The sequence below is a fragment of the Centrocercus urophasianus genome, unplaced genomic scaffold (genome assembly GCF_019232065.1).
Source record: "Centrocercus urophasianus isolate 14NV4802_14NV808 unplaced genomic scaffold, USGS_Curo_1.0 seq_32, whole genome shotgun sequence".
NCBI classification, from domain to species: Eukaryota; Metazoa; Chordata; class Aves; order Galliformes; family Phasianidae; genus Centrocercus; species Centrocercus urophasianus.
Genome location: NW_024884889.1, coordinates 1,429,020 through 1,573,198, shown reverse-complemented (window position 1 = coordinate 1,573,198; position 144,179 = coordinate 1,429,020). Strand labels below are relative to the sequence as shown.

At 43.4% G+C, this 144,179-nt stretch overlaps 1 protein-coding gene across 1 annotated transcript; it reads left to right on the top strand.

Annotated features, from left to right (window-relative positions):
• Nucleotides 1-136,979: 136,979 nt before the first annotated feature.
• On the top strand, nt 136,980-142,217 carry NOCT (nocturnin). Its single transcript, XM_042829743.1, has 3 exons — nt 136,980-137,136; nt 139,178-139,447; nt 140,145-142,217. The coding sequence occupies exons 1-3, from the start codon at nt 136,980-136,982 to the stop codon at nt 140,978-140,980; spliced, it is 1,263 nt and encodes a 420-aa protein (XP_042685677.1). The 3' UTR covers nt 140,981-142,217.
• The last annotated feature ends 1,962 nt before the right edge of the window (nt 142,218-144,179 follow it).

The window sequence follows — 144,179 nt, the reverse complement described above, 5'->3', positions numbered from 1 at the left end:
GGCTTTTCCCTCCACCAAAGCTCCCAGCAGCCTTAAACCCTCCTTGGGGCTGACTTGTTCTGGGGGCACCACAGCTGCAAGTGAGCTCAGAAAGCTATTTCATTTATCAAAGACCTGTATTTTGATTAGCAATGATATCTTGTGGTATTACTGAATCTATGGACTAATAAGTCAAATACTGAGATCAGAAAAAAAAAAAATGGGGGGGGGGGGGGGAAAAAACCCCCACACAGGAAATGAATCATTCCCACTTTTTTAACTCAATTTCCAAGCTTCTGAGATTAGATTTGCAAAGAAAAAAAAAAAAAGAAGAAAGATGCTCTGGAGCCAACAATCATCCTTTCCCAGTACAGCCAATTCCCTCACTGCTAATTCCAGCCAGGGATCTGACATTTAAAGAAGTGAGGAAAAAATTATCCTCGCATCAGCAGATAGGGAGGATTTCCAGCTGAAACAACATTTTCTTCATAGATTACACATCTTAGAGGAATAATAATGAGAATTATATTTGTACAGCAATTTTCGCTGAACACCTTACCATGCATTCCAACAGAAATGTAAGCAACAAATGGCTATCCAAGTATGATTTAAAATCTTGGACCAATCTAGGTTCCCAGAGCTTGACAAACGAGCCCATGAACACAGAACAAAAATGTTAAAGGCTGGGCACCCCAAATGGCTCCTCCTCATTTTTTGGAGCTGTGTAATAAAGGCAGACCTTTAATGCCTTTAGCGATGTGCAATGACATTTGAAACTGACTAACACCTTTCTATCCATCTGTTCGTTACGCAGGAGCCTCCTAAAGCAGCAGAGCTGCCTTCACACCTGCAAGGAAAGCTTTCACCTTAGTGGGAGATCCTTGCCTATAACCTTCATCAATGCAGCTTTTAGGAATAGGCATACTATTTCGACATAAGCTTACCTTGCTATCCTAATTAAGGGGAAGGGAAAGAAAGGCGGGCATTAGCGGTTCCTCGAGTCTCTGGGTTTTAGTCCCTACCTCCCTGGAGCTTCGGCATGGCTGACAGTTGTGTCAGCCAGAGACCGAGCAGAACAAGCCAAGAAAGGAGAATCTGACTGCAAGCACCTCTCTACTTGAATATCTGCATTTTAAACAATGCTGATGTTATTCAGTCTCTGCACACATACTTATTCTATAAGCAATAACCTTTGATCTTCATATACAGGCACACGGAGAAAACATAAAAACAGGAACCATATCTTACCTCCTGTTTTCATATCCATGACACATAATGAGATTACACAAGAGATGTTTTAGTTTATTTAAAAGAAATATTTAAACATTTTATTTTAACAAAACTATGGTTTTATGCTGCCATTTGTTATAAAATCTACTTGAGGATTTAACCTCAAATGTTCAATTGTATTTATGTCTGTACCTAAAAAACTGGAAGAAGCATCACCACATCACTGCAGCACTACCCAAGATACAGGATTTGTTCTAGTTCACAGACAGCAATGCCTTATGGAACTGAGCTGAACTCCAGCGTGCCACATCTACCTTCCCCACTGAGAATATCAGCTGTTCATACAATCAAATTCTCATTATAGAAAAGATTTTGCCACAGAATAAACATGAGCATTCTTCGTAAACACATTATATGTTTCACAGGTGGGAAATAGTGTCACGCATTCACAGAAGATACTGTTTACATAAACGCTTTCATATACAAAATCTTTTTACTATTTGCGTTACTCTTACTTCTAAGGTTTATGAGATTTTACATTCAATAAATGGATTTTCAAAGCCAGCTGCGGTCACAAAGTTTTTCTGAGAGAACTGTTAAAATCTGCCATTGCCACATGGTTGCTAAAAAAGACAAGAATTCTTAATTCACCGTGTGCAAGCATTGCTATACAAACAGCACGGTCTGCCATGACCCCTGCTGCTCTACCAGGAGACAAGATGAGGACATGAGATTCAGTGGTGGAGGTCCAACCCACTAGGGAAACACTTCCATTGATACCTGTGGCTGAGCCAGTGAGATAGCCACCCATCCTGTCAGGTTATCCATGCTCGTTTCTCACTAACACAAGCTGTAGTTGTACAGACAGCAGCTCAAGTGTGGCTGAAATTTGTGGCCAACTTCTAAAAGCCAACTCACGCCAACTCTAATGTGCTTGCAACTGTATTTCTGGATGCAGATGCACTTTGTTGGACTTTCAGCTCCAAACAACAGGCAAGCTGTTGAATTTGCTGCAACTTCACCCCTAACAGTAAGAAACCATTTTGTGTTCACAGCCTCAGGTCTGAACTAGATACAGAAGCAGCTCTAACTCTCACACCTCAACTTCTCTGAAGGAGGAATGAAAACAATAACAACATAAACGCTGGTTTCTGCTTCATTTCTTCTTCTTATATAAATTATTATGAGTTACTTCATTCTCTTGCTCAGAGGGACAGAACGAAGTCAGCAGTTTAATGGAACCGGACTGCCACATGCAGCATAAGGGCATCTTTAGTGTATAAAGGACAAACAAAAACACCCTCCACAGGTCTGCTATCAGCACCTCTAACACAAACCAGCAGATGGAAAGTGTAGCAGTCTCTCCTTTGCTGAGGCAGTCTCTGCGGCGCTATTGGAAGCCCTCTAATCAGATTTGTTCGTATTCTTTCCAGGACTGCTGAGTCTTGTCAGCAAAAAAAAATTCACAAAATGCTAACATTCAGCATTTTGCAGTCACTTTGGCATTTTCATTTGAACTACACCTTTCGCAAGCCACGTGCCTTCCTCCAGAAACTAGGAGAATAAAAAGTATTCACTTATCTTACAATAAGTAAGTTTCAAAACATCTATGAACTCCTTGAGGTTGCAAACCAGTAAAAGAATTTAAAAGAAAAACAATCTGGAATATAAAGACATGAAATAAGAGAGGGAGAGAGAAGATGACCTATGTCTCCTTCCTCCTCAGTATCTATGAGGAAGCACTGATTGAAAACAAAGTACTGCAGGAGTAAACGTAGCAGTTAGCTGGTGTTGATTGTTTACTTGGAAGGTAATACAGAAATGCATGCCCCAAGACCTATATTTATGAAAAGGTTCAATAACTCCTCATGAGGTAGAACTATAAGTGCCAACATTCTAATAACTCACCCACCTTGCTTTTAACTAAGAAGCAGTTGTCTAATATTCAGCTTTTCAGTTAGCTACATAAAAGAATCACCTCTCCTTTTTTTTTTCCTATTTAATATGAAGAATTAAGACAAGAAAAATTGCTTTATCCAGTGCATAGCGTGAAAAAATTGGGAATATTGCTTCATCTCCCATTTATTTCTTATTCTTACATTCTCCACTGGGATGTTCTTCCTTTCTTGACACAATAAGCTATTGAAACATTTCAAAGGTGCCACAAGGTTTCAATGTTCTCATCAATATACGATTCTGTGGCATCAGCCTCTTATCCTTGGGATTTTAACTCTCTCTGGAATATTAACTTTTACAATTAACGAGCTGCATTCATTACCTAAATCACAGCAATATCAAACAAAAGGATAAACCATCAGTGCCTTGAGGAAGGTAAAAACAATTTAGTAAAAGAGCTTATTTTATTCAAACCAGAAATACCCTTTTTGCAATAAATACAAGACAAGTTTCATTTACAAATACAAGCTTCTAGCATATGACTTTCAGAGTCTCTCAGATATGACGGTAAAAATATATTGAGCCCGTAGGTGTGTTTTTCCTATTGCCTGTTCTCTCCTGCAATGATTGCACCGTGTGAGTCGGTTCTTCAACTGCTACTATGCTGAAATACACAGCAGCAAGAACTCCCATGTCATTCTCTTTCCCCTCTAGCCACCTGTCACAGGTTTCCTCTTACACAAAAACTACCATTAGTATCCAGGACGGTCGCTAATTTCCTGTCAAGCAGCCACTGCAAATTATTTGATAGAAGGATAAGCTGTGAAGAACATCTTGTCTTTGATGCTTTTTCTCATCCAGGCTTATTTCCCACTGGAAATTATGCCTACTGGACCACCTACCTGGACCTTCTCTCCAAAGTATCACACAGTATAATAAGTATACTGCAATTTCATATTCAGAAGTCACTCTGAAAGTAATGCCTCCTATTTATTTCCATGGAAACTACAACAGACACGCCGACAACAATAAGTGACAGACCAAATTCACAGCTACAAAACACGGGTTTTCAACACAGTCACCACCATTAGCTATGCATTTTCTCCAGCTATGAAGAAGAGCCTGCATGCCATGCTCATAAAAACCTGCATCAGTGGGGAGGAAATCTCCTTTCCCTGCTAGCACCACCTACTACTGCTGAAAAGCAGTGCCCACCACCTCACTGTGCTCACCTCTACTGCGTCATCTCCATCAGTGTTCAGTGAGGTGCCATTTTTACCTATAGAGGAATTCAATGGCACACATTTGCTTCACATGCACTTCCATGTCAGACAGCATTTTGTCAGACTGCCCCTCTGCTGCCATCTATTGCACAGCCACAAAACGGAAAGAAATACTGGTGGGATGATTCAACCTCTACTGCTACACCACCAAAATTCACCTGTGACGCCATGGGCCAACATAATAAAATAGGAAGCATTACTTTTGAAGCTGTCCTTGTAGTATGGTAACTTGCAACAGGTGCAATTGGGTATTGCCCATTTGGTACAGACTCCCTGCCTGCCCTGTGAGTTTTTCACCACAGAGGAGCTGCTCTGATAGTGTTACTGCCTGGCAAGATGCAGTCCAACAGGTCTCCTATCATTTAGAAATATCTGGAGCTAAAACCCATGCTCATTGTCTTAAAGAAAGCACAGAAACAGACCCAAAGATTGTGCAAGCCAGGTTAAAAAAAAAACAAAAAACAAAAAAACAAACCCTGTGAAGCCAAACACTTTGAATATTGTTCGGAGAGGCGACACAAGCTGACCACAGCTGCCAAACACCAAGAATGGGAAAGTTCAGACACTTCCCTGTACAAGGAAGCCTACTGAAATTGAACGAGAAAACTTACATAGGGAAACTAACCTAAATTCCCTACAAAGCACGGAATAGCCTAATCTCTTTGAGAAATTATATGAAAAGGCTCCTCATCCACTCCCTGAAAGGGTATCAGTGGTTTTGACTGATTTATTCACTTTCCATGCATCATTTTTAAAAGTGCTGTAAAACCACAGCGAAGCCAATGCCACTGGTTAACTACGTCTATGCAGAAGTTAGGAGATAAAGTGATTCCAACATCAATCTCTTTTTCCAGTTTCTTGCTGAAAAACACAGCAATAAATTGCAGACAGTTCACCACAAGGCTAAGATGTAATGCTGTAAAAACTTCTATAAAGCTTCAGTACCAAATTTAACTCCAGTGATAGGCTGTATCACAAGATCCTCACAGTGCGGCAGGAGATGGCTTCACTAAACAGTAGGAGCAGATCAATTAAAAGTTGCAGTAAATAGCCCAATTTCTTAAAAGCATTCACAGTACAAACATAATAATGCTCAATGTTATATTTAGGAATAGGATATAAATACCATTCAATTGTTCTTTGATTAAGAATAAGACATAACTTGATAATAATTATAGCTGAGGAGGCTTAAGGAGGTTTGAAGCAGGCTGCATTACAAAGCACGTTTAAAATACTGACCAGCTGCTCTCTTACAGTATTAAATCTCTGTTATCCTGCGTCAAACTCCTCCCACTTAGAAAAACCCACACCTTGGAACCTGTACGAATATCACCTGTCTGGTTGCCCCTGCCCCCTGCAAAGGGAGTGGGGATGGTGTCCATGGGAGAGACCTGAAGGCAGCAGAGAGGAGCTGGAGAGAAGAAAACATAGGGCAAGTGCCAGCTCCAGGCTCTGGTGTGCCGGCTGCATGCCGCACCAAGTTCCCTACAGAGTGAGTGCTCTTTCAGTGACCCAGGGTTTTGGGAACCAGGCAACTGAAGGCACACAGCTATGAGCTGTTCATTTGTGCAGCGTTGAGCAGTCAGTGCTTCAGAACACTCTTGTCAAACATTCAGAAGAGTCAAAGTATGACATACTGACACGAGCTTCTGGGATAACGGAACAGCAAGGAGGTCATTCTGCAAAGCTTTTGCATTCTCCAGACTTCGTGTCTCCACATCTCTAACTTTTTCCATCCAATAACCATTATCAAAAGAGCGAGCAAGGAGGAACAGTGGAGTGTATTCTGCTTCTGCAGTCCTGAGGCTGTGTGTGATCACTGGTTTTATAAGACCTGAATACAGTAGGAAATATTTTGTTGTACAGTTCATATAGCACTGAAAAATCCTGGACAAAATTTCTGCACTTTACCCTCTGGTACAAATCATGGGTTAAGTATTAACAGAGATAATTTGGAATTATCACAAGTTTATAAAACATTTTCCAAGTAAAAGCAAAAGTATAATTATGCATATTTGCCCCTGGGATGTTGGAGAACTACAATGTTTATATGAAGACACTACACAATCTTTGGGAAAGAAAGCTGATGAGGCTAAGCAATCGCAATGTTTTCAGAGACAGGTCTTTGACTGTAGATAGTTACATGCAACTCAACATCCACAAAACCCACACTACACTCCTATGTAAACTCCTGGAAACAAAAAAAAAAAAAGCCCTTTATAACCTACCCTAACAGAGGAACCCCGCTCCTAGCTAACGAAAGCACGCTTTTTCCTCTAGAGACTACTGCAAATGAGCACAACTGGAAAGATGAAACGAACTTGGGATAAAATTTCAACATCTTTCATCTAGATTCAGAAAATTGCAGTCAGTTAATTATCACAGAATGAATCATATTCCCCTTCAGCAGAGAGCCTCTTCTGCAAATCAAGAAGGAACAACAGCTGATACTGGCAAGGATGCCCACCCAACGCAGCGCCCCGTACAGCATCCCCTGGCTCTTCAATTCCATAAATAGAGAGTGTGTTCTTGTGCATACTTAAGATATCCCTCATGCAGACCCAACTGCAAATACATTAAAAGCTCTGGCAGCAGATTTCTCTTTTACTCAACAGCATTTGAAAACAATGAAATATATTTCCCCCTTTATGATGAGCATCAATCCCAGTGGAGTTTAACGCACCCATCTTTCTATGCATTAGAAAGTTTACCCCCAGCTTCTCTGGAACAGATGAGGACAACACGGAATTAATCACTGAGGGAGGACACACAGAGAAGTGACCACAGGCTAAGAGTGCCCGTGCAAGCAGATAAGTGTATACATTTTATAACCTCATTCAATCACACAGGCCAACTACTCATTGAAGCATTTGGCAGCATAATGAAAAACAGTTACAATGACCACTATTTCTTCACTGCATTGAATATGTCTTTCGCACAGGGGCACGGGCAATCTAAAGACAAAAAATCCAGCACACTGTGATGGAATCCATTTTTTTGCGTGCATCTATGCAAACCTAAGAACAGCACAACCTCCATGCAACAGGAACCACTGCGTACAGCTACAAGAGATCTAAATATACACTCTCACTCTTTCTAGGCAATTTTTCTGTGACAGAGAACTAGGTCACAGGCTTTCCCATTTCAGATTAACACCTTCTGTCCAGCTCCTTACTAGGCTACCAAGTACCTTGTCCAGGGGAACCATATTGAAGATATTTTAGATTTTACTACAGGGGCCGATTCATTAAAACAGAGAGCTTGTGTTTCTGAAACGGGCCATCACATGGAACATCTGCCTATTAAAAAATGCACTCCAGCATCAAGTGGAAAAATAAAAATTCTTGCAAAACTTGTACACGAGTAAGATTGGAGTGGGATAGTAAGCCACCAACATGGAGGGTTTGGGATGCAGGGTTTTTTTTGTTTTTTTGTTTTCTCTCCTAACAAGCAAGGCAAAAAATAAAACTGATACATTTGTGCAGATCAAGAGTTATTCAAACAAAATTTTATACAGTGATGGGAGATAATGTAGCAAGGACATCATTTTTCTCACCCTAGGAAAATACAACTATTAGGTACACTCATCTTGTGTACTGATTTTCACATCTGCCACTGTAAATTGCCCTGTTACCTGCATGCTTGTTTTCCTTTCTTTGATGCAATACTAAGAACTGGGGTGATCATCTCCTTCTCTGTGGCTCAAACTCACATTTGACACCATAAAAATGAAATAACAATATTGGCAAAAAATTTTTCTTTCCTCTGACAATATTGTTCTGAAGTACTCTGAGATACTTCCAACGCTCCTGGAAAGGTCACCCCATCACCTCTCAGACAAATGGCAACAAAGAACTCAAATCCCAGGGAGAAGATAAGGACACTTGCATGAACAGCAACCCCGTGAAGCCTTAGTGTGATGGAAAATGCCAAAATACATCTTGTTCAACCAAATTATACCTTTGTTTTTTCCATAAACAAAATAGAGGGCAAACAGAAAAAAGCCAAACAGGCTTCTTGTAGGAACAGACACACAAACCAACTTCAAAAGCTTATAAAACGCTGACTAAAAAAAAAAAAAAAAAAAAAGAAATACCCGAGTACAAGAACAGCCATATAGTCTGTGCAGAAACGAAACTGAGCCTATACAAGGGCTGCTCCTATTGTATTGTGTTGGCCCACAACATCAGAGGTGGACGTTGGTGGTGTAGCAGTAGAGGTTGAACCTTCCCACCAATATTTAGCTCCATTTTGTTGCTCGTTTCCTTTGGGGTTTTTTGCTTTTCATTCTGGAAATGACTTCAGATTCTTCAATTAAATTATTTAAGGCAATAGAATTTAACCTCCTTAAAATATCTCATAGTTGGAGACATCAGATTTCTAGAGATCACTCTAATAATTTGCAATTATTAGCTTATCACTTTTTAGGACCTCCAAATTCCAATCTGTCACAAACACACTTCAAAACAAAAGCAACATCCTCTTTCCTTTTCTAGTGATGCTTCAAAAGAAATTTGTTCTGCTCAAGAAGAATTCCAAGTAAATAAGGAGAAAAATGTGTAGGTGTTACACTGCACTGTTAGCAGGACTGAATTTGTTGATTTCATGATTTGTCAGATGAAGGCTATAAAGCCCTGATGATGTCTGTAGTGTTCAGTAAGAAGAGTTCTTGAGTTTACAACTTCTTACTACCATTTACTTTCAGAACCCACAGTCAGTAGTAACTTTCACACCAGAAAGCTAAAATTCACATTACTGTTTTCCACAGCCAAAGGAGATAATATGACTGCTACTAGGCAAGGCTTCTTTTCTTTCCTTTCACACTTCTTCCAAAGTCCAAAACGAATTTTATTTCCCCTACTATCCTAAGAAGTCAACATCTCATCCAACCTCACAGCCATATAAATCAAGAGAAAGGTACTATTTGAAGTCCTAAACGTACACCTCTTTTCATAATCAGGATCCTACCAATAGAAAACCTTTTGGTATACTAACATTTCTAAAACAGCAAGAAATGAGTGACTACCTCGAGCTAACACATCATGTTGAGAAGTCTACACGTTTGAACTCATGTACAGAAAGTCACCCAGTTCACACCAGTCATGAGTTTGCTCCCAGAATATCCAGAGATCTCAAATCCCACCAGTTGTTGAGAGTCATGATCTCCCTTGATCACAATTATTTGACCACTTCCCTATAAGCATATCGTTAGTAATAAAAATTAAGCCCATTTCTCCTTGCCTTCATTTTCTTTTTCATGGTCCATCTAGCTTTATTCTGATCTTCTTGATAAGACAGAAAAGCTCCCAAAATCCATCTGCGCATTTTGGACTAATCAAAGTCAATCTGTTTTTCTCCTTGTATTCTTTGTCCTTCTCAGCCTTGTAGTACAGCAGGGATTTCTACCTGTTGGCACCATCAGCAATCCTGAAAAACCACAAACCCTGTTTCTTCTGCATTTAAATGCATCTGAGGTATTTCATCTCACTGTCAATCTGTAAACAGCCACAATTGCAGATACTTGCGTTGCCTAGAGGTGCATTTCCCCATCACTGTCTTCTCTGTAAACCAGAGATCCAGCAATTAAGTATTACAAGATCCATGTCCTGTAAGTACACTTGAGTGCACCTATCATACGGCAGCTGTGCAGCACCTACACAGCACCAAGAATCAAACAGCTACGTCAGGAGTATGTGCTTGACTCCCCCAGAGAGATTAAAACTAGGGCTTCATTGCTTCTCCTGAGCCCCACAGAGTGCCCTGGCATCTGCTACCCAAGGTAACAAGCGGTGAGCACCAGAAAACAGGAGAAAAATGAGAAGCATGCGCCCTTAGAAAGACACATTTAAGGTCATAAGACTTAAATACTTTTTTCCAGCAAGTAACAATTTGCACACTGGTTCAGGTATTGAGCCACATTAAGAATGGGCCTTCAGGGCACCTCTTCTCTGGCTGTCTTCTGACAGAAATCAATGTGATATATACACATTGCACAGGTTGAATTGCACCCTCCATTTTGTGGGGTAGCAAATACCTTCTTCATCGATTTCATCTCGTCTTCACTTCTTCATTTGTTAGAAAACAAGGGCAGCTGAATGTTCCAGCCCCAGAGAACATTATGCTGCCACAAAGATACAAGAATCAGGTATAAGCAGCTTGAATCCCTAGACATCAGGAGCCTTCCTTCTGCTCGAGTAGAGACAAACAAGCCAAAAACGTTTGAGCTGCATTACCTGCTGTATAAAGCGATGAGAGATTAACACTTCAGAGACCTATTTTTGTCAGCTTCAGCTGAATTCTAGTGTTATTTGATTATACATCATATTCTACATATAGTGCTTGAGAATGACTGCGTGCAACCATTATTAATAGCACTTAGAGAAGGTTAGTTCGTGCTTTAAAGAATAGTTAAACGACTCATGTAGAATTCTGATCTTAATCCAGCAGAGCATCTTAACAGGTTGAGCATTGTCATATGCTTAAAGCTTAGCGTATGCAAAAATGTTTTGCCAAGCTACAGCTTTTAATAGCTCCACATATGCTTATAACTAACACCGTGATTACTCTTCATTATTGGATTTTTTTTTTTGTGAAAACGGAGGGAGATTTGATAGACCTGTCATAGTCTGCAGTCATTCGACAAAAAAAATGAGGCAAGCCCATATTAGTGACATTTATGACCATGTGAGTGTAGTAAGAGCAGAAATCCAAGCTGTAAGGAGAGAGTTTTACACTGCCTGTTCAGTGAAACAACATGTAGAGCTGGTGATGATCACAATAGCTAACCACAGCAAGAGAGCCACCTTGCTAAATAGCTGGATGCTACCTAGTACTAAAATCGCCAAGGCTTTCTCTTATTTCCTTAGCTGGTGGTCACTGAATAGATTTTTCCTTTTTATTCATGTTTGACATGAAGTACATCTAGTATGTGTCCTGAAATGGGAGCCCAGGCAGGACGAACACGTGCCTCCTGCTTCCCTGCAAGAGGAGGAGATGCATAGGAAGAAGCTACCAAGTCCCCAACACGTGAAACGAATTTTTACCTCTCTGTGTTTTTTTTTTTGTTTGTGTCTCTAGATAAATAAAATTAAAAGAAGTATCAGTTTGCTTCAGAGCAGTAAGTGCACTCATATGCAGTGAAGATGATTGATACAGTGATTATTATACACATGCACTCTGCAGTCGGAAATGGGACTGCAGCACCTGCGGGACTACTGCTTGTAGCTCTCCTTTGGACACCCTCCAGTCTGCAAAAAGAGACTCCCACTTCATCACAGACCCATGGTTACCTTTCAGCTAGAGGTTGGCAAGGTGCTGCAGTGCAGGGAGCATACATGTGGCCATATGATGAGATTGAGTTTATCACTCAGTAAATGACAGCCATGGCAATGTACCCACCTTCTGGTTTACGCTGCCTGCTGGAAACATCCATCCGTATATTAAACTCTTTTATACAAACTCCACTTACAAAGTCACAATTGCTTTCATTGGAGGCATATTGCTTATAATTAAGCAATTCCGTTCAAATAAGTTCTCATCACCAAAATTATTCCTGTTTAGTTCAGCTACACTCTCTGTCATTAGAACAGAAAGCGGGATCAGCACAGATAGAAAACTGGTGCAAGCACGTGGTAAGGTATGGCTGGAAAGCGAAGGCTTTCAAATCAAAAGCTTACCTCCATCTCTTGATCAATAAATACTAGGAGAGACATAAAGAAGCACAGCTAAAGTTTTGCTATCTACTTCCATTGCTAGTACTCTGATGTGAAACAAAACAAAATTAAAAAAGAATACGGTTTATTTCTAGTTAATAGGGCAATTGAATCCCATCCAAATTGAATAGCAAAATACGCACACAACTCACTGTGTTGTGAGCCCCATACCACAGCCCAGTAAACAGGATGGTAGAATTGAGATCATACCAAAATTGGAGGGAATTTGGGACCCGTGGCCATGAAAAAAGCATCGGGTCTGCTGGAGGCTTCTGTGCGACTGCTTTCCTACCACGGTGATATCACAGAATGGATGAGTTAGCCCGTTTTCTTAAAATTTAGCAGCAGGAACAGAAACAAGTCTTGTTTCACACATCCATTTTGCTGCGGTGACGTGCATCAGAGCAGGTAAGACTGCGCTGGGCAAGGGATCTCAAGTAAAAGACTGACCAAAAAAGAATGAAGACAAAAACTGAAGCGTGATACACCCAAGAATAACAAGTAGGTATCCATCAAACCTATGGGACTTGGTTCGCGTGAGTACAAATAGATCTTTTCAGTTCATGGAGCTGAGGTAAAAGAAGAGACAGCATCACGGTGAAATGCTGGTTGCTTTAGAGCAGAAAAAGATCATTTTCAACCATGATAGTATATTCAGTAGACATTCAGAAATTCAGGAAAGAATTTTTGAATAAACTCAGCCGGTCGGAAAAAGTAAACCAAAATCCTAGGACACATGAGGAAAATACATGGAATGTACTGAACACACTGATAGAGAAAATCTTAAGTTACGTTGTCATGCATAAACCCCTCCAAGACTCTGTTTCATCTTTTGATCCTTGTAGGCCTTTTAGCAGGGCTCCATCTCACATGAATATCAAATCTAACAGCTTTGTTGTTTTAAGAAGAGCTTCTTGGTGCCAACCAGCTAGAGATGCCCAGTTCTCCAAGGAAAAAAAGACATCTTAATCATCAGTCAACTCTGATCTCCATCTTATTGACATGCAGAAAAAGAAACCCTTGCTTTTAATAATAGGGCTTCCTTTCATGCAAAGATAGCGGAGGCTTTCAAAGGATAAATAATTCATGGTCTTCCAAGCTCTGAGAATAAATTTGCTCCTTTTCTGCTTTGCTTTCCTTTAAGATATGACATCTTAGGCAAGCAGGGGGAAGGAGACTGCTCTTTGCTTCTAAGGCTATAAACACGCTCACTGTTTCATTCCCCACTGCAACAAAACTATAAGATCAATAGACAAGCGCTGAAAAGCTTTTCCCACCAGGCAGAGACTGTGCCATCTAAATAGCCTCTCAAAAGATATCATCTCACAGGCAGCAGCAAGAAAAGAGCATCCGGCGCATAGCTAGGGAGCATGCTCAGAATAATCTCACATGGGCACAGCTCCACAATAAGACATCAAGTTAATTAAGCTTGATCTTATCACTGACTGGTGACCTATAGCTCTGTCTCCATTCTTTTAAGTTTTACTTCAACTCCATGGGGATAGAAGAAAGTTGTTTTACTTATTATTGTGCCACATTGTGTAAACAAGAAAAAAAAAATAGCACACCAGGTTGAATAACAGTGTAACATATTCCATCCGTCAAGCTGGGTCACCTTTATATAGGTCTAGTGCAGTAAAAAACCTCTGAGCAGAACAGTCCCCATTTTTCACTGCTGACTGACAACGCCAGCAAGCTAAGCAGTGGCGCTCAGCTCAGAACTCATGGGGCTGTTTAAGTAGAGGAATCACTCTGTTCTTAGCCCAATTGCATTTGACCGAGGATCCAAAATTCAACTTGGAGATTATACTCATAGCTTCTATTTGTAATCAAGTAGAGATCGTTTCGGGTAAGGTTTGTTCATGAATCACAGAAGGTAGATGGATGAACACAGAAACTGCCAGCTGGCCAAGCCAAGCCAGATGAAAACCTAGGAAAGCATTTTTTGCAAGGAAGAGGATGATCCCAAACCATGACGTGGGAGCAAGAAAACCACGACTAGCATCCCCATCCACCCAGCAGGGTTATTCCCTGACACACACTTACTAAGTCCTTGGTCACAGTTCACATTTAATAAAGATTAGAGCTTTCAATACTTACTTTTAAGAGCTCTCGAAGCATTATGCAGATAGGTCATTGCCAGCAGCCATAGAAGAGCAAATGTAAACACAGTTCTGCAGATGACAGAGTAATATTTTCTAATGATATTTTTAAGCAACATATCCCTCTTCAGAAAACGGAAAGTGCATTTATATGAAAGATTTGCTGACTAAAAAGGGAGTAGCGCCATTTGAAACTTATAGCTGCCTAGTGCACAGTAATATTGGGGAGGATGAGGGATAAAATCACTGTTTAAGTACTAAGTCATTAATTTGCACCTCAGCCCTGAGCAGGAATTATTGCCAGCAGAACTGACATGAGATGTTAAGGAAAAAATATCCCTATCCCTATGCCATATGTTTTTATTATAGCTGTTATTGACAGTTCAGTTAATCCAGTTAAGAGTCTACCAAAATGATCAAGGAAGTGAAAGATAAGGTTTTCACAAATACGGTCCGCTCTCTGAACCAGTTTACTGCTTCACAATCAAGTATATCAAACTGCATGTTTGCATGCACGAAACTGCAGCTTTAAAATCATGGCATTACAGGAGAAGAAAAGGGCAACCCTACAGTCAATTGGAGATATTTCGCATGGCACCCACAACCACACTCCTGAAAAGCAGTGAAGTTTGAGGACCGAATGGAGGAGAGAGCATTTACAGTGACAAAACAGCATTCAAGTCCAAGCAACCGTTATCTGTAAGCTCTGGGAGCAGAGATTGAATACACCGTTGAAATGGTACTGAAAACACATTCAATAACCCACAGGAATTCCAGATCCAAAACAGGGGAGTTTTGCTAGCTTTGAGGACTTATCTTCACCATTACATGCATACTCATACTGGAGAAGAAGAGGCGGATATCTTTCCCTCCTACATTCTGTTCATTCCCTGTCTCTTTGTTGGGTTTGGTCCCACCAGCAAAAGTGAGCGGAATATCCAGTAACACTAAATTGAACTCTGGCTCAGCTCACCACACATATCATTGATCAGGTACCACAGTAGGTACTCTGGCAGCTACACCATCATGCTGGGAAGGGAAAGAGCTGGTGCAAACGGTAGTACTCCAGTAAAGATTTTCTGCCTCAGCACTATTAGACCATGAGGAGAGGCTGTGTGGGACTGAAACAGGCTGCACACCCAGAACCCAGTGCTCCAGGGAAGGAAAGAAGGAGCCCAGGCTCAGATGCTATCAATGCGTAATGAAACGAAGCAAAACCTTGTTTCTCCCAACTCCACACTGCTGTGGGTAGAATAGAAGTAATACCCAAACTAGACTACAGTAAGTCAGGTAATCCTGTTCCCACAGTATCTGTTAAAACTTAAGGGCAGCCCCTGCTCCAGATACACTGGGTTTTCAATGCCACATGTCCAGTGCATCACTGATACAGTCTGACAGTCTGAGACAGAAACCGTTCATATAGCAGTTTAAATGTGTGTACTTATCTACCTAATACTATATACATACAATATTGTCTTCTGAACTTGTAAGGTACATAACTTCAGGCAATCTAGTACATACCTTCAGTTAAAATCAAAAGGCATAACTTCAAAGAATTTTAACTAAATCAGCTTTAACACACATGCCAACCTATGGGAGGTGCAGGGCAGAAAGTGCATTACTCAGGCTGAAGCTGGAACCGCACTCTAAAACTGGGCTACGTGACCAAACCACTCACTCTGCTATCCATACCCTTCATCACAGTTTTTCAGCCAATTCTTCACTCTTTTTGCCTACATACCTGTGTCTACCAGGAATGTGATCTGGAGCCAAAGGTGAGCATCAGGAAAAGTTGTCGGCAAAGATAGAAACTACAGCAAAATCCCACTCAGGCCACCAAAGTTTATTCCCTTAGAGAGTAGGAATAAGACAGGTTGACAGAAGTACAGCTTTACCATACCCTTACCATGTATCAGATGTGCCATTATAAGCTGAAGACAGTTACAGATCTGACCCAAGCAGAGAAGCCAAGCAATTCGTGAGAAATTAATTTCACCAGATGACTGAAAAGGCTTCCCAAAGAGAGCTTGTTTTGTTAGGTCACCAGGGCTCAGCTAATTAGAGAAGCTTCTGTCTTTTCCAGAATTGAACCTATCAAGCAAAACTGCTGAGAAAAAAAAATGGTTTTCATGCAGGTTTCAGTTTCTCAACACTAATTTCTATCCCCCATTCAAAGAGCTCCCTCTCAAAAAATAATAAAAAAAGCAAAACAAAAAACCCAGCAACTAAAAAAGTTTTGAACAGTGGTAATAAAGTCTGCAAAGGTCAATACTAGATAACACTGCAAGCGCTTATTTCCTATTTGTACACAGTTCCTCAGTAGTGCTGTTGGGGATTTCCAGAGATCAAGAACATCAGTTAGCATCCCCGGATGAACGGCTGCTGTTGCTTAAGCCATGGCGTGACACAACATGGCCTCGTATGGGGTACACCATGGATCTGAACACGTGGCTCTGTCTACCAAAGACCTGCAGTCCTACTGAAGTTACAGCATCAGCTTCCTTTACAAGCACAGCACATGCACAGAGCATGTGACCTGTTCGTGTCACGATTTGTTTTATGGGGGCACACAGAGACAGGACAAGGGAAATGGCTTCAAACTGGAAGACGGTAGATTTAGACTAAGTAGAAGGAACAAATGCTTTACTGCGAGGGTGGTGAGACACTGGAACAGGTTGCCCAGAGCCGTTGTGGGTGTCCCCAACCTGGAGTCATTCAAGGACAGGCTGGATGGGGCTGTGAGCAACCTGGTCGAGAGGGAGGTGTGCTTACCCACAGCAGGGGTTGGAACTAGATGGTCTTACAAGCCCCTTCCAACCCAAACCATTCTAGGATTCTATCAATTCCATCGCACATGAACATATCTTTGCTCAGTATTTCTTAAAAGTAAGCAAGCAAATTTCTTGCACATTTTGGAATTCATGTAGCTGAACAGTCCCTTGCATCTCCTTAACGTTCCCTCCAGTTTGGATCACCTCAGCCCAACTCACATTTACTAGGGCATACTCATGTCTGTACGATCCCAAGCAGATGCTTATCCTGGATTCACGCCTTCATACCATGAGCTCCCAAATGAAGAAAGTCTGTGAAGCCTTCATTGGTCTGTTAAGGACTTCATTAATGAAGATTTACACATGTAGAGCAGATGGTTTTATAACAGAGTAAGGTCAAAATGTCCATAGTGTACCAGATTTTGTAGTCTCAATTTCAAAATCAAGTGTCACAGCTTTCACATTCTTCTCAAGCTTTTTCCAATGCTCAACAGATCTATTCTTACATTACTGACTGAAGACTGTTTCTCCAGTTCAACACCATTTCTTCTTGAGATCTCATTTGTCTCCCAAACTGCTTTTCCTCCAGTCTGCAGCGTATCACTGTCAGACAAAACCGGCTACAACAGCACTAGGTAGCAGGCTCCAGCACTGTATCCATCCCCCTCAGATCCTTTCTTCCGTAGAAATCCTTTTCAAGCTATTGTCTGCTTAAGAAAAGGTCTTCTGATGTCAAGTGTTAATTCTATAGAACTTGTTTTAAGGTTTTACTCTTAAAAGGCACTCAGGGTTGAGAAGCAAGGAGCTGTCAAAGAGCGTGTCCTCTCAGCTGCTATAACAAGAAACAAGGTCACCCCCATCTCAGCCACGTTGCTAAATGAGCCTGTTGTCTTTTATTAATATAATTGATGTCACAATTGGAAGAGTTACTATCGCACAACAGTGGACTTGCACTTCTCCCCCTCCGCCCTGTCTTTCTTCATATGCTTACATTCATTCAGTTGAATTGACAGCACAGACCAACTTTATGGCAACAGGTTTCACTACTCTGAATTAAGCAAGCAAACAACAAAGCAGTTTCTCTGCCAGCAGTTACAGGGCTCCAGAGGGTATTTACACACTGCAGTGTCTCTGGATGTGACTCTGGCCATATCCAAAGCCAGCTGAAGCTTGCCCTGTGCCTCCTGCCAACACACCCCAGGCACTCTTTCAATGATAATTTACCTGTTCAGAAGATCAAGTCAGACCTGGAAAGTAATTGATTCCTTTTTTGCTAGAATAATTAAATGAATGAATTCAAGGACTTTCTGAACAGCCTCGAGGGAATTGGAGTCTTTTCCACAAAACATCATTAAAAATAGTTCTGAAAATATTTAGGCAAGGAGTTCCAAAGCATTTCTCACAAACCATCTGTAAGAGCTAGTTGTTTGCCCTAGATCTAATCAGTTAGACAATAGTTTAGACTAACTTCAATAGAATTATAGCGATTATTTCTCCTTTACTCTCAGATTTACTGTTCTTTTACTGTAAATCATCTGCTCTCATGCTTCATAAAAAACTCACAGGAAGAGAAGATCAAAACTAAAACCTTTATAAGCAGCTTAGCTACTTCTTATACAGATCTTTCAAGGTTTGAGCGCACAAGCTCATCTCTGAAAATAAACATGTCCTAGAATCTTTCCTCATGTTCAGACCAGTCCTTCAACTCCAGTAAGTCTTGGGATGTATGAGAAAGTCACACTTGGTTCTCCCATGTATGCTCTTTATAAGCATCTGTAATTAAAGTGGGAGGGAAGCAGCTTTACAAAACCGCCTTTTAAACATGCCATTACAACATTTAAGGGAGAACAGAGAGATTTCATGCCCTCAAGCAGAACACACAAACAAAACAAGGGTTATTTAATGGTTGAGGGTTTATTTCAGTTTCCTTCTCCAACAGGAGTTTTGTATTTCATTTGCTAGGTGAACAGCAGCACCTGGTCATCAGATGTTACTGCAGGCTCCAGGCTGGTTTCCAAAACACACCTCAGCTGGGTAAAAAGTGGAAGCCTGATTTATAGGCTGGTAAATGCAGCTATGAAATGAGCAGCTCTGCTTGGTTTTGATGACGTGCATAACCATGGAAGGTAAAAGGAGTCACTAGCTAACCCCCCTGACGCACTTGCATAAGACACTCTAATGACTTGTTGCAAAACCCATTAAAGGCTCAAGGACATTTCAAAACAGAGTGATTCGTCCCAAAACAGACATGGCAGCACACTGGGAGGACATGGGGGAAAGCAAAGAGAGCCAGCACAACTTTACAACTGCCACACGCAGCAACACCAGGCACAGACCTACAGCTCAGAAGGGAGATCCTGCAGTCGATGAATTCCCAGGGATGTTACTCCAGAAATGGCTGCTCCACAGTGCTGTATACTGTACAGATTTTTTTCCTGCCAAATCTGACCGTTCCTCTGGAACCTTTACTGTGACTACTCTATACTGGAATGAACACACAGCAATTCAGGGTACTACTAGCAGTGTAAAGCAGATGTAGACCAATGTTCACCATAGATCACAAAAAAAAAAACGTTCTGCTTAATATTGAAAGAATAAACAAGATAGTAAAAAAAAATTATCCAAACAAAACAATAGATAATGCTACTCATGCCCATTCAGTCAACTGATTGCACACTGCCTATCCACTTAGCAATACCACTAGAGACAAGAAGTGTTTTACCAAGTTCTTTTTCTGAATTCTTTGCCTCATTCTTAAAAGAAGCATGGAAACAGTACAGATATGCCCTCCTCACAATTAACTACCAGTGCCTATAGCTGGAAAATGCCTTGATTTGGTCTCTGGGTCCACCTCGTCAAGCTATAACTGAGCCTTTAAAACGAGCAAGAACAAAATCTGCAAGCTGTCAAAACCTAGCCAAATACCTACACAGCCATCATCGTTCCTCCAGCACTACCTTACACCTCCCAGGTTGTTAGAGCCCCAGAAAATCCTTTCTTGCTAATATGAGGCTTCAAAGCCTATAGCTCTCATATACAGATTAAGCTGGTTATTTCCCAGTTATCCCAACAGTGAAGATTAGGATATCAAAGGGGGGGCTCTAAGATTAAGCTTTCATTGGAGCTTACGCCTAAGGAGCAGGATTGCAACAAGTGCTCTTAGTCCAAGTTCGCTTTTGAACTGAAACAAGAAAATAAAGATGGACTTTTTTCCCTAGTGTTATTATTTCACACAAAAATTATTTCAACAGAAGTGTTTTCAAAAGGCTAGCAAAGCAAAGGGAACTGAACAAGGAGAAGCAGTAAGAAACAATTAACGTAAAGGACAAGTAATGATTAAAAACCTTCTGTTAATATTTCAGCTAATAGTTGGCTGCAGTAACACTTCCAGCCCTGGCTTCCAAACCTTTCCCCCAGATAGCCTTGGACCTGAAGAAAATTGTTCAACTTCACATTTGAAGCAACCTCGCTCAACTCAAAGGGAAAGATCAGCTGAAAATGAGAGATACTGATCTATTTACATCAATTCCTGCAATAGTTCAAAGCACTCTCGAATGGCACTGATGATTTCCTGAGGATCAGTGCATGCTCTGAATAAATTTGGAACATCAACAGTAAACATAAAGATATAAGATTCTTGTACTGCTTTGTGCAATGATGAAATCCAATCTTTCAGGATGCAAAGTTGCGATGACATCTAAGCAGATTTCCTCAAGTCTCTGGAGATTCCTGGATACATTACAAGCGTAACTTCTTGGTGACAACTCATATAATTGCCTTCCTTCTTATGTCTGATGACAGATTCAGTAAATTGAATAAACATTTCAAGGATAGCAAACAGTTTACTTTTGTTTTTTTTTTTCTGCTAGAGAAGTATCCACCCACTAGAAAAGGGATTTTGTGTACTGCACTGCACAAAGCCTGCAACATAAGAAAGCACAGCTCTACAGTAATTATTAGCATATGAGTTGCTTCTTAAAACATAGGAACATTAGCTGGAGCTGGAATAGCTAGCCCCAAATCTTTTCATTTATGCACAATGCAGCACAATTGTGACAGTAAGTACTTGGCCAGCATACAGGTTTCTAAACAAGCTGTTAATATATTTATCAAGATTACATTATAATTGATTATTAATTCATTTCCTATGTGACCGAATCAATATTTAAAGTCTCAACTTCAAGCCCCTCTGTTAATTATGCAGGAAAACAAATGATCTTACAGGTTAGCTTTGTCAAAACCAGTTGCACCATCTGCCAAAGATTAATGACGAAAAAAATTTCTAAGCACAAATGAATTTGTCACATTTACTGAAGAAAAATGACTTACAAAATTATTTTCTAATGAATACAAATAATAACTATGATTGTGACCTCTTGAACTAGACAAGTAACTTCATTTCAAAGTAAGGGAAGAGGCAGAACTATAAATTCACAGATCTGTTAGATTTTCATACGTGCCATATAAGGTAAGCTGTACCCAAAGCAGACTCAAAACTGTTGAACCTTCCATACAAATTCTTATATAAGTCTACATTTGTTTCACATCTTTTTACCTCTTACTAATAATACAGTTCATTTTAAATTATCATTATTAACTGATGGGTCAAAAGGTATTAGCCTGTTTAGAAATAAAGTCATTTGCTTTTAAAAAAGAAACCAGAGGAACAGTCAAGAAAAAATGCAAAGTATCAGACATAACGGTTTGCCTGGACTCCTTAAAAAATTCAAATATTCAGACATCAAGAATGGGCATTTGCACTGAAGTAAACATTATGATCATCGTGTTGTTCTTTCTAAAACAGGATTGGAAATGGTGCTTCATCTTTGTAATGTATTATTAATTATTACTTACTATTCATACTGCACTAGCTCCTAGCTGATTTGCCTGCTAACTGTTACACAAAAGTGTCTACATCAATTCACTGATAAAGGTTTTTTAACAATCACCACAATCTTAAATTACATTCTCAATTTCGTACATATTTATCTTTCAACTTTTAATTTTCTGCTGGCTTCATCTTAGGGCTTCTGCTTCACAGAATAAGGAATTGTGAAATCCCATATTCAGCACTGCTTTGAAGACACGACAGAAGTACAGCACAACTGCCCCGTTTGTTTTCCATTTCCTTCAGAAAAAGCAGTTCAAGTTGTATACTCTGTTTAATGCTTGCTAAGGCAACAGCCCAGGAGGGACATCAGTACACAGTAAGCGAAACAGGTAATAAACCTGACTAGGCACAGATATTACAGAACAAGTGTTGATAAGGCCATCACCACCAACCCTCATTGCAGATTGCACATCGAGCGAGACAGATTCCCTGAACCCCAAGCAGCCTGAAGGAGCATCAGGGATGCTCTTGGAGCAGTAACTGATGCCATTTCTCTAAAAATATTGCCAGAAAGAAAGAAAAAGTTCCAGTTGCTTTTTACAAGCTGTTTGCTTTCATGTTGTGCTTCTCTTTGTTGCGCCTTCTAGACAGCAGTACTGACACACTGGCTCATTGTGCTTCATGGCAGCACTCTGCCTGCCCACACTGTCCTCTTTAATTAGCACTGCTGCTGGTGGTCAGCAGTCAGGAGATGAGCAGTATCGACAGAAAAAGCACAAGTGAGACTTCTGTTAATCGAAAAACGCTTCACAGTTATTGTGGGACAACATTTACCAAAAAAAACTTTCAAGCCTTCCAATGGAAATTTTTGTTTAATTCCCACCTAGAGGCTCACTTGAACAACTCAGATCCACTGGTTCTGACGAGCTGTGTAGCAAGCTCAGGCTGCAGCAACAACAGGTCTCGGACAAAAATTTCCAAGCAGCTGGAGATTGGCCATAAGAAAAAGCGAAAACAAAGAGCACTCTGTACAACACAGTGGGACGGTCTCAAAGTGCAAGAGCCAGAGGTAGCTCAAGTGGGAAGAATAGAAACAAATGAACGAAAAAAGGGAGGCAAGCAGAACACAAGGCTCTTTTGTAGGAAGGGAAAGGAAAGAAGTTTGTTTTGGTCCTGTTATAATGCTTTTTTATGCGCTCTGAGGCAGGCATTATGGTGAAACCTGTAACAAGCAGCTCAGGCCAGGTGAGGTAGTGTGGAAGTGAAGATGCAATCTGCTCTTGTAGTACTCGCGAGAGCCAGCTTCTCTCTGCTACAGTTACCATTTGCAGCAGTATTGCTAATAAGGTATAAATTGTTATCCTGTTGGTACCACTGCCAGTGCTTGGGTTAATGAAAGCCTAAACAAGAAAACCATAACCAGTGTTAATGACAACATGATTGCTCTGTCGTGCAATGAGGCAATGCTCATTACATTTGCGGTTGGACTTGGGAACACTCTGCATTAGCAAGCATGAGAACAGATGGGGGAGAAAAGGAAAATGTTTATGGCTGTCTGAATTTCACACTGGCTCTGTCCTCAGCACAGTTCAGAGCAACCTTGCAGCTTGTGACACAGTCAACAACATGACCTTTTTTTGCAAGTGCAGAAAAAAAATTAGAAATGGCTGCACTTCACACAAACATGAGAATTTGCTCTTTACTTTTTGCTCACTTATTTTATGCAGAGACCTGCTCTATTACCATTTTCATAATAATCAAACAACGCCTTGTTTTTCCTCTGACAAGGAGAACTAATGAACTTGCTCCCGACACGTCTGCATCCTCCTTCCCCTTTCTCTCTATTCTCTTGCATTTCTGCACCCCCCAGCTCCCTCCCAACACTCCCACCGAAGACCAGCCTGAAGCTGCCTACACACTGGCCAGGCTAGAAGTTCTCTCTTCCTCAGCATCAGCATTAACACACAACTCTCCACTTGGCCACTGCCAGTTTCAAAACGAACCTCAGAAGAACACCATGCCTTTAACATAGCTACTCTATTCTAATTAGGTTACAATCAACAGCCTTCGAAATTTAACAGGGGAAGGCAAAAAAAAAAAAAAAACATACCATTTGTACCATCAAATGAAGGTTCATTTCTTAAGGAAATACAACTCAAACATTTACATATAACTTGTCTTGGTTTCACAAACCAGTGAGGTCGTTGGTTGCTGCTCCTCAATAAAAACAAGGCTAGATGAGAGAGTCTGATCAAAGCGTACAGGACATGCACATGCCCAGCCTGAGTGATATTAAATCAAAAGCAAATCCAAAGAGAAGGACAAGAAGATAATCTGCCCACTAGATTTATTCTGTTGATAACATTTATCCCATTTTCCCTGTTCAAAGTAGACTTGAAAAACATCAGCAAAAAAAGTCATATCAGACAGAACATTGGAGTTCACAGAAATCTGCTGGATTTCTCTGGCTACCCACAGCTCGAAATCTAAAGGGTTCATCAACAATCACTTTGAGGAGCAGCACAGACAAGTCCAAATCTTCCCAGCAGGATAGGAAGAAGGTCAGTAACTCTAGTACTCTGCTTTTAAACACCAATCGGTTTGGTCAGTTCCTCTATAAGAAATAAAGTTTGCTGCACACTTAATCAAAATAACAGCCTTGAAATATCTTGGTTATCTAAATTTAATCCTTAATTACAGAATTCTGCCTTTAGCTGTCTAAATACTACATACAGAAGAGTCTAGCACAATTGCCACACCCACAGAGATCACCTCAGACACACAGCATGGAAATGGAACGTCACTGCTGTCAACTTGAACACAGATATTTTCTTGTTTAGGAATTTGCTTTTCCTCTGCCTCAGTTAACAGACATCTTTTTGCTACCATCAATAATCCGTTACGTAAATCTAGGATATGTGTTTGCTCTGAAAGTGCTTATCAATATCCACTTGTCCAGATATATCCCCACAAACTCCAGGACTCTTCTTACAAGAGCTCCAACGGACAAGCATGTCAAGTATGCCCAAATGAAAGGCTGCTGCAGACCGCAAACATCATCAGTGGGCACAGATGGCTGTGCTGCTACAAATGTTACTACTAGGTGGAATTCCGCCTTCTCCCAGCAGGCAATGAAGCATGTTCAAAGTGACTCCAGCACTACCGTATGAAATACCAGTGGTCCAACCAACAACAGAAGAGTTCTCTCCAGACACTTCACTCAATAAAACAGAGAAAAATAAACATGCTGTATCATGAGAACCACTGAAACAAAGCACATTTTAAAAAATACCTGAAGTTAACTCTAACACCCAGACAATGACTGCAATTAATTAAAAAAGTTTCAGAAAAAGTTATGATATGTTGATAAAAACCAAACTACAGTTGTCAACTTTCCAGCTGGTACCTCTTTAGAAATAAAAGGTAAACCTGCAGTACCAACTGGTAACGAGGGCATGAGCAAGGTACAGTTTGCAACAGTGTTGTTTGTAAGATCATACTGGGAGCTGGATAAGATGGACTTCAAAGATCCATTCCAAACTGAAGCCCCTCTCCGATTTTATGATACCTAATATTTTGTCTTTACCAGCAGTAAAATTGGTCCCATTTTCCACACGGTGCAACCCATGGATGAGCACAAGGCTACCTTGGGAAATCTGGCAGTCATGGTAAATGGGGCATTCAAGCACCCATGCTCAGGTGCACACACTTGGTCTGCCCACAAGGAAGAGAACTCCAAGGGAACCAGTGTTGTGCTCACATGCTTTCCTCAACTCAAGTCCAAACCAAATAGTACACTCAAATATCCAAGTGAGCAACAGCCACTGAAACCCAGATACTTAAAATTACTCCTAGCAAAATCTTGAGCTATTCACAAAACATGCAGTATTGCCAGTTGTTTGTAAAATCAATTAGAATGTAGAACAGCCAAACTCAAAACTTCACCAAAGCCAGAAAAAAATTTAATCTATGGACTTATTGCATGCTAGTTACAAGGGAAAGACAGTAAAAATCCTAAATTCAAGAGACCGACAACCCGTGTTGTTTTCTTATGACAAGAAAGTCTTTCCAGGTTACAGGACTACATTTGCCTTTATCTGGTACTGCACGGATTAAACACAGCCACTGGTGGTACCCCATAGCAAGCAATGGAGAGAACCGCTGCACCAGCTGTGGGAGAGTGAAAAAGAAGGTCCTGCCCTTTTGGAAGCTTCTGCTCTTTTTGAAAACTGTTATCTTTTCTTTAAGATTCTACATTTGTGAAGACTCCTTTGAGAAACTTAAAAGCTTATGAAGTCCTTCAAAACACAAAGCAGCGATTCAACTTTACTGAGATTCAGAGGCCTGACTTCAAGAAAGGTAGGCATTTTGAAGCTGAACTGAGGGCATTTATCTTTCTCACTAATACTATATACATGTACACCCCTCCTTTTCATTCTGCTCCTATATTTCTAATTTGATGGATAAAATTAAGTAGAAATTTCAGCCAGGTCCCACTGTCCTATTCAAATTCATTTCCACCAGATTGTCACTTTCAGCAGTGAGAGAAATACTATTTTTTTTTTTTTTTTTAAAGGCAATGTTGTACTTAAATATTTCAAAACTATTGTTTTGTTTGTGTCAATGAGAAGGAAACACATTGACTGGAAACTACAGCTAATGCTGCCTTTTATAAATCTCCTGTCAGGCACAAAATGGCTCTCCATAGATTTTAATACGATGTAGAGCTCTGAAGCAAATACCCCTATTGCCAAAAGGCTCAAAGGGAACTGCCACTGCAATATCATGGCCAGCGTAGCGGGATTTGACTTCATCTGTCCTACCACAAGCAGCAGAGGAAAAAAAAGAGGAGATGGATCAGAACACTTCAAGCAGAAAGTCGATTGATTTACAGAAACGTCAAAACCTCTCAATAAGCAAAGTTTCTACGCTGAAGATTACAGGGAATTTCATTAGGTGACAGCACAGCAGAGACAATGAGTTGTTCCCACTGGCACTTCAGTGCAGCTCTGTACACGCATATGCATGTCATATGGGGATGGACAAGTTCCATGGCATCCTGGCTTCAGTGTCTGTCAAGTCTACAAGAATGCCTTCAGCTGTCTTGTGCAAACAGAACTTAAGAACCACTGCAACAACAGAAAATTCTAATGCAAAAAGAGACACATTAGCATCATCCAAACATTCCTAACTGCACAGTAGGAGAAAAATAAATAAGCAACACGTGAGTATTTAGCTTATTTAATCCCCTATTAGAGAATGATAGAACAGTTTGGGCTTAAAGGGATCTTGAAGCTCATGTAGTTCCTACCTCCCTCGTGTGAGCAGAGACACCTTTCAGTACATCAGGCTAGCCAGGGCCCCATTGAACCTAGTCTTGAATATCTCCAGCAAGTGACCACATCTTCGGTGGGCAACAAGTTCCCATGTTTCAAATGAAGAACTGAGGTGATGATTTTTTCAGACCAACTTCTGTGAGTTTTAGCCCTGTTTGCCCAAGTCTAGCAAGTATTTTGGGAACAACACATCAGAGTATACTTCACAAATTTCTTCAAAAATTCTGGCTCATAATTCAAGCCACACAACTATTCACAAGTTGCAGGAGGGAATTGGTTCTCCCAATGGCTGGGATAAATCTCAAATACAAGAGATCACTGGAGCATCAAGTCTTTCAAGAACCAGCAGAAACAGTTTAGAAGAAATGCTGCCCTGTGCCCAATAACAGCCTTGATCCTTATAAGAAGGTGTTCTTGCAAGGTTTATGCAACCGTGGAGACTGCAGTCATTCATTTTCCTGCCATCACTCATAAGATACGACAGTGCACCCTGGCCTCATACATCCTAAGAAAAGCATGCAGTGCTTGTCACAAACTGCTCATTTTGCAGTTAAAAAAAAAAAAAAAAAAAAAACATCGAATCAGGATGGAAGCAGTTTACTGACTTATTAATGATGTGTAATCAACAAGCAATCAGTGCACCATACATTCAGGATCGATATTGGCAAAATGAGGGACATAGCTCAGCACTGGGCTATTTCAAAACGTCAGTAAGGACACGTGCACATGGTGTCCAGCAGCGTGACTCTTCACTAGCCTGGCATCTATTGCCATGAAACGCGAAAGCCCTCTTGGTCTACCACTGTGAGCATGTTGATAGGTAGGGTTGAAACTGGCCATCGGGCTCAACAATGAGGAATATGCCCGTGTGCCTGGTAGGACAGGACAAGGCTGCTTCCTGAGCAAACCAGTCAAATGCTAGAAGAAATGGAGCATTTTGAGATCAGAAGACCTGGGTAAGGAAAGGCAGTGCTTTTCTAATAAGCAAGAAGGTACTGCAGGAACACGGCAGCGAGTCACACCTCAGATAACCTTCCCACCACCAAGCAGCAGGGAAGTGTCACTCACAGGCCCATCAGAGACACAGCACAGTGCCAAAGCTTGGAGCTGAGGTCTGACAGAGGGGTTAACATCAGGCACCTTCAAAAAGAGACGCATGCCTTTTGGCAAAGCAAACAGGACTGCAAAAGCCTTGCCATCACTTTTAAGCAAAAACTGCTAGACATTATAGCTGCAGTTTTTCCATACAGATTTCCCCATGCTGTTCTTACTCATGCAAGCAGCTGCAAAACTACAGCAAATATACATATGCCATTCACGTGGTACTTACTATGAAAAATCCTGCCATCTAGCAAGTGACTTTTGATTGAGTTTATTCACAATAAACTAATGGAATTGACAGATGAAATTCTGTTCATAGCTCTACAGAAGCTATTGGTTTGATTATAAATACAAGCAATTTGGTCACTTTCTATTCCCCAGCTTCTTCTCCTATGCAAATCTTTAAAATAAATTTTTTAAACATATCCTACCACTGCGGTGGTAATGCTTCTATTTCTGTGCCAAAATCCCACAGGAAGCAAAAGGAATAATAATTGAAGTATAGACTTGTCTGAATTTTTAATTAATGACATGCTCCATTTGTTCCCGTTGCTTTATTGACAGACACTTCAACCACATTCATTGAAAGGTTCAACAAATTTTGTAACAGATATTACACAAATCTGCCAGCCCCTGGGGACAGCCCTCCTACCAGCTGTAGAGCATTCCGGTAACCTGGTTTATATGCCACCAACCATCTTGTTTGCTGTTGAGCAGGCTGACACAGAGAGAGGACTGAGGTCCAATTTAAGTTGCACAAAGTTAAAAATCCCCAGGAACTAAGGAATTTCCTTCCAGAAAACCTCCTAAACCACCTAAGCTCAAGGTATAACATAGCAAAACAGATCCAGAAATGAAGCGAGGCTTGAGCTTTAGAGAAGCATCATATTTTAACAAGGGCATGCCACTCAAGTAACAAGCTGGTTTCTGGTTCAGGTTTTCAGAAAACTATCTGCTCAGCTGCTGGACGCTTTCTGAAGATTAAAATAAACCTTCATCCTCTGCTACAGGCTCTGGTTACCAGTTTCTGATTTATTATCCATTTATCTGGAGCAGAGAAATTGCCTCCAGTCCTCTTATTCTCAACCCAGCTGTCTACCCTATGTATGTGTGGACTGCAGAAATGGCTCCATGTTCTTTCAGATGGAGCAATCTTTTTAACCTTGATGGGTCTAAGTGACAGCAGGGAAGTACCTGTGCAGCAGAGAACAGTTTCTTTCTTGCCTTGATTGCCTCCCAGGGCTGTAAATCTACCAAGACCTAACCTTGTTCCCCCAATTTCTGGATCACAAGAGCCTGATATGCAGTTTCAGATCATACTTTGACCTGGCAAAAATACACAACTCCAAACAGTCCTACTCATTATCTAGGCAAAAAAACAATAATAATTGTATTTTCAAATAAGCTTCATTTGTATGGACTCTGCTCTGCGTCAAATATAACCCACACTTCTGCATCCACCATGCAAAAACATTTTGTTGTTCAAATGGGAGTAAATAATCGTAAAATATTTCACACCAGAAGTTTTGGAAGTAGAAACTACATGTAATCAACTAGATGAGTTCTCTGAAAGTCTTCAGCCTTCAAACACAGCCTGACTTTCCCTGCACAGAATCACAGAATCACAGAATCACAGAATCACCCGGGTTGGAAGGGACCTCAAGGATCATGTAGTTCCAACCCCCCTGCCTAGCAGGGCCACCAAACACACACATTCAGATCAGGTTGCCCAGGACCCCGTCCAACCTGGCCTTAAACACATCCAAGGACGGGGCATCCACAACCTCCCTGGGCAGCCCGTTCCAGGGCCTAACCACTCTCCTTGTATAGAACTTCCCCCTAACATCCAACCTAAATCTTCCCTCCTTCAACTTGGATCCATTTCCCCTAGTCCTGCTGTTGTCAGCCCTTTTGAAGAGTTTACTCCCCTCGTGGGTGTAGGTTCCCTTCAGGTATTGATAGGCTGCAATGAGGTCACCCCGCAGCCTTCTCTTCTCCAGGCTGAACAAGCCCAACTCCCTCAGCCTGTCCTCATAGGGGAGGTGCTCCAGCCCCCTGATCATCTTAGTCGCCCTCCTCTGGACCCTTTCCAAAATCTCAATGTCTTTCTTGTACTGAGGGCTCCACACCTGGACACAGTACTCCAGATGGGGCCTCACAAGAGCCGAGTAGAGAGGGACGATCACCTCCCTGTCCCTGCTGACCACCCCTCTCCTGATGGAGCCCAGGATCCCATTTGCCTTTCGAGCTGCCAGAGCGCACTGCTGGCTCATGTTCAGTCTCTCGTCCATCAGGACCCCCAGGTCCTTCTCTGCCGAGCTGCTCTCAAGGACCGCTCCTCCCAGCCTGTACGGGTGCCTGGGGTTCTTCCGGCCCAAATGCACTCCCATGCTCTAAGGGTTACTGAGAGAAGCGGCTCTCTGATATCTGGCATTGGCAGCAAAAACCAACAGGAAGGTTCGTCCCTCGGGAAAGGCAAAGAATTGCTCTGTATGTTTGTAATCTATTTCTGAGAGGTGCATCTTTTAGTCACAACACATTTAAATTTGAGCATGGAGTACTGCAAAGCTCTCATACAGCACAACAAAGAGAACAGAACTGTACCTAATCTCTCTGAAATGACACACCTTCCTTAAAGGAAATGTTTTTCCAGCAGTCTGGCAACTGCACATTCATCACAAGGGGAGATATGGGAAGAGGGCTGTCATTTTGCAGAGAGAAATTTCTAGTAGCTTCAATTATCCACCAAATGCCCTCACTCCAAGTTCCCTATCATAACAGCAAGGCAGAAAAGAGCTGGAACAGCAGTGCTGTAGGACCGCAGCATTGCAGACTTCACCCTGAGCTCGAAGGCGGAAGAGCTGCACAGAGGATATCCTGAAGTGCCAACACAACACAGCCGAGCACTGAAGCACCATCATTCACAGAATGCACGCAAAAACTACCCTTAGCATCTGGAGACAGACTTGACAGCTGCATTTGGCATTTCGCTATCAGTCGGTAGTATGCAGCAAGCGAAGCCCATCAGTAAGGTGGGCAAGTGCTGTGTCTAACGCTACGAAACAGCCTTATCCGCATCAAATAACACAAGCATTGTTCTGTGACCAAATTAATGATCTGTATCCATTCACAGAACAGAGTGAATTCCTATGTCCCCAAAAAATGCTACATCAGCAGCGCAAGCAGGCCACCAGACATCTGATCCACGCCAACCCCAGAGTTGGGGGGAGAGGGAGGTGTTACTTACTGCTGGCAATAGAGTGCTGCAGTATTGCTGTTGACTACGTACCATTCCCTGTGCAAGAACGTTTTTGCTTGCCTTCCCACAGCATCAATACTCATGAGAATAGAATAGAGGGCTGCTCCAAAAGTAATGCCTCCTATTTTATTATGTTGGCCCACAGCATCAGAGGCAGTTGGTGGTATGACAGCACAAGTTGAACCTTCCCACCAATATTCCATTACGGTTTGCTGCTGTGGGACAGGCTGCAGCAGAGGAGCAGTCTGACAGAATGACATCTGACATGGAAGTGGGTGCGAACCAAAGGTGTACCGCTGAATTCCTCCACGCAGAGTAAGTGTCACCCAGTGACATTCATCGATGCTTTGAGAGGAGCCCTGGAGGTAGCTTACCATACTATCGCTTCCAATGCCCTCTGAATGGAGCTTTCACCTGTGTGACAGACAAGTATTGTCCCAGCAACTAGAATACATAGAGAATAATAATTCTCCTTAGACTTGAATGTGAGCTTTATATTTTCACCCCTGTCCATTGTACAGGGATAATTTTAGACACTAGCTGCCAATAGCTAGTCATTATCTCACTTCAGGAAATGCTGTGTTCATCTGTAAAATAAATCTGCTTTGCATAGCAGACTGAAATCCTGAGAAAATCTTCAACATGTTGAAGGAGTACAGTGAAATCCTGTAATGAAGTGCACTGTTTGAATCCTTAGGGCATCAAGTATCAATAAGCATCGTCACTTAGCTAAAAATGCCATTTCTCTGGAAGTTAGATAAAATGGGATCAATAAGATCAATGCAAAAATAACGCTTCGTGCTGATGAGACCAGAAAGCCTATTCCAAAGGTAAGTTGTAAATGGAAAGCCAATTATTAAACAAAGAAACCAAATTTTGTCTTTTTGGACTGATATAATCCTGCAGCCATCATCGCTCAACATAAGCTTGATGAATGAACAATGCCACGCAAGTTAAGATGCAATAAATATTACTAATACAGTGTCATAGAAATTGGATTGCTTCTTTCCCTTCTTTTTCCTGACTCTCAAGGTGCCAGCAAATCTCTAGATCGCTTCTAAGTTATGAAGGCAGCCAAGGAACCAATAAAGCCTTGCACACAGCACCGCTGATATTTCATGAGATGATGGGGAATAGCAAATGAAGTTCAAACCCTGGATCTTAAAAGTAATCGCAAAGGGGAAAAGCACTTCGAGGTATGTGCGATCAGCTGGAATGCACAACCCAAGACTGACATGCAGGCAGGAGGGGAAAAAAAAAAAAAAAAAGAGAGAAATTTGGCTGTTGTAAGCCGAGAAAAGCAAGGTGTTCCCTAGCAGGTGTTTAACCACACAGAGGGTTTCCAGACCATCTCCCTTGCATCCCTACATCACTCAGCAAGCTGTGCTGCCAGGTCACTTCAGTCCTGGTAAGCAACAGCCCAGCATTTTCCATAGATGAGTTGCATATTAAGAACGGTGCTTCAAACCACTCACTTCTTTAACATCAGTTCATTTTCCGTTGGTACTTAAGCCAAGATTTTGGAATAACCCTTGTGAAACTACACAAGTAATTACAAGGAAACACAACACAATGAGAGGAGAAAGAGTGTTACAGCCAACTAGCAGCATGCTGCACAGTTGTGATAATAATGCCATGTATTATTGACAGTCCTGGAAACAACCATAGGGCATAGGGCACCATCATCAAACACATCATCGAGCAAAACAAGCTGCAGCACAAGCACTCAACTAAGTGGCAGGACAGCCCACAGAAAAGAGAATAGGCAGAGTCATTGGGAAAACAGGAGAGCAAGCTAGGCTGACTGGACAACATCAATTGCAATGAAGTACACATGTGAAAACGCTGTCCTCTGTGAAGCGTCCAGGCACATAACCGGGAGGCCAACTAAAGTCAGCGGGAAGGTTGCTGCTAGTTCAGCACAATCTCCCCTTATTTCTCACTGGGTTTAAAAGAACGCTTTTTGTCCCTCTAATGCAACATTGTAATAGACTTGGAACAGAAGGAAAGAAACCTTAAGGGTTGAGTCAAATCACAAGAGAGCTTGTGTTATCTGTGTCAGTTGTCTGAGGCATCTACTAAAGAAGAGAAAAGGCATTCAAATAGCCAAGAATCGCACAGCAGTTTTATATAGCTCTTTCAAACCAGACCTTCAGTCCATTTGAAAGCTTCTAGACTCTTCTGGAATTTGAGTGAATAAACAATTACAACAACTGCCAAAGCCTTCAATAAATCACTGCACTCCATCAATCGTAATGAGTATAGTCCATCAGTTAGAACTGACGCGAGACACACAAAAGGCACAAGGATAAACCATCACTCCAAGAAATAAATTTTAATCCCTATTCCAACTCAAACAGGGAGCAGGAAGGTAAGGTACATGAAGACACATAAATTAAACGCAGGAAGGTGGGGAAGGGAACAAAATCACTACGCTCCTGGCCTCGAAAGCCAAAGGCAGCACTATGATTAAATAATTAAACCATCTCACCTTGTGCAGTCACGCTAAATTTCAACAGGAGCAATTAATCTTCATGTGGTCTTTTTTACCCTGCCCTATCTGTACTTTCAGCCAAAGTAAAACATTTCCTCATATTGCCTGTTTCTTTCCGAAAGGTATAAATATATGAGGAAAGAATAACTTCTCATTTCAATTAAATCAATGCCATTTACAAGGTTGCTATTCAAACATAAAGGCTTGTCCTTGTGCGAGTTTTCGCACACGTTTGCGGAGCTTATAACTAGATAAGCACTATAGTGTTCTTCCTGCAGAAGTACTGACAATTTCAAAAGATTGCCTGCACCAGATCAGGACAAGTCTCAGCCTCTGGAATTTTTGGTTTCCATAAACAGACTAAAAGCAGGGAAAAAGCAGGAAACAGTTAACAGTCCAAGCTGTAAGTTCCCACCTGTCATGTGGAATAGCAGATCCAAGTCCCCTTGCTAAATTGGTAAACCATGCAGTCAGCCAAGCTGATTGTTCTTCTCCTGTTCGTTTCAGCTTTGGAATACTTTAGAATGAGACAAGTTTACTAAAAAAAAAGTTTTGGCTTCCTAGATTTGAAGGCTTTTCGTTTGCTTTGGCTTGTTTTTTTTTTTGCTATTGTTTGGTTGTCGGTGGTGGTACTTTGGGGTTTTGTTTTTGACAAAGCCTGCTCACCTGAATTCCCAGCTCCGTAAACACAACATAACAGGTAATGCTGAGACTGTATCATAACCCAGGGGCTCATTCCACTGCTTGTTCCCAGCAACATCAAGTCTTATGCTGTTCTCTAACGCTCTTGAGTGTTAGACTGAAAAGACAACAACGTGAAACACCCTAAATCGAAACAGGGGTTCATAATCACATAATAAGACAAGAGCATCCCCATTTAATGTCAGCTACAGTATCAAGGCAAACTTGACACAAAAGCAGCTTTCAGCACCACAGTTTGGATTATGAGCACTGTAGCCACCTCTTTGTGAGATGCTACAGCTCCACCTCACATAAGCCTACTTGCAGAAAGTCTGAGAGCCTATTTTGGACCACAAACGCTATTAAAAAGGTGAGTAACAAAGAATTGGAGGAAAAGGTCATCAACACGTTGCATCAGCCAACCTGCTGGGATGCAGCAGAGACCACTGCAAGCCCTCACCTATCTTACCTGGCATTAAGGCTGAGGGTTTACTTCCCTTGACTGAAGGTACAACTCAGATTTGAATGAGATAAGGTTGACTGCAGTAGACAAAAAAGATGGAGAAAAGAAAGAGAAGGAAAGAAAAGACAGGCTTTCAAACTCTTCCCTGTAGCCTTGAACTATTGCTTGTACAGATCCTGGCACGCACAGCTTGACTTTCAGGGTTCTTGGGCTGCTGTAGGAGGCAACTTGCAGGCAAAGCATGCTTCCAATTTAATCTTAAAGCAGTTGTTTTAAATGAATACTCCAGGCAGCTGTTTGGAAACAGGAAAGGTAAAAAGGAGATGGATAAACAAGAAATAACAGGAGATCATGCGGGAGAAGGAGAAAAACAGCAGTTTTCCATTCCAGAAAGGGATCAATCGTCCAGTGTAACATACTCTGGAATATCTCAATGATTTCGCTTTAAACCTTATACTGTGTGATAAGCAATACTCAATATAAAAATAAAAAAAAAAATAAATTTAAACAAAACGAAAAAACCACACACACCTTTTTTCCCCCTCCCTATTCTGACCAGTATTCCAGTACTCTCAGATGGTGTTTCTTGTGCTTTTTCTTCTCTCATTCTTTTTGACCCTGTACCCCTGCCCCCAACACTCAATTTTTTATTTTATTTAACTCACTTTTTCATTTTTTCCATTAACAAGGGAATAAATAGCAAGAGTCCTCCCTTTCAAAGAGCAATGCTGCCCTCCAGAGCTGTCTGGAAGAAAATTACTTGGTAAAACACAAACCCATCTCAGACAAAACCGCAGTCTTTCAAATGAGATTTCTGGATTTAGTCTCATATTTATTCTCTGGATTGAAAACCAGTCTGCGCAGACATGTTATCTGGCTGAGCCTGGTTTACTGACAATCATTTTGCCAGCTCATCCAAATATACGATCTGTGCACTGATTGCAAAGCAAACAGAGGACTTCTCTCCTCTGTAAAACTGTGGGAAAAGTCTAACAAACAAATTAACTTATTGCCTTTTCGAGTCACTCAAAATAAGGAACGACCGTACAGCTTTTCAAATCGAGTCTGCAAGGTTCGCTTAGGAGATGCTAACTGAGAAGGACAAGCTCCAGAAGAATCAATGGGCAGGAATGACAAGAATTCAGTTACCAAAAACAAGTATTTGACTTTAGATCATTCTTTAATTTTACCACTGGGAATAGATGCTCCTACTGACAGCCCTGAAAATGATGGTTCTGGTGCTGTCTCATATCATATCAGAAATCTGTTTTCTACATGGATAAAATTTTAGCTATAATTGGAGAATAAAATTACTGCAGTGATTTATAATGAAAAAATCTGGCACGACTGGAACAATATTGTTAAAGTTCTGCCTGGAAGAGCTGCCTTGTTTATCATCTGCAAAACCTTAATGTACAGCTTGCAAGGAGCTCTCATTTTCTGTAACACCAGGTTCCAAGTCAGCAATTTTCACTAACTTAAAAGATGCATCACCACAAAAAAACAGCCCTCCCTCTCCTATTCATTAATATCACTTCCTAATGGCTTCCAGGAGGCAACAGCAATAACAGATAAGATGATCTCCAAACTGTTTTCTCTCATCTCTGAAGTCTGATGAAAAGAAGTTTAGAGAGGGGCTCAAAAATCAATATATAGTGGATTCCAAGCCCTCCCTTCCCACTGCAGAGAAATTGGAGCATGACAGTACACAGCCATCATGCCTTAGAAAGCTACAGCAAAAATGCTTGTGAGGATTAATCTGAATTCTTCCACAAACCAAAATTCCTCCAGTCCGAGCAAAGCCCATTGAGGGCTACTAGTTAGGGGGTAGGGGAAAGAATGAAATTCTTATCGAGTAGGGTAAAGTAGCCACCTGCCTGCTTGCGACACCACCAACCCCAGAACCCAGTGGTCTAGTTCTCACATCAGATTGCAGATGCTCTCAACCCCTTCACGCCCAGGCTGCGATGGCTCAGGCCCCCCACTGGCATGGAACTGCCCACTTCAACCGAAACAGTCCGCTAATGGCAAGTGGGAATACGGCCCTACCCGCTTTACCAAAGAAAGCTGTAGTCCTGACCAAACACTGCTGTCTCATGTTTTGAACCACGTGCATCTAGACCATTTTTTATCATTCCCAGCAAGTGTTCAACCCTAGTGAATTCTCAGCTTTTCACAGAAAGGGATCTCAGAGACAGAAACAACCTAACACATGGATGCAGCGCCAATGCAGAGAGATTCTAGGAGGCGATCCGAGTTACCCTGCAACCAGTGCCCTGGAGGCCAGATTCACACATTGACCTTAGCTTAGGCTTTTTATGATTCCTAAGTGTATAATCAAAGAATATCAGGATGTTATAATAACAAAATAAACAAGAGAGTTAGGCAAAGCAGACTACAATAACTGAAGAGAATAAACAGAAGGCTTACTCCTATCCTGGGCTCACTCACAAAACACAAGCAGAGCAGATCTCCAGAAGAGATCCTTCCCCACTGGCAGCCAGCTCTTAAATGGGTCTAGGAAGGGTGCAGCCAGGCTCCACCCCTTGCAGCACACAGGTGAATTGCCTTCACCTGTGCTCCTCTGGCTGACTCAGTGCTCGCCTCAGGTGATCAATCAGAGGTTCAGGCCCTGACTCAGCAGTTCCCGTACACTAAGCTTATTCCTGAATTTAAACGCCAAGCAGAGTGAGTAAGAAGCCTGGGAAGGGCCCCAGCTCACCAGGAATAGAAGAGAAGATTTGCTCCGTTCCGTAATAGGCAGAGCACAGCACTGACTGAGCTGCTTGGTGACCCAGGATTAACTGTTCTGCTTTTCGCAGCTCCATTTTCCCATCTTCAAAAACGGAGAAAAAAGCTCGTTACCTATACAGCCCCCACAGCACACCACAAAGATCTCAGAGCTATTAAATAAGCAGACCTGGAAGAGAAATACCAAGAGCAGCAGGACAACTTCGTTGTCAATAATCTATTGAGGAACACAGTTACTGCTAAATTTTAAATCAGATACTAGTTTGTCAAGCTCACAGGGTTTCGTACATTATAATTCACCTCTCTTATGCCTTTTTGTCACTTCCTCCTCACATCATAGGTGAGATATTTTGTCCTCTGTGCCTGCATACAAGATACTGTAACCAATTAGGATCTAGAAGTACATGCAATCAATTTTAATACAAAGATTTTCATTAATGTTATGGGAATGTAATTTATCCATAGCTTTGGGCAATGAGACAAAGCTGACAGCCCTCTGAGAACCCTTTTACAATTGTAACACTGAAGTTTGAACACAGCCACGTTCACTCGCATCATACTTTTTCTCTATTTTTATTCATTGCAAATTTTTTCTCACCTTGTATCATTTTTAGATCTCTCTTGCCCTGCTTCAGACATTTCTGTTAGCACTGCAATCTTAAAACATTGCATGGCTAAATGCACTTATCTGTAAAACCACAAATCAAGCACATACACCATAGGTTTCAGACTTAGCATAGAGGTACAAGTATTCAACTGAAGTATTTGCCATATTCCAACCTGACTCCACTGAGAACAACAGTTGGGATTGAAGAATAGAAGACAGCTTTCTCAATTATTATCATCTGTTTTCAAGACCAGTTTTCCAGATTGTCTCCAAATGGTAGAATTTTAAAGGCAATTTACCTAGTCCCTTCAATGAGGGCTTTGCAGTGGCTTTCTCCAGAAAGCTCTAAAATAAGTAAAAATACAAACTGCATCCAGTAGGAATCATTCAATGAAAAGAAATGCTTGTTTATTTCAATTGGCATTATGTTAAATAATCATGGACTAATCTTGTAACCCTATCTGCATTAATGGATCCTGACATGGTTTGCCTCATGGCTCTCCATTTCAGATATTAGCATCGATTTTCTTGACCCTATATGGAAACTTTACTGGGGGAAAAAGAAAAAAAAAAAAAAAAAACAGGTGTTTCTTTTCCATAACTCGTTTCAGTAGCACCCTAAAGCCAGCTAGTGAAGAAATATATAGAGATATTTAAGTGCAATCTTTCTTGTGCAACATACTGTAGGGAACCCGCTCAAGCAGGGAGTTGGACTAGATGATCTCCAGTGGTCCCTTCCAACCCACACGATTCTGTGATCTTTGCAATTGAAAAAAAAACAAGCCATGGCAGCTCCTTAAAGAACATATCTTCTGTGAGACACATTCAGTTTTCTGAGAACAGATCACAGTCTGTATTTTGGTTCTTAGTTGATATTTGAAGCATTCCCAAGAAGTTAATCCAAGCATAGGCAAGCAAAAAGCCGGGGTCTGAAGCTAGGAAAACTAAATGATCCAAAGGCTGATGAAAGGACCAAATAGCAAGCTATTTATTGGCATGAAGAAGCCTCTTCCATAGCAGCACAATACAGGTGAGCCTTAGGAACCAGCTCTTTAAAACCCCAAGTGCCTGAAGCTCTGGAGTCAGCAGCTGTACAACAGTTCTCTAGAAAACATCCGGAAAGTTCAAGGACACGTGAGCATCAATACTACACGTGACTAGGAATACACAAGAATACTTTCAGTGAGGACTTAGAGAGAACAAGCAGACCGATCCCCTCTGTTTTCTTACACTGAAGATCCCAGGACTGGGGATCTGGGGTTGCATGGGTTACTCAGGGATCACCAAACCCTAAGTCAAAGTACCTACCACCCCACAGACAGGTTGGTAATTAGTGAGTGGAACGCCAAGATCCACCCAGGACTCCTCAGCTTTGGGCCAAATACAGCCAGATCTCTCAGCTCCGGGAGGAGCAGCAGGACCACTGCTCACCTGGGCTCACGCAAAGCATGCACTGCAGCCACAAAACAGTCTAGAAGTGGGAGAGACTGTGCCAATGGCTCCGCACCAGCCGTTCATGTTTACCTAGAGTTACAATGTGCATCTACTGCAGCCAGAGCAGAGCCAGCAGACAACCTCCAAAAATAACGCCAAAGAGCATGCCTGAAGGACTGCCACAGAGAAGTGATCAAGGACTACAACAGCAGAACGCAAGGACAATTAGACACCCTCACCGTGATTAAAAGTGATTGAATATGGGAGTTAATGAAGTGGAGTTAACCATTAACAAATTTCTTCCTTCTACTTAAAGCCTTGATCCACCTGCCTCAGCTACGATAAGGCAGTACACCTTTGCAATGCATGACAAATAGAGTGGATATGAAGGAGTAGAGGTGGCAGCCTAAAAGGATGTGGGATCCGTTTGTGCTATAAAGCATAAGGCTTTGTAGTGCCAGGGTTACAAGATTCAACATTTCTGGCATTCATGACTTACAGCAATGCACACTCAGAAGCCAAGCAGGGCTGTAAGCAGCAAAACAACACACGGCCCAAACAGCAGCAAGGTGAACTTAGCACGTCTTTCCTGCTGGAAAACCTACACCAAACCAAAAGCCCTGGCTCAGAAAGACACAGCCTCATCCTTTACTTAATAGATCACACCAGTGCATAAATACAGCCTGTCACTAAGAAAGGCACAGAGTAGCTTTCGGGTATTTTGTTCTGCAGATTACGTGAAACCCTTCTTAAAAGATGCTTAAGGAAACTTTCGGCTGTAACACTTGTTTGTTTTTTCGTACTAGGGGAGATGCTTAAGCTGAAGCAGGTCCATAAGGGTGGGAGCAAGGAAGAAAATGGGGCTGGGTCAGAAAGAAATGAAGAAGGCAAAACTACAAACAAATCATCCATCTTTTTGGCTCTGCTCCGCCAGCAGCAATAATGCAGTGCAAAAGCCTTATGTCCCACACAACCTGCCAAGTATGAAATCAGCACAGCACATCCTCTCTGTCACTGAGATGCAGGAAGAGATAAATTTCTCGAATCTATCTGAACACTAAGTAGATGATGTAGTGCTAATTCTATTAGGAATAAGCAAAATAAATCATTCAGAGTCATCTCTCATGAGCTGCCGAAGCCAAATGGAGGCCTTCATTACTTTATCCTTAACACAAGAAAGTGCAATCTTCACGAATGCAATAGAAAAAAAAGAAAAGTGTCTGACACTGAAGGCCCATTGATGCTTAATAACCTTAGGCCAGCTTATATCTGCAGGCCATGGAAGAAAAATGGTTTAGCAGATCCTTGTCCTGGCTTCAACCAAGTGCACGACACCAAGGACTGAGACAAGCAGCACAGTTTGTCTCTGTGGAGAAGGAGGAACGTTATCTTAGAAGCAAAGGGACAGTGAATAAAAGTTGGAGGGTTACAGAAATAGAAAAATAGTTGAGACAAAAAAGACTTATAATCTCCATCACTGCAGAACATAGAAGGAATTACTTTATACCATTTATTTTGGGATTATAACAATTTAAATATTTCATCCCAAATAGCATCAACTAACTGCATCTCACCACCTTCTTCAGCTCATTGCAGCTCACCATTCCCAGTTGCTGCAGTGGGCAACACTGCCCTGTGCTCAGCTCCTCTGCACTTTCACCATCTCCCCCTTCCAAGGCTGGTACTACACACACTGAGCATAGGACCTGGAGCCCTGTCAGAAACCTGTGCTCATCCTCCCAGGCTGTTTGTGGTGGCATTTTGGCAAGGACAGCGTTGGCTCTCCTCAGTTGAAACAAGTGGCATCAGCAGAGCTTGCAGGGCTGGGCAGACACATTCTGAGAGGGAACTCTAAGAAAGTCCCTCAGAGCAAGCGTGAGCAAAAAAGGACCAAGGTTAAGAGGCAGATACATAGAACAGCGCTCAGTATACACTTGGGGTTTCTTTAATTATGATTTTATTAGCAAAGAGCCCACTTTTTTTTCCAAATCCATCACCTCATCTTGAAAAACAACTTGAGACAGAGGGAAGACACAAAATTTATCCATATTATGAAGGCCTCTCATCTAAGCGAAAGCCATTAGGAGAACCAATTAGTGTTGTTTCACCACAGGCAGGAATTCCTTGAAACAGTAGGATGATTATTTGCCTGAATTCCATGAAAGACCCCTCCTTTGTAGAACAAATTGCCTATGACCAAAGTAATCATCTCAAATGTGAAAGATCTCCATGATACATAGCACAGAATTTGAGGCATCTGGTAGAGTCAAATCAGTACAGGCATGAGAAGCAGCCAAGACCTGAGCAGGAGCTCTGAGCCCACCTGTGAGGCTGAACTCCCCTGGTACCACGTGCCCAGCACACAGGACAAAGTGTGGCATCCCAGCATAATTCCCAAATGCACAGAGAAATAAACCATGTCTCTGTCAGCAACACAGGCAAAAACCAGGTCTCTAAGTGAGGCCTGTGATTCAGCTATCCACACAAAGAACCTGGCTTACGTGGTACCTGAACTGTGCACAGCATTATTCTCCCTTGCTCCTTCTTTCCGCAAGTATCTGCATCTCTCTTATTTTGAGTTTAAGCAAGGATCACAACCTGAGTTTCTCATCAGGAACTTCAGCTCTTTAAGATAGAACATACTTTTTACCTTTATCTTTCCATTTTTATTTTTTCCCCTCATCTTGAGGTCTTGAGCCAAAGCCAGTCGAAGTCAATTGAAAGACAACCGATGATTTCAATAGGTTTTGGCTCCAGCCCTAAATGCACACTGCATGCCAGACGTGATGACTGGTTCTATATCTGTCTCTAGGAAGCACTTAAAAATTGAAATGAGGAAAGGGAAGAAGAGACCAAGTCTGTGTATATCACACACTGTATGTTCAATTGGCTTCAATAAATTTCAGAAGCAGCACACATGCTGAGAGTTGTTTTCAATCAATAAATAACACAGAGGTTGAATTGTTCACCTGCCACCTCATCACTGCCCCCCAGCAGAGGTGGAATTATCTTTTAGCTTCAAGGTTACTTGCAAACTAAAAGTTAAATTTAGAGAAACATCTATTTGCTGGCCTTTTATTTTTTTCCTTTATTTCCATTACAGGCAGCAGCACTGTTTGACACCCACAAGGACCCTTCTCAGCAAGACATTATATATCACTCCATGGAAATACGTAAATGACAAATTATCCCTGATAGCATTGTGTCTCTGCTGACCTGCTCGAGGTATAAAGGCAGATGGCAATTAAATGCCATGGCTACAGACCTGCTAAAGGCTTAGGTGAAGCCGTATTTATGTTAACCAAAGGGTATCTAATGGTATTTCAGAGATGTGTTTGGAGCTAATGGTATTTTGTTGATGCATTTCTCAAAAGCGTTTGCATAGTGCTCATTCTTTCACTTCTTAGTCAAATTTCCTCTCATGTATTACTGTTTAACAAGCTGAATTCTGACTTGCATTGGTAATTACATATCTAAACCAAAAATCTTGCTTCCCTCCACTCCCACCAATTACTGTAGCGAGGTCTTGGAAACCAGAAAGATACCACTTGCACTGAATCTGCAATGCCTATGGATTAACCAGGAAAACTGCCAAGAAGCACTACTAAGAGCTAGGGGCTGATTGATCCCAGGGAACAGAAAGCACCTGGTCGAGTTTGTTCATTTGTGGGTTTGTTTTTTTCATGGAAATACTTGAAAACTATTTTTAAACTATTAGGATAATGTTAGGGGCTTTGGTTTGTTTGAATTAAGTGCAATAATACTACCTTCTCCTGGGAGCAGGCATTCAGCCTGTCCACTGTTGAGAAGTCCTAGACACAGGACTTAGACTCAATTATCTCACCCTTGGCTCTCCTAGAGCAGCAAAGCAAAGCAGCTTAACAGACGCAGCTACTCCCTGATATCGTCTGCAATGGAAGAGGAACACACAGCGTGCTGGGAAAACATACTCATCTCTGAGGTTCAGTGCTCTCATGTGTCCCCAGGGCAAGGGGACCCTCCTGAGTGATGTTTCTGACCAAAGCTCCATTGGAGCAGCTGCCCAAAGCTGCTGGTTGAGCAGGGGTGCGAAGGGAGAGCTGCTGCTACAGCCAGAAGAGGCAGCTGATGACCAGAAACAAGGATCACAGCAGTCACAGCCAGAAGAAGAAATGGAAAGTCAGTGTTTTCAGAGATGGAAGCGAGTCTGAAGGCACATTAGCTCTGTTGTTTGGTCTACTACATGTGTGAGCATAGCTTAAGAGCATAATTCTCTGTGCACACAACAAGTCTTAGCCACCTAATTAGTAACCTTTTGATTTGCAGTCATCCCAATATCTTTACACTGCCATCCTCTTACAAGGAAACCCCACCCATATCAGACAACAATGACACAACCACATCCTCAGCTCTTACAATTCCTAGACTTGTCTCTGAGAACACCCCAGCTATAGACATGAATAATGGAGTTTTCAAATGCATTCACTGCATAGAAAAATCTGTTCCTATCCCAACCAACACGAAGTTACCAAGTGATTTCAAACAAAGCAGAAAGAAACAAGATGTCTGCACTTAAAAATCCAATTCTGTATGTGCGGGATGGTTTCATGTGCTTTGGAGATTATATTTGTCTTCAATTTTGTTTTTTTGTTTCCCTGAATCCAAATATACCTCGAGCTGTAATGTATAACAAATTTTTAAAGTTAACTTAATTCTTGTGTCAGAATTCATTAATGAATTCACAGGGACCTCAGAGGCTACAGCCTGCTGTTTTATTATCGGTATTCCAACCACGCTTATCAATTGAATACAGTGATAAACTGTGCGAGTCAGACAGTTTTTAAATCATGTAGGAAAATAAAAGCCATTGGATTTTGTATGATCAAGTATCATTATTCATCACGTTAATTGAACCACCGCCTCCAACCAAGTATGACACACGCTAGGTCCTCCAGCTAACACTCACCCTCCATTACACCAAACAGTCTCTCTCTGCACACCGCTTTTCCTAAAAATTATCAAGATCCCAGCATGGCAATCTCACTTGAGTCAATTTGTCTTTTTCATCCCAACAGAGATTTGAAAGATGCCTTGCGTTAAGTATGCCACAGATCTGACAGCCCACTGACTCGGTGCAAGATAAGATCACGCAAAGATCTTTTGCAGTCAGAGCAAACTAGTGACCTGCTGAGGTATCCTTCTGTTACAAATGCTACATCACAAGATTGTAAAGGATTTGTTGGAGAAATAATGGAGACATCCAGAGACACCTGGTCAGGGTAAGGAGGGGAGCCAAAGAATCAAAATCTTTTGGGAAGAAAACAGAACCAAGAAACCAAAGAGTTTACAATTGGCAAGGAAGTGAACTCAGGACCAAGAGTCTGAGAACGTGATTGAAGTAAACCAGGATGACTGGGAGAAAGACACAGATCTGGGCAGACTGTGAACGCGCAAAGGAAAGGAAAAGCCAGTAAGGAGATCAAGGAGAACTCTGCATAGTGAACAGAGCTGAAAAGGAAACGAAAATTCCAAGACCAAAATCACTGAGGCCTTTTTAAAATATCACTACTCAACTCCACAAGGGTTATTGTGACCCACAGACTTTTTAAGCTTTTCAGTCATTATTGAAGTCCGACAAAGTTTTGGAAATGAAGGACACGCAATTGCATCCCTAAGTTACCCTAGAAGGGGAACTACAAAGATACAGTGTGTTAAGAATTTCACATTAAAGCTATACATCTCATTTCCTTTGTACTTCTCTTCTGCAAGGAAGATGGACTTATTTACACCTTTTCATCTAGTCCAGAACAGACAGAATGCCTGTAGGGATACTCTCCCATACGGCACCAGGCAACAACTCAATTCAGTACCAACTTCTTGAGAAAGAGGCAGGACACGCGTCAACTATGGTCACCAGTAAGCAGGTAAGCAAAGAAATAGATTTTTAGTCGAAGACTGAACCATTGGCTGACAAGCCCCGATCATTTAAAATGTTTTAGTTCTACTGTTCCGACACACATCGTTAAAAGCAGACGCTTCTAAGCATCGCTCAGAAAAATTAGCTTGATTTGCAGCATGAGATAACAGGGAAGAATCTGCATAGGAACGAAGCTTTGTCAGCTAAAAATAATATTGAGAAGTCGTGACTACACAGTTTTCTTGTAAACAAAGGAAGAAGCTAAAAAGAGCGTTAAGAATAAGGACTCGTGATGTGAAAACAAATCTCACAGAACACTGATGTGAGCATTTGACTCGTTTTTCTTCGCAAAGGTGTTACGTATTTTTATATGCAGTAATGCACATATACACACACAGACATGCGTATGCACTACATGCTACTGCCTTGAAAGCCATAAACTGTATGCAAAAGTAACACCACCCACAAGAGTATCCTCTTGTCTACTTACAATTATCACACAGGAGTAATGCATTCGTGCTGCTATTTTGCAAGGACGTTCAACTTACACGCTTTCCATCTTAATTGGTCTGCAATAAAAAGCAAATGGCTCTCTAGTGTCAAAAAGTCTCTTAACTGAACTTAAAGATATTTCTCTCTCATAAACCTTATTCAATCTGTTCTACCCACGTAAGATAGGTGGGTGGCAATCATGTCTCTTCCGACAAAGAATATTCTATGTTATTAACTGCTTTTCCTTTAGAGGAAGGCATGTCAAAGTCATGCACTCTCTCCAAACTAATAGCGTGCATGTGCAAAGTACACATCTCTTACACTGTCCATTAGCTTGGAGTATTGCACTTACAGTTATAATAGTCTATTTTTCCTTCTTCCATGGGTAATGGTGCATGGAATGAATGTCTGAATCTTGAAATGGCACTGTAGACTAATAATCTTTAAAAAAGTTTCCAGCAGCAAGAAAGGCACAGGAGAGCAATTGTTTGCAAGTGTCTTCCTGATGGGGAAGAAACCATCAGCTCAGTTTCACTGCAAGTCAGAGTCAAGTTACAGCTTTTAAAAAGAAAAAAATAAAACGTAGAGCTGAAAGAAAAAACAAAAATCAGACCAAGGCAAAACATAAAGCACACTTATTAGCTTATCAGAGAAACCCTTCTAGAAACATTTGATTTTGCTTACTATATTGTTGCCTAAGAGTCTTTGTACAGGACTTAGTGCCCCAGATAGTTCATTACAGTCCTACCCTTACGCTTGCCCTGCGTTCCATTTACTACTGAACTGTTCTGTCATCCTCTCAGTTTTGCTCAAGTTGTTTCTGTACAGTAGCAAAGGCTTCAAATGATTGCAGGGAGCTGCCTTTCAGTTTCAGTGCACTCTGTTATAAACTGAAGAAAATACTAGAAAAGCCCACAAATCAGCTGTACCTGAATGCAACACCAGTTTAGAGCACCCTGCTACTGTTTGCCTTTTGCCCTGCCAGTAATCAGATGCATTGCACTTAAGGTATTTCTACATTCCACTAGGTCAGTCTTAGACTCTCTGATGCAACATGAAAGTCCTGCGTCGTCTCACATCCAAGTACCAGCTCATAATCAACATAAGCACTGCAAATGAACACATTTGCAGTTCAAGACTGTATCGTCAAGAGCACGATGAACATTAGGCAGTAAGAACACCATGCAAGGTAAGGGAATTGGGATGCAAAAACATTCTCTAAGACATGATTTTTTTTCCCATTCTTATTATTGAATATGGTTTTAGGAAATGATCAACAGCACCCGAAAAACGAATGAAAATGAATCAAAAACTTCCGCAGAGCATGTACAACACCTACATGGCAGGTCAGTCTTTACATCCTACTGTCATTCCAGGAGACTTCAGTCCTAAATACGTACAAGTGGAACAGCAATAACAACTTTGTGCCTGTTCAGTCTATTGCCTGTGCCCCCCCACTGGATTTTGCTCCTTTAACCCTAACAAGAGCAGCTGTTGCTTGCAGTCCAGGCACTCGTGTACTCAAAAACAAGCTGTGAAGCTAGTGCCTGGGAAAGCCTCTAAGGAGCAGTTTTTAGCCTACAAATTTCCCAGATAGTTCCCTAGAGTAGAACGTAGGAGCAAATGACCATTCAGTGACCAAGATGCAAAGAACATAATAAATCCAAAAATAGAGCCAGAGATGCTATAAGCAAGCCCTTAGCACATGACTTAATACCACAACCAAGAGCCAATGTTTCACTGTGGTAGCACAGCATGGAATTGACCGGATCCAGCAGCCAGGTGAGGAACAACGTCTGGAAAGCCCACTTGACAGATACACCGAAGGCCCTATGACTACAAGGCTCTATGTATTTAGTTAAATGTATACAGATAACTTAGGGGAGGATATCAGAAAAATGGCACCAGACCATTTTCAGATGCAACAGGAATGAACTGAAACACGAGAGGTTCCAACTGAATGCAAGGAGAAACTTAATTGTGAGAGTGACAGAGCATTGGCTCTGGGCCACCTACTGCAGGCATACCCACTGGGACCAGCTGACTTCCAGAGATCCCTGTCAACCTCATCCATTCCACACATACCTGATTCTACATGAAACCACCTACGCACAGGCCTGAAAGCACTGGGAGCAGCCAGCACAATTACTGAACTGTTTGCAATAAGAGGATGACTGTAGAGACGGAAGCAGAAGACAGACCAGCAAATTCAAGTAGCTGCTAACCATCATACAGCATTTGTACAGAGCAGGACAAGAGAAGAGCATTTAATGCTATGCTATACATTGTTGTAAAGGACAACTTTACAAAATTGATTTTGTCCACTCAGGCAATAATCAAGTTGGATAACACATAGCCATAATACAAGCGAAGATCAGTTAATTCCACCTACTTGTTAGGTTTACAGTATGAAATACAACGTTGCGTCAAGAAAAACACAGGCAATACCTCAATCCCCTTGGCAGACATTCTAATGCAGAAGCTGCTGCCCTGGGAAACGCAATGATGAAAGGCTGCGCCCTTTTGAAAATAAAATTGTCACATACACACACACAGGCATTTTGTCAGAAATAATCTGAAAGAGAAGAATGATATACTGTCTGCTGTAGCATTGGTGATAATTATTCTGCAAACAATGGGTGTCTTTTCCCATGCAACTGTCAGTAAAAGGTACCTGTAACTCTCCATCTGTTCGAGGCAGGCAGTCAAGGAACTGGCACAACCCCACGCCACCCAAATGCCCGTAACCCAACACACAGCTCCCGGCATGTAGCTCCCTGGGAATGCTGCCTGAAGGTAACAAGCCAGTCCAACCTCGGCCAGAAGACTTCAGCCACTGCAAATAACAAATAGGTCTGTGAAATATGGGGTGTTCTGAGATATTATAGAGCACAAAAATCAAGACTAAGAAAACTGAGTTGTTTTCATCTTTGACAAGCCTGAAATAACCAAGGCATATTAAGAGCTATGAAGATATAACAAGGAACACAAAAAGCAGATAATTACAGTGATTCTAGTAAGGCTGTATGAACAAATTGTGATTTTAAGGTCCTTCCTCAGAAAGATATGAGGTCCCATTTTCTGTAGCAAACTACCCTTTTAGGGAAGGTGTGACAAAGCTATCTGCTGCTTTATTACAATGGCTTTTTATGGTGGAGCAGGGAAGCGGTACTGATCACAGAAACAAGTTGCTCAGCTAGAATTCAGAGTATGCCAGATTCCACAGAATCTTAGCCCACGTGCATTGGAATTGCAGGCTCCATTTGCAATTTTATGGGCAAGCATTTTTTAATATTTATTGGACCACGTTCAGCTCCTACAGGAGGAATATGACAGATCTCATCTGCTTCACAGCCAAGTCTAATTGTGTTTTCTGTATGAAATGACCAAAGACAAAAGTGCACACGTCTAGGTACTTCAGTGATGTGCCGTATGGAGTTTTAGATAAAGGTTTTGTCAGTTGCGAGAGCTCCCAACAGTAACTGGACACGGCCTGAATCCTGAGTAACTGGAGCAGCAAGCACAGAGCTGAAGGCTCTCCTAGAATAGAGAATTAAGGGATTGGGGTATTTTTCCACAAAAAGCATGTGAGACCTCACGCATTTCAGTTTTCAGTAGAACACACATTTATTCCTTGCTTCCTACCAGAAGCCTGTGCACGCACCTACATCTAAAGCTACAGTTGATTTAAAATTTGTGTAGTAAAATTATGGCATGCAAAAATATCCCTGCAATCACTAGGAGGACCGAGTGCAATGAAAAGAGAAGTTAAAACTGATCAGACATCAACACCGCTGGAAGACATCGGTCACCAAACAGTAAATATTGAACTGATGAATTCCATTTAAAAATCAGCATCATCCCATCCAGTCCAACAAGATGGAAGGCAGCAATCTAGTCACTACAATCCAAATATTTTCAATACATTTTTCTGAATAGTACTCTTTCACATAATGGAAACAAAGCAAAGGAGCATATGTCCAAAGAAATAGTCTCCAACACATGCAAATTGTGACTTTAGTGACCATAACCATTTCAGTCCTTACCCTCCACACCGCTCTAAGTATTCTTTGTTTCTTAACTCTTATCACACGGTAGTATAATTTTCTTCCCCTCTTCTCTTGGCCCTCTCCTAAAAATCCATCATCATCTTAAGCAAGTAAATCCCTTCTGTTGAAAACATTAAAGCTTTTTTTCCTCAAAGCCTCATCATTCCCACAAAAACAAAAAACCCAAAACTTTCTGCACAGCATAACAAAATTCTTTCACAAACGTAACCTGGAAATGCCACACTACTAAACTCCCTTGACACCACAAGTAGCCCACCAATGCCCAGCTGCATGACACCTGTAAACTCCTATGGTCATGTTATTTCTAACTCGCACAGTGAAATTAAGGAAATCTTTGATTCAACTACAAGCTTCAGTTTAGTAAAATAACTATTAAGAAGAGGATATAAACTTCCAGTATTTATACTGTTAGAAGAACAAACTATGGCTTTCAGTACATCATCCTCATTACAGTCACTGTTGAAAGAATGGTCTAATTTGTATAATATACTATTAGCCATAGAGTCCTTGTAATGAAAACAAGTAACCAGTTTTATTGCCCTATATATTTTGTGAATAGTAATGTGTTCTAATACAATGGACTTTGTAATTTTCTCTGTTTGTTGATCTCTTCTGTTGTGATGGGAAAGCTGCAAAGAGAGGTGGAAAGAGATGGCAATGAAAGATTCCTGAAGAATGCTGTCGCTGTGGCACTAATTCAAAGAACGAAGGGAGTCTTAAAGCTCTCTGGCCCAGTTAGCAGGACCAGACCACAATGGCAAATGAGAACGACAATGCTTCAGCCAATCATTATAACCTTCCCAGCGAGACCCTGTTCCAGCATTTATTACTGATGTTGTAAAAAGGGATATGAACATCACAAGTGCCTCCATTCACATTAAATTAACGTCCTTCCAGCCAGCCTCCCCCGGTCTGTCCCAACAAGAATTCAAATGCTCTTACATTTTGAAAAAGAACAGCAGATAACCAAGGGCTATTTATCTGGTGATGCAGGAAGTATTGCTTTATATAAAATGATCGCACTTGGAGTTCACACAATCAGATTTCTGCTAACATTTGGGACATTATTGCAATGTGCTTTTTAGATACTTTGATTACTGTGACCTTCTTGCTGAAGCAGAAGCAAAAAAAAAAAAAAAAAAAAAAGAAAAGAAAAAAAATGTAGCTGACATAAGTACCTGAAAGCTTCTCTGATTTTTCTAGCTAACAAAAAGCCAAACTTCCTTCCACAAGCCTTTCTCCACTTCAGACAATAGCAGATACAACAGTACTGAATGGACTTGATTCTAAAATGCATTACACAGACTTAGAAGGCATCCAATAGTAATTCATTAATCTTATAATTGGAATATCCAGGAACACTAAGAGTGTATTTTTGGTTGCCACGTAACTGAGAACAATGATTCTGTCTGGTATATCCGACATGACTTATTTTTTCTAAAGTATACGCAAAAAACAACACATGCATATGTATCTCTGTAGTTCAAACTACAGGTAACTGCCAGACAAGCTTTAAGACCTCGCAGCATTGCTGTTTTTTTTGTTTTGTTTTGTTTTTTGTTTTGTTTTTTTTACAAATTATAGAGCACAACAAATGACCATTCTCTGATACAACCTGCAAACAACTCTGACTCTTCCAGAAAAGCTAGCTGGTCACAAACATTTTTTTCAACCACTGCAATTTGTGCATTCTCCTACAAATGGAGCTCCCACTGCATCTGAACAATAAAAGACTCCCCAAAGACATCGTTGGAGAACACTAATGATGAAGGAAGGTATGGGCAAAAGGGAAGGCTAAGGCTAATGCTGATAACAGAAAACAAAAGAGCAGTAGCAGAGTAATTCCAATCAATCTCATCCCAACTCTTCCAAAGATGTCAGTGGGAAGGATATTTCTTCCTGCTGCTTTCAAGAAGGTCATAGAGATCAGAATTGCAACAGGATTCCTCTCACAGCAGTCATTCAGGGTCCCGGGACGCAAGGGAAGAGGGCTGCTGCACCAAGTTGGCAAATAAAGATGAAGTCTACAGGTTTAGAAGGTGATCATTTGTTTCAAGTACAGCGGTCCTCCACGTACTGAAGGCACTGAGTCTCTACTGCAGTATTCACAATTAAGTAATTCTCAAACAGTAGCACTCATTTTGTAAATCTCAAGCCCAGACGCTGTGTCACAAAGAAACCAGACTCGTTATTTAGTACCGAGCAGAGGGTCCATGAACCTCATGTCAATTCAGAGGCCAAATAATGGCCAGCCCTGTCAAGTTAAGCACCTGCTAAGGAGGCAGCACCCCAGGCCCGCTGTTCTGAAGGAAGCTACTTGCCACACAGGCTCGCCGGGAATGAAGCGCCCTGCCTGACACTGACCCCCACAATACCCTGCCAATGACAGGTTTTACTTCTTATCTTTGCTTTTCAGCAGCAGACCGAGTTCTTCTGCATTTTTACAAATAGCCATAAATTTTTCAGTTCACAAACAAAAGCACTCTCCTTCCATTTGGTTTCCATTCCTCTTTGTTTGGCATTTGGACGGCAGGAAAAGGAGACATATCTCTATCAGCAGCGTACACTGTGTTTTCCAGAAACTGTGCACAAATCCTGAGAGACGGCAATAAAAGCCGCCTGTAAGTACTTTGGATGAGTTTTCAAAGTAAATGCAGGATTTTTAGCCGCATGATTCCCATCTATCTTAACTGCTTCATTGCTGCCTCACAGACGAGGCTCACCATGTCAGATGTGTCCTCAGAGCCGGCTGCGTACCCATCGCCACATGCCGTCATTTTTCAATCACAGATGCTCCTGTGTTCTGCCACAGCACAGCCGCCAGCGTGGAGAACAAACAATCCCGTTATTATCCGGCCTACCTAAAGCTCAGTACCACACACCGCCCGCCCCTACCGGCTTTCCTCATGCTGGGCGGTATTTTGCCTCAATAATAATCCAGCTGATTTCTGCAAAACTATTACTCCACATGAGCGAGAACAGAAGCTTTGCAACTTTTCACATCAACATCTTCAGGCTGGAAATAGCTGAACAGTGTTCCACCACACCAGAACAATGAGGAGAGAATATCACCCCATCCCGAATGTAAGGTTCTTGCTGAATAGGAAATGGAGGAGGGGGAATGCATTTGTTTCTAAGCTACAACATACTGGTCTATCTCGCTTCAAAGAAATTACCACATATAGCCACAAAAAGGCATAGTACAGAAGCACGTGGCAGCATGTGTGTTCATACAAGCCCCACATCCTACCCGGACAGGACAGATGTTGACGAGCTCCTCTTGCTGCCAGATCTACACCATGATCAGCTAAAATCCAGGTAGAAAGGAGCTGCTCTGCCAGAGCACCATCACCCAGCCTTCTCCCAGAGTCACAGGAAGGTGTTGCTGTACGCACAGGACCAGGTCACAGGGGTGAGGGCAGCATGGAGCTCTGATCTCTGGCTCCTCAGAGCAAAGCAGCCCTGCTGGAAAGGGTGCATGGCAGATGGAGCCTGCCAAGTGCCAGCACACAAACCCTGCAGGCGGATGTAATGGGAGTCTATTCCAAATACTGATCTGACTTCCTCAAAGCTTTAGGATGCCTCCTGAAGGACTCTCACCAGCTCCCCAAAAGTTACAGGAAACTGAGTTTAAATTGTGTGTTGACGTTCCTCAGAAGCTCTCTCTCTCAATTTACGCAAACACAATTACAAAACAACAAAAATCATACCTAGCATCCATAACACCCTGACAGAGTCATGCCCAGAGTCTTTATTTTTTCCCCCAAAGCAAACACAGCATGAATTAGCTGTTCAATTCTTTCCTCGCAGCAGCCTTTAACTTGAGCACTCGCATCAAAGCTTTCACCTTCACAGTGAAAGATGTTGGGATTCTCCTCAGAGCTCTTTCACAACGGTCTTTAAATCAGGCAGAAAGGTCAGCACAGACCAGCACAAAGCTTTACTATCCTCAAGTCTACGCACACTAAATTACTAGCGATTTTCTGACAGAGTAAATGTTATGCTTCCTGGCAAGGATAATAAACCAGGTTAACTGCACAGCTACTTTTAAGGATCTAATTTCTTTTCAATTAGTAAAGATTTTACAATCACGGCCCTTTTTAAAGCCACTAGAAATTGCTGAATGCTTACTTTGAGCGTGCTTTAACTCCTTCACCCAGAGACCAAAAATGAATCTGATTTCATTTGTCGGAGATAGCAATCTCACACTTATTCTCCAGAGGACAACATCTATACCAATGAAACAGCCAAACTACTTCCCAATAGCCTTCTTGGCTGTCTCAGCAAAGGTCAGAAAGTGTAGAGAGAACAAATCAGCTCGTCCCCCAGATAAGATGTACAAATACACTCAAGTCACAAATGATGAAGTCAGGTACGTCTAACAAAGCACCTCAGTTACAGTCGTTTAGGGCTTTCATCGTTAGGCTCATTTAAATCCAACAAATCCCAGAAATTAATGACAGTTAAGAGCTCAGTGATTTCTTTAATGGAGAAAGAATTCTATATGATACTTGAAAACAAGTGAATTGAGAACATAGACTGGTTAATTAAGAATATTCATCACGTGAAATTTCTGTTCATTCCTTTGACAGCAGCCTCTCAGCAGATATGCTGATAGCAGCAGCACCTCCTCAGTTTGTTCCTCTTCCTCCTCCTAACCAGTGCCGGACCAGTATTAAGATCCTCCACACCTACATCACACCTCTTACTGTCTCCCTCAAGATCAGCCCACAGAACTATTTTCATAGCCTACAGTCAAATTCCATTTGCCCTCCTTAAAGTAAGCCAACGTTTATTCTTTCCATTCAGTACAGCCCGGAGAATTCCTTTCAGCAAAGGAAAATGGCTTTCACCACTATGCTGGCTAGTCCTGCTACAAGGCAACAATATTTTCATAGGGCTTACTCTCAGGAGAAAATGTCATAAGCTATATTTATCTCTAACTAATGCATTTCTAGCTCTTACTCTAAGATTAAGGAATTAGAGACTGCTACAGCTGCTATCTTTACCGCTTTAATTACTGTAAGTGGTTGTCACCTGAAAAAAGAAAATCCACTTCCAGGGAATGCCTGGCACCATGCTTCATATAGCTGGCAAAGAAGGTATCAAACGTATCATTAATGCAATGCTCAAGAAGTAAAGATTCTTGCCCAAAAGCAATTGGTCTCAATACTGCTGTTCTTAGTCCACATGTTGGTTGCAGAACTGCAGATCTAACCTTGCACACTGTTTATGCTCGATTTCTATCTGGCACAAGCTACCTGCAACACCAGCATTTGAAAACTAGCCATGTCACACATGATACGTGTAAAAAGCACTACGGCGCCAAAACAAAATGGAAACTGCAAGAACCCAGTACAGAATTTGGGCATGGAACTGTGCCTTAAGTAGTGCCTTCCTAACCTTCTGAGTACGATTACTTTTCAGAAATGCAGGATAACGCACGTATTAGCAATGATAATAATTATGATGATATAATGATACAATATGATAATTATCATAACACAACGAAAACAACTCTGTAACTCAAGCTGCTGTACTCCCTAGAACACGAGTACCACAGTGGTCATCTTTCGAGTGCTTTTACATGCTTGTTCATTAAGATTCTTTCTTAAGAGTTCAGTATCTATAAAAATACTAAGAAATCTAATTTCAACTAATTTAAATACGATTTGTGGTCATTTCAAGCTATCAAGTTCTCTCCATCCAAAGCCAGCCACCTGCTCAGCTGATGGCACCTACGGTGAGCACCTACGGTGTTCTGAGAGGTTTTACAGCACTGGGTGTGCTAGGAGACTCCACAGACCCTTTCTTTCTGCTCTCATGAGCACATATGTGTACACTTCTCTCTGATGCACAAGCAGCATAATAGTTCCTCAGTATGATCAGCAATCCGGTCATTAAAGAACATCTACCTATTTTGATACATAGGCCTTGCCAATGAAGAAGCAAATGCTCTTAACATTAAACAAAGGCCTTATCTTCCACTTGGACATGTTAAAACAAATGTGAATAATATTTCTGGTTTTGCTTTTCTATTCAGTCCTTCACAAACAATAACGAAAATAAACACTTAACCGCTGAATTGGAAACCAAATTACAATTGAGTACAGTATTTTGTAGGCTATATGCTTCACAGAGCTTGACATCAAAACCTTATTTCTTATAGGAAGTCACGGGATTTTCCTGCAACTGTTACTGGAAAGCTTGAGAAACAAGCACAGGTTCAACTTTCTACTTTGACCATGTTATATTTTTCTTACAAACGAGATATTGTTTCAGATTTTGAGATGCAGGTTAAAGTAATAACACTGAGAAAGTTGAGTTTGGGGAGCACATAGTTTTTCAAATATTCTTCTAGCACTGTAGCTAAAAACGAGTCTCTCACATCATCACTAATACGTCTCAATATGAATATGTTCAATTAAAGACAAAAAGACACAGATGTTCTTAAATGGTGAAAAAGTATTAAGTAATTATCCAAGAGATTCAAGTCAACCAAGCCAAGTTAGGTACCAGTTGTGATACTTGTTTGCTGTGCAGATAGCAGTTTGACACTTCACTGGCTGTATGACCAGAGCCCACAAGACCATTCCAGGACAGAATTTCCAAATGAAGACATTTCATTCAGACAGATGACACTCATGCACCAGGAGACTCTTCAGGGCTTTAACACTATTATCTTTCATTTCCCTCCATACTACTTTCCTTCCCAGTAGCCCCGGTATAGATTAATTACACAGCCTGAATCTGGCTTTGCCAAAGCCAAGATGTGAATACAAAGATTTCCTAACGAGAGTTAGTGCCAGCCCTGATGCTGAAGGAATACAGTCCTCTCTGTGACCTTTTGCTTCCACCATCTAAAACAGAAAAACGACACTGTCCTCGGACTACCCCAGCAAAGATACTTTGACAGTCCAAGCAATCGTCAGCTCTCATTTTAAAAATGAATTTCAAGATAGGCTGATTCAGCTCTCATGAGATATGTCATTCTATTGAAACTATTTATTTTTGGATACGCCATAACCTGGCTGAGCAAAATCTTAACTGCATTAAGTTTTTAAGATTCTTTCAAGCAACTATTTCATGAAATAGCTACAAAACCCAGGCTTAGACCTACACATCATCTCCCAAACAGAAATCTATTCTGACACGTTTTATTGAACATAACCCAATAATAAATCCAGACTTGGCAGACTGTACTCTGGATGCACGACTATATCGGGGCAGAATTCCCACTGTGCCATCGCATTAGGTTCTGGAATGACAGATTCAATTGCCTAAATTATAGGGTGGCTACTTGTGGAGATTAGGGAACTGCTGGTCTTTTTTTTTTTTTTTTTTTTTTAAACCTACTACTTAACCTACTCTCTCCAGCAAATTTTATGGAAGATTCTATGCTGCTGCTAGCTGAAAAGAAGCTGCTGTTGTATAAACCAGTTCATGGTTTAAACAGTTTAAACACAGCATCCCATTCTCCAGGGCATGGGAACTCGTTATCATACCCAAAGATTATGTGGCAGCAGCAGCCTTGAGTAGTGTTCTTCAGTGACCCTTATTTATTCTGAGCCTAGGGAGCTTCCCAGGTATCATCCAACGGAGCAAAAAAAATCTCTCCCGACGTCAATCATTCCTGGCCCATGTGCACTTTCTCACTCATGCATCTTAACGCTAAAGTGATTGGTCTTTTCCCTCTGGAGCAGACTGAATGATATAGCAGCTTTCTCAGTTGTGATATTAACATTTCAAGTCAAGCCTCAATCCACTTCCCCATCTGAGAGACAAGATACGAGACCTTAGGCGTGCAAGCACTCCAGGGAAGTTTATTCTGATTCTCAAAACCTCCAACCTTTTAGAGTTTGGAAGTCTTTTGGTAACCAGAATGCCTCGAGTTTGAATTCTTTCTCTTGAAATAAGCCACTGAGATTTATAATCAATGCTGCTAGTTTTGATGGGACACTCAAACCCTGCTTGCTTTTGTAGCACCCTAGAAAGCAGATCTACATGGCACACAGCACCATACCAAGCCTGACCAGCAAAAATCCCATCTCATACATACTGGAGCAGCTTACACATCCATCCACAGGCCGATTAGCATGCATGCTGATGGGCCACCGCTTAAGCCTGTGGATACACAGGAGGACTGGCAGCTTTCTCTTACCTCTCCTCTGGGCAGCTACAGCACGTGGCAGCAGCTGAAGTGAAAAAACAGGTTGGGGTCTACGCTCATGTATGAGTCCCACCCTCAGATGCAGAGCCACACGCTCTGGTATACACAGCAAGTGTCAGCAGCTGCAAATAAGATGCCGCTCACTTGTGTGGGCCAGCATCTCACCGCTGAAAACCTGCCTGTTTTCCAAATAGATGAACCATCTCTATACTATCCTGCTTTCACGAGATGCTGGATGTAAACAAAAGGTAACTTGAAGAAACATGGGAAATATCAGACATTAAGCTGTTCTTGGTCCTATAGTCAGCTACTCCAGCTCCTGTACACGGTGATGGTTGCTATCCTGTTTTCCTTCCTCACAGTGCACACGCATCCATAGATCCACATATTTCATCTTTTGTTCAAATGCTGGCACGTGCTTTCTACAAGAGCATCCAAAACATCAGCATGCACTGAAAACCTGGGAAATGTTTTTCCAGAGTGGTTTCATGGAGTCCCTCTTGGGCTGGAATTTGATACAGAGAAGAAAACCTTTCTTATCTTGCTTTGAATAGGGTGAGAGACCTTTCGAGCGAAGAGTAAGATCAAACATCTCCTGTTTCTGTAACTCTCATGCAGGCACCTGGAAGTCTGGGTAAACATCCCATTACACGCCGGAGAACCGCACAAGTGAAAAATGAAGTGATACAGCTCTGGCAGAAAACAGCACTACCCAGGTTTAAACTCTGACACTTAAGTTCAGAAGTATTAGAACAGGCTCTGGCTTTGCTGTTGTCAATGGAAAAGCTCCCATGAATGTGAAAAAGGACAGGATTAAATTGATGTTATTCGCTCTGAATGCTGATACCTACAGAGGCAAAGAGAAACTGTCCTATAAAACAAAGGAATAAGTTTCACATTATTCTGTAAAACACAACCATAACTGTAGATGATGAATAAATAAGAACTACCTTCAAATATAATCCATATTCTTATTTATTTTTATCTTAATGAAAAATTCCCTTTTTGATCTAAAATGTTCTACGCTTGCTTTCAGCTCTAAGGTTATTTTTTTTCTGGAAAGCTTTGGCACAGAGATATCAAAGCAATGTGAATAATAGGAAAAGGCAGACAAAGAGAAAATCATCTTTAAAATACAAGCGTATGAGGATATTTTACTAGTGGAGTGAATCTGCTTATTTCACACAAAGGAACTGAAAGATAGCATTGACTAATATCTCATTTCCCAGATCCCTTAGCTATTGTATCTCAACCTGAGATTAGCCCAGAGCAAATAGCTATGCATTTTTAAATACAATTTTTCCCCAGCAAAGCAATCCAAAGAAAAAAAAATTAACCACAGAAACACAACATCTAAAAGCGATAAAATACAAAGCAGGGAACGGTTCGTAACCTAGATGACTGACTTGGCGACTGAACGTGCCTGAAAAACCCAAATTTTTCAGCAGGGCTCAGAATGGCTGCCCTTTACATCCTCAGTCTATCACAAATACCAATAGCATCTCGTATATCTCCAGAAGAACTCGAAGACATTAGAGCTATAACATAGTACCTCCAGACGGCACAACGCAGAAACAACTGAACCAGCTTGGATGTGGCTCCTGAACCTTGTGGCCACTGAACCTTCAACATGAGCGACAGTGGAAGATTTAAGAGAGCGAGGGTCTGACCAGCACCTGCCAGTGCCAGGGACGCCCCGCATACCCAGCCCCATCCCAGCCCACTCCCTGTGGGCAAGGCACTTGTGGTATCATGGCCATCGTCCACCCTTAGTCATGTTGAGCAAGTCCTCTTTTTGCAGATTCTAAGGGACTCTGCGACGAGTCAGGTGACGCCTGCCTGTAGGAGTGATTTCCTGCCTGGCTATCAGGCATGGAAAGTTGAGTATGCTGATTTTCACATCCAAGCTTTAAAGCCAGAGAGAGAAGCTTTATTAATACCCTATCCACATCCCACACTGTGGCACTTAAGGAGCTGTGCAGACCTAGTTTGATTACTTCAACAAAATAGCTCACTTTCCCCTCTTAGAAGACCTTACAATGGCTTTCTCCCTTCTTCTCCACTCTGCAAGCAAGAATAAAATTACCTCAATTTCTCTGAGTTAGAGCTCTTCACCCAGCAGGCTGTACGTAGAGTTTCACAATGCCACCCACAACTCAGCACTCAGGAACAAGGGGAATTACAACATAATCACTGTGGTACCTGCATTTCTCCGTCAGTTTCTTGGACTGCACCTCTATCTGTGCAGATGTACTGGAAAGAACAGGAGCCAAAAGCAAAACACCTGTAGAAGTGCCATTCCCCCTCTGGAAAAGACATTGAAGCTTTCCAATTCTAATCAAGACATCTCTTCCATACAGTAATTAAAATACATCTCAACTTCAAGGAGAGGATAACAAAGGTTGAAACTATTAGCTGACTAAAGCACACTTAGCTTCCCTCCTCCTCCACTGACAGTAAATAGTTTCAAGTTTTCCAGAAGAAAAAAAAAGAGAAGCTGAAAGGCAGAAAACAAAGTAGACACTTAAATTAGAAATTATTTAAATTGAATTTTATATGAAAAATGCTCAGTAGCCAGCCTGTTTAAGACAAATTTCAAGTTTACTGCATGACTGGAGTCACATTAGCACAGAAACAATAGCCTCATGTATTCACTAATCTATTACCATCAAGTTAGAAACAGAAAACTGCATTAGCATGCAGAGGGCTGCAAAGCAGCACTACAGGAGAAACTGGAATTTCCGTGGTAAGCACTGCAGAATGGAAGTATAGATGTGTATAAATAATGAGTCAGAAGGAAAAAAAAGTGAGCTAGCACGTTCTGAGATCTACACGCCTTGATTACAACATTGATATTTCATCCATTTTAACGTGCCAGCTGTTCTACAAGGCCTACCAAAGGCCAACTTCTTACACTTGCATCAGGAGCCTCTCTTTCCCTCCCTTTCATTTCCTCAAGAAAAATATTAAAAGAATTAAAGCTCAGATGTCCTGAAATCTTTCATCCACTGACGACTGCCAACATTCAAATTAAATTCAAAGGGTTTCCTCCAGCTCTCAGCCTTAGCTATATAATTTACAAAGCTTACTCAGAGTCACTCCAATCTAATTAGCAGTTCAGTGGTGATTATCACTCACTGACTGTACTCACCTCAAGTTTTTCTTTTGAAGATGAGGAAATAAGGAAAAAAAACTTTAGACACCAGCATCTTCCCTCTGGGCAACGCTTCGAGAGAGATTACCAGCAGGTAGCCTGGCATGCCACATGCAACCTGATGCAAGCTTCCTTCCTACCCATTTTCTTATTTACAGAAACTAGCCACTAGGCAGCACACATTGGAGCCTCTGGAAAGACAGGAGAGTCCTCCAGCAGACAACTAATTCCACCCCTCTGTTCTCAGGTGAACATTATTTCTTTTTCAAGAAGTTTGTTCTTCACTCTCAGAGGATATTAGTAGAGATGCTGACCACTGCCACGCTCACATTACTTACGTACATACCATAAACTTTTCTGTCTCTCTAGCTAATTTATTTTTCACTAGCAGTGACAGTACAGTCCCTACAAATATTATAGAGTTTTCGGCTTTCCTGCCTTTTGAGGTTGAAACTGTGCTGCCTTGGATGGAGGGCAGGTCTGTAAGATTTTTAACAAAGGAGGAAAACCAAATTGCTAATGATTCTGTTAAAAAGAGGATTCAAACTGCAATGCTTACAGGGAAAAGAATGGCTCAAAGGAAAAGGATGGTGCAGTCCTTCCTGAGAACGGTCAAACCACAGATTTACCTGAATTTTGATGAGACGCACGAGGCATCAAAGCATCCTCCAGAGTAGCTGAGATATACCTTATCCCCAAACTCAGTATTTATACTGACAACACAGCATACACTGAGTTAGAGCTGATGAGCTTTCCTGCAGGCACGGGCTCAGCACATGTCTTCTCAGAACATTCAAGGCAAAGAACATGCAAAAGCCTCCAGAGAGCTCAGCAAGCAGGCTACAGCTTTGCCAGATGGACTGAACTCTCCATCTAGTACAAGTACATGGTCTTTCCAACTTCGACTCACATCAACCATCAGGCTCTTCTGGAAAGATTGCCCAGCGGGTCGTGTGCTGCCCCACGTTGAGGCCTTGAGGGCGTTGAGTTGCAGAACCACACTGCAGCCCTATGTATTGTGATCCAGAGAAGCATGGGTTTAAGGCAACTGTAACTAATGATTATTTTAATGCCAAATTTAGCAAGCGTGGCAAATTTGGCTGAAAACTCCTCTGACATCTAAGATTGTTATTTTGACATCATCCGAATGTTTGGAAGCATTTCATTTAAAGATGCACTGAGGTGCGAACGCTTAGAAGGAAAAACACTTCTGAAATGAAACAGTTCCCAAAGACAACACTTGATCCAAAAACATCTCTCTGCCCTTTCGGCTTTTCATTCTTTTCAACAAAGTCAATTTTTGACTAGTCCACTTGGGAATTAGAGAGAGAATTAAGAAAGATGAGAGAGAAGGGATAAGGATAAGCTGCTGTAGCCCAGGGCATCCAGACTGCTGACTCCCACGTCATCGATGGCAGCGTGCAAAAGACCAAATAAGAGCCAGGCAGTACTGCAGCATCTTGAGAAGAGAAATTGAAGAGTACGGCAGGGTCCTAAGGCGCAGGACCCAAACAAACAGCTGGCTGAGCATCTGCCAAAGCGTAGAACCAGCTTCACTGTCAGGTCCCAATAACTCTGCATCTTATTGCTTACAGATTAAAATATCTCCTACTTGCATATAAATATAAAGAGAGATCCTCAACATGCCACCTAATTACACACTCAGACACCTCTAAACACGAGGCATAATATATAACTGCCTCAGAAGCAAGAAAACTGTCAGTTTCCTACTCAAAAGCCGTTTAGCCAGCTGTCTGAAGGCAGTAGAGCAGTATCTCACAGGCATATTCCAGTGACTTGAAGGAAAATCTGGATACACTTAGGCAAGAGCATTTTAATTTTATTTTAATTAACTGAAAGCTTAGAAATTTTTGAATTACATAGTTTGAGGGTTTGGACCAGTTGTTAGATTTCCCCATACTGGAACACATCACAAGAGATTATACTGATCATCACTGAGACATGAAAGGGAAAAAACAGTCTAGATATATTCAGTGATCACTCTCTCCTTACAACCTCCATTTCAGCTGAAAATCTGATCTGCATTCAGTCTTGCCCAAAGGGTGACAAGTATTAGCGGAGCCAGAAGCAGGGATTTAAATAAAGCTAGTTGTGTTTGCCTCCTCATGCAGATGCGCTCACACTGGAGAAGAATCGTTCAAAGAAGGCAATTTTCTAGTACAGCTTTGCTGAAATAACTTGTAGAACTATCCCATGCAAATAGTCAAGCTGTGAGAATATGCTCGGTAAGGAGATGGTTTATGCTGCACACGGCTATTACAGTGGGAGCAGAAAGGAAATGTAATACAGTAATATCAGACACTTTAGGCTCCAATTCTCCAATCCACTTCAATTTCTTTCCCCTTAAGACTTCTCAAAAACACGGTAAAAGAGTTATTTCTCTGTTCTCTCTGCAACTTCGCAAGAGTTAAGTTTGAATTGCCATCTCCATGTGGGCACTGCTAGCTATTAAGATGTGCATGCCCTACAGGGGTGTAATTAAGGAAGCATTAAGATGTTTTCACCAAAGGACAGTTCGTTCATTGCAGCTGCACTCTTTTTCTTTTTTTTTTTCCCCCATCAGGTTAACTACTTGGCAGCCCTTGCATGTCTATCCTGTCTATCGTTGTCTTAAAGATAGGGGTGAGTGGGCAGAACCAGTCAGCCCACCTTCTCCATCTCTCATTTATTACCACATCAGTCAGCGGTCCTGCTGACCTCCCTCACCTTGGAAACAGGGACCACATGCTGCTGGGCCAGTGCATTAAGACAAACAAATTCCCTTTGAAAGCAAACCCACCTGATAAATGATAGAAACATTAATGGCACACAGATACTCAAAAAGTCCAAGTATTTTAAAAGCAAGCTGTTATTCCACTTAGTCCCACTTTCCTCTTCCCTCTGCAACTGAAAGGTTAAAAGACACGTTGCACAAGTACAGGTAATTGTGCAGGTACAGTTAAACGTGATTGCAAACCAAATTATCCCCCTTTGTTTTCAACCTGGAACAGCAACCACTTCAGGTCTTGTGAAAGCTAAATATCACTCTGTCCTTACACAAGGGCTGCCACAATTATAAAGTCTCTTCCAGGACAGACTACAGCTTTTAACAGCAACGTAGCCACAGGTATCGCTTACCATGCCACATCACTTAGGCCCTTCTGCTACCTTCCTGTAGCAGCGTAAGTTGTGGAGGCAACAAAGCAAAAGAGAGCTTCCTAGACGTTTGGACCGTAGTCAGTTCAAAGAAAAGACTGCCTGATCTGAAGGCTAAACAGAAAAGTAGGGTATGCAAAAATCTATTCCTCCCTGCCAAGACCACCTCATCTGCTGCTGCCTAGCCCAACATGCCAGGATCAGGAGGCCTTGTAGAGTCCGTGCTCCACACGATGAGCTTACACTCCCCATTCTCAGCCTCGTGTCCACTCGGGACCAGAACAGCCCATGATGTTCCGCAGAACAGAAGCGAACCATTTTAAGTGGAAACACCAAGGCTCAGACCCTCTGGGGAGAGGAACTACTATGGGATATGACTGCAAACATCAGTAACACCACTATCAGGAAGCTTGTAAGAGGACTTAAGCCACACATATACCCTGAGTTGGACTGCTATTACCAGCATTAGCATTGCCTATGCCGACCACGCACGGCTGGCTGCTGCTGAAACCCAAGGTGACATTCCAGTCAGCATTCATAAAACCATCAACCAGCATCAGCAACCTCATCAACTGAAGTGAAGTAGGCTGAACTAGCTGACAGCTAGACCAGCAACAGCTCATCTCCGACACCATAACTACCTGAGACTTCTCACTTGGATTTTGGGACATGATAGAAAAGCAACATTTGTTTCTCTGCTGTTTCCTCTGGTTTCCCCCACGCACCCTAAGTCTTACTCATCCTTTCACAGCTAATTCAAAATCAGCTACCAGTGCAGCTTCCCTCCCTGGACTCTTCCACACAGCCCAGGCTCTCTGCAGAGCCATCTCTTGGAAACAGCTGCACAACAGCTACAGGAGAGCATGAAACATTAATCAGGTACAGGATAGAGCTCTACATGCAATTTGGTATTTAAAGTGCTTCTGCATTAAGAATCAGATAAATCCCGAGCAGGAGAATGAACTTCTCAAGTTCAAGTGTGCTTAGATTTGTGATTGATAGACATGAGCGACTGCTTCATACTCGAGGGTGACCCTATTCACACTCTCTCCTCTGACAACAATTGCAGAATAAACTGCCCTGACTGGCCATGGCATAAAAAACATTACTCTGGAAGCCCACTCACTTAACCCATACCTACATGACTGTGCTCTAGTTGAAATACCAAGCCACTCAATGATTAATTTTGGTGACTTAGTCATTTTTTATTTTAGGGAAGTGATGCTTGTGGTGCATTATGATGAATTTTTACTTTAAGTTGCCTATCATCTGGAAAAAAAAAAAAAAAGACAGACTTTCAGATTAACACTTGTATTTGCTGTCATCCAGCAACTCTCAAAACACTCTCAGGAACGTGTTTCGGTTGAGTAGAGATTTTGGTAGCAGCAAACACCTTGGTAGATCAAAGAACACAGCAAGAGACTTTACAAATGAAAATAAACTAGTTCTAGTTCTGAATACTAGTTCTCCATTCAGTATGTAGGATCCAGGAGCAGAACTAGCTATTACATCTTCTATATTTTTGTTGCCTGCAGTGGAGTCTAGTCCGGCACCCACACACAAATAACACAAGCCAAAAACAGTTTTTACATACTTACGTCACAACTGAGTTAAAACAAATCGATGGGGCAGATACAAAGGGAACGAATTACAGTTCTGAAGGATGAGCTGTTCTTCTCAATCAAGAAGCGGTATCGTGAGTCAAACCAGCTTCTTCCCATTTCAGACTTCAGCAAGGATTAAATTTATTTTAGTGGAATCTTGTTAGCAATTTGGCTGAAGCTTCAAAAAAATCAGTAGAGAGAGTCTCGTATGCCCTAAACTGTGCTAGTTTTCGGGTATTGAAATACTTCTTAAAGAAAACAACTTTTCTTTTTATCCTTCAGTTAAGTAGCTATGACCTCTGGCCAGTGTTCAGCGAGGAAGAAGCTGTACTGAGCGAGGAGTCTATTTACATACTCACTGTCATTACCTTAATGGCACTTTAAAGGAATGGGGAGATCCAAATTTAGTGTGTACCGAGGATTGCTGTTAGCACAGTTAACTGAGATAGCAAAGATAATTCTTTGCTACTGTCAGGGCTGAAAGCCAAAGAGAAAAGCACTGTTCAAGCTAACTTTTCCTTAAACTGCCATATCTGGACCGAGGCACAGGCTTGAAAATCAACACATCTCTGTGAGGAGTCTGGTCACCTCTGCAGCCCTCCTAACAGCCCCGTGCTTTGCAGGGAAGCTGCCATTCCACTGACCTACAGCACACATTTCTGTCTCAGTCCAGCACACCAGCATCAGAACACTATGCTGCTGCACAACCTGGAAGAGATGAAGCAGCTCTCTCTCCCTGCTGAACTCTCTCTAGGTCCCAGGAAGATATCAATATTTACAGAGTTTTCAGTCTCCTCCACCAGACCACAGGGATCAGCCTTAGATAATAAAACCATCGGCAGACGACGAAAGCAGGTCATCACTTCTACTGGTTGTGAGGTGTTTTCCTTCCTTCAAAGGCCCACGTACCACATGCTCCAGTGGCATAAGAGCATTAAGATACACTGGTACGAACTGTTTATCTGTGCTTCCTTTAGATTGGCATTCTAGGGGAGATCCCTGCTTTGGTCTCATCTTACGGCCCTGGTTCCTTGCAAACTTAATTCATTTCATGTGTTAACTGCACTTTAATCTCTGAGACTGTCTATGCTCAAGCTACCAGATAACTAAATCACTTTCAACAAGAACCTAGCTACATTCAGTACACAGGTAAATTACACAGGTCAGTAGAACAAAGCCCATGAGTCATTGCCTTTATTATTTACTCCCCTGTTCAGTTCATTCCTCAGTAATTCTTGTTCACCTCTAGCAAAATCCCGAGCTACAGGGAGCACGTGTAACTCAGGGCAGAGCCATGCAATGTTCCTGAGGGTGCCAAGCTGCTGCTATGCATCTGTACAAGGACCCACCTGAGGCCTCTTCCAGCTGCCAGAGGCAAGCAATAAAGGCTGCTGGCCTGGGCACAGCACCATACCTCAGCTCCATCCACAAAGGCCATTCTTTTTAGGTCCTAAGATGCTCTATGGGAGGTTCAGGCGGAATATTAGGAAAAAATACCCAGAAAGAGCCATCAAGCGTTGGAACAGGCTGACTAGGTAAATGGTGGAGTCACCTTCCCTGGAGTTATTCAAGAAACACGCGGATGTGGCACCGAGGGACATGGGCTAGTGGAGAATATTGGTGGTAGGTAGACAGTGGGGACTATGCAATCTTGGAGGACTTTCCCCAAACTTAATGATTCTGTAGTTCTTAGGTCCTCAGGTGCAGGTGCCCTGACAAACAGGTCACTTCTGGCATTCTTCTTTCTACACAGCGAAATTGCCTTCTTCCAATTCCTGGTTACGCTACAAACGGTTTAAAGGAAAACAGCACATAATGCAGACCATAAAGCTCAGAACAGACCACATACAGATTGCCAAATATCACACCTTACGGACTGGCCGCATCAGCACAACAAGGCAGGAGAGAAGAGCACCGGGGAGTCATGAATAATACATGCTGCATACTGAATTCTGCAATCACAGTTAAACTGTTTGTTTTCCCTGTTACCAACGGAAATATACAACTTAACACTGTAGGGCTTAGTAAAAGCATATCTTGTTTCACACCAAGGAATCTGAAGGCCTGGGTACAGTCAGAGCATTTGCTAGGCTTGCACTTTCTGGGTGCCGCTAACTGAGGTGTGGAAGTTCCACAGTTACCAGAAATGCTATGGAGTTACCCAGACACAGGAATAGAGCACAACCTTTCAACACGCTGCAGGCAACTAGCATGTATGTTGAGCAGAAAAGCCATTTTCCAGCATAGCCCTTGAAGACTATTGCCACAGGACCACAAGGAGCCTTTCGGTTCTCTTGATTCTCTGTTCAGATCCCAGCATCTAATCACTCAGTCTTCACCAGTTTCTGGGCTTGCCCCAGAAGAGGCAAACGAAGCATTCCTCTCTAATATCCCAAAATTCAGCATCACTAGATCTCAAATTTAGAAAATGAACTTTACCGGCAAAACTACTTCTGCCAGCACTGCGCACCCCTTGAATGAGGTAGATGGTCACTGCAGGATTAAAAACAGAGTCAAATCTTGTTGTCAGCCAAACTACTGCACTTACTGCAGAAATAGCAAGTGTGTTGTGAGAGAGAAGGAAGGTCAGGAAGAAGTCAGGCCTTTGACATGAAAAAGCGCAAGAGCCTTCCTCCTGCTGTTTTACAGCTAATTTGTCCCTTTGCAGCCCTGCCACTTACACCCCTTTTATCTGCCCAATGTTTTTCTCCCCTGCAGGACAGCCAGCATCTCGTAACACAGATAGGGATACCACACACCCCAACAGCCTCGATAACCATGTCCTCCACTCACAAAGCAGTGGCCCATGGGCACCCCGAATTTTTGAGACCTGGGTGGGCTGCAAAGCTACAGCAAGCTCTGTGGGTTTAGAGCTTGTAATGTCTCTAGGCAGGGATTGCACAGACACAACTGAAATACCACACTCATATATGCAAGGGCAGATCTTCTGCAGAAAGCTAGTCTGAAGGGCCAAAGAAAGAGAGGGGCCTGAAAGGAAAAAAGGTCGCTATAATTATTTCCTTAAGAAAAACCATTTTCTCTGTTCTTCCTCCAAAATAACAAAGATGGAAAAAAAAAAAAACCTAGAAAAATTTTCTAAACAAATGAAAAGAAAGGAAGAGCCGGAGGCAATCACCCAGCATGGAAAATGAGCTCAAAATCCTAGAAAGTTATTAAATGGAACAGAAAATAGTCTTATAATGGGAAATGCCAGGCAACCCTAGGAAAAAGTATAGCTTCCAGTCCCACCTGTAATCACCAGCACCACACTCTTAATAGGTTATCTACAATTACACACAGATGGTGAGAGACAGTGCAACCTTCTGCTGATGTTCTCAGTTATATATTTTGTTTAACAAAACGCTCAGACAAATTAAAGGCGCTCCTGGAGATTTCTCCTTTCAAAGATTACCTCACACATCAGAGGGTAAGACTTAGCAGCCATAACAAACAGTTTGGAGAAAAAAAACTCTTCAAGTGGTTGACAAATTCTTTTTAAAAATTTTATATTATTTATTGTTCTAGTGTATAAATGAAAGATGTTAACTTTTTTTTTTTTTTATAAAGTCTGTATCATATAAAGCTCTTTTACTGCAAGTGACAAATAAATCATCTAAAGAATTCTGTTTTTAGAGAAGACACAAAGGAAAAAATGAACTCATCTTATGCGCAACCAGGGCATGAAAAGAGATCATTTTCAGATATAAGTTTGGTATAAATATCAATTATTTCTAAAAAACAAATTTGATAAGACATTTTAGAAAAGCCCTTTTGTGCTTTTAAAAGAAATTGCATTGTGCTCAGAACACTTCAAGGAGGTGTTTGGGTTGAAATCTGCATTTCTCCAGAGCCAAGCTTCAAATATTCAGTTTAAAAGTGCCTCTACTTTTCCCAGGAAAACCTTACGTAAATTCCCATAAAAGTTTGAACAAAAAGTCATTTCTGCTACAGTAATTGGAAAATGTTTCTTCTTTCAGTATCAAAGTAGTAAATTTGTACACTGAAATGATTTGCAGATCTTCATTGCTTCTAAATTGTTTTTTGTTCTGTTCAAATATGAAAAGTCGCACTGAAACATGATGATTTCATTTCCTCCTGAAGACACTGAAGATAGCTTAATTTCTTTAAGACCTATTTGCAAATATTCTTCATCTAAAGAAAGGATTGTAAATGGCAGCTTCTCTGTATCAAAAGTACATATATACTTGTAAACACTACAGCAAGTGGCAGCTAATACAAGAGATCCTTTAAGGTAAAAGCTACAGAACTAGTTCCCTGAAAACACTCAGCCAGCCAAAGCATTAAACATGAAGGTAGGAGATAGCTGTTCAAGTCATTGAGAGCCTAAGTGCATCTCACTGCTATTGAAATTAAATAAATTTTACAAGTTTTACTTAATTAATACTTAAAGCTTTCTGTGAGCACATGAAACATCTGAAACGGCTGATCTTCCTTCAAACCCTGGCAAAACTTCATAAAACAAAGCAGAATGAAGAGACATTAAATTCCTGCGTTAGCAATGCTCTGACAGCATCCTGTCACAAGATGAAGTCACTAATTACAATGAACTTTGTCGCACACCTACTCACAGATCAACCACTCCTAAGAAGAGACAGCTAACAAGGCAAATGCACAAACACATCCGAGGAAGGAAAGATCAGAGGAACACGTGTTGAATACCGTTCAAGTTTAATGAACGTGTGGCTTCCCTTTGTTAAACATCTAGAAGGAGAATGATACAGAAGTTTCCTAGCTTAACATCTACACACCTTCAGGAACTTTTCTGATCCAAAACGCAATGCCGTCCAGACAAGACTATGTATGCATGCCTGAACAAGCCCCAAAGAGAGAGTGGTCGGCCTGCGTGGTAAGGAAAAATCTTACACAGGAACGTAAAGGCTCACGTTGGAGAGCTGCAAAAGGGTAATCAAGAGATTAAGCACGAAAAGGTGAAAGGGATGCTTGGGCTAACTGGTAAATGAGAGACCTGAATAGACACTAAGTATATAATCAAAGATCATTAGGATGTTATAATCACAAAATAGACAAGAGAGTTAGGCAAAGCAGGCTATGAAAATAAATGGACGGTTTACCCCTATCCTGGGCTCACTCACAAAACACCAGCAGAGCAGATCTCTAGAAGAGATCCTTCCCCACTGGCATTCAGTTCTTAAATAGGTCTAGGAGGGGTGCAGCCAGGCTCCACCCCTTCCAGCAGCACAGGTGAGTTGCCTTCACCTGTGCTCCTCTGGCTGACTCAGTGCTCACCTCAGGTGATCAATCAGAGGTTCAGGCCCTGACTCAGCAGCTCCCTACACACAAAGAAACAAAGGAGCTCACACTCCACTCTCCTGTGAGACACGCTGCCATCATATACCAGCCATCAACATGACAGTAGAAATATTGTTACCAAGATTCATTAGATTATTAGGCAGAATAAGGAGGCAAAAGACATTCGCACCCAAACCTCAAAAACAGTCTTATACATCGCATTCATTATGCTCTTCCAGTAGTTGCTAACCAGGATCACATGCTCATTACAGTTCGCTGACTTACAGTTAGTTGATCAGACTTTCCAAAGAGGACTGCAACAAGAGACTGAAACCTTTCAATGGACTATTGCCCCACCTGCTACACAACCTCCCAGAGGTCCACTCCGAGCAAATTTACTCAGCAATGTCAGGTCCCCAGCATCAGAAAGGTTTTCAATTAATGACTCTCCTCTTTTATAGTATTGCAGAAGTAGGCTGAAACACCTGCGTTTTAGGGCTTGGACTCAAACCTAAACTGAAGACCTTCTCGCTATTGAGAATGTAGTACTTCTGGATAACTAACTGAAAAGCAAAGATAGAATAAGTTGGTTTTAGTACAGAACAAGTTGAAAACTTGAACAGCACAGAAGACCAGCACTGCTTACCCAATCATGGGTCAATTTTGTTTGCTTCGCTTCTGATACTACTAATAAGTCTTCCTTGCGATTACACTTTGGGATATTGCATATCTTAGATGTTACAACGAAAAAGAATCCTCTTTAATAGCAAAGAGAAGGCTTTCCATGGCTACTTCACAGGAATTTAAATAGGACAGCACAAGGTGAAGAAAATAAGAACTGTAGAAAAGTTGCTGACTGTATTGTGACCTAATTCTCTGAATTCCTGATTTTGAAGGGACTACAACACCACTTCAACTCTCAGAAGCACAGATATCAAGCTTCAGAAAACAAACCTCATCAAACATTAAACACTTCAGACTGCATAAGATTAAGAAGTGGGATTTTAGTATAAATCCTTCTTATGTTCAAGATCACTAATGCCTGTAGAGGGTTTGCTCTTAGAATTAACAAAGGCAAAATTACTAGGCAAATACAGTGCAGCAAAATCTTTTTTTTTTTTTCCCCTCTAATTGTTACTTAGGAAGAGAAGGCTTCTGAAGAGCAGCATTCTTTCTTACCTGCCAGCTCAAAGGAACAGATTGGTTTCAGAAGAAAAAAACGCTGACGGTTCTCACCACATACCTTGGCACCGTCAAGACATTTTGTACTTAAACAAGTATGTATATATTTTTAATCAAGAATGCAGCTAGCCCTGTCATCAAGCCCAAAATGTGACAAGAAGAACTCTGTCTGTTTAAGGAGAATCAAAGCATGACCCCTCTACCTGAAAGCCTGTTGAACTGAAAAACACAACTCTTATCTCAGAGACAGTGGGTACCGGTGCAGCTGGAAAATAGGACATAGCAAAGCTATACATAGTTAAGAAAAAAAAAAAAATCCTGCTTTTTTTTTTTGTTAAATCTAGAACTAGAGGATTCCAACCTCGCGTGGCCAGCGACCTCCTCTCCAATGAAAAACTGGTCCCTAACCTGGATTTCAAACAAAGAGGTTGGGCCCTTATCCCGTTTATCCTTTAACCCCATCTCTTTCCTGTAGCCTGTTTATTCAACATACATCTTTACTATTGCTGACTTTAACGGAGTAACCCCCTTAAAGAGTTGTATTTCTTTCCCAAAAAATAAACTGTATGAAAGCAGAGCAGTGGCTGCTCCAAGTAGAATCAAGCGATAAGACTCCCCTGCAAGAACAAACACTTCTCCTCTCATTTACTACACTTTCTCCTATGTACTGCATAAGCAAACCAGAATATTCAGGTCAGTATTTGACAGTGACACCACAGAAAGACAAAGGCTAACTTCCGTTGAAAGCGTACTCTGTTTAAAGAAAAACTGTTCATATAGACAAAGTGGATCTACGCATATGAAGATTTTGTCCAAAACCCACTGAACTTGCCTGAGTGTCACAGATCTCATTAAGGCCCCAGCTCTAAGTCACTGCAGGGAAACAGAAGTGTTATGTGACAACCTGAAGTCACCCACCAAGAGGGCTTAGAGCCACGCGAAGCTTATGACCACTCCAACATGACTGCTGGGACATCAACAGAAAGCCAGACATGAAACGGTTTAATAAGCAAGGAGATCACAGATAACTGAAGAATTAAGCTGAACAAATGCTATTCTGGTGCCTCTTATTTCTGGCAACTTGCACTGCCATGTAAAATTTCAAATGGCAGTGCTCATGCTATGTGATGTACACTTGCCAGCATGACCTTCAGCATGCAATATTTCTTTCACACACCGTTGACTGCATCAAACAAGCCAACCAACACTCCTCCCCCAGCTCAGCCACTGCCAGAGCATTCAGACCTGTTCAGGATACTAACAAATTGCTCACTGCAAAGGAAGATGGATCCTGTTTGGGTCTATGACTGAAATCCACTTATAAATTTCTGAACTTTCGCATTAAACTCAAAGTGTAGTCTGGAGAAATAAAAAAAATAAATCTAAAATGAAAAAAAAAAAATCATCTTCTTACCAAGTACAAATGACTCTTTCTAGTGATTAAAAATATAATCAGTGAATAGTGAGGACCATAAATATTTCCCACAGTCCTGGAACCAGCATAATAAACCACAAGAGCAAAATTCACATGGGTTATTATGTCACTGGTACCATGAAATGTATTGATGACCCAGTTCACCACGTTCCTATATTTATGTTTCTGTAATGCATGGATCCAACTACAAATTTTAATAGAAAAACATAGAAATAAAACTTGGAGATCAAGATTTCTCTCCTGGCACTTATAAATGCATACCTCACTTTCCACATTAATCAGAAGGAATGGGCAATACACCAGTGCAAGGCATACTGACACAAGGTTTCACTATAGCATATGAAATTAATAGTTAACCCTGAATTATTCAAGTGACAAGATCCCTAGGCCAAACATGACTGAGACTGCCATTTATTTTTCTTTTCTCTCCTTGATTTCCCTCTGAACAGACTGCTGCATCGGAACAGCACCTCCTCATCCAGATTCCACTGTTTCCAGTTGCTCACAGTTCCCCAGACTGCTTGCTTGTTTTCCTTTTGTTGTGATTTTTATTAGAGTGGTTGATGTTCTGGGCCACTGAGTCCAGTTTTATTTCTATTATGTTTGCAGCATCCCAGATCTGCCAGCTATGGGCACGTTATTGGGAAAAGAGCTACAAGGATGTTATTTAGGCATTAATCTATTCATAATGCAATAAGAACATTTCAGGACAAAAAAAATATATCAGAGGCTCGGTGCTTTACAGTGGTGGATACGGCTATCACCTTGAACACACGGAGCACTGCACTGAATTATGCTTAGCCAGCTTCTTCCCCACATCAACTACTGAATATGATCCCTCCAACCCACCTTCAAGAAGACAATTATGTTTTATTTTTGAAATCATCACTATATTTACAATAACTCTTTCTTCCTTCCCCATTCTCTCTGCAAAAAAAAAAAAAAAAAAAAAAAAAAAAAGCTTTATTTTTCTAAAGCGTTTTTGAAAAGATGAATCAAGACAGTCAGAAATTTCTTTCACATTCTGTATGGAGTGCCCAAAAGCTCAGGCTGGCAGCAGAGAAGAGAGCAAGTACAAATCCTGCTGCTGCCTGACACCTTGTTTTGTGTCTACCTATCAATCACAAATACTCCAGCCATGTCCTTTCACTATTTAGAGGCCACTGCCACCCATCCGAGAGCCCAGCCTACTCCCTCTATCGGGCTACCAGATAAAAACAGATTAAAGGAAACCAAGTTCTGTGTCTAATGGTGACAGCAAATCTGAGAAAGGAAGATTAATTCATACCATAGCACTAAAAAGGAAAAAATAATGAAAGGCAATGAGGAAATGGTTTGACACGTGGCTGAACCACGAGGTTCTGCTGACACACACAGGCACTGACAGTGCTCGCTAGCTGGCACAGAGCTAGTGCTGCTGCGCAGGGAGTTGTTGACAGTGGAGCTTCACCATGCCCTAAAGGTCATTTCTACCCAGGTGGGATCTTTGTGCAGTGGTGTAGCATCTGGTACGCAAGTCAGAAATGTTGTTCTGCAGATCCCTCCTCAGCACTGCCTGGCAAAAACCACTTTGTCACAGAATACTAGAATAGTGTCAAGGCACCACTAAAGATGGGAGCTGCAGGGGATTGGCACCATACTCTCTAACCCTTTTCTCAGCATGCTTTAAAATCACGGCAGCTGAGCTGCTGTTCTCTCACTACACAATAGCACCTATGGGAAGCTCACCAGCACTGAGGAAAAGATAAAGGAAATTTCATTTGAAGACCACAAAGAATCACCACATAGAAGAGCTGCCTCCTCCAGCCGAGGCTGGTTGAATCAGACACTCCAGCAAGGAACGGCCCATTTCAGCTACAGTCAGAAAAATGAATTATAACCAAAAAGCCATGTTGCAGTTATTCTTCATGGTGTACAACTGTTCCTTCAGCTTCAGTAGGTAAAAATTATAAACTCCACAAAATACAAATAAATCTATTACCCTTCTGATGAAAGCAAACGTGCCTTAATACGGACTTTGGCTGTTACCATGCATTCCTATTTTGAGTATCTTTAGCATACTGTTTCTCAAAAGGAATTGCTTCAAGTTACTGATGTTTTAAGGGCTACTCTATCAAATATTTCTGCAATACTGAACCCCAATAAACTCTATTCAGCCTTCTTCCACTGTCATAGCTGACCTTACATGCTAATTAATAACACGCTATGCTAACTAGATCACACCATTTTCTTTAGGGGATACAAAGTCTTGTTTTACTTCCTCACGGCTTACTTTGTAAGAGAGACTATGAAGTCGCATGGCCTTCAACACCATCAGCTCTTCCACATCACCTTCCACAGTAGGAGAAACAGCCTGTCTTTTCTTCCCTCCACCTCGCATACCATAAGCATCAAATCCAGTTTGGTAACAAGCTGCTACCAACTGACAGCTTGCTATTTTTGTTTTGTGCTTCTATTTTCGTACAGAGCTCTATGATCTACTGCAATAAAGAGGAGCAAAGATTCATCTTCTCTCCCTCTGTTTTTTAACACCAGAGCAGTTAATCCCTTATTTGCAATTCTCTGTCCTCACCTTTTCTCTTGGTTTAAATTTCATCCAAGCATAGCTGATCTCAGCATTAGAGAGCACATTTCAGGAAACAGTGATTCTAAAATGGAAGACGGGTTCTTTACAGAACTCCCAACTGCTGATAAAGCAATTGAAACTTTAGTCTTCTTGGTTGCATAACCTGAGAAGCAAGTATGTCATCTAAAGCAAAATATCTTGTTGCTTTCAAATTCTCTAAGGCCGAAGCGCTTACCTGCTATGGCACTTTCATGTCCTTCAAAGATTGCCTCTTGATATATAATGCAGATATTGCATCCATGTGTTCTCCATGGAGCTACGCGATTGGGCTAGCTGTTTAAGTTCCATGACTTTGGTTTTAAATAGACAATGACTGATACCTGTTTCTACTATATTTGATTTGATTTGCGTGGCCTGACACATCCTGTGGATATCTCCAGGACCATACACATTGAATAAAATGAAATACACTTATTTCTTACTAGTTCTGTAACAGTGAACCTGATTTTTCATAGCAAAAACAAGCGTTTGTGTGGCAAACAGAAGCAAGGGATAATAACAACTTCTATAGCACCTTAACTGCAAGTTAGATTTTAACTGCAGGTATCACTGAATACAGAGCTGGTACAGACTGAACTGCCCATTTAACAAAGTGATCACAGAAACCATTAACTAGGAACCTACATCTTTCATAGTAAGGCCTCACGAATCATTTTTTTCCTCTCAGATCCCAATTTGTCTTCAAATTTCTCTAATGATCATTTTGACCTTCACACAGCGATTCTCCCAGAGAATTCCACTGTGGCAAAGGAAATTCCTGAGATTTTTATGCCAGTTATAAACACATCTGTAAACAAAAGGCAATCCTCAATTACAGTGTTGGATCTGTATTCTCTTGACTTTTAGAAACAAATCCAATTGTACCTGAACTTCGCAAGTGGTTCATAACCACCATTCTGTATATTTAAGCTTCATAAATTCTCACAATGTGACTGCTGAAGTTTATGTTTAATCAGAGTTACTAAAAACAAATGACTTTATGATTTTACTTCTGGGAAACAGGACAGGTTCTCTCAGACATCTGGCCAGGAACACGCTCTTCCTTGCACTGAAGAATCTTTCCACTCCCCAGGAACGGCAGATGACTTAACCCTGAGAGCACCAGTCCTAAAATACATTTGAAGAATCAATTGTAGAGAGCTATGACAGGTATAACGTCATAACACTTTTCACAGTAATTTAGACTTCTCAGTTAACATGACGGGGTTGACTTCGTGCCATCTTACTGAGTCAGATTCATTGATAACCCTGTGGTCTGAGCACCTAGTTCTCCTTGCAAGACTTGTCAGGTCTTGAAAGGGATAACTACGCACTCAAGTACTCTTTGTTGCAACCTTTGTCTACAAACGTCATTCACACAGTCCAGTACATAAGATGCCAAAGACAAAGCTCGGAGACCCAGATGTACAGACACAGCCAGCACACTAACTCTTCCCTATCCTGCCCTGAGTTTGCAACAACTCCTAGAGAAAATCTACCATCTAGCACATCTTACAGAGAAGCTGCATCACTCCTCTACTGTCAACAAGCGCAACGTTAGCTTCCTCTATATTGAGTTGGCCAGATCAGCCAACTGATCTGGTCAGACCATCAAACCTTCCCCAGTCTACCAGCTCCCGGCTGTTCTGACATACTCCTAGCTGCAGCCACTACAGAAACTGCCAAGGGACATGGAAAATGAAGCCAGTAGGCAACAGGGCCACACTAGACACGCTCATGGTAAATGACCTACCCGTCCTGCTTCCCCTTTCTTTCTTTCACCCGGTCTTTCAATTGCATTCTCAACATTCAAGAAGCCCCTTGCTACCAGGGGCGAGCTTGTCGTTCCTACCAGATCCCTCTCTGCAAAGGAATCCTCAATCACATCCTCTGTTCTCCCGGTAAAAGAAGAGTTCAACATCCCATCACCTTCAGTAAAACCTACCACTGCTTGTTGATCAGACTTGCTCAATGGCAGTCATTAAGTCCTCTCCAAATAGCTTTATTATTTCATTCATGCAGCAATGCTGCTGCTTAGCAGCTGGTGTATTTCATCCTGGAGGAGCTTGTTTTTCAGTGCCGGTGCAGCTTGTAAAAATAATTTTGTGAAGCACTGTGTTTTTCTCCTGGGTGAAAAGTCCTATACAAATAAAAATCATGGCCATCTTACCAAATTCATCTCATCATGGCAAATGCTATGCCATGGGATGCCTTTTAAGATAGGTTCAGGCACCCAACACTGACTGTAACCCAGGCTACCAAAGCAGGGGAAAGCCCTAAACAACCTCTGGCTCTTTTTGTTTTTTTTTTCTGTCACCCAAAGCTGCATTCGATCAGCATTATTTCCAGGATTTACTAAGCTTTCGCTGCCTCAAGAGAGCTTAGGACTCAGAAGCAAACTTGCAACTTAAAAGAAAATATCCAGGCAGCATTATGTAAAGGTATTCTTAGCACATACACGTAACTTCCAAGTAGCATAAGTCACAATGAGTGCTTTGAAGTGTTTAATAAGAAAAACGGTAATACAAAAGTAAGTTTCTATTCTGCAAGCCCAAAGCACGCAAGTTCACATTATACTGTTTGCACTTAGGAGGAATCTGGTAACCTGAGGGATGCAAAAATCACGTAACACGGGCATGCTCAGATGGTGACACCTAAATCAATTCTGCCACCAAACCAAGCAGCTATGGTCAGTGCGCAGCAGCAAAGCCAGTAGCATGCAGGTAACAGGCACGAGGTCAGTGGGTAACAAACAGCCACAGCTGCCAGGTGACCAGGCACACCTGGCCAAGCATCATCTACTAGGCTGTAAGAATAAAACCGAAGAAGAAAATGTTAAGATCAAGCAAACGAGGCAGCATTTTAGCACGGATGTTTTTCTTTCACCAGCACATTCAGCCCTGCACTCCGTTGGCACAGACAGCTAGATATCCTGCCTGTCAGAAGAGACCGACAGCTGAGCAGCCACCCAGCAGAGCACACTGCTCACCTGATTTTTTTTCTGGAAACTCAAAGCTTTCAGCATGAATTCATCTGCAAGGGCGATCTATACAGGCCTCACGCTGCTACCAGATGCTTTCTCCTTCGTCCCCTAGGTCCGTATTAACGGGATTTATTTATTTATTTTAATCTTTGGAGCAGGCTCATTTGCTGTCACCAAGTTGGCATAGCCAGTGGCAAATTGCACCACGTGTCTCGTCTGCAACAGGCAAGGCACCATACTTAGCGGGCCAATTACTAGAGATGAATGGAGCCGGGGTGCCAAGAGCAGAGCTGAAGATGGAGAGGCTACCTGATGAAACAAACCGCTAAGATGAGCCATATCTTAAGCGTCCCCGCCTCCCCACACACACCTTTTGACTTCTCCCTGCAATCGCAATTTTTTATTTGGAGGCTGGGAGAAGCCCGGGTTGTGGCCCCAGGCTCCCACAGCAGTTGTATATTATGAGGAGTACGCTTAGGGTGACGGTTATGAACACGGTCTCCAGAAAAACACTTCATTTACAAAACAGATTTGACAGCTCAGTTTGTTTGCAATGCAGAGCACTCCTCCCATGCCCCCGGCCCCCCCCCCCCCCCCACCGTCTTGTGAGCCTTGATTACTTCTTTGATGCCAGCTCTTCCACAGAGACCTCTGAAATGGAAGTGATGAATGAGGTCCTGTCAGGCTCCATTCCCTGGGTGGCCTTGAATCCATCCACTTATCTGTTACACTGCCAGCCCTGACAGTGACGAACACGATGCAGGCATCTGACAACACCCCTATTCATTACAAAAAGGAAAAAAGAAAAAAAAAAAAAGAAAAGAATAGGAGAGATGGAAAGCCATATGCCTGCCACCTTTCAATGCTTCACTCATCTACACTACTTTTATAGGACCTGCTCAGGGAGGAGGTGATGAAGTCTGTTTATGCAATTATGTGGAACAGGATATCCAACATCCCTGTGCTCCACCAAGGCTGAACATCGAACTGCCCCGACGCTGGCATTTCTTTGTCTTTTATTTCTTTAATTAAGCTGTCTGCAGTTCTCATTTACTGCAGACATGCTTTCTGACACGTCTGTCATATGCACAATGGCACTTCTCTTTTTGTGCGTCATGGACACACCATCTCCACTAACAAAGAAATATCTCACAGAAGGATGGAAGCTGGGAAGGACTGCTAGCCTAATTTGCTGCAACTGAAGCAGGCTACAGAGCAGCCTTGTTTTCTCCTAACTCCTAATTAAGTACCAAAGCTCCTTGCAGGAGGGGAGCAGGAGGAAAATCCTCTTTTCCTTTGATCTCCAGCCTGCAGCATGAACCAGTCAATGCCTGCATGGTAAGAGGCATCCTCAAGACTGGCCCACAGCAGCTCACTGGCAAGACCCCCATTTAAGCACGGCTGGCTGGGCAACGCACCCAGAGCCATCATCCTCTCCTCAAGATGCAGACCAAGGAAGAGAGACAGACAGACCTGTAGCTCAGACCTTGCCATTTTTCATGCAGATGGGCATTGCCAAGCCTCAATCCTTCTTTGCAAACTCCTTGAATTACAAGTCACACAAGCCTAAACTTATACCTTAAAACCAAACACAAACCACAGCAATTGTATTCCAGAAACACCGAGTCTCATTTGTGAAGCAGACTTAAAAATTTTAACTCATTATGACAAAAAAAAAAAAAAAAAAAAACCCAAGGCTTTTAAACCTGGAGTCCATTTCTATGGCATGCTTTAGTTTTCCACCAGTAAGACACCTAACTATCACGAGAGGGGCACTTGTATTGGATCTATGTTTTATTTTGGAAAAAGACTAACCTGGTTATTTCCTGTCTGTATTGCCCATTCCAACTCATAGTCCCCAGGCTCAGTCTCAAAAACTGGACCAGGGAAAGCTCACGTTATGCTGCAAAAGGACACAGTGCAGAAGAACTTCCACGGACCATTTCAAGCAAACATCTTAGTTGGATTTTGCTCGGAACTCACAATCTCTTAGGAAGGTTAAATGAAATGATTTTGTTTACTTGAACTTTCCCAGAACAGAGAACTTGCATAATGAGCATTGGATTTACCCACTGAACTGTTAAATGGCATTTATTGTTAACCATTATCTGAGCTCTGTCTGTAGTCACTGGAAGGAGATGGTTCCTAAAGCCAATCACAACTTAGAAGCCATTTTATCTTAGAAACCTCTCTTCAGATGGACAGAGCCCTTCCGGTGTTTCCCCTCTTCAATTTCTCTTGACAAAGAGACAGTACTTACAAGAGATGCCCAACCTTGCTTAACAGCAAGATCTAATAAGTAACAGACTGCAGAGACCTTCCCCTTGTTTTCTAGCACCTAGGTGCTAAACCTTGAGCCGTCTAAAAGAAATGATGCTTTGTTTGATGACACAACAGCTCTTCAATCCCCAAACATAATTATAATACTTGAAAACTGTTGAAAAGCAGAATATACCTTACACGGAAAGCAAACATTCTGCCTCTCTCGTTCTGAGACAGGCTTCCAGGCAAATGTAGTGGAGGAAATACAATACAGAAAGTACAGCTGACACGACTTTATTACAGAAGTAACGTAAGAAGACCCAGTGGCAGGGTAATCTGCACAGGCTGTAATTTTAAATTCATTTCTTTTAATTATTTTCCCTATCTAATAGGCTAACACATACTTCTGCTCTAATCATCTCGCAAATCACAAACACACTGAAAGCCAGTCTGTAAGTTAGTGATCACCCATCTACACCTCAATATTTTCCTCTGCCAAGCTTCCACAAGCTGGATAAAATCCGGTAACGTTGCTAAAACCTAATTTAATACAAAACTGAACTTTTATCCAAATAAATGGTGCTGAAACATTCGTCTTGAAAAGCTGGAAGGCTGTGAATGGCTGCTTCTTAGCATTCCTCTGTTTCATCAATCCTACAGACTTAAAGGTTCAGCCCTACCTGCTGACTCAACCGCTGCAACATCCCATAAGGAAGGAGTGCTTCTAGCAGGCAGCTCCCAAGCTATACAACCCCAGGACAGATTTGTCCCACAAGCTACATGATCCATTGTGCCCTCAGCAAGGATTCCATTTTCTGCAAAGGTTTAAAATCCTCTCTCATCATTTAAAGCAGAAGCACCACAGACAAGGAGGAAAATGGAAATCCTTAAGATCTGTGCTGCTGCAAACATACTACAGAGAATGTTCACCACTGGATTAACCTCTAGCACACACTGCTCCATTTGGGACACCGAGTAAATTCTGTTTACAGCAGTGGTAAATCCAAAGCTCAGAAAGAGCGTCAACAGTATAAACAGAAAGCCTGACCCTTACCTCAAGTTGTAAGACGCGGGAGAAATGGCTTTGCCTGCTGATGAGATACTGTACAAGGTCCACAGTACCATTTAGACAGCCAAATTAATGCAGTAATTCTGTTGTCCCAGACTTGAAGATATAATCAATCAATTAGTATTTGTCTGTACTACCTGGATGTGATCCTCAAGAAAAAAAAAAAAAAAAACATTGTAAAAAGAGTTGTGGCCTTTCAAAGAAATAAATCTTTAACTATTAAAACAAGTATGGTACAAGCAGTTACTGAACTAGACTGGCCAGCAAAAACCAAGCAGCAGAAATGCAGGAAAACAAGAGAAACAACAGACTAATACGGGTTGTTTTAATGCTAGAACCACAAAGGCACATTAGGTGTTAGTGACACCAATAAGCACATCTCCAGTTCTGATACCAGATGTCCAAAAAAGTAAGTAATGAGACTTGAGAGGTGTCCACATGGAGACCAACACCCACACAACCTCTTCTGCCCAAATTCTGAACGAAGCCTATCATTTAGCAGATGCGGTGGTTGTACAGATGAGAGACAGACCCGTGAAAGCACCAGGAGACACAAAGTACCTGCCACACAGATCGGTGGCCCAGCATCACAGGGAAAGATGTTCGAGTCTTTACCCTACCCATAATGCTGACCACTGTCCTCCATCAATATTTCTCTGAGTCCTATGCTGCAACCTCACGTTCTCAGATAAGCACAGAAAGCAGGAACAGGGCCCTTTTCCAGCACTGCTGGGCACTCTGTGTGCTGCCTTCCCGAGAGCAAAGGGTATTGCTCCTGTAGCACTCTGGCTTGAGTTAATCAGTGACAATCATTTACTCATCTCTCACAGCTCATCACCCGAAATAATCTGCAAACTTAGCAACGAACCGCATTTATCTTCTGTTCCAATGTCAGCACAGCATTTGGCACTGCCATTCAAGAGTTCCCAGAGATGACTGCAGTTATCTCCAGCTTCTCATTTTTGAGCATGAAATCACAAGTGCCTAATTGTTTGTGTCTGGGATTGGGCAAATAAAAACACGCACTACATTGACATTGAGATTTTGGAAAGGGTCCAGAGGAGGGCGACTAAGATGATCAGGGGGCTGGAGCACCTCCCCTATGAGGACAGGCTGAGGGAGTTGGGCTTGTTCAGCCTGGAGAAGAGAAGGCTGCGGGGTGACCTCATTGCAGCCTATCAATACCTGAAGGGAACCTACACCCACGAGGGGAGTAAACTCTTCAAAAGGGCTGACAACAGCAGGACTAGGGGAAATGGATCCAAGTTGAAGGAGGGAAGATTTAGGTTGGATGTTAGGGGGAAGTTCTTTACAAGGAGAGTGGTTAGGCCCTGGAACGGGTTGCCCAGGGAGGTTGTGGATGCCCCGTCCTTGGATGTGTTTAAGGCCAGGTTGGACGGGGTCCTGGGCAACCTGATCTGAATGTGTGTGTTTGGTGGCCCTGCTAGGCAGGGGGGTTGGAACTACGTGATCCTTGAGGTCCCTTCCAACCCAGGTGATTCTGTGATTCTGTGTGATTCTGTGACTACCTTACAATCTGGAGCACTGCATTTAGCTAAAGCTACTTAAACGCAATGCGAGGTACAGTGCACGTGTATTAAACTCACAGAAGGCCCCAAGCTGACAGAGACCCACACAGATCATGAATTCCACTTCACGGCTCCATGCAGGACCTCCCAATATTTCTGAGAGCGCTGTCCAAACATTCCTTGAACTCAGCTGACCTTGTTACTTCAAATGAACCCAGAATGAAGACTTCTGCATCTGTCTTTCCTATTCTTCACACTTAATGCACAAAATACATACCATCAATGCAATGCAGCAGACAAGAAAGCACAAAAAACAAGTCTCTGCACCTCTCCTCCTTCCTTCCACTTCAGCCAAAGAAACTTGCAGCAGACTCACAATTTATACCCTACAGGAGCTTCTCTCAGTCACAGAGTCACAGTGCTGGAAGGGACCGAGGGTATTGGCTCCAACCTCCACCAGAGCTCTGTTAATCCTTACAGGTGTTTATCAAGACTCTACCTCAAGGCCTCCAGCAAGAAACAATCCGTAGCATTATTTTCCGGTGGTTTTACCACCATCATCTTTGCAAAATTTTTCCAAATTTTATCCAAACTGTCCCCATCGCAATTTAAGCCCATTTTTGTCCTGCCCATTTTTATATCAAACCCATTATAAGCTTAAGCTCTTTCACAACGAATTACTAGCAGACCAAGCCCTTCCACATTATCTTCTTTTATACTGACAGCCACCACAACAGCATCTGCAACATCTGAAGAACTCTATTGACAAACAGAATGGAAGAAGGTAAACGAAACATTTCCAGCAAAAAGAAGGTAGCCTGAACTTTTAAATAACTACAAAACTTGGCAGATTCTTTCAATGCGTTACTGCAGGCTCTATATGAAGTGTTTACACAAAGCCAATCCTCTGAGTTGCTTCTCCTCAACTTGTGGCTAGCTCTCTATTTACAGCAGAGATGTATTTTACTCTCAAGGTTAAGGACGGATGAGTGGTTCCTTTGGCATCTGAAGAAATCAGTTTTCTCACTTCCCAGCTGGTTGTTGAACTTTCTGCCTTTTGCTGTAAACAGCCACTGAAGTCTGACTAATCTGGACCTCTTTTTATTGCCTTTCTATGCACTAGTGACAAAAATGTCTTCATTTGCAAGTTCTCTGCAAAGAGTGGAGCCGATAGACAAGAATGAACTGTCAGCGTCGATACTCAGGCAAAAGAATATGTCAATCCTGCCAGGGCTCTTTTATTCAAGTTAATCAAAAGCACTGGAATATCTTAAACTCCAAGAGCGACTCAGAAATTTCCAGAGTTCCCCAAAAATGCTTCTGATCAATGGACCAGATTAATCAAAGAACGGAGAAGAGCTCACAGCTTGCAGTTCAATTACAAGGGTGATTCACTTCTAAGTGTACAAGGCCTTAAAATGGAAATAATCCAAGCAAAGGAAAGAAGCAAATCAAAGGTCTGGGAAGAACACTATCAGTGCAGGAGCAGGGTAAAGACAGGAGTTATTTTTACTCGTTTCTAACTCCCAGCCCATAAAAATTAAATACAACTCAAACAGAGAGAGAATGTTTAAGTGAACATGTAGGATTGCAGCCCAGAAACCGGAGGCCACACAAATTACTGCCTTGTCCCGCAGTGTCAGCCTCCCCACCACCTCAATGCAATAGCATAGGGTCAGGCTGAGGCACTGGCACGCTCCCACAAAATCACATCTGAGCCCCTGGAATGGGCTGCATAGGGCATCTCACATTGCTTTGACTTCTGGCAAATTAAACCCTCAGTCTGAAGGCCTGTTTCACCAGCCGGGCAATGCTCTGCCACTGCTAGCAAGCTTGCCAAGCTTCCAAAGCTGAAGTGCTCTTTAGAAACCCTCCCAGAAAAGGTAAATTTTGGAGGCTGAAAGGAAGCTCTAAGCCCGTGTCTTGCTCTTCTCTCCCATTCCCTGGAGCTCTTGTGTAGCAGACCATACGCACCTCCATTTGCCTTCAGACCTGTTTCTCCGCTGCTTCTAATTGCCGCTTATGCACATAGCCGTTTCTCAGGCTAACTAGCAGGGTTCTGCTGAGAAAATCTTGTACTTTTAAAAAAAGGGAGGAAAGGGAAAAAAAAAAAAAAAAAAGGAAGAAAAGAAACCCAGAGGCAGAACAAAGCATTTGTTTAACTTGAAACCCAACGTGCCGCTCTTTCCTCACTAGGTATATTGTTAACATTGATCAGAGGAACAGATATTTCAGGAACCGCTTCAGAGCTACCACCGCAATGATTGATGACCGGTCAAAAGAAACATCCAGAAAGCAATAAGCTGTAAAAGAGAGAGTGCACTCAGCCTGGTTCAGGACTGCCTAGCTGTGCCTTTCACATTTCTTTCATCACAACTGTGACTGTAAGCACTGCAGGGTGAGAACAGGCAAAGGCTTTGCGGAATATTCAGAGGCGCTGATAGGTAATCCGTATTGCCATCAGTAGCGACCTGAGGATAAAAGTTGTAAAGAAATGGACACACAAGGACTTGTGGGGGCTGTGAAAGACGAAAAAGAGCAAGAACAGCGAGATTTATGTAAACCCATTGGGAGTGCACTGGAAAGCTCTTTGATGAAGGATTGAGATAGCTTTGAAAGAGGCCATATTGAAGAAAAAAAGCAAGGGCTGTATACAGGGAGAGGGGTTAGCCGGGTTACTTATCAGTCCTGCCCTGCTTTTCCCCCTTCTTTCCTTGAAAATGTACACATGCCATGTCAATCTCTCCTACCCTAAAGCCTGCTCTCAATTGAAATACCACACGAGGGGGAAGTTTTGTGTAATTTGATTAACTTACCCTCTGTTAGCGCCAAAGCCACAGGCAGTTTATACAGGGGAGGAACGGGAGAAGAAGACAGCACTGAAAAGACTTATACAGAAGGCATGTACACAAACATGCCAAGCAACAATGTACATGCTACCAGTGGGATGTTGGCACTTACAGGAGCAACACTCAATGCCAGTTAAGCAATTGCATGATACCTCCTGATACATTTCTTCCATGCTCGCAAATCAGCGATTTCGTTTCTTGCTGCTATTTTCCTGTAGGTTTTTTTGTTTGCTGTCGTTTTTTGTTGATCTGTCCTGCCTGGGGCATCTATTTTTTCTTCATCTTTTCCAGGAAAAGATGAGGAAAATTTCCTCGAACGTAGGCAACTGTGCTTTTAAAAACAAGTGCCAAATTTTTACAAAAGTTCTTAACTACAGGTAAGCAAAGAGACATGCACCATTGGTTATGAAATAAATAGTGTTAGCCAAACGTGTCTGAACTCGGTTATTTAAGTCATCCCCCAAGATTTCAATTCTCCTGGTTCTTTTAACGCAGAAGCACAAAAGTGTTTCTTTTATCTTCTCACTGCAGAGAAACATACTTCTTATGAGCGGCTGGCACACTTCTTTTCCCTGGTCCTCTTTCCTTTTTGCCAGTAACTACAAGGGGTTCGCGCTGTAAGACATGAGGTTCTGACACTGGCCTTCAGCAATTTTGAGTCTCTTCCCTCTTCACGCACCTCCTTGAGGTAGCTTACAGGCACTTGAAACAATACAGCATCTAGGAACACTCTCTACCATCACCAAAATCTAAAGCTCTCTGGCACATCAAGACAACTGAAACCGTTTGCTGCACTGCTAGTTACTACTAAGCTCATTTAAAGAGTATCAAATTAAGTCTCCTTCCTGCCTTCTCCACTGAAACCCTCACTAGATTAGCAAAGATTAAGCTCAATCTAAGCATACTGCTAAAGAGTGTGGGCTGAAATCAATTTGTTCTATGATAAGCACAGAAACCCATTTGTACCGCCAGGTGACATTCTGAAATTTACACAGAGCTTTGCAGATCCCACTGAGAAATCAGCAGTCTTTCAGCCAAACGTGACTGCTCCAACAACCAAAACACAAGCCAGTGATGGGTCCCTACGACAAAGCCCACAGAAGCTGTTTCCATACATCAAGTACTGAAAGCTAAAACCAGGTGAAGTTTAACAGTTAGATTGGTAGACTGCCACAGGGAAGTGCAAATCCATCTGCAAGCAACTCAGCAAGAGATCATTTTTTCTATATACGGCTAAAGACTGCATCTCTTCTCATTAGTTGGTCTGCGTGCATGTGATGTTACATTTAAGAACAAAGCGTTCTTCAACAAAACCGGCAGAAAAGTAATGAGAAGAAGTTGGTTTCAGCTTCTATTTATTTGGCATTATCTCTCGTGACAAATCAGCACACTTCCCCCTGTTGTTTGCTATCAGTGTCTCCAACAAACTACATGTAACAATTACGGTCCCAACTTGCCAGCTGACTATACAGCACAGGAGGGAATCTTACAAGATCCTCACTCAGCTGCCAGGCTTCTCATTAAATCCAGTAAATGTGCATTTTCTTCTGACTTGCTGCACTATTAAAAATGATACTGTTGCTGTTCTCTGCAGTTTGGCTGATGCACCTACAACAATATCAAACATGATCCAACACCACCTTAAAGGATGTGCCAATCACGAGTGGAATCCTGGGTCTGCTGGATTCAGCTGCAGAAGCCAGCAGGAACAAACCTGGTCAAACTCCCCCTTGGAGGTTACTGTGATAAGGAGCACAGACACCAGTACCCCCGCAGAGCCGCGGCAGGCCACCGTACATCATAGTGTAAGTCAGGCAATGCATTAACTCAGTAGGATCGACCCCACTTCATAATAAAAACAGCAAAAGAAGAAAAAAAGAGCTGCAAGACGCAGTAGGAAAGAAACAATCCTCCCTACCCATTCGATGGGTGCAAAGCAACCGCCTTGATAAGCTTGGCTCTACCAGTCTGAACTGTCTCACATGGGTCCCAACTAGGATGATGGCTAAAGAACACCCCTTCCTTTACAGTGCTATGCAAACAAACACCAAAAGATTATTTGGCTGCAGACGTTTACATATAGATTACAATTGTGCCTTACAGAACCCGATTTTTTATCTGCAAGTCTTAGTTACCAAAACAACCCTTTTTTTTTTCCCCACCAAGACATGTTTCTGTCTAACACACAGGGAGGAGGTGAAGCTGATTAGCATTGAGATGAAACAGCCTGGCTTGAAATGCCAACCACCCTTTGGTGGAGGGCTCTGAGGACTGAAAGCTGTGTTTGGAGATGAGAAAGAGAGCAGCTTAAAAGGACACTCTGAAGACCCAGAACTGAATGTGATCAAAACCTAACTTTGTTTAGAAATTCCTCCTGATCCTCAAAAATCTCTCAGTTATCCAGAGCAGGAGCGTACAGTACCAAATGATCTGCTTGAAGCACACCAGTCTCCGGGTTTTCTAGAAGTCACAAGTCTGTCACACTCAACTCACACTCACATCATGCATTTATGCTTCTTCAGTTTAAGCTGACTACTGTAAATATACTGAACTGGTCCTCCGGCAGCGCATTTCTGTACATGCATACAAAACCCAAGTAACTGGGATTTCAGGTTGCCTGTTTTGCAAGACTAGAGAAAAAGCATCCTCTGCAACAAAGATCCAGGCACAGCAGTTGATTCTCAGCATTAATATGAAATGCTTTACACTCCCTACAGTTGTGCCCAGGCCCACATCAGCTCCTTTTTGTAGTTTTCTCTCAAACCAAACAAACGTGAGAGAAGCCAAACCCCTCCTGTGGACACACGGTCCAGAGGCTTTTCTGCACACCGTATACATTTTCCACCCCATTCCTAAGCCCCTAAAGAATTAACAAACAACAGAAAGGGCAGATCAGTCTGAGAGACTATTTTAAAACCAACTAGCTTGAAAATTACTTCAGGGTTAAACCCAAGTTTGAAGGTCACCTTTATATTACCTTTCATGTTTGCAAGGTAAAAAGGAAAGGTTTCAGAGGCACTGTGTGCTTATAGCTGTCTGTGGTCTGCAGCGTTGGGCTCTCTCTGAGCCAGGCATGAGCTACAGCAGGTAAGTGAAGCAGGATAATAGATGCATTAGTAACACGTCTCCCTTTGAGAAGGCATTGTTCCTTCCATTTCCAGCTTGCATGAATACATCTCTCTTGCTCGGTTCGCGTGGTTCTTTCACAGAGAGATATCATTAACTTTTCAAGAGACAAAAAATAGAAGGGCACGCCTTTGAACTTGGATCAGAGATAAAGGGTATTATCTGTAATAATCCAGGTTTTTCTGAAACTCGAGGGATCCAACATGCGCTATTACAATGCGGCTGCTTAACAGAGAACACTGGGAAACATTTACACCTCAACAAAGCATGACAGCTATTTTCTTCATCCTGCCCGACTCTCCACTGAGTCTCACGACCTGTTTAAAAACTGCAGCTTTTACTAACAGACAAGTTTTGTTTACATCAGCTGGTACCACTAATTCTACTAAGGAATAGCAAAGGCAACTTACAAGAGCTCCTAAAGCACTATTCGAAATCGCTGTCTGAATTTGGGCTAGCAGTGAGCCCAGCAACAAGTGAATACGAGTCCCTGCTTTCAGATACAAACCATTAACCTACCTTCACCATAAGAAAAGGCCACATCACCCAAGCTCAGAGAAGCAACGACTGAATAGGTACTACCAAATTTAGGTCATCAGGATGTGGTCCTTAAGGCGGCTATTACTTTGTTGCGGAGAATAAGCCACAGGAAAGAAAAGCTCCTGGGGTATCTCTCAACAGGCACATAACCTTCAGCTGAGGGAAGCACTAACATTCAGCCATTTGAAAACAACAGAGCTGTGAAAATTTACTGAGCTCTGCCCACAGGCTTGGGGGTTCTTGCAGGGTTATGTCCCAGACCTTTCATTTATTTTAGGTCCATTACTGCTTAGTAAGGAAGAGCAAGGGTAAATGAATTGTATCAATATAACGGCATTGAAGTGATAATGTGAAAAAGTGCTGATTTGACTTATTAAATAACCTGTATAGGAAATGAATTTTTGTGTGTGCATGTACTTTAATCAGCACACTCAAAAAGCACTAATAAAATACTAAAATGTGAAATGGATTAAGCTATAAAGACACTTGAACAGCCACAGTTCCTCAGAGCTTCTTGAATTATTAACTTTCTAGATACATACTTTTTAAGAAAAATAGGGTAAATAGACATTCTGCATTTTCAAGTAGAAAGCTTGATTTCTATCCAAGTTAGCCAGCAAGATTTTTCAGTAATTGCACTGATAAGTAAAAAGCACATTAAGGTTAACAGGTGTTACTGCTGTTCAACTTGAGAGTCAGCAAAACAGGTGCATTTATTCTTAATTGCATTATTATGATGTAGATGTAAATGCAAAGTTCATACCTAAAACAGATTAGATGCCACCTCAGAAACCTGAAGAATCTCTTTTCTTTACAAGTTAGGCTACAAAAAACACTCAAAAGACACAAATTCGTACTCCCTTATTCCAAAGCTTTCTTTTCAGCTTCTCAGTTACTGATAAAATCCTTTAACGCGTTCATAAAAAAAATAACTTAGCAGCCTTGGCTTATGCCATCCATCCTTTTTCTAAAATGCGAATACAAAGTGGTACAAGTTGGTGCTCTCCTACCACATCCTCTTAGACTCCCAGGAACCTGTGGACAGAGCACACTGCTGTCAGCATTTAAATTAATGCACCACAAGGAAACTACTGTCCTCTCCTTGGAAGTTGCCAGTCTTGTCTAAGAGGAAACCTTGAGGCAAATTCTCCAAATGATTAAGTACTGGAGATTACGTTGTGGAAAAAAAAAAAAAAAACCACAATTTTTTTTCTTTTTTAATCATGTCAGTAATCTCTACTGTGCTCTAGGCTTGCCTGTTACATTTCCTCCTTGCAATGAGCTATGAGCAGACAAGGTCAGATACTGCTTCTCAAGTTGCTAAGCTTGACCAGATCATCTGTGGTCCTGACCACACCTGCAAGCTGTTACACAGACCCGGCACTGCTCACCATTTCCCCTTCCTGGCAGAGCACCGTGGGTTTTGTCTTTGTGGATTGTTTCCAAAGGTGTCATCATCATAAAGCTTGGCAAAATTATAAAACCAGTGGTTAAAAAGGACCAACCTGTGCTGCTCATGCAGAAATGAAGCTTAGCTCAAACAACCTACACACCTGAAATGAAGAGTTCCTTTAATCAAATAACTTTATTTTTTTCCTGAAAAAACAGGGAAGCACAAATCTTAGAGTAGCCTAAATTTCATACTCCTTTCTGTATGACGCGCTTAGCTTGGACTAAAAGACTGGGACTCATCTGATCACACGTAAACACTTGGTCAAACTTGGTTGACACTGGTCTTTTTGTAATCAATGTTAATTAAATTGAGACTTCTAGGACAAAATTAGACTGAAGCAGGCATCTGAAACTGGGAGAAGAACACTTTTTTTCCTCTTGGAAAGGCAAATTAACTCAAATGTAGACAACTGCCTCCTACATGTGCAAAGCCAATAAAATTAAATCCCTCCCAGATAAGATCTGTGCTGTACAAAGCACTGCTTATGAAGAATAATAAAAACACACAGTGTGGAACAGCTGCTTTACGCTGCTTAGACAAAATATTTACTCATGCCCATTCTAAACAGAAACAAAAAATCATTGCTGCGTGCATTAAATCATCTGTCCTCCTTGGTGTGGGTAGCTTGAAGCTCTTCCAGTATTCGTAAAGAGAGAACATGCATCAGTGAAAAACCTGTGGAGAAGACAACAGGCATAGTGCAATCCAACAGCTTATCTCAGGAACTTGACCTCATGAAGAGTTGTGTAGTTGGTGTCCTGTCCTAAAGTCATGCTCTGGCATTAGAGTGACTTACTCCTGAGTCTTGGTGTGCTCACAATATTTCCCAGGCTTCCAAGGAAGATCACTTTGGCAATGCAACTGTGAAGTCCTTAGTTCAGTGGGATAAACACTGGCCAGCAGCCCAATATTATTTCCAGATGGAATGCTGCAGAATGGGAACCACAGGTGTGCTGCTATAGCTGCTGCTCAGAAATGCTTTCTGCAGTTTCTCATTCCTTTTGTATCAATGCAAGCTATATAGAAAGGCATCTTGTACACTTTTAATATTAGTTTTGTTTTGGAGGTGAGAGGAGAAATAATGTAAGCTCTGCGCTAATGATTATGCAGCTTCAACATAACATCTTCATATTTGCAGACTCTACTCAGACAAATCCCACGTGCAGAATCGTGGGGTTGATGAGAGATAGGTGAATGAAGAATACATGATAAGAATTTGGGGGAATAAATCATCTAGTTGAAAAAGGTAACGCACACGGTGGGCTCTAAGGGAAAACTGCAGAACAGAGTAATGCCAATATTGTATTTGTTCTCGGCAGTACTTTAGAATTTTGTATTAACGTGACACTGTTGGAGTACCTTAGAGATATAAAAGAAAGAAACTGGGGAGTTCCCTGCATTGTAATTGGCGCTTTTTGGAAAATTAATTTTTGAAAACACTTAAGCCCTGCCTTTTGTTTCCACTCTTACAGTTATGATCTTGCTCTGCACATGACCTTTCTGCACTTCCTTATGAGAAGATGTATAAATACAGAGGCAGGAAAACTGCAACAATTATTTTCACATCCTCTCAAAAAGAGCTAGATTTTTGACTGACATCCAAAGGGCAGTGCTAACTCGCACCCCAGAATTAAGCTCCAAACATATCTGCATTGCTTCCACAAGGTTATTACTGCACATCCGTGTCATTTTCCTGTGTTAAGGAAAATGTCGGCTTTTTTCTCCCCCCATTCTCAGCAGCTGCCTGTGAGATACACAGGGCTTTTCCACATTATGCTGTGAGAACAGGGTCGCTTGCAATACTTACAGTGTCTGTAGTTTACACTTTCCAATTAGGAAGTAATCAGAATGCCATTATAACTAAAAATTGTTGAAATGACCTTCGGACCATTTTTTATCTGGCAAATTCCCAGGGGCAGCTTGACTGAAATAATGACAGGAGAATGAGCTGAGCTAGACTCATGATAAATAAGAACAATTATCACACTTATTATCTGATAAATAATGCATCAAGATTTACCATTAATCCATCACAAAACACCTACTTCAGGAAAAAGCCCACGGCCTGACTTCCTTTTGTGCATCCCTGCTTAGTGTCAGGTATTTGTTTTAAAGGAACATAAAAGGAGTGTTTACTTGAAAGTAGAGACCTGCCTCTGCATCTTTGATCATTTCAATCAGGGAGGATGAAATATGGTCCTCGCAGAAGCAACAAATTGATTCTTCTGACTCACCGCTGCATGCTTAAGTACCAGAGACCCATCACAGGAATAGGTACTAAACACTCTGATCCACTAGGTCAGAAAAGACTTCAAAGCACTTCACGTATTACAATGATTATCTTTTTTCCCCATGGGTTAATGCACTAAGATAAGGGAGATGAAGACCAATTTTTTCTAAATGCAGTACCTGCAAAACAGAACTCTGGCTCAGGAGCAGGACTGCCTCCGCCGGGAATTCTCCACTGTCTGCAGCCCGTTTGCTGCTCCTCATCTCACAGGTCTCACTTCTGCAACAGGAAAGGGTCAAACACTGCATTGCACACAAGTGTGTATTAAGGAAATCAGCACTGATTTCCATAGGGTACAACAGCAGCTGCCCCACGGTCAGTCCAGCTCTAATTGCCACACGGATGAGGAGCGCTTATCTCTTTCTGCCTTATTTTATTCTGACTGCTTTTGTAAGCAAAGCTTTTGTAAGCAAAGCTTTCTAGCACCTTCACTGGCCACCTGAATAAAATGTTCAGATTTACCAGTTAAGCATCACCATTCATATTGACATATTCATTGACATTCATATTCACACTGAAGCTTAATAGGATTTGCTTGACTAAAGTCACAGAAGAAATCTGGCCCAAAATAGGAGTAAAAAGAACATACACTCCTCCCATCACAGTCACCCAGAGTGCAGAGGTCCCTTTGCTTGTATCAAGCCCGGAGAATTAGCCCAAAGAACTCACTGGCTAAAGACAGCAATTCCCTCTGAAAAAATAATCCTGGCTCAACACGAGCTAACCAATCAATATTAAGCAAAAACTATACAGGACCCATTAAATGTACTCCTAATGTAGGAAGCAAAACATTTTTCTGGTCTATATATTCATTATAGCCATTCCAACAAGCGAGAATGCATGCTGCTCACTGGTACTCAGTAAACAACCTGGACTTTCTGTAAATTCACTACCTTTTTCCTAGGAAACTTAATTTGCTGATTCGGTGCCATTTTTAAACCGCATTTTGATTTATTGTTACCTTCCCCTCCAAAATTAACTGAAATTAAAATAACTTGATCCTTCCCTATTATTTCAGCTTTTTTATCCTTCAGCCCTGGTCCCTATGGTTCTAGATTTCATAGTGCTCTTTTAACAGCTGTACATATTTGTTTAGCTATTTGACAGTCTCATAGACAGCTGTTCCTACCATTTTTCATTATTTTCTTCCTACATTTCACAACGTTTCTTCTTCCATTTCCACATTTTCTCTTACGTGCACCTGATTGTCCTACAACTGCACTCTATCTACACGCAATAAATAACAAAACTTCAGTAAATCCCTGAATAGTTCAGTTTTGGGGGAGAAAAAGAAAAAATTAGTTTCACATCTCACTAGCCGCAAGATTTTTTTGTTATTATTCCCAAACACAGAACTATTTGGCCATTTCAACCATTCTATTTTTAAGTCTAACTCAGAACCAAGCAACATCTGTGTAAAGGGCTGTTTGAAGAGAAGCCTTCTAGTAACGTGTGCTTTCAGATAACTCGCACAAAACCAGAGAGGATCAGAGAGAGCATGGAAACGCTGGGAAGGCAGCAGGCTACCAGAGAAAAAGACCAGAAGAAACGTGGCTACCAGCAGAGAGAGGGTCTGAAGGGAAAAGTCACCTTAAATTTTACTGCGGCATTAACTAGGCACAAAAAGTCCTTGCAGCTGTTAACCCAGAAAGTCAGGCGTTCTGATTAAAAAGGGATCCCCGCCACCCTCCCAAGCATCCTTTCTTTTTACTTCTGAAAATCCAATTGCTCAAAAAATAACCAAGGCTTCACGGTGGCGGAGCGACCTCTTCAACGGCCATCCAGCTGTACCTCCTCAATGGGCCAAGTCTTCAAGGTTGCACATTCAAACGTGCATAATCTCAAAGACAACAAAATGAATCTCGTAGACCTCGTACTCTTCTGCTGCACTCTAAGCTCCTTGGAAATCAATGTTTCGGGAAGATGAGCTTGCTGTTAAACATTTTTCACCAATAAACCAGCTCAGCTGGAGTTTTAATTTAATAAGCTGCATTAATCATCAGTCAGCAAGCTTCCTAAAGCCTTACTGCATTGAAAGAATGACATGCCTGTATACTATTTTGCCACATTTTCCACGCAACCAGCTACACCAAATGGGCAAACACGTAAGGTGAGTCTAAGATAAACCCACCAGTAGGGCCAAGGTGGCCACTTGAAGCTAAGTATGTTTCCCTCCAAGGGCCTGCTTTCGTGTCCACATCGCTGTCTCTGTGTTCAGCACTTACAAAATTTCATGTCTCGGATCTTGCAGAGGTCATCCCAGCGTAGCATCTCTTTATTTAAAACTGAAGCAAAGCTTATCTAGCTGCTCCAGGAAAACGCTTGCCGTTCTTTTTACTGTCAATGCTACAGGTTCAAAATAAAAATCTTGTAATCACTAGGCATGTGTGTGCTGAAATCTGGGTCTAGTTGCCTCATTCAGGAAATCCCTTAAAACGCATGCAACTTCACAGATATTCCCACTATTACAGTCAACCTCCTTTTTCATCAGCTGCTCCCTCATCTTACGGAAAAGACCTTCCTCCTTGCAGGGAAGGCCCAGAGCACAACTGTGTGGTGGAGAGTACGTAACCATCAAACCAGTGCTGCAGCACTCGTGTATAACCCCCGTGTGACCAATACAGACAAGAAGCCACTATGCCTAAAACTGTTAGGATGATTCTGTTTTCTCAAGTTTCTTGTGATCTTTCCCATAGTAAAGCAGGAATCAAATACAGGGTTGGGCTTAGAACAGTATCTCATGCTCCAGCAGAAAAAAAAAACAGGTAGAGGTGAGGTAATTTTGTCCATGTGTTGACCAATGAGAAAAGATTATCAGGAATTAGAAGGCTGAGAGCTCTGCCAAAGCAAATGAGCAGGCTCTGGCTGAGACAGGCATTTCTCCAGTTGTTCCTTGCTCATTGTGCCATTATTCTCACATTAAAATCCAGCAGGGGAAAATACCGAAGCAGAACAAAACAGACATAGCTAAAAGGCAAAAAGGAAAACAGGGTCTGGTAGAGCACTAAAACTTGAGTAGCATTTATTCAGGCTCCCTGCGTCTCCAGGGAAGCCCTGTGCGTCACAGGTCCCACTGTCATTAATGGGGTTCAGCTGCAGTTGGGCTCATAGCATCTTACAGCACACAGCATTTCTCAGGAAGGTTTCAGCACCCAAACAGTCAATCTTGGAAGCAAGCAGCAGAGAGCCTGAAACAACTGGCAGTTTCAGCCTCTGTTACATGTGCACACCAGTAAAAAAAAAAAAAAACATGGCAACATAGCAAATCCGAGGCCAAAAATGATTTGCATAAAGCAGTGAATGGATAACGAAACGAAAAAAAACATTAAAGTGTGTACAATCAGGAAACGGGTGCTAGAAGGATTCTACAGTTTTTCAAGAGCTACTAGAAGCAACTGCCAGCAGCAACGACTTCCTTTAAGTCCTTGAGCACAGGCCAAGCCTCAGAAGCTGCAGTGAAGGAAATAAAGCGCCAATTTTTAAGAAGAAAAACTGAACTACTTAAACTACTGACATTCTAGCCATCAACAGATGAGCAATTGCATAAGATCTGAACACATCAGGAGAAAAGAAAGCAAATAGCATGCACAGCAATAATCTGGGAAGTGCCAGGTAGTGGAGTAGTAACACAAACTAGAAGATATTTAGCAACCCAAGTTGCCATCCTGGAAGTTCCTACTGGAAGACTTGGATCCGTAAGATTTAATGGGAGGTTAGATACTCTTCTGCTGCAAAATTTCACAAGCGGTAGTCCTTGTTTTTCACATTAGTGCAATATAATAACGTGGTGAGCAGTGAAATGATGCTGTACTTAATTTTTTCCACAGTAAAAGAAACAGTCTAGCCTGCTACCTCCAATCCAAATACCTACCACAGGTACATATAGTCAAACTCAAGGCATTTCTGGTACCACCCCTAATGCTTTAGCGAAATGCGCTTCCTCTGCCCAAAATGATTCCCTTGCCATCATGATTATTTCAGCCGTATTGTTAAAAATACCGTCATTCATTTAGGTAGAAATAATGTATTACTAAGAGCAAAAACATTTGCCCTCTATCTCCTTGTCTCCCTGCCTATGTTCAACAAGCAATTGAACGCTAATTGATAACTTAATGATTTTGAGTTTCTTTTGGTAATGTCACAACACTTCCATTTTCATCTTCTTCAAAGTTAATGATGCAGGACAGCTAGAAATGCATCAAGCTGCTGAGCCAGCAGAGGGAGCAAAAACGGATGGGCCATTCCCCCAAACACTAGTGATCATTTTTGTTCATTCCCAATTGAAATATTACCGGAAGGGACAGGAAAAAAAAAAAAAAAAGAAACCTGCATTTATCCAAATGCAGGATATCCAAATCCAAAAACTACAGATGAGAAGACTGCATTTTATCCTGTCTTACAGCGGTCTAAGAACAAAAGCTAATATCGCAGCCATTTTCAGTAAGGCGTGGACTTGGAGTGGAGCACAACTTCTAGGGGTGCAGAAAGAGCTACCAAGGCAACACAGGAACAGAATAGGAATAAGGAGCCTCCCTTATAGCTTAGCAATGGGTTGCACGTTGTAGGAGTACAGGCACGGACAGGAGCAATGATGGCTGCTCCAGCACCTGAACAGATCTACTTAGTGTCCAAACCACTGCTGCTAGTGTAGTTTTCACTTACAGGCCTAAGCTGATAAACAAGAAATTCAACCTGAAGGGATTCTTTTGCTGATGCTAATTTTCATCAGCTTGCATTTCATTAAGCATCATTGATGTGCGTTGCATGGCACCACATTACTGTACTTATCCAATCACTAACTGTAGACCTGGGGTTTGACAGCAGAGCAACCTGCTGTCCCCAGTCCCTGCTGAGAAGGCACGGTACCAGAGGCTGCAGCAGCCTCCACATAGCAGGAGGTTTGGTACACAGAGACTCCAGGTGGGCTTTGGGATCTTGAAGCACTATAGGTGACAGTGCAGCAACCGATTCTTTTTTTGGCTTCACTGATTTTTCATCTTCAGCATCTCTGAGGCTGCCTGTCAGCCAGCTCGCTCTGCTTTTAGCACAATATTTGACACAGCAGTGGCTCAGATTACAAAGTCGCCCAAGCAAGGTGACCTCAGGAAAAAAAGAACAGATGAAAAAAAAAAGATACGCAACTTACAAACAACATTCAACAAATCACCGTATCATTTTAAACAGTACTTAAGGCCGAACAGAAGAGCTGGCAAGTCAGAGATGCAGTTTTGGTGGGGAGCATTGCTTAAAAAGCCCAGATACTCTGAGCAGCTCCCAGATCGCTGCTGCAGCCCTGAGGTTACCCACTGCTGTTTTTCCCTGACAGCAGGACAGATCTGCCAAGCAGCTGGAGGAGCAGGGCAGCTCTGGCTCCGGCCCTGTCCCACCAGAGCCCCCCCCCTGCCAGCACGTAGTCAGGGCAGAGCTGATGTGATCGCAGCATAGGTCACTGTGGCTGGAGATGAGGAAGGGGCTCCTCTGAGTATCATCTGTCATTTGCTCTGTCACTACGGGATTAGTATGACCAGCTCTATCAGAGACCCTGACATTGTGGAAGGAGCTTAATGCACTCCATCAGTTCTGCAAGAGATGTTTGGAGCAGAATTTGAAGAGTGACAGCACACACAGGCTAAGAAGCAGCCGGCAGCCGTCCACCAGCCACCAGGGTCTGCACACCACACCACCCATCTGGGAATTAAAGGTTATCACATAAACATGGAAGAAAACGCAGCTGTCTTTCAGTGTAAATAACACCCAGGTATCACAGTCAAACTCAGGCATGCAAAGCCTGCACTGCTGCCTTCTCTTATGCAAGCCACTTGCAGTGCTGCAGCAACCTCTCCCCACCCTGTGCCTCATCCACCTGGGTAAGGCAACGTGCTGATGACTGCCTCTGATTAACAGGCCACAAACTCTGGTCCTAGCACACTTCCACCCTTTGGCCTCAAGAGGTACACTTCAGGCCTAGTTGATCACTCACCAAAAGAAACATTTTCTTGGCCCTAATTGCTACTTTTTCTAACACAGATTTTCCAGACGTACATCATGTTACAGCTGCACAACTGCAGCTTGCACCTCACTAAGAGCAGAAGCCCAGTCCTAGCATGACTAGAAACTCACTTCTCTCCCCACATCTAATAACATCCTTACCACTACCAGTATCTACTGCCCCACAGAGGTATATTACAGTTTATTACATAATGCAACAAACTCATCTCAATTGGAAACCGATGCAATGCATTATAATTATTCATTCACTGCTGGTCTTTTAAAATTATATTGCACTGTACACATTTTGTTATTTCAAGCAAACTCCGCTCCCGCCGAGGACCTGCAGGACCCCGCACTGTGGAAGACCTCCCACACGCATTTGATGTACACAAGTCTTTTGCTTCTGATTTAGCACCTTTCCCAGAATTTGTGCAAGTTGTTTTTGATGGTAGTAATGTTTTTAAGGTTTTCAGGACACTAAACATGAAAACAAAGCATAAGAACAATTCAAAAGAACTTAAAGCAGAAAATTGTTCTGCTGCAGAACATATGGCAAACATAAAAGGAGCTTTAATTAACAAGAAGAAAAGAAAGAAGAGGGCTGGCACTTCAGAACCAGAGATGAGTGATGAAACTCCGCATCAGATATTTCAAAGACTTTAACACATCCAAGTCACACATGCCAAGTTAGTGCACCAATAGTTTCCTACCCCAATTGCAAAAAGCTAGGGGGTGCCCTTCAGCTGGGGAATACCACTGAACACAGTATATACTGGTCTACACAAACCAATGTCCTCATCCTCAGACTTATATGCTTGCACAAGCTCTATCTCCTCACTGAGATCACAAAGCTACACGCTTCATTTTCAGTAGAATTCATTTCCACTTACGAGCTCATACAATGAGATGGTCATGTGCAACATAATAACGAGATGGAAAATACAGCGATAATAGCAGGGTGGCCAAGTCTTCAGCTGCAGCAAGTGAGGACAAGCCCAAATGCAGCAGACATGGACACAGAAACAAAGGGGAAGAAAAAAAAAAAAACAGCTTCTTACCCTCAGAAGGCCTCTGTAGGCAGTGATGTCCAAACAGACATCCTCACCTCCACTGCCAACCTTAAATGAAGCCTGGGAAGACGTGGATCCTGGCTCCACTCCTTCTGCTCACTCAGGAACATCGCATGCACCTGAGCTCCCGTGGGTTGGCCCTGCTTCCCCACCAGGTTCTCAATCACTACTTCAAGCTGGGATTTAACATTTCCACTATAAGGTGTTAAATACCAAAGAACATTTGCAACTACGTGAATAGCTTCCACCATTCTCTTAGGTTGAGAGAACTTGTTTGAGGACTTGGCTATACCTTTCCAGTGAAATGTCACTCAATACTTTGGGGGGGAAAGGAAACAGAACAGCGGTCATAACTCTCTCCATAATCAACAATTATTCTGACCTTTCAGGCAGTTACCTCTCTTTAACTGACGTAGAAACTGTAACCATTCCAGCCATAACCTAATACCAGGACTGGAAAACCCTACCAGCAGGTTGAACCAGCAGATGTACTTACATATCTTACCAAAAATTATTCTAACAAAAGCTCCCTAGATACAGCAGCGCAGAGGTCTGCAAGTCAATTAGCCTGCTCAGAGCTCCATATTGCTGCAGTTTGCCTGCTTCCAGCATCTAAGCTACGCGGGTGTGTTGTGTTTATTCCACATGAAGGAGTAACCTTGGCCTTGAGATGTGCCCTCACACACAGTTTCTCTTTGACATCAGCTTTGTAGTACAGGACAGTAGTTTATAGCTGCCTCGCAGTATTTTCTGCAGCTAGAAAGGAAAGCAGTCTTTCCTCTTTACTCCAGCATCCTCTCACATTTCTCGCCCATCAGCTCTGTAGAAGAAAGGCGCGTAGCACATTTGAATCAATCCCCCATAGCTACTGCTTCCCACCACAGGTATGTGGTCCAAGGCATAATGTCATCCTTAAAGGTTATGTCCATCCTGCTCACTTTCTTTAAGGAAAAAAAACCCCACTTCTAATGTTTTTCTCCTTTGAGGGAAAATGACCTTTCATTGCAGAAAAACATACTAGCCGCACCATTAGCGCTGAGGAGTCAAGTCCTCACTGCTTTGAGTGAAGAGCTGTGCAAACAGGCATCCTCTCACTGCTGTGAAACTGGAATGCTGCAGTTTGTACTGTTCCCATTAATTGCTGTCAGCTGTACTTAATGCAGACTGTGGATATGCCAATTACTGCACATTATAAAACTTACTTTCACTTAATAGAAGGACCCCTTCCCATCCAAAAGGCATGACATTTAGTACAGCGCATCTAGGAAGGCCAAACCCGGTCTGCCATCAATGTTTCAAGCTAACATATGTGCCTATAGTTCAAGCAGACATACATCTTAAAGAAAACTTTAAAATGACATAAGAAAACCCATCCTTACTCAAGTACCTCGCCGATTCATTTATGCCACTCAGTTTGACTGATTTAGTTCTTTATAACTTAAATTCCTCTAAGCAGAGATGTTATTCTTAGTCCAGGCAGGAAAGACTGGTGTTTGGTCAATTAAGCCATTTCAATGGATGAATACATTTTATTTCCTGTGTATATAAAGCTGCACTCCTTCATTCCTCAAGTAAAGCTCTGACTGTATAGTGGGAGAAAGGTGGGAGTGATGCAAACCTTGGTTTCCACCTTCCTTTGTTTCTTGGTTACTATCTTACTGCTGCTGGTTGGTGGGCTTTGCTTGTTTGTCAGTGGGTTTTGGTTTGTTTTTGAACAGAAAACACAAGATTGATAATAACAAATCATCCTTTTGATTGCAATGACTAACAGTAGACTCATAGATTGCTATAGCAATCCACAGTTACTTTGTGCCTCATTTAGCTTTGGTTTAACGTAATGAACATTAGCCAGGGTACACAGACAACTTTACAAACGTTAGTCATAAAATAGTTTGCATTGTAAGAACATGGAAGATTATCTAGTTTTAACCACTGCTAATAATAATAATCAGGACATTGATAGCAGGTATTCACAGCACAGCTTATTTGAATGATAGCCATGTGTCTAGATAGCAAGAAACAGGCAACCATGGACTACCTCTGGACCCAAAATTCTCACAGACCAGCGTTGTCCACTGCTGCCACACATACTGCAGCTGGGATAAGTACTGATTCATACAGTGCAGCAAATACCAAACACCATTAAGTTATTTACTATGTTTTCTACTAGTTTTTCTACTAGTTGCTCTAAGTGAAGCTACAACATAAGTATTTCTGAAGCCATGGATGTAACATGTCTTTGTTTACTATTCTGTTGCACTACTAGTACATGAAAGTATCAGCAAATAATTTCCTCACTAAAACGCCTCAAGCCCAGAGTCTTCTTGCTTACTGAAGTGGGGAGGGATTGCATGGTCTTCTATTGGTTCACCAGGAGACATTTCAAACCGATTGCCCTGCATTATGGAATGAGACTGTCTTTCTGTATCTTAGGAATCTCATTTGGAAATGCACATCTTCAGCTATACTTGCTGTGATTACTGTACCCCAAGTAAGCTGCGCGGACTGGAACACAATCTTTCAAACAAGCAGGAAAGCAAGACACAAAGCCAATATAGTGATCTTGCATGGAAAAGGAAAAAAAGTAGAAATCAGCATCAACAATGTTCAAGATGTTTTTCAGTTAAAGATGGTCAAATGAATAGCTAAGCTGCCATTTGAAATTCAGGGTGCAAGGCATGCCTCTCAGGCTTACGATTCAGATGTTTATAATTACAAGCCAGTCATACTCAGTCCCTTGCAGAGACATGGCCTTTTCTGCCCTATTTCTGAGAAAAGCAAAGTGTGAGTGTCTGCACTACAACTGAGCCTGCAATACAGAGCCAAATCTCAGTGCCTTTCATCAGACAAAAGCCCTAACTCCCACAGTGGGTTTGCCTACACTAGAATAGAAGGCTTTGGCTAGGAATATATTAGCCAAAGCTATCTGTTTGAAATCCCTTTCAACAAAAATACCTGGAAACATCCTCTGCATACCTCAGCCTTGGATCTCTGTCAGGCAGAGTTGTTAAGGTAGCATAGCTTTGGCCAATCCAAGACACCATTCAATTCAAAAGCATTTCCCTGTGTAATGCCAGGGCAAAGGACAAGGCCCACTAAGCCAGAACACCACACACATACTCTTCAACTCATTACTCATAACCATCAGTGAGCAAATGCCTCTTGCTGGGAGACTGAAGACACTGGAGGCTCCAGGCCTGCTGCTCACTGCTGTAGAGAGAGCCTATGCCTGGGAAATAGTCACCCTGGTAAAGTGGGCAGCGCCAGACACAGGAGCACCCCTTCAACTTCAGAGTCAACAAATGACTTGCTGGATTATTTCTGTCCAGGACAGAGTATTTTTTGATATCACCTACCAGTGAAGCTGCAGCTGTGGCTATCTGCTCACTCCTCACGCTTTTGAAGAAAAAAAAAAAAAAAAACAGCCCAGGCAAGCAACTCAGCCACTCCTCAGTGATGCTTACACCCTGACCATACCATTCACCCAGGCACACCAGTACCACCTGTGCTTCTCCCTTTCCACACCACTTCCTATTTCTATCTGAGAAATCACTTTCCTCAACTCCAGGTTTTACCTAAAGCAGCTCCAAGGACAAAGGGTGCCCCTCGCCGCACAGGTCAGCTTTGCACACCAGTTGCTCCTACCTTCCAGGCTCTGCAAGAGGTACTCCTCTCCCCTGCAGCATGGCACTACTCTGCTGTTCTAGGCACCAGCTGGGCTGAAATGAGGCCTGGGCAGCACAGTCCCAGGTGGAGCTGGGCAAGGCTTAGGCAATTAAGGAGCAACAGACCACAGGTGTGGTCCTCTTATCCATACGCAGATAGATAGACATACACAAACACAGTCACTTTGTGAGAGGCGAATGATTAATAGAGTTGCCAGGTATATTTGGAAATCTGCAATCCAAAGAGAGAACAGGTGAGTAAGCCTCTCCAGTGAGAGAGACCTGTTCAGGTTAACACCAGCTCAGTCTTTGTCAGGAGGCTCCCTGGCACCCTGTCAACAACCCGGTGAGCACCACTTATACCACATCTTCAGAGGGGCATTGTTACAAATGCTCATTTATGCTTAAAAAGCAATAGCTTCATTTCCTGCCTCTCAGAGGAGTAGATAAATGGAAGGATACCTCTGTAGAGCAGAGATTGTCAGGGGTTCAGTGACTGATTTTACACATGCCAAAGCACATCCTGAGACTCTGCAAGGATGCTTCTGCAGAAATCCAAGACTTTCAGATCTTTCAGAGCAGACAGTGTGTTGGAAAGACAAGGGAGAATGGAATTATATTAAGCATGCAAATCAGCTGCCACAGATCATCTCAACCCTACAGCTAGCACAGAAGTGCTGCTACCCAGCTTGTCTCAAGCACAAGGTATCACAAAGACCAGAAATAAAATTAAACACAAAAATGAATTCAGAGAACTCCCTGCACCAAGCCAGAGCTCAAATCCCACACCTGCAGAATCATCCAGCAGCAACTGGCAGAATAACTGCAAGTTGCATAGGGGTTTGGTCCTGTATTTTTCTTTACTATGAGAGTGGTGAGTGCTGGAACAGCTGCCCAGAGAGGCTGTGGATGCCCCGTCCCTGGAGGTGTTCAAGGCCAGGTCGGATGGGACCTTGATCCTTGAGGTCCCTTCCAACTCTGGCCGTTCTGCGATTCTGAAATGAGGGAGAAGAAACCTTCTGCTTATCTTAAAGAGTCCCACATTTACCCCACACTGTGAACAGGTAGATATTCAGGGCACTGTTAATGCAACTGGTCAGCCATGCTTGCTGGAGAAAATAAACATGCATTTTGGTCCACTATTAGCAGTTCCACTGAGTTCTCTGCCAAAAAGTCTCCTGACAGTCTGAACACTATTGCAGCTAAACAAATACTTACCTGAAAGGTGAGGCCATGCTTTATTAGCCAGCATTATTCTGCAAGACAATCAGCCTCATATCTGCTCCCATATCAGCCCCATCTCGTTCTTCCCAAAGAAACAAAATGGAGGAAAAAAAGGGGGAAATGGCAGCTGTGATAGTACTACCTGTACCTGAACATTAATCATGTAAAAACATCTAGGAAAGAACTTTTCCTCACTCCTAGAAAACAACAACACAAAAAAAAGACACCAAAGCCAGCAAAAGAAGAAAGAGGAGAAAAATTTTGATAGCAGGGATTACCACTGGCATCTGGTATCCCCACTGTGATGAAGGACACAGCCTTTTTCTGGGTCTCTTTTCAAAAGTCCAGACTACAGACGTTTTCATCTGCTGTTTAAAAATATATACTTTCATATTGTGTGCGCGTCAGGTGTTTTTTGCTCTCTCTCTCTCTCACGTACAATTGCCACACCAGCGGAAAGAACCCCTAATGAATGAACTCTCCATCTTGGATTAATACAAACAGCACTTCTCTTCAACTATGTTTAAATAGCTACCATCAGTCACATCACCTCTAAAGTCTCATTTTAGTCAGGACAACCTTACAAATGCTTCCCGACTTCCTTGGAAGTATCTGCAAGTATTTATATCTACTCTTTTTTCCCTGGTGATTTAACTTTGTTTTTTGTTGTTTTTTAAAATTACTTTTTCTTGTAATCTGTCTGACAATCCCACAAAGCATGCTGAGAAAAAAAAGAGACAAGCCATGGGAGGTTGCAAGTGCGGAACAAGTCTAAATATTTCAACTTGAAAAGCACTTTTCCTCTAAACGCCCTTCAAACTTCAGATTTACCTTTTAGGGAGCTTTATCTATTTTTAGTTCACAGGGTCAGGAGACCTTTCTTTGCCAATTGCTACATGGTCAACAGTTCAGAAGCTGTTGACCAACCAGAAGAGCAATAGTACAGAACTGTTTTAGGTCTCATGACCCTGTCTCAGACAAATGGATTGTTTTTTGAGAAGCCCTGGGGATAATAAATTACATAGCCAAATAGACACATTAAAACACTTAGGCTGCGTAGCAGACCAGAAAGTGCTGTGGTGATGATAGGCCACATTTTAACTCTATAATGAGCATAGGTCAGATAACGGCTTTTAATTTACTTGAACCACAGTCATTTGGATGTTAAGACCTCAGTTCCTCCATCAGGCGAGAGAAGCTTAAAACATGACTCTGAAATCTCCTCACAGTTTAATCCAAGTGAACTTCATTCGCACCATTTACCTCCCTTACAATTAATTTTGGGACAAAGTCAGGCAGATAAACATACAAACAAAAACAAAGTAGGCACTACTGCAGCAGTCCTACGGCAACGCAAGCCTCTACCAAAGACTAAGGAGAACAAACCGGAAAGGCTATTAATGATTAAAAAAAAAAAAAAAAAAAAAGTAACCCTAATTTTCATCTCTTATGAAGTTTGCATAAAGTCAAAAGGAAAAAAAAAAATGATATGAGGCACAGAACGCATTATGAAGCCAAGACTTGAGCAGCCAGTGCCTAAACACGGGTGTACCATAACTTCAGCCCGGGCAGCTGTCCTCTGCTCCAACATGAGCCAGCAGGGTGACAGCTAAGCAGAAAGTGGAGTAAAGATCAGCCCGACAAAGAAGGTACGGGATGTACTGCAGTCCTCTGGTGCCACACGGCCAAGGGAATGCAGTGCATACGTATAATCAAAGAACATTAGGATGTTATAACAACAAAAGAAACAAGAGAGTTATACAAAGCAGACTATGATAACAATAGAGAATAAACAGAAGGCTTACCCCTATCCTGGGCTCACTCACAGAACACCAGCAGAAGTGACCTCCAGAAGAGATCCTTCCCCACTGGCAGCCAGCTCTTAAATAGGTCCAGGAGGGGTGCAGCCAGGCTCCACCCCTTCCGGCACACAGGAGAGTTGCCTTCACCTGTGCTCCTCTGGTGACTCAGTGCTCGCCTCAGGTGGTCAATCAGAGGTTCAGGCCCTGACTCAGCAGTTCCCATACAACATGTCATCTTCTAACCCTTAGTGTAGCCTAATTAACCCCGCAAAGCTTTCTGAAATAAACACAGAGGAAAAGCAGAATGCTCTAATGACCCATGAACCCACCGATGAGCATTTAAATTCTAGTCCAGCTTTTGGTTTGTGGACCAAAGCAAAGAAGCAGCTTTCTTATTGGCTTAGTCCAGCCTTTGCTAGAAGGGGTCAAGTTCATTTTTCAGGCTTTGGAGCAGGTGCATTGAGATGGTCTGAGCTAGCATAAAAAGGATTTAAAAAGAAATTAAAAGAGATGAAAACCCCTAAAGAAAAAGATTCTGTTAAGGAAAAGCCATGCCCTTTTTGATTTCTCTGAAGTTACAAAGCACCCCTTAATGTTTTTCAGTACCTCCCTTCATGCAGCTCAGGATGGCTGTACCCGTGTCACCACTGTAGTGGAACACAGCACCTGAAACAGGCCACTACAATTCTCCTGGTTTTATCTTTTTTTTTTTTTTTTTTCCTGTGGACTCACAGCAGCTCCCTTCAAGGAGCAGAGTCCTACGAACCCTTTGAGTTTGCTGACAGAAATTCATTCTGCATCCATAATGGCAGGCAGCTGCAAGTGATCCTAAAATCCACTTAGTTCACACACACAAAAATTTGGATTATTAGCTTAAATATAGCTTTCCAGGTTAAGGCATATTAAATGCCAGCCTAAAGAGTTTTATATTGACAGTGACAGCAGGATTTCATTCCCTAGGGCTGGGTGTAGGAGTTTGGCAGCTCAAGACAATCAGACAGATGTCTTCTCCTTCCCAGCCTTTAGTCATCCGTGTACCTCTGCTAGTTTGTTATTCTAGGCAGCCGTCTATTTTACTGGTATGACAAGGCTTGCATAAGCCAAGCAACTTAGAGCGTACTTTATCAATTTTTCCCAGGACTACTTTTGTTCCAGCACATGCAGAGCGGGTTTGTTATATCAACTCGGGAAAAAAAGCCTCACAGACATCAGGAAACATACAAGAGCCCCACAGAGTGGGTGCATCAGAGAGCAAACAGGACACTCCAAATTTGTCTTCTGGCGCAGTGAAATAATAACCAGACAGCACAGGGTCTTATATAAAGTCACAAAAGCGAGCATCTCAACAGAAGATGCCTCTTCTGCAGCTTTTCTGCATGCAGTTGACATATGGTTTTTTGATGAGATTTGATCCCTCTTGTTATTATGAAGAGCATCAGGACTATCTGTTACCTGTACAGTAGCTGTAACTTCACTGATTTCAGTGGAGACACAGCGTATCAGCCGCTCTGACAAGTCCAAAGTTGCCCATTATTTTTATTGGTCCTCGCCTCTCCGGGTAGACATAAGACATAATGAATCTGTCATCGGTATTTACTCATCCCCCATCACCCTCGCACCGCAACATCTCATAATCTGTAATATATTTGCCCTCATGCTCTCCAAGGCAGTTCTGTTGTTTTTCTCTCACAGGTGAGAACTCAAAGACAGGGATGCACACAGGCTTGGCGTCTCGCGCCCTCTTTACCTCCCGCTCCCTGTTTGTAATTAGAGACCAAATCCCTCCAGAAAACTGCAGCAGATCAATCAGGCCCTTCCCAGCCTAGGAACAGCAGCCACAGATGTTCCCCAACTCCACATGCGCATCCAATGGTTGGGGTATAGGGAGCTTCTGCCCCAGCCCCCGGTCAAGCATGAGCACAGAGCACCAAGCACCGAACAAGCACCAAGCGTTTCTGCTGCTCAGAGGCAGGAGGGGCTCAGGCTTCACAGCACATTTCACCACAGATCCATCTCAGGCAGCATAGTTATTAACTGTTAATTCCCGACAGCATGCCCAGTGCTGCACAAAGGGGATGGCTGCTGAAAGGAAGCTGAGTTCACACTGTGCATTGATGTGGTTTTCGTCCTTAACCATCTCCCTCTCTTCCTTCTTCGTCTTTTCAGTCAATCAGAATTCTTTAAAATTCCATGTGAAAAGTAAATAACCAGCCCCAGCTCATTTCACCTCCCAACACGAGCTGTAAATAACATACTCCCAGTCACTCATATTGTGTGACTTGAACTTTATGCTGAAAGGGGTTATGTATGTTAGCGCTGGAAACATATCTCTAAGGCAGGCTGTGCTTCGTAGTTAATAGTTATGTGCTGCATACCTCGGCTAAGGAATCATTATACCCCCTGTGAGCAATTCCAAATTTATACATAATGATCTCATTACTAGTCAGCTATTCCAATTTTATCTAGACTTTAATATTTCTTGAAGCAAAAAGCATACAAAAGGGGTTCAAAATGCCAACTCAATCAAACTCCGTACTGATGGACAATTACTCCGCTGCAGGTCAGTATAAATAGAGAAAGGGAAAGGACTCTCCTCCAGCTACACTAAGCTGTCTTACCTCGCTTCACTCTCTGTATGCAGGACTGCTACCAGCTACTTAACGTGGTACCAATGAGAGACGGACAAGTTCTAACTGGAGTTGTGCCAATGCAGCCCTGCTGCTCTACAGGATGCTGTGCAGAGGTTTTCCTTTGGTTTTCATACACACGGTTCTCACCTCCCACCTCGTCTGTCCTCATACCTTCAGTCGTTGTCTGGACAAATTTCAACTCTCATCATTACTTCCACACCAGGGGATGGCACTGGGCTGAAACAAGAGACATACTAAAAATGTTCACAGGACGGAGCACATGTACTCACTCGCTGTAGCAGAAGTTCCTTTTTCAAGTCACTGACACCCTGTTCCTCACTCTGCTTTTTGTTAAACCAACAGCTTTTTTTTTTTTTTTGGCTTTTTTTTTTTCTTTTCTGCTTTTTGTTTGTTTCTTTTTTATTTCCCTTGGACAAGAAAAAAATTCCTGATATTCCTAGAGGATACCCCAGCAGGCATAGATTCATAGAATGGCCTGGATTGAAAAGCACCACAATGATCACCTAATTTCAACCCCCCTGCTATGTGCGGGGCCACAGACCAGCAGACCAGGCTGCCCAGAGCCACATCCAGCCTGGCCTTGAATGCATCCACAACCTCCTTGGGCAACCTGTTCCAGTGCTTCACCACCCTCCGTGTAAAAAACTTCCTCCTAATATCTAACCTAAACCTCCCCCGTCTCAGTTTAAAACCATTCCCCTTTCTCCTATCACTATCCATCCTCACTTCGGTCTTTACATTTGCAATCTACCACCTTACACCTGTCTCTTAGGGTACTAACAGTTAAGGCCATACCGTCTCAGCTACATGCTGTCTACACAAACATTCCACACAGAAGCGAGCCCTATTTTTCCCCATTTTCCTCTCCCATTAACATAAAAGTCGTAAGGGCTGGTTGGCTCTGAGCAACACGTTTTGCCTTCCTTTCACTCCCCTTGCTTGTTCCAGAGCCTGTGATGAAGACTGCAACAAGAGCACTTGGTGGTACAAAATAGATTCATTCTAGTGCCACAGATTGTAATGAGAAAAGGGCTGGGAATCAATCCTATCTCGTCATGACAATCTCAAGATTGGAATCACACAGTCTTCCTCAGATGCAGGCATCCATCACCCTAACGCAGCAACACTATTGGCCAGCTGAAAGAAAACACTTTCCCTGTGCTCCCAGCACATACAGCAGTAAAAATAAAACAGAACTGGCTGCTGCTGAGAAATTTCAAAATATTACTTCCTTTCCTAAAATATTAAGCAAAACCCATTTGTTTTAAAAACTATCTCAGAAAGAGAGAATGCCCTACTGACCAAAATTTGTTACGATCCAATTCCGCTCCATGAACTGCGTCATCAGTTTGCTGAACACAAGCCACACACTCTTTTGCTGTGAGGAAACTTTTCTTTCCAGTGGTTAATGATATATGTGATGTGAATCTGCCTGAGTACGTTTTTTTCATTTTGTGGGTTCTTAGCTTGTCTATCTGCTGGAATTTCTTGCACAGAATATTCAGTCAGGGCACGTTATCCCCAATAGATCGTTATTTCCCTGTTCTTCAGTTTCTAACTTCTCCTGTACCTGCAGTGATGGCCAACTCCTGCCCCCGTGGCTGTGCCAAGGGGCACTGTGCCACCAGGCAGTGGTCTCAGCATAGCAGGCAGGGCTCTACCTTGCCTTCTCTTATGCCCACTGCCACAACAGGCACCTGCCAGGGACTGCCCATCCTCTTGTTTGCTGGTGGTGAGCAGCCCATAAAAGAAGACTGAGTGTGCTTCGACTTCTCTTCCCCTCGCAATTTTGCCAAGTCCCAGTGCCAGGCTTGGTTACAGCCTAAGATGGCGGGGGGGGGAGGAAACGCTCACCACATGTAAATGATGAAAATGTTCATTATTTATTTATACACCCGAGAAAGGATGGCGAGGGTAAAAGGAGCACAAATGAACAGACTCTTATACAAAACTGACAGAAAGTAAGAAAGAAATGGTAAAATGTCAGCCAGGGAAAACTACCCATAGAGAACACAACCTGACAACTTTATTAACTCCAGATACGTTCCTGTGGCCTTTGCTTCGAGAAACAGGCTCTCTTGTCACAGCCTCCCTGCTTACGCTCAGCTAACTGAGTAATCTCCCAAACAGCACCATCCCCACCCCTGCCATCTCTCTGGCTTCATTAGCGCAGCCAGATCTTTCAAGGCAGAGCTGAAAATCTTGTGTCTGATTGAGGGAACACTGGGAAACTTAACTACAAAATCTCCCCGCCCAAACACTGCAAAGTGCACAGTGCCTTTCTGAAGGGACGTGAGGTGCTGCGACTGCTCTCCAGAATCAGCAGCAGTCAGGGGAAGAAGCACGGCGATGTACCTCTGGGAAAGTTTGCACCAAGGCTGTCTGAAAGTCATTCCTAGCTCATAAAGGTAATCCTATGTACAGTCATCTTCCTAAGGGCTGATAATGTATTCATCATGAGGCTGGAAGAAATTAAAGTTTGTGTGCCAGCACTGAGTGTGCCAGGCTTGCATATTCAGCTCCGCTGTACAGTCATATCATTGTACTGCTTTAGCTGCTTATGTTTTATTATTTGTTCCTATAGCAATGGCTTTGTTATTTCCCTAGAAAATAAGACCAGTCTGTCAGAGTACATGACCAAATTTCTGCTCGTTGCTATTAGGTGCTTGTGTGCTACAAAAACATGGCAATCAAACCCTCAGCCTGATGGCTGCTCTTCAGCAGTACCCAAAGGAAGACTAGCTGACCTCCTACAAATCTTACAAACTGTGCTTACATTTGCAGTATGTTCACATTATGTTACAAGTAGTCATAAATACCCGCATTAGAGTATTTACTGCGGCTACAAAGTCTTCCACACAAATTGGTAACAACCCAGCTAACTATCTCTCTCTTCCTATGTTGTTACCTGTTCGTTTTTACCCCTAATGACCGCAGTCTTATATTGCCTGTCTGATAATTGTGATATATCATGTGATGCATTGGGCAAAATGCTAAGTGCAACTTACTGGCACCACCGATAGCATAAAAAGCATCTAATGTAATGCTTTAGTACGATCTGTCCTGCTCACTATGACCTGCAATTACTTTTTACTCAGCTGCGCATTTCTTCTTTCAGGCACAGATTTATCTTCAGCTAAGTTCAAAGGCTGGAAGAGTGAAATTAAGCATTTTCATCTGTCATTAGAGAGATAGTGAGGTGCGTTCTGTATTTTCCCATTCCTTGTACAGTTTACACCAGTAGGAAGCACTGTTTTGACGGAAACCAAGTGATAGCTATAGGTCTTGGCCATCGTTCAGTAAGAATGCAAACAAAGACACAGTGGCAACTCCTAAAAACTGCACCACATGTACAGGATTTCTGCAGAGCTTATGTTATAGTTGCCCAAGGCAACATAAAGCCTGCTTTGTGCAACATTACAGAGGTTATGGCTGGCAAATTAAACCTACATTATACCTGCCTGTACTGTAATTGCACCTGTGCTTGTTGCATAAACGCATTGCTCAAACGTGCCTACTGAAGGGCAATAAATAGGAGGACTGCGAGGCAGTGTAGATTGTCCCCTCCCCGCCCTCGCTCAGCTTAAAGATATCGTGCAGTCCTTGCCTTCTTTTAGACAATATTTGAAATGGCATCCACTCCTTGCTTCCAGAACAAGAAAGCATCACTAAGGGCAAAGGCCTTCGCTTTACAGCGTATGAATTTATCTTTCTCTTATTTCCTAATCCTATTATCTATATCTGCTTTATCTGTTAAACCCAAACTCAGCTGTATTCTACCTCCATTAATACCTTCCAAGCAGTTTATCTTCAGCAATCAGAAGCTCACTTCCTAATACAACTTTTTGGGTAAGCACTCCAAACTGCCCTTTATGTACTCTTTTCTTCAGAAGCCTTTGCTACTATTCAGGATCCCTTTGTGATATGAGCACTCTTCTTTGAAACTGTCACCTGCAAGCACTTTCTGAGCACCTGCATTCATTAACTCAGGGAAATAAGCTGTGCTTGCCACAATGGAGCCTTCTTAAGTGAATCCGCATTTGTTTGAGAGAATAGACTTCTTGAAAAGAGATGTAGCAGAACTCCCGGTGTAATTCCCTAACAGATAGGAGCAGTCCGGTGCTCCTAGTGAAAACGGGATTGATGTTTGCATGTGTATATCCATAGTAACATACTACTAGTAAAACATTCTTCCCCATCTTCCCTTTGTCCCCACTTGTGTGCCCCACCTAGCTCACATCTGCTTACAGAGGGTTTTTTTTTTCCTACAGCCCTACCATTCACACGGCTTGTAACAGCACTAAGTTCATTCCAGCTGTGGTTTGGGGTTGGTTTTTTTCCCCGCCATGAAATTAGTGTTTGGGATCTGGGCAGCTTTAATTAGACTATTTGAAAACAGCCTAAGTCAGTAGAAAATTCACAATCTTTCTGAGCACTGCACCTGTTACAACACCGCTATGTGACCACAAGGTAGACAGTCAGTTTGTCTGAGGGTAGGCTCTATGTCCTTAATATAAACCGAAAGCAGTCTTCTCATTATGTTTTGATAGCCCAAAGCCACAGGAAATAGAGAGCAGGCTGGGCTTTTCTGTGCTTTGTTAGAGTGAAAGGACAATCAACATCAGGAACATTAGTGGTGGCAGAATACGAGATTGCTCAGCAGTGTATGAACAGAAAACTAGTCATCTGAATTGGATTTTCAACCGGGGCCTAGGAGGCCAAATTTAATCATCCACCTAAAATTATCACACAAGTCAATATTCCCCGCTTCCCTTTGCGAGGGAAAGAAACTGATTCTCTGTTTTTCAGTCAGGCAGGTGGCCTTGAGGCAGCTAACCAGCTGGCTGATAGCTAAATACCTTTGCCAAGACACAAGCGAGTAGCATGATTGATTATCTTCCTATTGCACTGGAAGCAGACCCTCCTCACTGGTCAGGCTCCCGAGCTCCCGCTCCGCTAGCGTGCTGCAAAACTCTTCCAAGAGCTCACAGCGCCGCTCCCAAACACCAGCCTCTGCCTGGCCTCTGCTTTAGTTACCAGCCTGGGTCAGGTCAATTTGCTGATGGGGCAGCAATAAAAACCCTGCAGTTTTGAATTTCAATTTAGAAACACTGAAGAGATACTGGCAACATCAGCCGGGCAACACACCCACACCATAGCCACGACGGACACACACCGTGGTGCAATCAGGGCTGGAAGAGCATTGGGTGACAAACCTGCACTGGGTTGAACAGTGGTGCTGCAGCTCCACCAAGCTTAGCAAAGAGGCAAGAAATTCCCGACAAGCCGGATGAACACTCCAGCCATATCAGCTACGCTGCTGTGGCTGCAGAGCTCGCAGTGCTCAGGCTGGCACTCAGCTTACAGACAGCCCAGAACCTGCCCACACCACCGTGCAGTCAAAATTCATGAATCCCATCACACCTACTTCTCCTTCTTGGGTCACATCTCGACCTCCTGGCATAGAAAGCAGCTTCCTGGGTGCCCGTGGCAATAGGCACGCAGCCCTGCAGAAACAGCCCCCCAAGTGACCAAGTAGCCGCCATTCCGTTCCAATTCTGGAAGGCTCCGAGACTTTGAGAGAAGGTCTTGCGGTTCCTTTGTCTACTCCTGGCGTAGAAGAGCTTCCCAGCCACTCCGTTTGTGCCTCAGTTTTAACATGTGTGAAACGGCTATGGCAAAAATAAGATGTGACATAGACATTAAGGAAAGAAATCAAGCGTAAAATGAAGAACGCTAAGGTTGCAGGCTCATTTCTCATTATCTCCTTGTCAATCCCCTTCTCCCCATCCCAGCTTGCTTTTAATCACCCCTCCATGAAGCCCCATGGCTGTTCCCGTCACTTCTCCTCCACACGCAGGAATCACAGCGCTGGCTGTGCATGAGGATGCCATCAAATGCTTCCCAGCGTTTCTCGAGGCAGGAGAAGCTCTGCAAACTCCTGTGCAGCTGACACAGGCAAAGGGCATCCATAAATTACAGAGCATTGTCTGGGCCTGAGGACAAGTGGATGTAAGGTAAAATGCTCAGAAATAGCCAGAAAACAGAAAGGAAAAAGAAGTATTCTTTCTGCAAGAGATTTTCCAGCTGTACTTCATATGATATTTTAACTGGGAGGCACATGAAGGGAAAATGTTTAAAATATAGATTGTTGCAGCTGTGAGGGGATTTCTATCCTAGGCAATGCAAGTCTTCAGGGAGAAAAACACAGGTTTTGTTACAGCTCTGTGTTACAAATGCACAAGCCAGGAGGTTTTCCTCGCTGCATCAATTTATGAAGACAGAATATTCTCTCTTCGTGGGGAGGAGGGGGAGAGACCTGATCCAGCAGAGAGCAGTGCATGTCTGATTAGGCACATAATTCCAATGAGTTCAATCAATGAGCCCATTTATGAGCAAGTTCACCTCCCACATCACCGCTCGCAGAATTGGGCCCTATAACAACATAAAAGCCAAGGAACAGACAGGAGATGAATTGCACAAACAGCTTCCACTGAGGAAAAAATGCCTCGAGTTGATAGCTGAGAATGCACTGCGGTCTCCAGAGACAAATTCCCTCATACCAACTCTCTTAGTGTGTTGCAGAAACATTGTTTGTTTAGTTTTCATTTTTAGATGAAGGCGAGAAAGAGAAATACTTCAGTGAATCTATGTGCCATTCATGGAAAGAGCTTGCTGTAACTGCCATGTTATGTTTTGTTTTACAAGGGGAACCAGCAAGGTGTGTTGGGAATATTGGAAACAACACGAAGGGAACGAAGCATTTACACTGCAAATAATTATGTTATTTCTGGTGCATATCTCTGCACCGCAGCTGTATGCTTTAGCTTTGCCTGAGGACACACTGCAAGCCTGTACCCGGAGGTGTAAGGCTGGATTCTGCAGGGCGCAGCGAGTCCTCATCAACTGGGATTGCAAATGCCTACAGACTTTGCAGAACAGAGGACAGAAAACTGGACAGACGGCACAAGAGAGCCTCCAGTGGGCAGGAAGCTGCCTAGAGCCTACATCTGCCTATGGTTAAATATTCTGAAGCTGCAGGTTTTAAAGCAGCTCAAGTCTTCCAATCCCCACTTGCTTTCCCCCGTCTTGACAATGCACCGAAAAACCCACAGGAAAATAAATAAATAAATAAATACATAAATACTGTTTTTTCAGCTTGCTCAATCCAGTTTCCTGAGCAGCTGCAAAAGCAGCTCTGCCTCAGAGGAGAAGGGACAGAGCAGAAGCAGAGATTTCTTCTTCTGACACTGCCCCCAGAATACCAACTGAGCAGCCTCAGACTGATTTGCTGGGCTCAGAAGCCCAGTGATGAGTTTGCCCGCTGACAGCAAAAAACAAAACTCAAGCCTCATTTTGTGAGAAATGCAGGGCTCCCATTCTGTTTTGCTTAACTGAAGATCCGACAAGCTAGGAGCCACACAGCTCATTTGCCATCACAGAGGCAAGGAGCACCTTTCTCCAGTTCTGCTGACAGGTCTGTACCACCGAGCACCACTGAGAAAATCAAGCTCTGTGCATGAGGGCAGGTGGACAGCAGCATGAATGCTGACGATAACATTGCCCTTTCTCTGGAGCTGCAAATACGTTTGGAAACAGACTTGCTAAATTTCACTAAGCAATAACTAGGTGTAGATCTCTAAGTAGGTTTAAAGGTAACTAAATGCTGATAAGACCGAAGGCCAACAGGATTTGTCTCAGTTCTGAGCAGAGCTACAGCAAACATTCACCAAGAAAATACACTAATGCTGAAGGACTTGCGTTTCATAGAAACAATTACATTTTCAGCTCAAAAATGAACATCCCGAGATCTCTTTGATTCGTTTGGATGCTTCTTCTGAGCACAAATCCAATTAAATGTCAAAATGCAAAATCTATTTTTGATCTACCTCAGATGTTCCACTTCTAACAAGAAGTAGGTTACCTGTGCTTTTGGGGTGAAACCTATGACCCCACGACACTCGTACTTTCTGTATGCCTCAGTCTCCCTGGATACAAAGGAAAAAAAAAAACAAAACCCACCACCAGAGGTGTAAAGTACTGTGAAAACTAAATCAAACGGAGCCATGGAGGACTTTGTTCTTGGTAGTCAGAGAGCTGTGAAGTACTTTGCGTTCTTTATGCATACGGTTTCCAGAATAATAGCACAGGAAATGTGTACCCAAGTATGAAATCGGTGAAAGGAGATCAAGAAAGACACCAGCAAGCAAGAATGATGCAATTCTACACAACTGATAATGCTCTGTGACATAAACTTAGGGGAGCAATAGCTAGACACAGAACTCATGCCCATCTCACTTTTGGTAGCACAGAGAGCACCCTGACATGTTAGCAAACGGATTTCTCAAGAAGTATTCCTTACCAGCTGCCTCCTGCTACAAGGTCAAAGACCCGACCATGGGCTCTAAAAACAATGTGGCCCTGCAATCCTTGCTTCCTAATCAATTCCAGCACGCCAAAAGACTTTGAAAGCGTCTAAAAAAGAAGGGAAATTATTTTCTAGAACATCGCAAATGGTTTGGGGACAAACTGCATGTCAAGCTCAAAAAAAGCTAAAGCTTCTGTCAATCATAAACTCAGGTAGCAGGAAAGTAACATTACACGATACCTACTGGCCTGCAGGCAGAGTGGGTAGGTGTTATCCACAGAGAACAGTATCTCCAATTATAAAAAGAAGCAGAAGACCTGCCAGGAACAGAGGGAAAAGGAGTTGAAATCTGAAGGATTCTTGGTTGCCACATGACTTCAGGCTCGTGTTCTTGCACAGGGCTGCAGGGAGCTGGAAAGCTGATGCCCAGGCTCCCCGAGTGCCCTTCAGCAGTGAGGCTCTGTCAAGGGACTGAGTCAGACTGACAAAAGACATCCACCAGAACTCTCTGAGGGGGAATCCACAGCTGGGTCAATGCAACCAAAGGGGCGGCCCAAGGGCCCTCCTAGACCCTGCACTTGCATCACAGAAAGGCTCAAGAAGGGCAGGACGGAAGGAGAAAAAGAGAGGCTATAAAGTGAACTTATCCCCCTTCCTATCCTCCAGTGTCACAGCACAAATTCAAGTTTAAGGCTTCCAAGATAACATTCCTGAAGGCAAATCAAGTTAAATACATTAGTCAAGATACAGTGTTGCTTGGGAGGAACTGAGGGTAGGACTTGGCCCTAGACTCTTACTGTGTGCTGTTAAAACAAAGAATACACACAGAAATTCAAAACCAGATAACTAGAGCTAACCGGGGCCATAAGACAATTCCTACCCCAAAGTTTATGATGAGCTGAAGTCAGTATAAACAATGGCACCGGCTCTTGATAAGGCATTCAGGAAAGGACTGTCCACACAAATCTCCCTTGCACATTCTCCCAGTAACACTCAATCCTGAAATGGCTACCTTTCGAATAAGACTTGGTAAATTCTCCTCCGTACATCTCCTTTCCACACAACTCTCCCACAGGAAAAACAAAACACCAAGAGTTACAGAATCCTGGAAAAAAAAACATATAACAGTGTCAGGTAGGGAAAATTAAGTACTCGCACAACACAGAGAAGGGAATAACATTACAATTGTCCCAGCCTCAACAATCCTACTCCTGAAGTTCAGCCTTCAAAACACTCCAAAAACAGTGGTGCCACAGTTACGCTTTCAGCCCAGCTGAAATCCAGGGGTTTGGGTTGAGAGCAATCTGAGTGAGGAGACACTCTTCTGTCCTTGTCCAAACTCTAGAAGCGAAGTATGACTGGCTGGTCTTACAGTAGAGGACAGCCACCAACAGCACCCTATGCCAGCAGCACTGCAGGTATGAGGAATGCCATGGATCAGCTTCTTCTGATGAGATCCCCGTCTCTGCATTTCAGATCTAAGGCAGCACACGCTGATAACAAGGAATGCTCCTGGGTGGCTGTGCAAGCCAAAGCTTTTACTGTTCTCTCTCATCCATTTTGTCCATTAGCACATTTGAAACGGTGACGGCCTTTGCCTACATTCCCTCACCAGCTCCACCGACAGCAGTTCACAGAACCAGCTTCAAGAATCTAAAATTGCCTCCCTGCACGGCAGCTCCCAAATCCCAAACTGTAAGCAATGCTTTTAGAAAGGCTGTTTTCAAGGAAATCATGTATAACGCTGCATTTCACACCATTCTCGTGTAGGATGAAAGGAGGAAATACCACTAATGGCTTTTAACCTATTTTTCATTACTGCTGCTGAGAAGAATGCACAAAGCATAATGCCAGACATAGGAACAGGCTGAAGCGTGGGTGCGTGGCAGGTATAAGTCTGCTTTTCTTCACCTTCATAAGAATCAGTAATTCTTTTCTTATTACATTATTATCAGGGGAATATATAATGTCACTGCGTGGCAGAAAAAAATTTCTGTTCCTCTTCCCACCTGTTTTTTATATCCAAATTCTTACCTGAGAGCAACAGATGATGACAAAACAAGCCAAAATCATGTTTCCCTTTCCTCCTTGACTATTTTGCCATAATGAAGCCAACCTCTGCAAAATCCCTTTCTGTGCCTGGCAACTCTGTCTCAGTGGCTCAGCACAAATACATTTTTGACAAGGGTAATGTTCCTTTTTAGGCAAGAAACAAGGCTCTCTGTCCAGCCTGCCAGAACTGCACCTTACAGATAGGCAGCCCCGTGTGCCATCAGCCCTGCACTGCCCCACAAACATCACACAGGTGTCTCGGTCAGCTCACATTAAAGGCTTAGGATAGGCATTTGTTGGAAAGGAAACTGAACAGCGGGAATACGCTACGTGCTTATAACAAGCCAGAGGGAAAGGAGGAGGGAAGAAAAGAAGAAAGAAAAGAAAGGGTCGTCTCTATCGCAAATAACAACGGGTTTGGGGAGCGGTACGACACGCACCCTGCAGGACACACGATGAACCCCTTGTTGCACGCCAGATTTACGACCAGGGTCCCTCTTGTACGAGGCTCTCCGAGCTCCCTGCACAAACGCTTCCCCCACCGCCCTTTTCGAAAGGCTTTGCTGCCATCTAATGGCTCTCGTTGCAGTCTGCACAGCACTGGTTTTTCTGCAGCTTTGCTCCGAGCCCAAAGTCCAGCGCTGGGCGGGATGGGGAACCCACCGCTAGGGTGGCAGAAAGCAGAAGGCCGGCTCTGCCTCTAGCAGATGGTGCAGCAAAGAAGCGGCTGTAAAGCTGGACAGTTATGGGGAGAAATATAAATGCCCCGGTTTGGGACCATCGCCCAGACGAGATGCTCAGGGGCAGGCAGTGGGTGAGAGGCAGTGCCGAGCCCAGCTCTGGGAGACTATGTCCCTGTAACTCCTCTGTGGTTGGGCTTGCAGTTCTGCAGCTGGGTTCTCTTTGGGATTTGTCCAGATAATCACTTCTCCCCATTTTTTGTTTAAGCTTGCCTAGGTTAAGTATAATTTCAGGGTAGCAACGCTGAAAAATTGGAATAGCAGCAAGTCTGGAAGCAACTGTCCTCTAAACACATATTTCCAAGAGAAAAAGCAGTAACAAGATGTTTCTCCACTAAGCTGCATAAAAGCACATAATACTAACAGATATGGAGCAGATTGCTTAACAAAAGCCATCAGCTAGTCAGGAAAGATCTGTGATGCCAGCAAGACTGTGGGGAGCACAACTGAATCCAAAGGCCCTAAACGAGCATGTAAACACACACAAATAGAACAGGAGCCATAGAAGACACAAAACTATGCCGTGTTCACAACTGTCTTCTTTCGGTTTTCAAGGTCTGAAATGAATAACCTCATCAAATCCAGGAAGAAAAAAAAGAAACAAAAGAATTGCTGCCTCATTAGTATCATCATTAAATGTCTAGGTAACATCATATTCCTTTTTCAGGTAAAATCATAGAATCCCAGAATGATGCGGGTTGGAAGGGACCTCGGAGATGATCTAGTTCCAACCCTCTGCCAAGGGCAGCATTGCTGACCAAATAAAGCACCAGATCAGATTGCTCATCAGTCTGGAGATTCACAAACACGACCATGGAAGAGATGTAACCCAGAATAGTTGTATCATATCAACATAAATAAGAAGGAAACAGCTAAGTTTAAATGATTTCACTTTGAAATTAAAAGTCATTAATGGAAGGAAGGTACTCAAAAATCATGTCAGCTAGTATCCGCTTCTAATATAGACATGAGGACAATATTTGGTCATTTTCTTGCTTGTCCGCTACTGTACTTTTAGTTAACCTGTAATTAAGATGCTTCTGCAGCGTGCACATCCATAGCATTCGCTGAGGATCTCAGCACACGTTGCAGATGGCAATAAACATACCTTGTTTACACTCTTGGAAAGCAGACACCCCGGTCTGCAGCGCACAGGCAGAAGAATCAAGGCAGGGTGCAGTGAAGTACTTTGCATGAGAGTCCTTTTTGTCTTCACACAGAGCAGCAGAATCCCAATTTCCGTTTCCTTCACAACTGTTTATGATAGTTTTCTCAGTTGGGAACATCTCATTGACCAATATTATCAGTATTGTACTGGTGAATTAAGAGAATTTCCTCTTAGTGAACTTACAACTCTCCCTTTGTATATACAAGTTGTGTTTGAACCAATTTTCACAGACATTCCAATTTCTGCCCGCTGCTGGAATACTGCTTTGTCTCTTGGTTAAAAAACTTGCAGGTAAATTTGTGTTTGACAACTGGATGAACTCACAAGGCCTAAATGAATGGTACAGCAGCTCTCAATAGGGTATCTTGTAATGTTATGCAGTTAACTACCAACACAGGCCAAAATAACAAAAGGAAGCTTACCATTTTGAGGCACAAACACAAACGCAAGGGTGATCTGTTTAAATCACAAACTTACTTACAGATGTGTGTTTGCCCAGATTCTTCCGCGTGCATCCATTCCCGATGGTCACAGGCAGCTGTAGAACAAGCACACGGCATCCTCTTTAAGGAAACATCATCAGAGCCAGGAAACAAAGACTGCAGAAGGAAGAAAACTGAACCTCTATGATGTAGAGCAAAAAAAAATGAACAGTTCAGTCATCTCTGGATGTAAACACACACACACACACACACACACACACAGAATTCTCAACGCGGGAGCTGAGGTGAATGTAAATAAACGTGGATATAAGCACTGGTTATAAACCTGTGCATGTGAAATCGGATGCCAACGTGGAATTGCCTTCAGTTGCCTCATTGATTAATGCACTGGAAAGACTAGCATAACTTTCAAGGACAGCATGCTCTGTGATCAATTGGCTGGATTTTCTTGAAACCTTTAATATACCATGCAGTAAAGGGATAATAAAATAATCTCCCTGCATTTTCAGTACCTAGCAGGAATTTGAGCTACACACGAATACATCCTGCATGATCCAAGACAAATGTGCTGTAATGACAGAAACGTTTCTGAGCTTCTCTAGTACAAGCCTCCATGAAAAAGCATTTCCAGTCTGAAAAACAAAAGGCAGTGAAAGAGGAAGGCTTTGTGACTCCGGATCACCAGCCTTGCCATGGCTAGTCTCAGGCTCCAGCCTGTACTCCTTCCTCTGCAAAGATTGCAGTGCTTTTCCCTCAGCTAGGCATACTCCCTGCACTGCATCTATAGGGAAATACACCCACCTAGTCATGCATTTATTCCAGTTGTTTATTCAAGCATTATTTCAAGCTATTATTTCCCTCTCTTTTCACGATCTCAGGTATGTGTTGTGTGGCCTTTCGCACTTTCTTAACGTTTGAAGAGATTGCTGTCGATGGCCTTGGGCTAGCTAGCCTTCCTGTCATTATTTTTCCAAGGACACCAGGCTCACCTAGATCCTCTTAAATCTTCTTCACAATGTCCCTGTGGACAGCAATGGACTATTTTCAGCCCATGGATCTTCTCTTGAGAATAATCTACCTAAGCAGCAGTAGTCGTATTCAGTCTGAGCAAAAATGCTTTTTTTTCTTTTTTTTTTTTACTAGGTTTTCCATTTTAGTTATAGAGTCGTAACATGTCTCAGCTCTACCTGAATTCAAAATAAGTAGCCTTTAATGTATTTAATGCTACAGCTTTAAGAAGGTCCAGGAAAAGCTTTGCAGCAAAATTTGTTTCCTGAGACGATAAGAGCGGGGAGAACAAATTCTGATTTTATGGCTAGAGCTCTGTATGAAGAGGTCTTCTCAGCTATTTTTAGCAAATAAAAATAACCAGCTACTCCCCATTCTCCAGGGAACCTCATAGTCTTCCACACCATGTCCCACCACAGAGGCACAAGGGATGCTGCCGACAACAAGCCACATACAGCCACGGGCACTAACATCACTGCTGCTGGCCAAAGACATCCACCTCACCATAGCAGGGCAGGAGAAGCACAGACAACCCCTCCCCACCCTCCTGCTGTCTCCCGCTCGAGACACCCCTAGCACTGACCAGCCCAGGAATGAGTATCCACTGCTTTGATGCTACTTTCCCCTCTTTATTTTCCAGGGGATATCTCTGTGCTCACGGCGTCTTCCCATTTGAGAGCACCAAAGCCATAGTGTTGCAGGTAGTGCCCCAGCAGCCCTTCTGCCCTCTTTGCCTCCTTCTGGAGGTCTTCAAGAGTCCCATTTCCATGTCAAGACCTACATTCCTACACACGACTATCAGCTCTCCCTGAAGTAACACGCTGCACGAACTGCAAGACCAAAAAAGAGTAAACTTCATGAAAGGAGGCTACCTTCCAAAAGGTCATGTTTGAGTGCATCTATGTGGAGAGTCAGAAGAGGGAAAGCAAAGGGAAAGAAAAGGAAAAGGGGAAGGAGAAAAGAGAGACAGGCAGAGAGTTGCATGCGAGCGCTCCCTGGACTGTCAAGCAGATGCACGCTTCACTGAGTAGTTACAAGGCACTTTTCACCTTTCAAAGCAAGGATGTTTCCGAAGTCTCCATACGTGTCAGTCCACTCATATCCAGAGTGACATCAAACCTACTATCTCCTGCCCACCAGCTGTATGGCACTGGCCACAGCTTCAGCCTCTGCCCACCGCCTGGTCACAGCTTACCCAGCACTTCCCCGGACAAAATGATTCTGCCCTAGAAAACACGGAACACAAAATCCCTAGAGAAAGACTTGGGCCGAGTTCCTCCATTCCAATTGCTGTACTTGAAGCTAAGGCTTGCTGCTCCTGCTCTTCCTTCAAAGCTCGCTGTATTTTGATAAAGGACATCAGTGCCTGCGAATCCTTTCATCAGAGAAGCATCGACTATTTAATTTTACAGTTGTGGCTCTTTTCCACAAGGGATACAGAGAATTCATTAGTAATCACACATCAGAGAGTGCATCCACCTACATGTTCCTCTCCTTTGGCAGTCGTATAATTACACAATCATTTCTTATCAAAGAAATTTTTCCCTTTAACTTCTACACAATAATTGCCCATGGCTTTGCTTCCCTTTATCTCCCACAAAGAGAGGGAAACTCTACAAAAATACTTGTGTCGACAGTTGTTCTGCTTCCCTTTAAACGGCCGAGCGCAGGGCAGTCAGAAGCGTTAATCTACTCCCAAAGCAGAGAGCAGAGTTCAACAAAATGCCCCAGCCAGCAAGTGAGAAAGGCACGGCCACGGGGCCGCGGACCCGCAAGCTGCAGCAGCTCTCTCTTTCTACACTGCTGCTTCCCTCTCCTTTAATTCCTCCCCGGCATTTGGTTATTAGTCCCCACGCAGTAAACAATGGGTTGCAAATTCTGACAAAAGCAATGGCTGAAATGATTATTCATCCCTCCAAGAGATTGCTCTGTGAGCTGAGAGCTGCACGTTCTGCATGCTGTGACTAAGATACAGTCCCATGTGTTTTCCCGGTTCAATCAAGTGTGCGAGGAACTGTCACAACAGTCCCTGATGCCAAGAAAATAAAATTTAGGGTAGAACGGTAAACCTGAGCTGCATTTTAATGGAATTTCATTTGCACCTGTTTTCCCTACCCTTTGTTTATTTTATTCTTTTTTAATCTTTATTGACAATTCATTAAAGCATTAGCATCCCTCTCAACAGCAAAAGAAAAGGGAGTTGTTATTGTACCTGTCTGGATAATTGTTGCTGAAGCGTTGTCAAATTCTTAGAAGTGCCTATATATCTTCCATGGCAGGCCACTGGGACTGATACAAAAACATTTCCAGGCTTCTGTAGATTTTTTTCCTGCCTTTAGAAGAAGACGTATAAAGAACAAATAAGTCAAAATGATAAATTATGACAGAAAAAAAAAAATCAACATTTGAATTGCTTGATAATAGCACGAGCGTAGGGCTTGAGGGAAGATTACAGCAGCATCGGGGAGGAACAGAACTGAAAGTTATTTAAAAGTAATAGAAACCCTCTAGGATCTGCAATCCCACCATTGTTTCCCTTTGGAAAAGTGGTTTTCAGAAGCTCCAATTAACCTTAATTGAATTCTGCCTTAGCAATATCCAGGATTTTAATTGACTGGGAAGGTGATCATAAATTTCTGTTCAAAATACAGCTTGGCCATTAGCAATTCCCAGAATGGCACGGCAACGTGCCTCAGAGAAGGACTAGGCTGTTCTGCAGGTAAAGGGAGCTTAAACAAAGATGGAGACAGACTTTTTACATGGTCTGATGGTGGTAAAACAACGGGGAACAGATTTTAACTAAAAGAGGGGAAATTTAGGTTGGACGTTAAAGAGGAAATCCTTTACTCAGAGGGTTCTGAGGCAGTGGCACAGCTGCCCAGAGAAGCTGTGGGTGCCCCATCCCTGGAGCTTGTCAAGGCCAGGTTGGATGGGACTCTGGGCAGCCTGAGCCGGTGGGGGGGCAGCCCTGCCCGCAGTAGGGGGTTGTAGTTAGATGGTCTTTAAGGTCCTTTCCAACACAAGCCATTCTGTGAATTTATAAGAGCGCTGTTAGACCGTAAAACAAGTGTTCAAAGGTGAAAATCCCAGCAGCAAAAGCCAGTCTGATGGGCAGCCATCCTCTCCAGTGCTCAGAGTCAAGGAAGAAGGACCAACATATCAAGGATCCTGCCCGCTGCATCCTTGAAGGCTGCCCCACATTATCCCAAACTTCTGGTCTGAGAGAGACATCCTAGACCTCTCACCTCTCGGTCACCAGCAGGTGCCCACCTGCTGCACTGTGTGGCTAAGACACATGGACAACAGCCCTTCAGACCTCAGCGAGCACACATTTACCAGCACTTAGCCGGGCACTGAGCTCAGCCACAGGCAAACTGGCACAAAGAAGGGCCATGAGCTCAGTTCCATTCAAAAACCTTGAAATACATGGGTCTCGGAGTGCTCACGGTCATCAAAGCACTTCACAGCACAGCCTCTCACCCTCACTACAGCTCTGGCCAGCACACAATTATCGGCAGATCAGCTCTGTAGCTGAATGAGCTAATGCAGTAGTCAGAGGAAAAATAGATCCAACACAGACACACACATTCAGATATTTAAACATGCACACGAGGATGTGCTGCCCCAATTCTAGTTCCTAGAGAGGTCAGTGGATGGCAGCACCTGAGCAAAGTCAAAGGAGCTCAGAGAGAAGTGAAAACAAAGGCCCTACTGGTCTCCTTAGGGCTACTGGAATCAGAAGGACAAATAAAAGATCTTGGGATCTGTTTTCTTTACTGCAGGATATAAATCCCATTTGCTTCAATAAGAATTTACATCACAGAGCAATAAGATAGGACCCTGGCTTCTAGCTGCACGCTCGGACAGCATCACCTGTGTTTAGAAATAATACCATCACATGCAGAGGAGTCGCAGGAACTTGGGAACACCTAGAAAGCCTTCGCCCAGGCTGAGGCAATGGGCAGCTGCATACAGGAGCAACCTGAGGACAGAGAGGATGCCTGAACCCACAGCCACCACACACACCTGCCTTTACTTTATTCCAAGCCCGGTGAAGCTACAGCTGAGCCTGAGGTATACAAGGCAGTTCGACATCAGACTGGCACTGCCAGCCCACTGATCCCCTACACCTGCTAGCTGCCAGTTCAGCTCCCAGTGGGAGCTCTGACTTCAGAAGAATAATTCTAAGGCCTCTTTTTGTCATCTTTGCTCTGCAACGGGCTTCCGCCGCTGGGGAGGGGTAACTGCACCGAGGTGGAGTTTTTCTGACTTCAGTGCTCCACAAAAGAAGGAAAAGCAGTTCCAAGGCGTATAAAAAGATGCATGGATATTCTCAAGCCTCTTTCAAAACTGTCCCTTCCTCCCTAGGGTATGAGAATGATAGAGAGAGGCCTTTCACAAGGGTAAGTAGTGACAGGACGAGGAGAAATGGTTTAAACTAAACGAAGGTGATGAGGCCCTAGAGCAGACTGCCCAGAGAAGTTGCCCTGGGAGCAGAAAGGACCAAACGCAGACCTGTTTTGTCTGCCCACCCTGCCTCTCAGCTCTCAAAGCCCTTGAGGCTCCAGGGACAGCTCAACACACCCAGGGGCAGCACAGCCTGCCCTGCACTGAAGGACATCCTCATGTCCAGATCCATTGGACAAGAGACTTGGGCAGGTCACCCACCTGTGGCAGCACCAAAGATGTCTTGGGCTCGGCCAAGACTGGGAGGAAAAGGAAGCCGGACCAAGGAAAACAGGCAAGCCCTGCACCCTCACCCACCCTGGAGTGCCCTGGGAGGCAAAGCCTGGCCCTCCCTCTGCAGGCAGCTTTGCCTGGTAGAGCAGCCAGCTCCAGCCAGGATGGCCTTTAGCCTACATAGCTGCATTTTCCATGCTGTCTTTCACAAAGCAGGCTATTACTTTCCTGGCATCTCATTCATGAGCTACTGAGCAATGTGCAGCGATGGTAAAAGTCATGACACTGATTGCATCTCCGCAGCACCCAAATTCAGTCCTTTTAATAGAAGTTCTGTTATTGTTCTTCCCAGCACAGCAAGAATTTCTCTTCTAAAATATATCTCTCTTATTCGATATCATGGATGGTCTATTTCTCTGGCAGTAAAACATCCGCTCTGTCATCAGGTTTAGAGTTGAAATCAATCCAGAAGCACAATGTTAGTTCAATAACAATCCATTTTGGCAGAACGAATCTGCGGTGCCCAGCTGCCCACCTGGACCCACCGCTGCCCATTGGAGCGGTGCTGGTGCCACGCTCCTCCCTCCCCACACACCACCCCACCGCTGCCTTTCAAGAGTCAAGAGTGGATATTTGATGCTCAGTGACAAGAGGTGCATAATGGAGGCAATGCATCTTCGGTGGAGAAAAATGACAGCCGCAATAAGGCAACTAAACCAATTCATCACTTAATGCAAAGCATTATTGTGCTGCAGCCAGAGCAGCGCACCGGGATTGATTACAAACAGGATGACACTTCCCTATGGACTGTCTGCTGTATTATTATAAATAAATACCCATTCATTCTGGAGTCTGTATTACTGCAGAGGATAGATTATAGCTCGAGTATGCAGTAAATATCCCATTGAGTACAATGTCCCTTCCTCTCCAACAAAGGATTTTTGTCTCACATAATACAGTTTCGTGAACAAGATAAGAGAATAGAGAAACACCAGGAGACAGAGAGATCTGCCAAAATCTCGATGGGTATTAAGGAGCCACTGCCATGAAGGACACACCAAAACTTCACTCACTCGTCGGCAGAGGGGGCAGAAGGGCAGACGGCTCCTAGATGGGAGCAAAGTTCCAAAATCTCCCAAATACCGCCAGCGAGACAACAGCACGCCTTTCTGTTTCCCAACTTTCTCCATCCCCTACAAAACGAAGCGTCCCATTTTGCAGTTCAGGTGGCTAAACAGGCAGCAAACAAATTGGATCCCGAGAGAACGGAGGAAGATGCAGAAGAGCCAGGAGCTCAGCCAGACTCCAGCTGCCAGCAGCGGTGCCTTGCTGTATCCCCAGGGAGGCCTCGCACACATGGGAGAGCAGCTTTGGAACAAACAGTGCTGTTTGCTAATGCGGCCAGCAGAATATCAAGCAGTAACAAAAGCAGTATTTTCCTTCCTCTCTATGTCCTCTCCTTTCCGTGTTTTCCTTCTCTTCAAACAGCAGAGAAACCCTGCTCTACACAGACACGTAAAAAGTAAAAACACCCAGGCAATTTTGCACCTCCAGTCAAAAAGGCAGCTTTCCCTTTGATTGTACATTCCAAAACACACAAGGATTACTCAGTTTCCTTTGACTGTTTTACAAAGAGTGATCTCCATCTCCACTTGTGGCTTCTGGCTTCCTCGCCACCCAGTATTTTCACCCATGGGCAATCCAGGCACGTTTTCAGAAGCTTTAACTGATAATCATCTGACAGGGAGCTGCTCTTCCCATTTTTCTTGGGGTCTAATTGAACCCTGTGAAGAGCCCCAAGAGGAATTTGGGGCTGCTGTGGCAATCCTACTTCCCAGGGAGCCCATCATCACCATTCACACATGGTCTACCCACAGGTGCCAGCACTGACCATTCCCAAATTTCATAGTATTCAACCACAAGGAGCTAGATGAGAGCACCTCATCCCTTCCAACTTCTATTACTGAGCTCCAAAAGCACTAGAAAACAGCAGAATGCACAAGGGTGTGTATGTGTCATCCCTTAAGGAAGAGAAAAAAATGGCCACAGAGTGAAATAGAGGCAGGTCTGGCACGGGCAGTGTGTTAATAAGCTGCAATGCCTGTCAATCTGAAAAGAAGCAGTATTCCCAAAGCACAGCTCTCAACATTCCATTCCAAGTTAAAATCTTGAAGGAAGCAAATTCTATAATTGAGAGGACATCTGCAACACTGAATTCACACCAAAATGTAAATAAAAAGCAGCAGAAGCCAGGTTTGCCTTGTTATCCAGTCTGCCTAAAGCACAGTTTATTACTGCCATAACTAGCTGGTGGCAGCATCCCTGGAGCAGATTAAAAATCTAGAGGAAAAAGAGAGGGAAAAATGATACTGTGCTGCTCAAGCACTGTTTACTCTTTGCAGATAAGACAACATAAGCACGGAGGCAAATACAGACAGTAAAAACTGCCTCACATACCTACACTTGGCCAGAAGAAACAGCAGATAACCAGGCAGAGAAGATGCCCTGCACAGCTGGTGGTACAGATGCAGCCAGCACCCTTCACCCTTACGCCCATAATCTCGTGGCAGAGCAGAATAAAAGGGCTAAGCGTGCTCATGCAACCCAGAAGGCCAACAGTACTCAGGGCTGCATCAAGAGGAGCGGGTAGCAGGGAGAGAGAGAGAGGATTGTCCCCCTCTCTACACTGCCCTCACAATGCCCCATCTGAAGTACAGTGCCCAAGTCTGGGGATCCCAACACAAGTAAGACACAGAGCCATGGAGCCAAAGCTAGCCTACCCTTGCAGCTGCATGGAGATGGATGCTAAGGCTGACCACTTTCAAATCCATGGGTGATGGCTATAATTTGAGCCTTGCATATCCAACAGGGATGCTGGGATTGCAGGAAGCCCCTCTGGGCAGCCTGGTGCGATAGGGACCAGCCCAATGGTCCAAGCAAAGCCTGCACAACCAGGCCCAGCAAGCCTGCCTGTATAGGGACCTCTGAGAAAAAAACAGATCTTGTAAGAGCCAGGGAGAGGTGGCTTTTTCCATATGCATTTCCTCTCACCTCAGTGTAACTGCTAACAATTAGGACTGAAGGATTGGAGCTGACCTTTATGTTCATTCTTGAACATTCAAATTAAGGTGATAGGTGAAGTTTCCTTTAAGAGGAGAGAAGTCACTGCATCTCACAGTGGTGTGACAGTGCCTAAGTACAGTGGAACTGCAATTTCCTGTGTTTGCCAGAAAAGCCTGAATTGCCACTGCAGATGGTTATGGGACAAGGTGACCGTTGGCTGCTCCAACCAGCAGCAGCTGGATAGGGTTCAGGTCTGTGGCTGTGAATGTGCTTTAATTCCTGCATACACCCACCCCAGTGAGCACAAAGGCCAAGTGCTAGCAGGCAGTGGGAGACTGGACTTGAGTACAAAATCCCCTCACCAGAAAAAAACCCTGACTGTGCTCGCCCTTGGGCCCCACACAGCCCTGCAGGAGGCTGTGCTGAGCGGTGATCTCCCCACAAGGCACACTATCAGACTTCCTGAAGCCAGCAATGATCAACTACCCCAGTTTCACCATGCTCACAAAGTATGTTTTCTGGTCCATGGGTTTGCTCCATACCACGTCATTGCCAGACCAGGTCACTGAGCAGCCCTGCTTAACCTTCCACAAGGTATTTCTACCTGCCATCAAAACAGGAGGGTCCCTCCATAACATCTCCCTATCCCACATACCCTATGAAGGCTATTATTTCAGCAGAAGCCCCCCGGTAGCCAAAACCCCCACTCCTGTGGGGGCCCCTGGGCCATCTTCAAGTGCCTGGGGCTCACTGCTCTCCTGAGGGCACAGGCTGCTGTCCCACCTCAAATTGAGCCCTGTACAAGGTCTTACCTGGAGTGAAGACCCATCTGGAATACTGCATCCAGGCCAGGGGCCCCCTGCACAAGAAAGATGTAGAACTCTTGGAACAGGTCCAGAGAAGGACAACTAAGACAATCAGAGGCTGGAGCACCTCTCCTGTGAGGAAAGGTTGAGGGAACTGGGCTTGTTTAGCTTGGAAAGAGAAGGCTCAGGGGAAACCTCATTGTGACCTTTCTGTATTTGAAGGGAGTGTATAAACAGAAGGGCGAATGGCTGTTTATGAGGGCAGATAGTGACAGGACAAGGGGGAATGGTTTTAAATAGAGATGAGTGAGGTTTAGGTTAGATATTAGGAGGAAGTTTTTCCACAGTGAGAGTGGTGACACACTGGAACAGGTTGCCCAAGGAGGTTGGGGATGCCCCATCCCTGGAAGCATTCAAGGCCAGGCTGGATGTGGCTCTGGGCAGCCTGGTCTGGTGGTTGGTGACCCTGCACATAGCAGGGGAGTTGAAACTAGAAGATCACTGTGGTCCCTTTCAACCCAGGCCATTCTATAATTCTATCATGCCAAGGCCCTGGTCAAAGGACTTTCATAGTCCCTGTTTCCATAAGAAGGATAACCTGATCAAAGCTGTTTCTGGTCTGTCCACTGTATTGCAACCTCCTAACATGCTATTTTAAAGAAATCACATCCCTGAACCTATCACACAGCTCTTTTCCTACCTTCTTTTTGTCAGCAGTGGGCGCATCACTACTTCATACCAAAAAGCCAATGCTGCTGTGTCACACATTTCTCTTCTGGCTGGGAAACTTCGGTGGGATCGTGGGAGAGGGATTCCCATGTGCCAACAGGTGGATTTGGTTTCCACTTCACAGTCAGGTACATCAAGATCAGCTTCTAGCTTTGCCTTCCTCTGTCAATTCCCTTCTGGAATCACAGCTAATGAAAGCCTGTTGCTAAGAGGCCATACAAATATCATAATATCCCTGAAATAAAAAAGAAAAATCAGAATTCCTTTTAAAGAAAACAATGAGAATAACATGAACTCAGAAAGCCCAGCTGCTCTACCAAAAAAAAGTCAGCAGGCCCACCCAAACTCAAGCACATGTGAGCTAATAAGAGACTACTTTGGTGGAAACAAATGGGGAAGAAAGCTAGTGGATGAGCCCTCAGAGTCACTCACACAGAAGAAACAGGAGCGTCGAGAGAGCTTTCTACACCTTGCAAATCTGCCCTACAACTGAGAGCCTGCCATTCTGTGTTTGATGCAACAGATACGCAACTCAGAGAAATTTGCTTTAAATACAACCGTTTGTGGCGTAGACACTTCATTCCACGCAGAGAGGCTTTTGCACACCCTGGGCTTGGCGCAAGCTTGGCGGGAATTGAACATTCACCCCTGGCACTCAGCTGGCACAAGCTGGCACCGAGCGCTTACATAACCACAGGGACAGGTGGCACTGGATGGGCTGCACTCTGAGCAGGCAGACAGACAGGGGGACGGATGTGGGAGCGGCAGCAGCCCTGCCTCTGAGGCAGCCCAATCACCGCACGTGGACCAGCACTCCCTCGGGGAAAGTCCAGAGCTGCCCAGCTGCCAACACCGCCTCTGTGAGGAATGTGCCAGCTGGAACCCAACCACTGGAGAGGTCGGTCACCAGGACACCAGGGCACCGTGAAACTGAGGGAATAAAGTGTGAAAAGCCGAGGTTATTCCCCAATTGGAATGTTAGCACTCTGGAGGTTATTTCTACTGAGGCTCTGGATCCCTCCTGGCCTTCCCACCTCAGCTGCGGCAGGCCCCGGTCAGCACCTTGCTTCTCAAGGGGAGCCAGACAGCAGTGTTACTCTGAACATAAATACCTTGCTCACCATTTACAGGTTGGCTTCCACAAAGGCTGATATAAGTGCATGAAACCGTCGTCCCCAAGATGCTCTCCTCGCTTGGGGCAACCCCAGCCCTATATCTCTGTATGCCATTGAGCGTGTGGCCACCGTGAGCCCTGCATACTGCAGGGCAAGCGCCTTCACCACTGCTATCCTGCAAGGGAAAGCACTGGCCACAAACAAAACCTGGCCCTGTCACAGCACCCACTCTACTGCCTTCCCCCTGGGCCACTCCAACCTTACTGCCCCTCCAAAAACTGGCACATAGCGGAATTTCATCAGGTCAGCACAACACAACACAACAGCCCTGCCGTGCCCAAATAGCCCCCAGCCTGCCTGCAGGCCTCCCAAAGCCACACCCAAAGTCCCACAGGTGCCCAGAAGCCAATGCCTAAGTGCTGCTCAACGACCTAAACTGTGAGCATCCTACTGCTTTTCCTCAGGATATGGGCTGCAGGCAGCACGGGAAACCCTGGGGCTGCAGAAATAGAGCCAGGCACCTCACAGCAGCCACGAGAAAGAGACGCGAGATGTTTTGGGAAGCTGAGTCACACGTACCCTAAATGAACAGCACGCTCTGTGCATTTCCAGGAGAACTCGTATTTCCCATTCCTGGTCAGCGAGCCGCGTCACTCTACAACATAGAAGCCAAAGCACCGATTCGCACATGGGAACACAGCCCGCCCGGCTCTAGTGCAAAGCAGTCGGCGGGGAAAACAGCTTCGTGTTCAGAGAGCATCCGCCCTCCAGGGAAAAGGGACGGAGGATAGGTTACAGGGAAACAAAAAAGCCAGCGGAATGCTAACTTCGTACCTTTAACACTTACACGCTCACGGCGCAGTGTGAGCGTTACGGAGGCGAACCGACACACGGTCGCTCTCAGTCAAGCGCAGCGCAGCGCCAGACACACAACCCCTCGCTACGCACGCCACCTCGCGGCGCCACGCCTAATATGCGGGTAGCACCGCCCCCCGCGCTCGGACGTCACGCGTTGCCGCTGCCGTCACGGCGGGTTCCGCGGCGACGCCTCCGCCGGGCGAGCCCACTTCGCGGCCGCGCGGGGGGAACGAGGCGATCAGCACGGGGCGACCCCGCGCCACGCGGCCACGTCCGCGGCATCGAGAGTCCGGGAACGCTACCGGAGAGATCCCACCGGCGGTCCGAGCCCCGAACTCGGCGGAGAACTTGGGGCTGGCCCGCGCGGCGCTCCCCCGCCAGGCGGAGCTGGTAGGTGCCGGGCGCTCCGCCGCCGCCGCCCGTAAAAGCGCCGCCGCGGGGCGGGCGCGGAGCCGCTGTTGTAGCCGCCCCGCCGGTAGCATGTACCAGGGACCCGCGCGCTGCCTCTGCTCGGCGCTGCCCGCCTTTCGCCGCGCGCCCGCCGCCGCCGCCTCGCCGCCCCTGCGGCCTCGCCGTTCGCCGGCCCTCGGTCCCGCCGCCCCGTGGGCTGCAGCGGGGGCCGCGCCGCCCCCCGCAGGTGGGTGCCGGGAGAGGTGGGGGGAGAGCGATCCCGTGCGGCCGGCCGGGACCGAGGGGCGTGGGGGCGCGGCCCGGGTCTGCCCCAGTCCCCGAGTGGCGGCGCTGGGCGGAGCCGAGCCCCCCGTTGGTTGGTTGCGGCTCTCCGGTACTCTAGGAGCTCCGCTGTCAGAGCCGTGCTGCGCACCGGTGTGACGCGCCGAGGCGGGGCGCTGGGCACGGCGCGGCCGGCTGCGGTCTAGCGCGGGTGGCGGTCGGGGTCCCGTGCGTGCCGGTGGCCGTGCCGCGCTCGAAACGCGAGAGCCCGGCCTCGCGGCCCCGGCTGCGAAGGCTGCCCGAGGTCGCTCCCCTGGCAGGCCCCGTGTCCTGACACGAGGTCAGGGCCCGACGCTAAAGCCGTCGCCTGACCGGGCCTGTAGAGTGTCACTCGGGCAGGGTTTCAGCTCTGGCGGTGACTGGCGCCGAGTCCCACCGTGCCGTTCCCGCACGCTGCCAAAATCAAGGCTTGAACGGCAAGCGGTAGCAAGGGCTGCACGCGTAGTGGGACAGCGAGCAGCCAGTGTGTCACACCAGGACAGCGAGCACTGGGGTTGGGGCGGGAGGTATGGCAGTGCTCTCTGCTTCACTAGGACAGCCGTCCCACGGCCCTTGGCTACAAAGCAGAGCCTTCACAATAAAGAGCACGGTCCTGTCATTAGGTGACAGAAAAAGCCTTGGACTTTGTGCCGTGTTCTTCGAAAGGCTGAGACCACACCTTGGCTGAGAAGGTGCCCTCTTGTCCCTTTCTCTTCCTTCCTCTTCTACGCACTCACTGAGTAACTGCAGGCGGTGCTGAGCTGGCATTTCCCATTGCAACATCACACCGTGGGAGCTGTCTGTGCTCAACCCCTGCTGCTCAAGGACAACCTCGAGAGAGTGTTTCCTGGTGCACTCCCCTTCCCCACACAGCAGTGTTGGGGTCCTGCTCAGGGGCTTCATGGCTGTGCCCCGTTCCCTGGCCATTAAGTGGTATCTCTTCTGCTTGTGCTCGGCTTCTGGACAATAGTTTGAACTGACCAAATCTCTGGAATTGAAATGCTATAAGCAGTCCCTTAGAAGCTCACCTCTTAACCTGGGGAACTCCTGGTACCTCACTAGGGATGAAGATGGGGTGAGGATTTCCTATGTCCAATTTCTCTTCCTAACTTACTGCCTTCAAGCAGCGCTAAGCAACCCCTAACTGAGCATAGTAGAGGCACTATTCCATTAGCTTACATATCTGGAACACCTAAGTATTTATTTTTTTTTTAGCACATTTAAAAGCACCTGTTTTACAAGTCCATGAGTCTCCTGCTCATTTATCTGCCTCCCCTCATTCCCTGAGCTGCTCAGGCTCCTGTCCTGCTTCTTCCCTTCCCGCCAGGCTTGGCCCTGCCACATGCCTGTCACCAGCCCACACAGAAAGCAGTGCTGTGAACCGTGTCTCCTCTCCCCACCCCAAGCTGTGAGCTTGCTGAAACACTCAGGGAAAGTTGCTGCTGTAAGGGGGAATAAAATCCTAGATGGAGGTTGCTATTAAATATTAACCTGAAGCAGAGAGTCAGCTAACTGCTGCTCCATGGGCCTTCAGTCATCCACATTGGGAACAGGGCACTGTGCTGTGCAGCTCGTTGCCTTCGTTAACGCTGTGCGTGGAACAGGGAGCAGGCAGCGTCTGTTTACCTGCTGGGCTCTCCTCGGTGAGGAGGGAAAAAGTACACTTTGTTCTGCTTTCCACAAAGCGTGCAGAAGTTAATCATAGCCCTCCTTCTGAATGAAAGCCTCCTTTCTCCCCTTACGGGATGCCTGCACGCTGTCTTAAATGAGAGGGTTTGCATGCTGCAGCAGTTGTGGCACCCGTTAACAAGCAAAACGAGACAGGACCGTGAGCAGAGCTAATCCCTATCTCTGCACCTCTGTTTTGTCTGGGGAGCAAGTTCCTGCACAAACCCCATGTTACTCATGCATAATGAGATTATCTATAAGGCGTATGAACATTGCTCATGCCAGATTTCCCTCTGCAGCTTGTTCCATGGGAAACAGCCCCAGCCGGCTCTACAGCGCGCTCGCCAAGACGCTGAGAAGCAGTGCCGTGTCCCAGCACCAGGACTGCCTGGAGCAGCCTGACTCAGCTCAGCTGGAGCCCATAGACCCCAAGGACCTGCTGGAGGAATGCCAGCTCGTTCTGCAAAAACGACCACCTCGCTTCCAGAGGAACTTTGTGGACCTGAAGAAAAACACAGCCAGTAACCACCGCCCCATCCGGGTCATGCAGTGGAACATCCTCGCCCAAGGTAGGAGCTCGAGTTGGAACCTGAAGACCAAATGCAGCAAGTAATTTAAAATGCAGGTGTGTCTGTGCAGTTAGACACGTCTGGGGCTGACAGGATTAAGGGAGAGAGATGACTGATGCGAGGCCCAGCTGATAGGGGCAAATTTTAAGCACCTGAAACGGCAACTTGTCTTCCATTCGGAAGGAAAAAAAAAGGTCTCCCTCTTCTGCCATCTCTGAATCCAGAAGTTGCTCTGAATGCCTGTCTTAGAACATGCTGTGTCCAAAAAAGACACACCTGTCACTTTTAGTTGTCAGCTCCCAGAACAGAGACCCATCTCTGTAAGATTCCTTGTAAAGCTCTTCTGTTTTCTAATTGGTGCTTCGCTGAACTGTTTGGGGATTCAGGTGGGTTACAGAAATTCTTAGTTCTTCCAAATAATCGCTATTGATTTTTCTCAGAGCCCTAAAGTCAGGACTGTGAGTTGAATTATGCAACAGCCTCACCTTTGGGGTGGGAGAGGGCAATCCTGTGCGTAAGAACTGCCCTCGTGTTCTCTACTTAAGTAACCCCTGCAGTGCTGCATTTTGTCTCAGGTAAGCTGTGGCAGCCGCAGGTGGAAGACAGTGTGGTGACCTTTGAGAAGAAGGGGAAGAAGTCTCGCATCTGAGTTACTTTTGCCACTGCTAACTTCCTTCTTTCACACCTCTCATTTCAGCTCTTGGAGAAGGCAAAGACAACTTCGTCCAGTGCCCCATGGAAGCTCTGAAATGGGAGGAGAGGAAGTGCCTCATCCTGGAGGAAATCCTTGCCTACAAGCCGGACATCTTGTGCCTGCAAGAAGTCGACCACTACTTTGACACCTTCGAGCCACTCCTGAGCCGACTGGGCTATCAGTGCACTTTCTTCCCGAAGCCGTGGTCGCCGTGCCTAGATGTGGAGCAGAACAACGGGCCGGACGGCTGCGCCTTGTTTTTCCTCAAAGAACGCTTCGAGCTCATCAACAGCGCAAACATCCGGCTCACCGCCATGAAACTGAAGACCAACCAAGTAGCCATAGCTCAGACACTGAAGTGCAGTGAAACTGGAAGACTGTTCTGCATCGCCGTCACCCACCTGAAGGCTCGCACTGGCTGGGAGAGGTTCCGCTCTGCGCAGGGCTGCGACCTGCTCCAGAACCTGAAGAGCATCACCCAGGGTGCAAAGATCCCTCTGATCATCTGCGGAGACTTCAATGCGGAGCCGACCGAGGAGGTCTACAGAGAATTCTCCAACTCCAGCCTCAACTTAAACAGCGCGTACAAGCTGCTGAGCCCCGACGGGCAGTCAGAGCCCCCGTACACCACCTGGAAGATTCGGCCCTCGGGAGAGTGCCGGCATACGCTGGATTATATCTGGTATTCCCAGCATGCCTTGAATGTGAACTCAGCCCTGGGCTTGCTGACTGAAGAGCAAATTGGGCCCAACAGGCTGCCCTCGTTCAATTACCCTTCAGATCACCTGTCGTTGGTGTGTGACTTTAGTTTTAACCAAGACCCTGACAGACTGTTATAATTGGTTGGAATGCCACCCGATATTGCCATATGTTAATTCACCGTTGTTTTGTGTTACTGAAAACTTCTGAGGCTAGAAGCTATTAAGGATGAGGAAGTACCGTTGACTAAACATTCTTTTAGGCACTTGTTTGGAATTACACTTACCCTTCAGAGCTCGTTCATCCGTAGCCTCTGAAGGAGGAAGAAAGGAGTCAGTGTTCTTGTAATGATGGTCTTTCTGTACTCAGATTTGAAAACTGGAAGGGAAATGAGCTTTATCCTTTCACTAACCCCTGTGCTAAGAGTATAATCCTCTAATGAATGCGGAGGCCTGAGTATTTAAAGTTAAATGTGCGTATGTAAAACAGTTTGCCCTGGCAGCATGCTAATTTTGTTTATTTGATGTTAAGCTTGTGGTACCAAAGGGAACAAAGCTTGACTTCTCAGATTCTGTTAAGTCCTTTTCTGTTGCAGATGAAGGAAGCTAAACAAGGTGTAGACATGAACAAATCTAACATCATATTGGCATAGCCTTCTTATTTCCACACGACTTAAGAGGAAGACTCTATTGAAAGTGAAGGGGTAACAACACAGTGTAAGCAAGGCCCCCTCCAGCGAGTGAGGAAACGGGCTAACTGCAGCACATCTTGTAGTGACATCCTCACTTTTCCAAAGAATGCGCATGAGTGCATCACACAGATGCTCTGTAGGTGTACATGCTGTGCTTCCTTCCAGAGTACACGCCTAACAAGGAGTGTTTTCTTGTCTGCTTCAAGTATTACCTTTATGAATGGTTTAAATTGATATCCTTGTCCATCTTGCAGTTTCAGTAAAAGGCCAATCTTCATTTTGAAAGACTTCCTTTTATTTATCTTCGGAACCTAGATCTACACTGGAACCTGTTAGAAAACAAATTTTATTTATTGTGAGAAGCTGGTAATCCTGTACCTGACTTGAAATCGCACAGCAGCAGCACTCAGGAGCACTCACAGGTCCTCTTTCCGTGGCCCAGATCGTAGGCCATGACAGAGGTGGGGTAGGGTGGTAGCTGTTGTGTGTGCCAGTGACATGGGTATTGAATATGTGGATTGTATACGTGCCACTGTGCCAGGACGTGGGGAAGGGAAAGGAGAGAACCAATAACTGGAGTTGGTCTGACATGTAGATAGTTTGGAGACTCGGCAAAGCAAATAAAGCAGTACTTCCATGCTGCATAAGGCCCACGGTAACTTGTAAATGTTCCAGTTGTTTAATAATAAAAGTCCTTTGGAAAAGAAAATATCCTCTACTGCCATCTTTTACATTTCCTTAGTATAAGTGGATGATACTATCGCTTCCAGACCTTCCTCCTGGTCCACAGTCCTAACCTTACTAATTGTCACAGCCACTTTCATAGCAAGTGGTGTTTCTCAAACTTGCATGCCTACATTTCACAGCAAATCTGTAGGGAAAGGGGTTACACTTGAGGAGAAGTTAAGCTGCCTTCTGCCCTAGCTAGTAATGAAGCCTAGGCCTTAAATTACCCTAAGTATTTCTCTTCCCATCAGCTGTCTGAAGCTACGAACTGTGCCAGCACTCACCTCAGGACTGCACCCCAGGCTGCACGTGTTCCTCCCTGAGGAGCCACTAATGATGCCTAGCAGGGCTGGCTCCTCACAACAGGCAGCTCCGGTTGTCGCTTACGAAACACCTGAAGGGCAAGAAATAATACAGGTACGTGCTTTCCACAGCCCATGAATTACACTACAGCATGGATGTATTAAACAGCATTGCTAATAGGCATCTACCACAGAAGTCACACCAGAGAGCTGGGGTTTATATTCATCCTCTTCTGTTAGTTTCTGGAAGAAACTACACTTGCAGTAGTAAGGCAAAGATAAGCATACATTATTATTAATCAGATAGTGCAGAGCCGTCTTTAAACAAAGCAAAAGCATAAAAAAGAAAAAGCTCTGATTTCCATTTTGCTTTTGTGTGAATAGGTCCATTTTCTGAATGGTATCCCAGTGTTCATATGCGTGGCACTGCTTCACAGTGCCCAGGATAGAGATCCTGGCTTTCATCTCAACTCTCCCATGAGAAGATGATAAGTGGGGGCAGGCAGCATGAGTTCTGCGATGCTGCCATCGCTGTAGAGCTTTTCTAAAGAGAAAAGGGCTGTGACGCTCATTTTGCCCTGGACACATGGCAGTGAGTGTCCACTGCTTCATGTCCTTACAGGGCAATTTTGAAGGGAGAGTTGTGTGGGGGGAGGAATGTTAAAATCACACATGCCTCCTAGAACAGTAAATGCCTTCCATTATACTGTAATAAAGGTCAGACGAGGCTCAACAAGGAGCTGCTAACTTCCCAGCCAGCTTCAGCTTTTTATTCCAGTACTTGCTATAAAATGTGTTTTTGCAGATAATGTTATAGAAAGCTCAAATGAAATACTGCCCTTGCTTTTGTTTTATTCAGCAAGCATGAGGCCTGCAGCAGTGAAATGCTTCTGCCCTCTATAAAATCTGTATGGTAAATATTTTTCATTGGAAAAAGCAGGAGGTTTTTTTATTTTTTCAGTGTAGCAGCACAACGCTCAGAATAAAAATGTATTCAGAGCTCATTTTGTGTCTCATAAGAACACCAAGGCTACAAGTCTCTGCAGCTCCCTTGCTCTCATCTTGAATAAGAGCTGCATTAGCTCTATCAGTGACAGTTTCCCCTCGCCCCCAGGCCAGCTGAGGGAAGAAGTGACCCACTTACTCTGTTTGCTGAAAGGCAGAAGCTGCTGCAAGCTTATTAAAACGCTCTCTCTCGGATAACAATTAGATCAGAAGTAGGTAGTGTCACTTGAAACTTTCACACTTAATAAGCTCACTGTGTCTCCAAGGCAAGCAGTGAATTTAGCTTGTATGGATTGGGATGGTCTCCACACATAACCGAGACCGCGCTGGACGAGTCAGGGTAAGAACCAAGGCTTCGTGCACCGCTCCCCTTTCCTGCCTCAGCACCTCTGGCTCACTGCTCCTTCATCACCTCAGACACGATTTGCCAAGTCCAAAAGTCCACTAAATTAGTTAGCAGAGGACCAGAAGAGCCAAGCCTTCGCCACACCACACTTTTCCCGGATCACTTGTGCCAAGGCACAGAACCCTGCAATTGAATGCTAAGCTTGAGATGCCAGAAAGAAGTTTCGATGAAGAGTGAAAACCCTTTCACCAGGTTTGCACAGCAAGATA

What these genes read in the sequence shown, in the direction of transcription:
- NOCT (XM_042829743.1), top strand. Translation starts at nt 136,980, where the DNA reads ATGTACCAGGGACCCGCGCGCTGCCTCTGCTCGGCGCTGCCCGCCTTT. An exon ending in GGCCGCGCCGCCCCCCGCAG is followed by an intron (nt 137,137 to 139,177) that starts GTGGGTGCCGGG and finishes TTCCCTCTGCAG; the next exon opens with CTTGTTCCATGGGAAACAGC. An exon ending in GTGGAACATCCTCGCCCAAG is followed by an intron (nt 139,448 to 140,144) that starts GTAGGAGCTCGA and finishes CTCTCATTTCAG; the next exon opens with CTCTTGGAGAAGGCAAAGAC.